This window comes from Danio rerio, chromosome 20, assembly GCF_052040795.2.
Source record: "Danio rerio strain M-AB ecotype USA chromosome 20, GRCz13ab, whole genome shotgun sequence".
NCBI lineage: Eukaryota > Metazoa > Chordata > Actinopteri > Cypriniformes > Danionidae > Danio > Danio rerio.
Genome location: NC_141040.1, coordinates 23,518,513 through 23,640,408, shown reverse-complemented (window position 1 = coordinate 23,640,408; position 121,896 = coordinate 23,518,513). Strand labels below are relative to the sequence as shown.

Below are 121,896 nucleotides of genomic sequence, written 5' to 3'. Positions count from 1 at the left end.
CTTCTTGGGCGAGTGTGACGTTACGTAACCACTTTTTTTTATAACCAGAGTTCAGCAGCTGTCGCTTCCGTAATCAAGCTATTACCGTTATGTAGGGGGTTTTATAGGCATTTTGCAACAGGATAGTCTATACATACACGGCTGTTTGACACTATTCTTTGCACCTACTGAGTCAGTAAAAGACCACAGTCACATCTTCAAGCGTGCACTCACACACATACACACACACACACACACACACACACACACACACACACACACACACACACACACACACACACACACACAGTGAGTTTCTGGAAACTCGAGACACACAGCTTCATCATCACAAAACACACGTTTATGCTGTCTGTGTGCGGTATCAAATTACATTAAGCAACTCAGAGCTCATAATTTGTGATGGGGGCATGAATGAAATCTTGCTAAATAAAAGTAAACCTGCTAAAAAAGTAAAAGTTAAATACTAAAAATGACATGAGTTTTAAGGTCAACTTGTGGAAAGGAGTTTGATTTTTTTTGTGAATTTGTACAGGGGAGAAGCCATTCAGAGGAGTTTATAGCTAAATATTTAGCAGTGTTTGCATGTCCTTCACAGCATAAAATTCATTAAAATAGAAAATAAAAATAAAATAAAATAGTAATAAAATACCGTTCATTTTATTTTTTTTAAAAGGCACCTTATTTTTTCAGTTGAATAAAAATATACTTTCCATTTATATATTAGCAAGTATTTAGCTAATAATTCTATATAAAAAGACAAATTTTCATTCATGTAGGCTATTAGCAAAATATTTTGCAGTGTTTCCAGAATTCATTAAAATAGAAGTTGTAATGTAACATTCATTATTAGTTGATAAAAAAGCATTTAAATAGTTTTGCAATTTGTGATTTTGTTTTTCAGTTGAAAAGACTTTTAGAAGACCTTTTTTCCATTTTCCATTTATATATTTCATTATTGAAGTTTTTTAAAAACAGTGTAAATTCCCGTGAAGTGAAGTGTCTCATCAGTTGTCACACCCCTGGTAGTCATACTATGTGGCTTTTTCACGACACAATTTTTAAATGTGAACTAAATACTTTTTATGCTTATTTTCAACCATTTATTCATTTATACTTGATGTTTGCTGTTATGGCAAATTTTTGAAAACGAAATTCTAATTGAAATTTAAAAAAAATAATTTTGTGAAAATTGCACTCGTATTACATGTTCGGTCTTTATTGTACTACAAAAACACTTGACAACTGATGGACTTTTCCTAGTCCTCCCAGGGTAAAACATAGGTCGGAGGTTTTAAATAAGTTCAATCAATTTAATTAAGTACTGTAGATGAATAAAGCATACAGAGTTTTGGGTGTCTGAGAACAGCAACACATGCGGTCTGTTTCAGCTGTGCACATATATTCCCCGCCCATATTTATTGTCGTCTCTCTTCAGCCCCGCCCAGGGGTGCTTTATCTGTTTTCTCAACAAATGGTTGGCCACCTAACACCAGATGTCAGGTAGAACAGCTAATCTGGACAGAGAAGGCACACAGAGTGAGCCTGCACCCATCCTATCAGCATTTCTTCTCCTAAACTCTTACTAGTTAGAAAAAACCCAAAGTGTTACATTTTGCTGACAGTGAGTTCTCAGAATTTACCTTTGATAAAATTAAATATAAATGTGGTTATTAGACATTGTCATAAACATATCCTAAATGTATTTTCAACTAGAGTATCCTTCATATAATAATAATAGATTGTCTATTAATAATTAATTTTGATGGTTCACTTATAACTCTAATGACTCTAATGAAAGTTAAATTCAAGAAAAGAATTTTGAAATGTGAACTGCAGAAGAATGTGAATGGGACACTGACACAGAAGTGCGAATGCAAATGCAGGTTTATTGACATGATCAGTCATTCAGCAATTGTCAACCAAGAGGCAATCAAGTACATACAGAGAATCCAGAGTAGTAGTCGATACACAGGTGAATAGTTAAAATGCAGGCAGCAGACAACGTAAATAAACAAAATAAGGAAAGGGTCTAACATGGTAAGACAAGGTAAAAAAGGAAAATGTGTCGTAACATTTACAATACTGATTACAAGACTCAGCAACTGTGTGTGTGTGTGTGTGTGTGTGTGTGTGTGTGTGTGTGTGTGTGTGTGTGTGTGTGTGTGTGTGTGTGTGTGTGTGTGTGTGTGTGTGTGTGTGTGTGTGTGTGTGTGTGTGTGTGTGTGTGTGTGTGTGTGTGTGTGTGTGTGTGTGTGTGTGTGTCTTTTTAGCCCAATTGATTAGTCCTGAAAAGCTTCAGCTCTGTGTGTTTGCAATCAACGTTGACCCGAAACAGGTGTGAGAGTACAGGTATTATGGAATTTGTAGGCAGATTTGCAGTCCTGAGTGAAAGTAAATGATTGCCAGCGATCTACAATGGTGGTCGCTGGTGATTGGTAAAATAGTATTGGGCAATCCTTGGTCACAACGTTCTGTTGAGTTCATCCTTAGTCAGCATCAATAAACTTTTCTTTAATGTTCTACTGCAAAAAAGAAATAATAATAGATGACTTGGAACTTACACTGTATGCCCCTCTATCACATTAAAATCTTGGTGTCCATTGACATCTCAAAGATTAGCCAAGACACTGTTTATTGCTTTAATCATGCTATGTTCCCCTCAAAGACAGTTTATTCCATGAATCCTTTTTTATACACTGACATTCAACAAAATGTCCTCTTGTCTCCTTGGAGCATTAGCTTTAGCTGTTACACTGTTTTGGCTAAAGGTTACTGGCTTGTCTTCTAACTTTTAGGCAGGTTTGTTGGAGTTTTGCAGGAAATTGGACTCTTAATCCCAAATGGCCCCTAAATCCTTGTGGTCTTTCTCTGAGTTTTTACTTTCATGAAATTATTCCGCTATGACTCCTGAGAAGTCTTCTGGGAGCTCGTCTCAGTGTGTGCAGATGTGCACGAGGGTTCATAGAGGCTACAAGGTGGTCAATCGCAAGTATAATTTAAGAATCCTGATATTAAATTTTTGTATTTATTGTAAACTAAATAAACTAAATCAATTTATGTGATCAAATCATTCACAAATTTGTTAAGGCCTGCCTTTTTTTTTTTTTTAGATCCTAACCCGTTTGAATATTTCTGCATCTCTTTGAATAGATTTGTGTGTGTGTGGGTGTGTAAAATAAATTATAGAAAATAAATTAACTGCAACTTCTACATTTAATCACTAAAACAGTTCTACATTATTTCAAATTTCTTTTTTTTTTTTTAGAGCCTTAGTACTTTTTAGATTTTTTACAACACTTATGTGTTCCCACGGAGCGGGAAGAACGATTGCTAGGATATAGTGCAGTGGTGGTTGTTGATAGTTTAAACTTATAAATCAGGTATTATAGAGTCCAAGTCAGCAGAGCATTTAAGGACTGTGCATATATGTGTGCGTGCATCGCTAAGTAAGTACCCGAAATCATTCCAATATGTATCTATATGGAGTTTCACATAATCATACTCATTAGGGCTGTAGCATGCCAATGCATACATTTAATTCGGCTATACAGTTGTATTATTGTTAATATGTTCATCAGTTGAGATGTTTGGCACAGATGTTATGTATTTGATGCATATAAACCTTGATTAAAACATAATCAGACCGCGATTGTGCAACTAGCGCATGCGCACTGAGTTGTTCATGATTAACCTGGATGCATGAGCGCATCAGCTGTGTTCACGTGAAGACCCACCCCCCAATATAGAGTGATCTACGATGTTTGTTATTTCAAAGTGACAGTACTAAGACAGCCAATAAATTAGCTTTTACATTTACATTTTCTTTGTTAATTGCATTTTACTTTTTCATTATATGCCTTAATTGTTGTACATACATAAATTAATAAATAAATAGGGCTAAATAATTATTTGTTGAATTATTATCATAAATTTTCATTAATGCAGATTTATTTAGTTATATTTATAAACTGTTCGATGGGCTATTTTAATTATTCAAATTTTTATATTTATAAATTTAAGGTTTTTACACATATCTATTAAATTTATTTTTCTCGAAACATTTCACAACCCTCCATACTGTACACTCCCTTGAGGCCCCCTGGGGGTTCCTGGAGCTCTGTTAGAAAACCCCATTTAACAACCTTCAACACTGATTAAAACTACTGTTTACTTCTCACCATAAAATCACAATGATTGTTCTGTATGTACTTCTCCCCAAAGCATTTCTTATTCATACATACAGTATACTCTCATGAGCTCTTGTTCCAATAAAAAAAAAAAAAAATCTCTTTAGTAATTAGATGCCTCTGGACCTCGAACATGGAAACGCTTGGTTGGTTTTAAAAACCATTACAGACAGCTGAGAAGACAGTGTTTTTGAGAGTATACCATCTGCTCATATGAATTAAAATATCTACTGAGCCATTAATAGCTTTTATATGTGTTGTTTTGTGTAACCGTTCACAAACTGGAACTATGAAAATTTGTAAATAAAAAACTACTTGGGGGAAAAACATTTAAAATATTCTGAGTTCCTGGTCCTCTTTCTTGTTTTCAGGGTACTTTCAACTTTTGTATAAAAATAATTGTGCTAAATCTTTCAATTTTCATAGCATTTTAATTAATGTTTGGCACTATTTGTTTCTGCTGAAATGACCTCTTGCATGGAAAAAGATATGAGCCTGGTTCAGATGTGAGTTCAGATTCCCCATCACAGAAAGTGGAGCTGTCATGAGTAATCATTTCATGAGACTGTGTGTGTGTGTGTGTGTGTGTGTGTGTGTGTGTGTGTGTGTGCGTGTGCGTGTGTGAGTGCATGGAAGCATGAATATACAGTAAGTCTTTGTAAAGACGTGCCTGCAGTATGTGATGAGGGTTGTTTTGTTGTGGGTTTCTAAGTGTTACACACTTTGGCTCCCAGAGGGTTTCAGCGATGCCCCCGGCATGTTTTAATATCTGGGAAACAGAATTTTCTCCTGTACCCAAAGGATAACAGAATAAATCCATGTTTTATTTATTCTAAGCTCGGTTTTATGACTTATGACTTGTTTGTGGACACTGCCACACTGGTTACTGTTGTTACATGGGGGTCAAAGTCTGGCCAGTAGGAATGATCTTGTAAACCCCTGCTGATAGATGTCATAACTGCATCAAAAAGGTTGTTTCTCCATTGATGATTCATAGGTCAAGCCGTTCGTTCACAGAATAAAAAGGCCATTCATCGTTGTCTTCAGGCAAGTAAAGCTTTCTGATAGAGTAGATCATACAGCATAGAGAGAGTCTCATTGTTGTACCTTAAAGCATTTTTATTTCAGGAAACTATTATTTCACTACATTCCAAAACAATAGGTGTACATTTTCATGTCATCAATCTAGCACTGTAAATGGTTATTTTGAAGTGACAAAATTGCGACCTTCTCGAAGATGTAATCACTGTAAAAAATTTTTTTAAAAAAATTACAAATTTGTTAATTAACAATTTACATATTTTGTGATTTCCAGGTCTTTTCCATTGATTTATTCCTACAAATTGCATAATGGATCCTTGATATCTGGTTTGTTGATTTTGATGTTAAAAATCCAACTCTGCAGTTTAACAAAGTGAAAATTATTGACATTTCAGTGGCTTTAAACTAAGTATTGTAAAAGAGATAATATAGAAATATTTGTAAAATAACAAAGCAGTACTGGCATGCCATACATTGTTACCAATTTTGTAAATTGCAGAGCATTTAAATATGAACAGATTTATAAACCGTATTTCACTGAAGGACAGTATATTACTGAATTTTAAAGTTGCGTTGTGAATATTACTGTAAATTTTACTGATTTAAAATAGAGTAAAATACAAACAGTGCTATAAATGTAAATACAACATTTTTGCTGTAATTTATTTACATTTAGTTACTGGTGAACTGCTGTCAGTAAGGTACTGTAAATGTTACAGGAAATTATTAACAGTGTAATATATAACATACAGGCAATATATGACTTCAAACTATTAAACATTAAAAAAAAAGTAACTTTTTCAAACTTTTCAACATCAAAAGTTGTTGGAGCAAAGATCAAGGTCCCAAAATGACATTCAAAAGCATAAATAAATGGAAATAAAAAATCTAACATAGACTCATTCTGAAAACGTAGCCCTATATACGTTTCTGGAGATCGCGAATTATGTATCCAGAGATACATATGGCTGAATTTCATGCTGAAAGCTAAAGTGCTAATATCTTAATAATAGACAGGTAATAGTTAATAGTGAGAATTGGTACATTTTTGTAATATTGTCACATTAGGAGAAGCTGACAACTGAGTTGCGGATCCAAATGCAAGATCTATTCAAAAGAGAATGGCCAGCTGGCCCAGATTGGCTAATCGTGAGGACCGGGAGAATTCCCGGTGGGCCGGTCCGTTTTTTGGCCGCGAGGGCCGGTGTCCCTAGCTCCAGAATCTGTTGCTCTCAGCAGTCACACTTTTTAAATTAATTAATTTATTTACTTGACCACAGTCTTCCTATTCATTATTTTACCGCAGCTCTGCTCTTTTTATCTATTTTCTTGCAGCCTCGTGAGCAAGATGCAGCCTGCAGGTTAATGATGATATAACTCAGTTGAGTCACCTCTCAATGTACAGCTGTTGTGATCCAGTGGTTAGCACGGTAGGTTACGACATTGCCAACCCGGGTTTGATCCTCCTCTGAGTAATTTGTTTTTTTTATTTTTATTGTTAAGACATATAATACTGTTAGGGTTGTTGAACATTTGAAGTTCTAAAGCAGCTGTTTTCTCAAAAAAAAAAAAAAAAAAAGACGTGATAGTGTAATTAGAAACTGAATTAGAAATCACCTTATTTTAATATAATCAGTCTTGAACTGAGGTGGGCCGGTCTGAGGCTTGAAACTCCAGGGCTGAAAAGGAGTCCCACTCCGGCCCTGGTGGCCAGGCAGCCAATGATCACAATCAAGAGCAAACAGTAACATCCAGGCAAATCCAAAAGAAAGGTCAATAAGAAGGTAAGTGGTCGATCCAGGCAGCTGACAACATAAACAAAACAAACAAACAAACAAAGCGAAAGTCAGCATTGGAAAGACATGACTAAAAACACGTCGTAATGTTGTTTATTTGACTGATAAACAAGTGTGTGTGTGTGTGTGTGTGTGTGTGTGTGTGTGTGTGTGTGTGCTGTTTAAATAGTCCTTGTAATCAGTCTTTTATAATCTTACAGCTGTGTTTGTAATCAATCGTGATCCGGAACAGGTGTGTGTGTGGTGCATGACAGTATATGTAGTCCATGTAATGGCAGATTTTTAGATAGATCACTAATAATCATAACAAATATATAGTATATCTTTTTTATTATTAATTATTTTCACTTGTTTCTATACTTGAAATATCATTGATTATCAGTATGCTTTTTAGGCAGTGACAAGTTGTGTTAATGCATTAGACATATTAAAAAAATTCAATTGAAGAAAGAAATCAATTGGGATGGAGGAGTTTACCAGAGTAACATTTTATTAGGTTGTCTGTACTTTTACTCGAGCGTTTGATTTGTGTAATTTGTCCAGCGCAGGAGAGAGCTGTCAGAATATATTGGCATGTGTATCCTGGCACTAACAGCTCAATGTGTGGCCTGATTTATGAGGCATGGCTGTGTGCTTCCTATCTATTTACCTGCTACAGTAAACAGAATTCCATCTTCATGGAGCCACTCACCCAGATGCTGAAAAAGCTTGCGTGTTCAGGTCCATTAAGCGGACTCATCCCTTGAGTCAGATTTATCTGGCCCGGCACAGGAGGCACATGTCAGTAAACCTCCAGTGGGACGAATGTGTTTGGGTTGCATCATATCTGATCTGGAAAAGTCAGCAAATGGTAGTTCAGTAAGATTTAAGTCAGTTTTTTTTCATCTAATGATTTAAATTTGTTCTGATTGAGTGATTCAATTCAATTGATCTTTATTTATAAAGCGCTGTATACAATATAGATTGTGTCAAAGCAGCTTAACATAGAGGTTTTAGTAAACTGAAACTGCGTGAGTCCAGTTTTCAGAGTTTAAGTTTAGTTGAGTTCAGTTTGAAAAGAAAATCCATCGATCCACAGCTCCACAAGTCCCAAACCAAACAAGCCAGTGGTGAGTGAGTAATCTGTATTCAGTCAAAGAGATCATAAACTGAGAAATTAAAATTATTTTTATCATTTCAGATCATTTAAGAGGTCATTACTGTAAAAACATCCTGTTTCAGAACTCAAACCTTTCTAATTATTCTGAAGCCATTCTGCCAAAACCACAGGTTGTGAAATGACCCATTTTATTACATACTGTAAAAGGGAGGCTAAACTCCGCTTTCATAGAAGATCCACCCACCGATTAGTACATACAGTATAAGCAGAAACCAAATGATGAATATGCTCCAAAGACAACAAGAAATGCGCACAAGCTTTTTAAAAATAAGTTTAGGAAACTTTAATAAGAACTTGGTCCTTTAATAACTTCATTTGACCAGAGATTTATTTACAAAAAAGAAAATAATTGACAGTGAGATTACAGTGAGCCTATGCTGTACTGACTGCATTTGAGCTGACAGGAATTGTCCACCATATAATTATTTGTTTTTTATGATCACTAGTACTTTGTAATGAGAGATCATTTAATTTTTTTTGTGTATTTTTGAATAATTGAAGGACGCAATTTCTCAAACAAACACATGGTAAGATACATTTAGAAATCTAATATAAGGCAATATATAAAAATCACATATACAACATACAAGTTTATGTTTCAATGATTCGTTTATGTTTGTGTGTAGTTAATTTATGGCTATATAAATATACAGTAAATGATTGAATAAATTATTGAATATGAATAAATGTTAAAAAAATATGTTTTTAGTTAATTTATGGCTATATATCAATTTTGAATCTGTCATTTCTAACTTTCAAAGAGTTGTATACATTTGATCACATTAAGACTTTAATTTTATACATTTAAACAAATACATTTAAATAAGACAGTTTCTAACCTCTTTAAAGGTAATGCATTGAGCATTGTAAACATTTGTTAGAGTGACAAGGCAGTCAAAAATAAAAATAAGATTTTTTTTATTATTATTTATTTGTCATTGAGTGTACACAAACTATTGTAATTCATAGTTGTTTTGGGGGTCACACAGTTTTGTGGTGTACAGCATTTATTAATCATAGTTAAACATTTACTAATGCATTAATAAAATCCAAAGCCAAACTATTACGGAAGTATAGTAAATACTACTGTACTTTTTTTAGGTTATTTAAAAATAAAATGGTAACACTTTGAATAAATGGTCCATTGTTATTTAATTTTTTACTATAAACAAAAATAAATAACTTTGAGCAATCTTGTGCGGTTCAACTTTTATTAATCAGTTCAACATTTAACAAAATTCAAAGTGATGCTTGTTAACATTAGTTAATGCCCCATGAGTTAACATGAATTAGCAATGAATGACTTTATTTTCATTAACAAACATTAAGGAAGACGCCACGCCTCCTTTTTAAAATCGTTATTTTCGTACAACTGAACTCAAACAAATTCGTACAATTAGCGACTAAACTGACAAAACATAAAATTCTTACGTTTTCTTGTGAGATCAGACTGGTAAATACAGCTCACTTTTTTTTCAGCTGCCAGAATAAAAGGTGTTATATTCAAGCAACATTTACAAGCTCCCTTTGCTTCATGGAGGTTTAATGCCACTGAACAATTAACTCATCTCGTGCAATCCAGTTGAAATGTTGATATGCCCGGCTAGTGTTAATGAGCCACAGTGCACTGTACTGCATTTTAAAGAGCAACACATTTACACTGAGCCCAATTTCTGATGACACAGTGTGTGTGAGAGTCTCTTTACAGTGATGAATTATGAACATCCGCCTGGCACAATATGTTTCTGGGATAATGCTGAATAGCATGATGAAGCCTCTGGAAACAATGGCGACATCCTGAAGGTAAACAGAATGAAGATGGATGGCTCATTACGAGCCGTTTCTTCAGCTTTTCATTCCTCTCCAGTCAATATATTTGTTTGAAGCAGCATGCTTGGTAAGTTTTCAGTTGTTCTTTTAGTTCCATTTTTTACATTGCTCAGTTCAACCTCTCAAATTAAATGAACTTTCTGCAGTTGTTTCACTTTCATATTCATTTGTATGGCAGATATATATAGAATAGCACTGTTTTCAGTAAATTTTGTTCTCATTGAAATTAAAAAATCTTTTTCCAATGGCATATACAGTACATACTTTTGGGTTTGGAATAACTGAGCTGCAATATAAAACAAAACATAGTACCACAAAAAAAGTACAATGTACAAAATGTATTTTTTATTTATTTACTTATTTAATCTAGAAAGTCCTATTGAGCAACAGTATCTCTTCTATCAGGGAGTCCTGTTCAAGTCAGGCAGCATACTGTAGGACAAATAGAAAAATACATATCACACATACACACACACACAAAAATAATATAAACCATAATCAATTTGTAAAACATGTACACTGTTTTAAAAAGATAGTCTTTAAAATATTTTGAAATATAGCGATAGATTTGACATATTCTATATGTAGTTTATCTTGAAGCTCATTCCATACATATGGAAAATGCAGCTCGACCTAACTGTATGAAAAAAAAAATAGTATTGTATCTTAAGAGTATATCTGCTGATCTGGTAATATAAGTATTTGAGCTAAACAAACACATTATGGTATATCTGTGGTAATTTACCAACTAAAGTAAAAAAAAAAAAAAAAAAAAAACTAACATATGTTGCTTTCTCCTTGACTGTAATGAAGTCCATTCTGTCATTTTATAAAAATTACAGTCATGTATGCTTGCACTTGAACCAGTAGGTGCGTCCCAATTTGCATACTTATGCACTATTCTAGGCTATGCCATTTTGTTGTATAAACATTGTAAGCAGTGCATTCACACTTAAAACTCATTCAACTCATTCGGTCATTCAACCGTTAAAAATGAAGTGTAACATATTGGACACCACACTTAACGGCTGCATGGAAGGGGTGGAGCTTTCGGGCACTGATGTTGGATTACTTTATTTATTTTGGATTGTAAAAAGCAAAATCCTCTTATGAGAGTGATTATGCCGCCTCCCGATGGTGAATGGGGTTATACTCATGGCAGGTATTATTTGGTAGTTTAGTCATGTACAGTATTTCACTAAATTGGCAACTGACAAACATCAGGGAAAAGGTTTGAATTTCCGCTTAGTAAAAAAAAGTTAGTGTTCCACTGGGATGACACTACATACATATACTTTGCTGCTGAGTGCGTAAGTGCATAAGTACCTAGTGCATAAGTGCATATAGTGTGCCATTTGAAATGCTGCTGGTGACAAATCGTAAGGACTTACAATAAACATTATCAATTATTAATATACAAAATTATATCAATATAAAGTATATCTCCACATAGATCATTTTCTGCTCAAACATGAAAAAAATGTTTTTTAGAAACTGAAACTGGCAGATCTAGAGAACTGTTAGTCATTGTAAGTATTCAAAAGACAAAAAAAAGGAAAAGGAACATTTAAAATAGATGCATATTTTGTATAATTTGACCTAGAGTATCCTCTAAAATAGCTAATCAATGGAAAGTGTAGGTTAGAATACACTAAACATCCATCAATCACTGTAAACTTAAATATGTTATGTTACTAAATTAAATGTAATTTAAATAGATACATAAATGTGATTTACTGCAGCATGTATTACATAACATTAACAAAAAAGGCCCCGCTCTAACAATCATCTTTTGAACCCTGCTGCTTAAAACTATACAATTTCTGCCTCATTTTCTGATGACAAGGCTTTTTATTTTTTATTTATTTTTTGGTGCTGTACAACAATAATTACTGTTTTAGGAGCAATACTGTATGGAGTAAAGTTTTGAGCTAAGTGTGGACATTAATAAAACAATAAAACACAATAAGTTGGACTTGGTCATGGAAAAGACATAAAGAAACAACAACAACTAAAAGCCTTAGGAGGTTTATGAGGCCTATTTTGGATCTGGCTTTTCCCCCTGAGGAGGGACACCGTATAATGGTTCTGTAACAGCATCAGCAGTTACACTTTTTTGGCTTAAGGTTGCATGCAGGGTTGCCTCCCATTGGCTTTGGCACACATTCTGGGAGCTACTACTGTATACAATCTGACAAATTTATTAAAAATCTCAAATTGCATTATGGTACTTGATGTCTGCTGCAACAAGCTTTGATGTTGAAAATGTATGTATGTATGTTTGTATGTTTGTATGTATGTACTGTATGTATGTATGTATGTATGTATGTATGGATATATTGTTAAACCCATTCAGACCCTGTGTCCATTACAATGGTTTGGATCAGTATTTCAACAAATATGTCTGTCCATTATGGATGTTCAATGGGTCAAAAAATTGATACTGAAGTTAAAGCTAATGCTGATTGAATTGTTTATACGGTATATAAAAACTTTTATTTATGTAATAATTCCTTGCTGAAACAAATCAATATGCAGATTATACAGATTTTGAAGTTCTTGAGCATATAGCAGATGGAAATATATCAGATGTGGACACAATGTGGTGCCATGAGGAAGATGTAAATGATGTTTGTTATAAACAAGATGCAATACAACAAAACCCCTTAGAATTAAAGTAAAAATGTAACAATGTTAATAATAAATTTCACAATTTAAATACATTTCAAGAATATACCAGCAATCATGTATGTTTACTTTGTATTTTATGTTGGTATAATGTTTGGCAAGTACAACTGATCTGATGTCCATTGAAATGGACAAAAATATATATACTTAAAGGGTGTTGAATTTTAATAATATAATTTGGTCTCATTTATAAGAGCCTTGAGAACTGTGAAAATATACTTTTACATTTTGTCTGAGGGGGGTTAAGTTGGGTATGTAAAGTACAGTACAAAAACCAGGTACAGTATGTAGTTAGCACATTTTCTAATATTTATGTTGGGTTACACACAATCCATTTGTGTCGGGACAACATGAAGGAATTAAGTTAACTTAGTAGTTATTAGGCAGCATGGTGGCTTAATGGTTAGCACTCTCTCCTTACATCAAGAGGGTCGCTGGTCCGAGACCTGGCTGGGCCAGTTGGCATTTCTGTATGGAGTGTGCATGTTCTCTATGTGTTAGCATGGGTTTCCTCTTGGTGCTGCAGTTACCCCCAAAGTCCAAAGACATGCGCTATAGGTGAATAGGATGAGTTAAATTTGTCGTAGTGTTTGAGTGTGTTTGTGAGTGAGTCTTTTTGGGTGTTTTCCAGTACTGAGTTTCCATAATTCTGATAAGTAGCTTAAACTGTCTGTAAGCAAATGTAGATTTGTACATCTGCACAACCGTTCATGTAGATCTGCCGTTTGTTTGTGCGCGCGCACTGCGTTCACATGCACACAGAAGAGAGAGCGGTAAAAACAAATGCTGAATCAAAACTTTAATATCCTGAATTAAAATTGGTCAATATCAATACTTTTGCACACTGGAAGAAGGACAACACCATGCCTAAAGTATTTTTTTTAGAAAGGTTATTTTATCCACGCAGAGCTGATACAGATTTTTGCTGTTTTACGAATGGCTTATATGCACAGAAGTGTTGTTCAGCCTGTGAAATCTTCCGGCAAAAGATGTGATGTGATGTGACTATTTTCAATTCAATAAGGGACCTTTTACAACATTGATAATGTAGATGTTTATTTAGCTTAACAATTAAACATCAGTAAGTAGTTTCACCTATATTCTCTGAAACAAAACAGCTGACATCTACACCTTGCAAATCCAAAGGCATCACTCATGTGAATGCAAAAGAAAGGCACAGATTCTAACCTCTGACTTCACAGAGTGGTGTAAAAGTACAGTAAATCCGTGGAAGAAGGGGTTATTACTGCAAACATATAGCCATAACATATTAAAAGGTCTCAATCTTTCAGTAACTTTATTATTTCTCATTTTATGAAATCACACATGCTGACTGGTTGCCCAGGCAACAGGGCACCTGGTGCCAACCAACAGTGCTGCATTTCTATAACTAACTTCTGCTTTAACCCCAGTCTCCCAAGAGAATCAGTGCAGGACCGCAGGCCCAGAACATTTCCTTGCAGCTATTTTTAGGATTCCTGATAGGGTAGAGTCTAATCAATAAAACAGAAAAGGAAAGAAAGGAAAGCCATAGACACGATTGACGGTTTATCCCGTTTAAATCAAGAAAATGCATCAGTAAGCGCATTCCAATTTCCACAGGTGTCAAGTCTTCATAACGAACATGCAAAGACAGCATGAAACACTGAGTAAATACGCATTAACACACAGGCTGACAGTACTGCATGAGTAAGTGCTGAGGAAAGTACATTAGGGATAAAATATTGAATGGCCTTTGCCAATGTTTGTGCAGGGGAAATGTTTGTGTGGTCGTAATGTTGATTTACATGACAACTTGCAAAAACTCGCAAAGCTTGCAGCAAAAAGCGTGAGACCCGAATGAAATGTAGGTGCATGTTTGCATATGTGGTGAAAAAAGACTTTGAAGTGCTGCTAATAAACACTATTCAGTTGCACGTTGGAGGAAAAATATTTCCAGTGTCTTGTCTGTCATATAATTTAACTAATTGCCCAGTTATTCTAGGACTACATGCAATTACTTTCTTCTTTTTAAAGAAAAACAAATTAACTGTGTGAGCAGTCTCCAGTTTTAACAAACAACCAGAAGAAAAAGGACATTGTTTTTTGTCTACAAGCTCATGATTTTTTATTTTTTTTATTCTCTATGCATAAAAGTAGCTTAATTTATCAGTATAGCATACTTTTCTTACACTTTGTGCTACCTGTAGTGCTACCCAGTAGTTTTGGTTCCCAGAACCAAATGGTCTATACCAACACAATCTCACGGCAATTCGTAACTTTTTCATTTAGTGGCTAATTCGTATGAATTTGTACGATCTAATACATACAATTTAGTACGATTTGCTCATCCCCCAATGACGGTTGGGGTTAGGGGTGGGCTTAGGTGCCACGCCTCCTTTTTAAAATCGTACCATTTCATACGACTGAACTTGTACGAATTTGTACGAATTAGCCACTAAACTGGCAAAACGTAAAATACTTACGTTTTCTCGTGAGATCAGGCTGTCTATACACAAGAAATGTTTGCTTAATGAAAAATAATGTTAGTTTAGTAATTTTATACTACATATTTTATTACATATACATTATACAGTTTAAAAAAGTTAGATTTCAATACATTTTCAATATTTTTTACTATGAATTATCCATCATTGTTACACATTTGAACTCCTTTTTACATCTGAATAATTAATTGCTGCATGCACTGATTTTAGTGATGCAATTTAGCAAATGTAATTAATATGTCTTATAGTTAAATATAATTGTCAGTTGACATATATAACAAAAAAAAACAACAAAAAAAAAAACCTTAGGGGACTGTACTGGGAAGGTTATATAGGCTGTGAAACATTGACATACTGTATCATAAGCTCAAGGGCGCAACTGCACATTTAGGGGTATGTGGCTTCAAGTTTTACGCCCATGCTTACCCCTCAATCCAACTTATAACAGGCAAGTGACAGAGGCAAACTATTTCCATCAATAAATTAAAGATATTCTTTCCTCATCAACATGCTTTAAACAAATACATTTCACATTTCCGAACACAACTGGAATAGTATGAAGTAGTAACTAGTTAAAGAATAATTACATTAAGCATGTTGTCACAAAGAACAAGATGCTTTGTGACCCCCCCCCCCCCCCCCCCCCTTGTTTGTGCTCAATTTGTTCTGTTAAAACAAACACTGCATCTATTTTTATTATTTAGATATTGCGTGCAGTCACTTACAATTGTTGATAAAATGGGTTTAAATTCTGACGTTATTTATTTATCTGCTCGGCACGCATTTGTAAGTGAGCTGAAATAGATAGAGGTGAAAAGAGTTTTGCTTTTTTTAATGTTTAAACTTCGTATACTGGAAGCGGACGTGGGTATTTTTTTCCCCAAAATAACCTAAAATTAGGTTACATGTCTTTTTGGCAAAATATGTGCCAGCAACATAATTTTATAACTCCCATATTCATTGTTGCGAATGTGGTGAGACCACACTGGCACGCTATGAAGGCATGTCAGGAAGGTATCATAATGGTCTCTGCGACATTCCAAATAACATCCTAGCAACAAAATAGCAACATAATTTTATGATTCCCATGTTCGTCAGAGAAAACGTGTTGAGGACGTTTTGAAGACCAAACTGGCACGTTATGAAATCGTTTAAGGAAGTGTAAGTATGTGCGATTAAAGTTGTTGCCTCGTTTGCTCTAGCTTGCAAATGTATTTAGTTGTGATTTGTTACTTGTAACCGTGTGTACTGTCTCAGGTTAATTGGCTATATATTCATATTGCATGCAAAGCCACGTTAAAAACGTGACGTGTGCTGCTTTGTTTACGTTCCCGGGGAGGAGTGTAATGTGTGTGTGTGCGTGCGTGCGTGCGCGCATAGTCGTCTGGATGAGGTTTATGTGTGTGTGTGTGTGTGTGTGTGTGTGTGGACGAGGGCAATATGTGTGTGTGTGTCTGTGAAAAGAGCAAAATGTGACAAGCTAGGAGATCTCCTCGCCAGTTCTTGGGAGTTTTTGCTCAATAAAATAATTAGTCGTCTGTTTTTTTTAAGTCCATCATCTGTATTTCGTTCATCCACTGGCAGCTAAACTCCACACTATCGAGCGTGTATACACTCTCACTACATCTATTTTGTTGATTAGCTGCTGGGCATTTCACTCTGTCTCTGGCTGAAAGCAGTCAGTGTCAACCAATCGCAACATACTGTCATCGGTCCAATCAGGGCAGATTAGCTTCGCGCTAAGGAGGGGTTTGGGAACAAATGAATCACTGGACGATTCATATGGGAGTCACTGGGATAATTAGGTAAAAATCAATGCAATTTATGAGACCATGAAAGTGTTTTTTGACCTTGCATGCATATTAAACTGTTGTTGGAGACCCTTACTACCAAAATATGACCCTATTTCATGTATAATATGGGCTCTTTAAAAGTGTGGGTTAAAGGTGCAGTAAGTGATTGTCTTCAGAAACATTTTTGTTGTGCTGGTTGAAAGTCTCTTCACATTCTAACAGTAATAATTAAAGTAAATTATCTAAATGTATTTAAATGTATTTTGATTTTCTGGGTAAGGCAGAAGACTAATAAATCTTCATTCAGTTTAATACTGTCGGACCGACAAATAACTCAATAGCGTCAGGTGACTCAAATTCCCATTCGGATGGGGAACTTCAATGCTATTGGTGGATTTATTCATTAATCCACGAATGGGGATTTTGTTTCAGAAAGCCAATCGTCTGAAAGAGTATACAACGGGCCAATGAAATGACAATGAATTGGCAGCATAAGCTTGCGCACGCGTGCCTTATTGCCAATTAGCTCTGCATATAAGCACAGGGGAAGCAAGGAAACGCCATCCTTTTCGCTTCAGAGACTATTACAGCCTTCTGAGAGAGTCGATGAGGGTTCCTCCTGCTGTGCTCTAGCGATTTCGAGCGAACGAGAGCATTCTCCCGGTCCAGAGTGTGTACACGCAGCGGCAGACGGTCGAGCTGGGTTTCTCCCGTGCCTGGCATTCGTTGGGTCCAGTCCTCCTGAGCGGTGCGTATAAAGTTGCAACTTCACAAAAAGTGCAACAAAGTCGTGCAGCACGTCCTTTTCAGGATGGCGCTCCGACCGTGCGTTTCTGGATGCGGTGGTTTTCTGTCCCCGTATGATGGGCATGGGCACTACGTTGCATGTCTGGGGGTCCAGCATGTTATTGCGCTGCTCGCGGGCAGTTCATGTCGTCATTGCGAGCCATCATTGTTGCGCAGTTAAGATCGTGGCTAGCCTTTTGCAAAAGGGCAAACGGACCCAGCTGTCCCCTGCACTGCAGCGGGCACTCAGGCAGATCTGAGGATTCCAGTGGGAGATAATTCATCGCCTCCGGGCCTGCGGACCTCCCGCTCCTCCAATCGCTCCATCCAAGATCGAGCGGAGGAAGTGGTCGGTCTAAACAGATGGTAGCTCTTATGTTCGATGACACCGGGGACCAGATGTCCACTGCTGCATTGGAGGGTGGGCTTTTATTGTCCTACAGGAATCCAGGCCCGCTCGCCCCCCTCCGGCAGGATCCTGAAACGGACATGTTAGCCGTGTTTTCTCGGGCTGCTTCAGCTGTGGGTTGGAGATGGTTTATCCCCCAGCTCTGCGGCCGGACCGACTAGATGGGTGATACGTAGAGGTCCGGAGGGCTAAGCCGTCGAAGCCTCTTGTCTCCTTCTTCCCGGAGGTGCACAGTAGGCTCACGCAGTCTTGGAGGGCACTTTTCTCTGCCCGTGATGTATGTCCCTCCGCCCTCACCACTCTTGACGGTGGGGCGGCCAGGGGGTATGTGGCGATATCACAGGTTGAGCGCGCGATTAAGGTCAATCTTTGACGCCTCTTCTTGGCAGGGTCTGCCTCGTCTCCCGTCCAAAGCCTGTAAGTTATCTGCCTCCCTCGGAGCTAGAGCTTACAAGGCTGCGGGCCAGGCTGCTTCTGCCTTGCACGCGATGGCCGCCTACCAACGCTACCAAGCGCAGGCGCTGGTCGAGCTGCACGAGGGTGGGTCCAACACAGGCTTGTGAGCTTCGCACCGCATCCGACTATGCTCTTCGGACCACTAAGTCCGCTCGTGTGCGTTGGGGAGGACGATGTCCACATTAGTGGTCCAGGAGCGCCACCTCTGGCTAAACTTGGCTGATATGCGCAAAGTCGACAAAGTCCACTTTCTTGACTCCCCCATATTCCAAGCTGGCCTGTTCGGCAACACCGTCTGTGAATTCACCCAGGAATTCAAGGCGGTGAGAGAGCAGTCTGATGCGATGGGTAATGTCACCTATCGGCAGGACCGTAAGCCCGTCCGCCCGCCGTACCATCCTTATCTGCTGCTCCTCGCCGATGGCGCCCGCCTACGAGAGCTGCACCGCCCCCGCATACGCCTCTGGCAAAGCGAGTGCGTCGAGCACCTCGAAAGCAGGCAGCCCAGGTAACGGACCGCGAAGCGTCCCTGGGACAGGTCATCTGAAGAAGAGGGAACTTGCTCTTTCTCCGCTGGAGGGCGGGGCCCTATTTCCAACGGCACTTTTTACTGCCATGAAAACATGAAAAGAGAAACTTGAAAGAGCACTTTTCCACTTCTCCGGATGTGACAGCCCGAAATCTGCCAGTCTGGGATGCTATACTTCTAGCTCGCAGGTTCTGTGCGTTTCGCCAGTGGCTCACGAGCGCTGGGAGGACGGTCTCCTTTCTCCCATCCCTCGAGCCTCCCCTCCGGAGTTTGGGTGCGGAGTGAGAGCAAATCTCTCACCTCCAGCTCTTCCGCGGGACCCTCGCGCTTCCCGGATCAGCACACCCACTCCGCGCTGCCCCACTGCTGGTATGTCAGCGATTGTAATGATGAGTCCATTAGCAAGAGCTCTGCCTGCCTGGTTAGCGCGGCCAGCCCTTCGCGGTGGCTCATATGCACAATCAGACTCGGCTATGCGATTCAGTTCACGAAACGGCCCCCCAAGTCACGAGTGTGTATTCACCAGGGTCAGCCCCTTGTCCGCCCCTGTTTTGTGAGAGGAAATTGCTGTCCTCCTGGCGAAGGATGCAATCGAGCCGGTCCCTCCAGCCAAGATAGAGAGATAGAGAGATAGAGGTTTTACAGCCCGCACTTCATCGTGCCCAAAAAGAGCGGTGGGTCACGGCCAATCCTAGATCTGCGTGTTTTGAACCGCTGTCTACACAAGCTGCCGGTCAGAATGCTCACGCAGAAGCGCATCATCTGGTGCATTTGTCCTCTGGATTGGTTTGCAGCAATAGACCTGAAGGACACGTATTCCCATATCTCCATTCTTCTTGCCACCGTCAGTTTCTGCTGTTTGCATTTGAAGGTCGAGCTTCGCAATACAAAGTCCTCCCCTTCGTGCTCTCTGTCTCCGCAGGTCTTCACCAAGCTCGCGGAGGGTGCCCTTCGGCTCGCGGGCATCCGCATACTCAATTATCTCGACGACTGGCTGATTTTAGCCCACTCTCTGGAGCAATTGATTATGCACATAGACAAGGTGCTCCGGCACCTCCACCTGTTGGGGTTTCAGGTCAACCGAGAAAAGAAGAGAAAACTCGCCCCCGTGCAGAGGATCTCTTTTCACTGGCTGGAGCTGGACTCGGTCACCATGGCAGCGCGCCTCTTCGGAGAGCGCGCTTAGCTGATGCTAAACTGTCTGAGAGAGCTTGATAGCAAAATAGTAGTCCCACTGAAATTATTTCAGAGGGTCCTGGGGTATATGGCATCCGCAGCCGCTTCACGCCGCTCGGATTACTCCATATGAGACCACTCCAGCACTGGCTTCACGATCGAGTCCCCAGACGCGCATGGCACCCGCGCGCACACCGAGTCACTGTTACTGCACTGTGTCGCCGTGCCCTCAGCCCTTGGAATGACCCCTCGTTCCTACAGGCCGGAGTGCCTCTAGGAGAGGCGTCCAGTCATGTTGTTGTTCAACAGATGCTTCCAGCACGGGCTGGGGAGCTGTGGGTTGCGGGCATGCAGCTGCGGTCCTGTGGAAAGAAACCCAGTTGCATTGGCATATCAATCGCCTGGAGCTGTTGGCAGTGTTCCTCGCTCTCCACTGTTTTTTTTCGGTGCTGGAGCAGCAACACGTGCTGGTCAGGATGGATAGCATGGCGGCGGTGGCATATATCAACCGCATGGGGGTATTCGCTCTCGCCGCATGTCTTAGCTAGCCTGCCGTCTGCTCCTCTGGAGTCATCCGCGGCTGAAATCGATGCGCGCCATTCACATTCCAGGCAAGCTCAACCGTGCAGCCGATGTGCTCACACGGCAGCCTTACGTTCCGGACAATGGAGACTCCACCCCGAGTCTGTTCAGCTGATATGGGCGCTTTTCTTGGAAGCCCAGATCGATCTCTTTGTTTCTCCCGAGAACGCTCATTGCCAGTTGTTTTTTTCCCTGACCGAGGGCTCTCTCAGCACGGATGCACTGGCCCACAACTGGCCTTGGGGCATGTGCAAATATGCGTTTCCCCAGTGAGCCTGCTCACGCAGTTACTGTGCAAGGTCAGGGAGGACGAGAAACAGGTTGCTGGTTGCGCCCCTCTGGCCCAACTGGACCTGGATTTCAGAGCTCTCCCTCCTCGCGATGGCCCTCCCTGGCAGATCCCTTTGAGAGAGCACCTATTCTCTCAGGGACAGGGCACCATCTGGCTCCCTCGCCCCGATCTTTGGAACCTCCACGGGGGTCCTTAGACGCGAGGAAGACTTAGGTTACCTACTGATTGCGGTGGCTAATACCGTCACTTGGGCTAGAGCCCCCTCCTTGAGCACGCCTATGCCCTGAAGTGGAGTCTATTCACTAAATGGTGCGTCTCTCGAAGAGAAGACCCCCGAAATTTGCCAGATCAGGGTTGTACTTTCTTTACTCCAAGAGAGCTGGAGAGCAGGCTGTCGCCCTCCACACTCAAGGTTACGTGGCTGTCATCTTTGTCTCATGACGTGGTGGCTGGCAACACCGTGGGAAGGCATAACCTCATCATCCGGTTCCTCAGAGGCGATAGGCGAATTAATCCACCCCGCCCCCTCTCATGCCCTCTTAGGATCTCTCCCTCGTTCTCACGAGCCTAGGTCAGATCCCTTTGATCCTCCACTCAGTATCTTTAAGATTTCTGTCAGACCCAGCCCCTTTCATACTTTTCCAGTTCGCACTTTGCGTATTATCTGGACCGCACTCAGAGCTTCAGATCATCTGAGCAGCTCTTTGTCTGTTATGGCGGTCGGCAGCAGGGAAGTGCTGTATCGAAACAAAGTTGGCCCACTGGATAGTGGATGCCATCTCTCTCGCTTATCAGAGCCAAGGCGAGCCGTGTCCCCCGAGAGTGCACGTGCACGCAGCGCCTCTCTAACAGACATCTGTAGAGCTGTGGGCTAGGCGACACCTAATACATTTGCAAGGTTTTACAATCTGCGAGTGGAGCCTGTTTCCTCAAGGGTATTAGGTAACCCTTGGTGATTGAGGAAACAATTCAGTTAAGGTGTTGAAACACGCTTGCTGCGCCATTCTCCCTAACACGGAGATACGTGCGCCTTTTTATCTGTCAGTAAGTTCCCCGTCAGGTGAGCCCTGCAGATTCCTCTGAGGCCCCCAGCACTGACTCAGCGGAGGAGTCACTTGCTGGCCCACTGCGTTGTAGGTCTGCCCGCTGGTCAGCCCGTGTTTTGGGTATAGGTGCCCGCTATGCGTGATCCCCACTAGTCAATCCCATATGCTTATTTAGCCACGGTGCAGTCCCCCCTCACGGGCGGACCTGTGTCTTCCCTCTCCGCTAACCATCTTCTTATATGCGTACTCCCCGTTTTCAGGGTTAGTCCATATGTATTTTTTGCCATCATATCTCCCCCTTTCAGTAGCAGATGGCCTCCACAGCGTCCTCCCTATCGGGACTGCACGATTTCCCAACGTCGTATTTTCCGTAAAAGTTCTTTGAAGTGGGATTGAAGCGCAGGGCCAGGGATCACGTTGGAGGACCGCGCCACTCTGTGATGCAGGAGCACTCACGCTATGCCTGGCTATCCTCTCATCAGAGGCGAAGGTAAGGTGCAGTCATTATGGCGTTTTCCAGACATTTCCCCATTCGTGGATTAATAAATAAATCCACTGATAGCATTGAAGTTCCCAATCCAAAGGGGAACGCTCTGGTTACTAAAGTAACCCTCGTTCCCCGAGGAGGGGAACAGAAATACTATATAACATTGCCATAATGATTGTTCCTTAGCTGTAAGTGTCAGTCTCTTCAGCTTAAAATGATGGCGTTTCCTTGCTTACCCTGTCCTTATATGCGGAGCTAATTGGCAATAAGTTCCAGGTACGCAAGCTTACGCTGCCAACTCATTTGGCATTTAATTGGCCCGTTATATACTATTTCAGACAATTGGCTTTCTAAAACGAAATCCCCATTCGTGGATTAATAAATAACTCCACTCGGTTACTTTAGTGACCAGAGCGTTTGTAAATTCACTGATGTTTATCCTGGACCATCAAGATTAAAATTACACTAATGTTGATCCTGGACCATCAAGATTAAAAATCACTGATGTTGATCCTGGACCATCAAGATTAAATTTAATAATGTTGATCCTGGACCGTCAAGATTATAAATTCACTAATGTTGATCCTGGACCATCAAGTTTATAAATTCAGTGATGTTGACCCTGGACCATCAAGTTTCTAAATTCACTAATAATGATCCTGAACCATCAATATTAAATTTCACTAATGTTGATCCTGGACCATCACGTTTATAAAATCACTGATGTTGATCCTGGACTACCAAGATTATAAATACACTAATGTTGATCCTGGACCATCAAGATTATAAATTCACTGATGTTGACACTGGACCATCAAGTTTCTAAATTCACTAATGTTGATCCTGGACCATCAAGATTAAATTTCACTAATGTTGATCCTGGACCATCAAGTTTATAAATTCACTAATGTTGATCCTGAACCATCAAGATTATAAATTCACTTATGTTGATCCTGGACCATCAAGTTTATAAATTCACAAATGTTGATCCTGGACCATCAAGATTAAAAATTCACTAATAATGATCCTGAACCATCAATATTAAATTTCACTAATGTTGATCCTGGACCATCACGTTTATAAAATCACTGATGTTGATCCTGGACCATCAAGTTTCTAAATTCACTAATGTTGATCCTGGACCATCAAGATTATAAATTCACTAATGTTGATCCTGGACCATCAAGTTTATAAATTCACTAATGTTGATCCTGGACCATCAAGATTATAAATTCACTGATGTTGATCCGGGACCATCAAGTTTATAATTTCACTAATGTTGATCCTGGACCATCAAACATTTAAATTCACTGATGTGATGCTGGACCATCAAGTTTATAAAATCACTGATGTTGATCCTGAATCATTAAGTTTATAAATTCACTGATGTTGATCCTGGATCATTAAGTTTATAAATTCACTGATGTTGATCCTGGATCATCAAGATTATAAATTCACTTATGTTGATCCTGGACCATCAAGTTTATAAAATCACTAATGTTGATCATGGACCATCAAACATTTAAATTCACTGATGTTGATCCCGGACAATGAAGTTGATAAATTCACTAATGTTGATCCTGGACCATCAAGATTATAAATTAACTAATGTTGATCCAGGACCATCAAGATTAAAATTCACTTCTGTTGATCCTGGACCATCAAGATTATAAATTCACTAATGTTGATCCTGGACCATCAAGATTATAAATTTACTAATGTTGATCCTGGACCATCAAGATTATTAATTTACTAATGTTGATCCTGGACCATCAAGTTTATAAATTTACTAATGTTGATCCAGGACCATCAAGATTAAAATTCACTGAAGTTGATCCTGAACCATCAAGATTATAAATTCACTGATGTTGATCCTGGACCATCAAGATTAAAATTCACTAATGTTGATCCTGGACCATCAAGACTATAAATTCACTTCTGTTGAGCCTGAACCATCAAGATTAAAATTTACTAATGTTGATCCTGGACCATCAAGATTAAAGTTCACTAATGTTGATCCTGGACCATCAAGTTAATAAATTCACTAATGTTGATCCTGGACCATCAAGTTAATAAATTCACTAATGTTGATCCTGGACCATCAAGTTAATAAATTCACAAATGTTGATCCTGGACCATCAAGTTTATAAATTCACTGATGTTGATCCTGGACCATCAAGATTATAAATTCACTAATGTTGATCCTGGAACATCAAGATTATAAATTCACTAATGTTGATCCTGGAACATCAAGATTCAAAGTTCACTAATGTTGATCCGAGACCATCAAGATTATAAATTCACTAAAGTTAATCCTGGACCATCAAGTTTCAAAGTTCACTAATGTTGATCCGAGACCATCAAGATTATAAATTCACTAATGTTGATCCTGGAACATCAAGATTCAAAGTTCACTAATGTTGATCCGAGACCATCAAGATTATAAATTCACTAATGTTAATCCTGGACCATCAAGTTTCAAAGTTCACTAATGTTGATCCGAGACCATCAAGATTATAAATTCACTAATGTTGATCCTGGAACATCAAGATTATAAATTCACTAATGTTGATCCTGGACCATCAAGTTTATAAATTAACTATTGTTGATCACGGACCATCAAAATTATAAATTCACTAATGTTGATCCTGGACCATCAAGATTAAAATTCAATAATGTTGATCCTGGACCATCAAGATTATAAATTCACTAATGTTGATCCTGGACCATCAAAAATTTAAATTGACTAATGTTGATCCTGGCCATCAATATTATAAATTCACTGATGTTGATCCTGGACCATCAAGATTAAAATTTACTAATGTTGATCCTGGACCATCAAGTTTATAAATTCACTAATGTTGATCCGAGACCATCAAGATTATAAATTCACTAATGTTGATCCTGGAACATCAAGATTATAAATTCACTAATGTTGATCCTGGAACATCAAGATTATAAATTCACTAATGTTGATCCTGGACCATCAAGTTTATAAATTAACTATTGTTGATCCTGGAACATCAAGATTATAAATTCACTAATGTTGATCCTGGACCATCAAGTTTATAAATTACCTATTGTTGATCCTGGAACATCAAGATTATAAATTCACTAATGTTGATCCTGGACCATCAAGATTAAAATTCAATAATGTTGATCCTGGACCATCAAGATTACAGTTCACTAATGTTGATCCTGGACCATCAAGATTATAAATTCACATCCTGGACCATCAAGATTAAAATTCACTAATGTTGATCCTGGACCATCAAGATTATTAATTCACAAATGTTAATCCTGGACCAACAAAAATTAAAATTGACTAATGTTGATCCTGGACCATCAAGATTATAAATTGACTAATGTTGATCCTGGACCATCAAGATTATAAATTCACTAATGTTGATCCTGGACCATCAAGTTTATAAATTCACTAATGTTGATCCTGGACCATCAAGTTTATAAATTCACTAATGTTGATCCTGGACCATCAAGTTTATAAATTCACTAATGTTGATCCTGGACCATCAAGTTTATAAATTCACTAATGTTGATCCTGGACCATTAAGTTTATAAATTCACTGATGTTGATCCTGGACCATCAAGGTTATAAATTCACTAATGTTGATCCTGGACCATCAAGATTATAAATTCACTAATGTTGATCCGAGACCATCAAGATTAAAATTCACTAATGTTGATCCTGGACCAATAAGTTTATAAATTCACTGATGTTGATCCTGGACCATCAAGATTATTAATTCACATATGTTGATCCTGGACCATCAAAAATTAAAATTTACTAATGTTGATCCTGGACCATCAAGATTATAAACTCACTAATGTTGATCCTGGACCATCAAGTTTATAAATTTACTAATGTTGATCCTGGACTGTCAAGATTATAAATTAACTAATGTTGATCCTGGACCATCAAGTTTATATATTCACTAATGTTGATCCTGGACCATCAAGATTAAAATTCACTAATGTTGATCCTGGACCATCAAGATTATAAATTCACTAATGTTGATCCTGGACCATCAAGTTTATAATTTCACTAATGTTGATCCTGGACCATCAAGTTTATAAATTCACCGATGTTGATCCTGGACCATCAAGTTTATAAATTTACTAATGTTGATCCTGGACTGTCAAGATAATAAATTCACTGATGTTGATCCTGGACCATCAAGATCAAAATTCACTAATGTTGATCCTGGACCATCAAGATTAAAATTCACTAATGTTGATCCTGGACCATCAAGTTTATTAATTTACTAATGTTGATCCTGGACCATCAAGTTTATAAATTCACTAATGTTGATCCTGGACCATTAATATTTTAAATTCACTTATGTTAATCCTGGACCATCAAGATCAAAATTCACTAATGTTGATCCTGGACATTCAAGATTAAAATTCACTAATGTTGATCCTGGACTATCAAGATTATAAACTTACTAATGTCGATCCTGGACCATCAAGTTTATAAATTCACTGATGTTGATCCTGGACTGTCAAGATTATAAATTAACTAATGTTGATCCAGGACCATCAAGATTAAAATTCATTAATGTTGATCCAGGACCATTAAGATTATAAACTCACTAATGTTGATCCTGGACCATCAAGATTATAAATTTACTGATTTTTAATAAGGACCATTAAGTTTATAAATTAACTGATGTCGATCCTGGACCATCAAGATTATAAACTGACTAATGTTGATCCTGGACCATCAAGTTTATAAAATCACTAATGTTGATCCTGGACCATCACACATTTATATTCACTTATGTTGATCCTGGACCATCAAGATTATAAATTCACTAATGTTGATCCTGGACCATTAATATTTTAAATTCACTTATGTTAATCCTGGACCATCAAGATTAAAATTCACTAATGTTAATCCTGGACCATCAAGATTAAAATTCACTAATGTTGATCCTGGACCATCAAGATCAAAATTCACTAATGTTGATACTGGACCATCAAGATTAAAATTCACTAATGTTGATCCTGGACGATCAAGTTTATAAAATCACTAATGTTGATCCTGGACCATCACAAATTTAAATTCACTAATGTTGATCCTGGACCATTAAGTTTATAAATTCACTGATGTTGATCCTGGACCATCACGTTTATATATTTACTAATGTTGATCCTGGACCATTAAGATTAAAAATTTACTAATGTTGATCCTGGACCATCCAGATTAAAATTCACTAATGTTGATCCTGGACCATCAAGATTCAAAATTCACTAGTGTTGATCCTGGACCATCAAGATTAAAACTCACTAATGTTGATCCTGGACCATCAAGTTAATAAATTCACTGATGTTGATCCTGGACCATCAAGTTTATAAATTCACTGATGTTGATCCTGGACCATCAAGATTATTAATTCACATATGTTGATCCTGGACCATCAAAAATTAAAATTTACTAATGTTGATCCTGGACCATCAAGATTATAAACTCACTAATGTTGATCCTGGACTGTCGAGATTATAAATTAACTAATGTTGATCCTGGACCATCAAGTTTATATATTCACTAATGTTGATCCTGGACCATCAAGATTAAAATTCATTAATGTTGATCCAGGACCATTAAGTTTAAATATTCACTAATGTTGATCCTGGACCATCAAGATTATAAATTTACTGATTTTTAATAAGGACCATTAAGTTTATAAATTAACTGATGTCGATCCTGGACCATCAAGATTATAAACTGACTAATGTTGATCCTGGACCATCAAGTTTATAAAATCACTAATGTTGATCCTGGACCATCAAGATTATAAATTCACTAATGTTGATCCTGGACCATCAAGTTTATAAAATCACTAACGTTGATTCTGGACCATCAAGATTAAAATTCACTAATGTTGATCCTGGACCATCAAGTTTATAAAATTACTAATGTTGATCCTGGACCATCAAGATTAAAATTCACTAATGTTGATCCTGGACCATTAAGTTTATATATTCACTAATGTTGATCCTGGACCATCAAGATTAAAATTCACTAATGTTGATCCTGGACCATCAAATATTTAAATTGACTAATGTTGATCCTGGCCATCAAGATAATAAATTTACTAATGTTGATCCTGGACCATCAAGATTATAAATTCACTAATTTTGATCCTGGACCATCACAAATTTAAATTCACTAATGTTGATCCTGGACCATCAAGATTATAAATTTACTAATGTTGATCCTGGACCATCAAGGTTATAAATTCACTAATGTTGATCCTGGACCATCAAGATTATAAATTCAATAAAGTTGATCCTGGACCATCAAGTTTATAAATTCACTGATGTTGATCCTGGACCATCAAGATTATTAATTCACTATTGTTGATCCTGGACCATCAAGATTATAAATTTACTAATGTTGATCCTGGACCATTAAACATTTAGGTTCACTAATGTTGATCCTGGACCATCAAGTTTATAAATTTACTGATGTTGGTCCTGGTCCATCAAGATTATAAATTCATTAATGTTGATCCTGGACCATCAAGATTTTAAATTCAATAATGTTGATCCTGGACCATCAAGATTATAAATTTACTGATTTTGATTAAGGACCATCAAGTTTATAAATTCACTGATGTTGATCCTGAACCATCAAACATTTAAATTCACTGATGTTGATCCTGGACCATCAATGTTTTAAATTCACTAATGTTGATCCTGGACCATCAAGATTAAAATTCACTAATGTTGATCCTGGACCATCAAGATTAAAATTCACTAATGTTGATCCTGGACCATCAAGATTATAAATTTACTGATGTTGATCCTGGACCATCAAGATTAAAATTCACTAATGTTGATCCTGTACCATCAAGATTAAAATTCACCAATGTTGATCCTGGACCATCAAGTTTATAAATTCACTAAAGTTGATCCTGGACCATCAAGTTCATAAATTTACTGATGTTGATCCTGGACCAGCAAGATTATAAATACCTATTGTTGATCCAGGATCATCAAGATGAAAATTCACTAATGTTGATCCTGCAAGATCAAGATTAAAATTCACTAATGTTGATCCATCAAGATTATAAATTTACTAATGTTGATCCTGGATCATCAAGATGAAAATTCCCTAATGTTGATCCTGGACCATCAAGATTAAAATTCACTAATGTTGATCCTGGACCATCAAGATTATAAATTTACTAATGTTGATCCTGGACTGTCAAGATAATAAATTCACTGATGTTGATCCTGGAGCCTCAAGTTTATTAATTTACTAATGTTGATCCTGGACCATCAAGTTTATAAATTTACTAATGTTGATCCTGGACTGTCAAGATAATAAATTCACTGATGTTGATCCTGGAGCCTCAAGTTTATTAATTTACTAATGTTGATCCTGGACCATCAAGTTTATAAATTCACTAATGTTGATCCTGGACCATTAATATTTTAAATTCACTTATGTTAATCCTGGACCATCAAGATCAAAATTCACTAATGTTGATCCTGGACCATCAAGATTAAAATTCACTAATGTTGATCCTGGACGATCACACATATAAAATCACTGATGTTGATCCTGGACCATCAAGATTATTAATTCACATATGTTGATCCTGGACCATCAAGATTAAAATTCACTAATGTTGATCCTGGACCATCAAGATTATAAACTCACTAATGTCGATCCTGGACCATCAAGTTTATAAATTCACTGATGTTGATCCTGGACTGTCAAGATTATAAATTAACTAATGTTGATCCTGGACCATCAAGTTTATATATTCACTAATGTTGATCCAGGACCATTAAGATTATAAACTCACTAATGTTGATCCTGGACCATCAAGATTATAAATTTACTGATTTTTAATAAGGACCATTAAGTTTATAAATTCACTGATGTCGATCCTGGACCATCAAGATTATAAACTGACTAATGTTGATCCTGGACCATCAAGTTTATAAAATCACTAATGTTGATCCTGGACCATCACACATTTATATTCACTTATGTTGATCCTGGACCATCAAGATTATAAATTCACTAATGTTGATCCTGGACCATTAATATTTTAAATTCACTTATGTTAATCCTGGACCATCAAGATTAAAATTCACTAATGTTAATCCTGGACCATCAAAATTAAAATTCACTAATGTTGATCCTGGACCATCAAGATCACAATTCACTAATGTTGATCCTGGACCATCAAGATTAAAATTCACTAATGTTGATCCTGGACGATCAAGTTTATAAAATCACTAATGTTGATCCTGGACCATCACAAATTTAAATTCACTAATGTTGATCCTGGACCATTAAGTTTATAAATTCACTGATGTTGATCCTGGACCATCACGTTTATATATTTACTAATGTTGATCCTGGACCATTAAGATTAAAAATTTACTAATGTTGATCCTGGACCATCCAGATTAAAATTCACTAATGTTGATCCTGGACCATCAAGATTCAAAATTCACTAGTGTTGATCCTGGACCATCAAGATTAAAACTCACTAATGTTGATCCTGGACCATCAAGTTAATAAATTCACTGATGTTGATCCTGGACCATCAAGTTTATAAATTCACTGATGTTGATCCTGGACCATCAAGATTATAAATTCACTAATGTTGGTCCTGGTCCATCGAGATTTTAAATTCACTAATGTTGATCCTGGACCATTAAGTTTATAAATTCACTGATGTTGATCCTGGACCATCACGTTTATATATTTACTAATGTTGATCCTGGACCATTAAGATTAAAAATTCACTAATGTTGATCCTGGACCATTAAGTTTATAAATTCACTGATGTTGATCCTGGACCATCACGTTTATATATTTACTAATGTTGATCCTGGACCATCAAGATTCAAAATTCACTAGTGTTGATCCTGGACCATCAAGATTAAAACTCACTAATGTTGATCCTGGACCATCAAAAATTAAAATTTACTAATGTTGATCCTGGACCATCAAGATTATAAACTCACTAATGTTGATCCTGGACCATCAAGTTTATAAATTTACTAATGTTGATCCTGGACTGTCAAGATTATAAATTAACTAATGTTGATCCTGGACCATCAAGTTTATATATTCACTAATGTTGATCCTGGACCATCAAGATTAAAATTCATTAATGTTGATCCAGGACCATTAAGTTTATATATTCACTAATGTTGATCCTGGACCATCAAGATTATAAATTTACTGATTTTTAATAAGGACCATTAAGTTTATAAATTAACTGATGTCAATCCTGGACCATCAAGATTATAAACTGACTAATGTTGATCCTGGACCATCAAGTTTATAAAATCACTAATGTTGATCCTGGACCATCAAGTTTATAAAATCACTAACGTTGATTCTGGACCATCAAGATTAAAATTCACTAATGTTGATCCTGGACCATCAAGTTTATAAAATTACTAATGTTGATCCTGGACCATCAAGATTAAAATTCACTAATGTTGATCCTGGACCATTAAGTTTATATATTCACTAATGTTGATCCTGGACCATCAAGATTAAAATTCACTAATGTTGATCCTGGACCATCAAATATTTAAATTGACTAATGTTGATCCTGGCCATCAAGTTAATAAATTTACTAATGTTGATCCTGGACCATCAAGATTATAAATTCACTAATTTTGATCCTGGACCATCACAAATTTAAATTCACTAATGTTGATCCTGGACCATCAAGTTAATAAATTTACTAATGTTGATCCTGGACCATCAAGATTATAAATTCACTAATTTTGATCCTGGACCATCACAAATTTAAATTCACTAATGTTGATCCTGGACCATCAAGATTATAAATTCACTAATGTTGATCCTGGACCATCAAGATTATAAATTCAATAAAGTTGATCCTGGACCATCAAGTTTATAAATTCACTGATGTTGATCCTGGACCATCAAGATTATTAATTCACTATTGTTGATCCTGGACCATCAAGATTATAAATTTACTAATGTTGATCCTGGACCATTAAACATTTAAGTTCACTAATGTTGATCCTGGACCATCAAGTTTATAAATTTACTGATGTTGGTCCTGGTCCATCAAGATTATAAATTCATTAATGTTGATCCTGGACCATCAAGATTTTAAATTCAATAATGTTGATCCTGGACCATCAAGATTATAAATTTACTGATTTTGATTAAGGACCATCAAGTTTATAAATTCACTGATGTTGATCCTGAACCATCAAACATTTAAATTCACTGATGTTGATCCTGGACCATCAATGTTTTAAATTCACTAATGTTGATCCTGGACCATCAAGATTAAAATTCACTAATGTTGATCCTGGACCATCAAGTTTATAAATTTACTAATGTTGATCCTGGACTGTCAAGATTATAAATTAACTAATGTTGATCCTGGACCATCAAGTTTATATATTCACTAATGTTGATCCAGGACCATTAAGTTTATATATTCACTAATGTTGATCCTGGACCATCAAGATTATAAATTTACTGATTTTTAATAAGGACCATTAAGTTTATAAATTAACTGATGTCGATCCTGGACCATCAAGATTATTAATTCACTATTGTTGATCCTGGACCATCAAGATTATAAATTTACTAATGTTGATCCTGGACCATTAAACATTTAAGTTCACTAATGTTGATCCTGGACCATCAAGTTTATAAATTTACTGATGTTGGTCCTGGTCCATCAAGATTATAAATTCATTAATGTTGATCCTGGACCATCAAGATTTTAAATTCAATAATGTTGATCCTGGACCATCAAGATTAAAATTCACTAATGTTGATCCTGGACCATCAAGTTTATAAATTTACTAATGTTGATCCTGGACTGTCAAGATTATAAATTAACTAATGTTGATCCTGGACCATCAAGTTTATATATTCACTAATGTTGATCCAGGACCATTAAGTTTATATATTCACTAATGTTGATCCTGGACCATCAAGATTATAAATTTACTGATTTTTAATAAGGACCATTAAGTTTATAAATTAACTGATGTCGATCCTGGACCATCAAGTTTATAAAATCACTAATGTTGATCCTGGACCATCAAGATTATAAATTCACTAATGTTGATCCTGGACCATCAAGTTTATAAAATCACTAACGTTGATTCTGGACCATCAAGATTAAAATTCACTAATGTTGATCCTGGACCATCAAGTTTATAAAATTACTAATGTTGATCCTGGACCATCAAGATTAAAATTCACTAATGTTGATCCTGGACCATTAAGTTTATATATTCACTAATGTTGATCCTGGACCATCAAGATTAAAATTCACTAATGTTGATCCTGGACCATCAAATATTTAAATTGACTAATGTTGATCCTGGCCATCAAGATAATAAATTTACTAATGTTGATCCTGGACCATCAAGATTATAAATTCACAAATTTTGATCCTGGACCATCACAAATTTAAATTAACTAATCTTGATCCTGGACCATCAAGATTATAAATTTACTAATGTTGATCCTGGACCATCAAGGTTATAAATTCACTAATGTTGATCCTGGACCATCAAGATTATAAATTCAATAAAGTTGATCCTGGACCATCAAGTTTATAAATTCACTGATGTTGATCCTGGACCATCAAGATTATTAATTCACTATTGTTGATCCTGGACCATCAAGATTATAAATTTACTAATGTTGATCCTGGACCATTAAACATTTAAGTTCACTAATGTTGATCCTGGACCATCAAGTATATAAATTTACTGATGTTGGTCCTGGTCCATCAAGATTATAAATTCATTAATGTTGATCCTGGACCATCAAGATTTTAAATTCAATAATGTTGATCCTGGACCATCAAGATTATAAATTTACTGATTTTGATTAAGGACCATCAAGTTTATAAATTCACTGATGTTGACCCTGAACCATCAAACATTTAAATTCACTGATGTTGATCCTGGACCATCAATATTTTAAATTCACTAATGTTGATCCTGGACCATCAAGATTAAAATTCACTAATGTTGATCCTGGACCATCAAGATTAAAATTCACTAATGTTGATCCTGGACCATCAAAATTATAAATTTACCGATGTTGATCCTGGACCATCAAGATTAAAATTCACTAATGTTGATCCTGTACCATCAAGATTAAAATTCACCAATGTTGATCCTGGACCATCAAGTTTATAAATTCACTAAAGTTGATCCTGGACCATCAAGTTCATAAATTTACTGATGTTGATCCTGGACCAGCAAGATTATAAATACCTATTGTTGATCCAGGATCATCAAGATGAAAATTCACTAATGTTGATCCTGCAAGATCAAGATTAAAATTCACTAATGTTGATCCATCAAGATTATAAATTTACTAATGTTGATCCTGGATCATCAAGATGAAAATTCACTAATGTTGATCCTGGACCATCAAGATTAAAATTCACTAATGTTGATCCTGGACCATCAAGATTATAAATTTACTAATGTTGATCCTGGATCATCAAGATGAAAATTCACTAATGTTGATCCTGGACCATCAAGATTATATATTTACTAATGTTGATCCTGGACCATCAAGATTAAATTCACTAATGTTGATCCTGGACCATCAAGATTAAAATTCACTAAAGTTGATCCTGGACCATCAAGTTTATAAATTTACTGATGTTGATCCTGCACCATCAAGATTAAAATTCACTAATGTTGATCCTGGACCATCAAGATTATAAATTCACTAATGTTGATCCTGGACCATCAAGAATATAAATTCACTAATGTTGATCCTGGACCATCAAGATTGAAATTCACTAATGTTGATCCTAGACCATCAAGATTATAAATTTACTAATGTTGATCCTGGATCATCAAGATGAAAATTCACTAATGTTGATCCTGGACCATCAAGATTATAAATTTACTAATGTTGATCCTGGACCATCAAGATTAAAATTCACTAATGTTGATCCTGGACCATCAAGATTAAAAATCACTAATGTTGATCCTGGACCATCAAGATTAAAATTCACTAATGTTGATCCTGGACCATCAAGATTAAAATTCACTAAAGCTGATCTTGGACCATCAAGTTTATAAATTCACTGATGTTGATCCTGGATCATTAAGTTTATAAATTCACTGATGTTGATCCTGGATCATTAAGTTTATAAATTCACTAATGTTGATCCTGGCCATCAAGATTATAAATTCACTTATGTTGATCCTGGACCATCAAGTTTATAAAATCACTAATGTTGATCATGGACCATCAAACATTTAAATTCACTGATGTTGATCCCGGACAATGAAGTTGATAAATTCACTAATGTTGATCCTGGACCATCAAGATTATAAATTAACTAATGTTGATCCAGGACCATCAAGATTAAAATTCACTTCTGTTGATCCTGGACCATCAAGATTATAAATTCACTAATGTTGATCCTGGACCATCAAGATTATAAATTTACTAATGTTGATCCTGGACCATCAAGTTTATAAATTTACTAATGTTGATCCTGGACCATCAAGATTAAAATTCACTAATGTTGATCCTGGACCATCAAGACTATAAATTCACTTCTGTTGAGCCTTAACCATCAAGATTAAAATTTACTAATGTTGATCCTGGACCATCAAGATTAAAATTCACTAATGTTGATCCTGAACCATCAAGATTAAAATTTACTAATGTTGATCCTGGACCTTCAAGATTAAAAATTCACTAATGTTGATCCTGGACCATCAAGTTAATAAATTCACTGATGTTGATCCTGGACCATCAAGATTATAAATTCACTAATGTTGATCCTGGAACATCAAGATTATAAATTCACTAATGTTGATCCTGGAACATCAAGATTCAAAGTTCACTAATGTTGATCCGAGACCATCAAGATTATAAATTCACTAATGTTAATCCTGGACCATCAAGTTTCAAAGTTCACTAATGTTGATCCGAGACCATCAAGATTATAAATTCACTAATGTTGATCCTGGAACATCAAGATTCAAAGTTCACTAATGTTGATCCGAGACCATCAAGATTATAAATTCACTAATGTTAATCCTGGACCATCAAGTTTCAAAGTTCACTAATGTTGATCCGAGACCATCAAGATTATAAATTCACTAATGTTGATCCTGGAACATCAAGATTCAAAGTTCACTAATGTTGATCCGAGACCATCAAGATTATAAATTCACTAATGTTGATCCTGGAACATCAAGATTATAAATTCACTAATGTTGATCCTGGACCATCAAGTTTATAAATTAACTATTGTTGATCCTGGACCATCAAAATTATAAATTCACTAATGTTGATCCTGGACCATCAAGATTAAAATTCAATAATGTTGATCCTGGACCATCAAGATTATAAATTCACTAATGTTGATCCTGGACCATCAAAAATTTAAATTGACTAATGTTGATCCTGGCCATCAATATTATAAATTCACTGATGTTGATCCTGGACCATCAAGATTAAAATTTACTAATGTTGATCCTGGACCATCAAGTTTATAGATTCACTAATGTTGATCCTGGAACATCAAGATTATAAATTCACTAATGTTGATCCTGGAACATCAAGATTATAAATTCACTAATGTTGATCCTGGACCATCAAGTTTATAAATTAACTATTGTTGATCCTGGAACATCAAGATTATAAATTCACTAATGTTGATCCTGGAACATCAAGATTATAAATTCACTAATGTTGATCCTGGAACATCAAGATTATAAATTCACTAATGTTGATCCTGGACCATCAAGTTTATAAATTAACTATTGTTGATCCTGGAACATCAAGATTATAAATTCACTAATGTTGATCCTGGACCATCAAAATTATAAATTCACTAATGTTGATCCTGGACCATCAAGTTTATAAATTAACTATTGTTGATCCTGGAACATCAAGATTATAAATTCACTAATGTTGATCCTGGACCATCAAGATTAAAATTCAATAATGTTGATCCTGGACCATAAAGATTATAAATTCACATCCTGGACCATCAAGATTAAAATTCACTAATGTTGATCCTGGACCATCAAGATTATTAATTCACAAATGTTAATCCTGGACCAACAAAAATTAAAATTGACTAATGTTGATCCTGGACCATCAAGATTATAAATTGACTAATGTTGATCCTGGACCATCAAGAATATAAATTCACTAATGTTGATCCTGGACCATCAAGTTTATAAATTCACTAATGTTGATCCTGGACCATCAAGTTTATAAATTCACTAATGTTGATCCTGGACCATTAAGTTTATAAATTCACTGATGTTGATCCTGGACCATCAAGGTTATAAATTCACTAATGTTGATCCTGGACCATCAAGATTATAAATTCACTAATGTCGATCCGAGACCATCAAGATTAAAATTCACTAATGTTGATCCTGGACCATTAAGTTTATAAATTCACTGATGTTGATCCTGGACCATCAAGTTTATATATTCACTAATGTTGATCCTGGACCATCAAGATTAAAATTCACTAATGTTGATCCTGGACCATCAAGATTATAAATTCACTAATGTTGATCCTGGACCATCAAGTTTATAATTTCACTAATGTTGATCCTGGACCATCAAGTTTATAAATTCACCGATGTTGATCCTGGACCATCAAGTTTATAAATTTACTAATGTTGATCCTGGACTGTCAAGATAATAAATTCACTGATGTTGATCCTGGAGCATCAAGTTTATTAATTTACTAATGTTGATCCTGGACCATCAAGTTTATAAATTCACTAATGTTGATCCTGGACCATTAATATTTTAAATTCACTTATGTTAATCCTGGACCATCAAGATCAAAATTCACTAATGTTGATCCTGGACCATCAAGATTAAATTTCACTAATGTTGATCCTGGACGATCACACATATAAAATCACTGATGTTGATCCTGGACCATCAAGATTATTAATTCACATATGTTGATCCTGGACCATCAAGATTAAAATTCACTAATGTTGATCCTGGACCATCAAGATTATAAACTCACTAATGTCGATCCTGGACCATCAAGTTTATAAATTCACTGATGTTGATCCTGGACTGTCAAGATTATAAATTAACTAATGTTGATCCAGGACCATCAAGATTAAAATTCATTAATGTTGATCCAGGACCATTAAGATTATAAACTCACTAATGTTGATCCTGGACCATCAAGATTATAAATTTACTGATTTTTAATAAGGACCATCAAGTTTATAAATTAACTGATGTCGATCCTGGACCATCAAGATTATAAACTGACTAATGTTGATCCTGGACCATCAAGTTTATAAAATCACTAATGTTGATCCTGGACCATCACACATTTATATTCACTTATGTTGATCCTGGACCATCAAGATTATAAATTCACTAATGTTGATCCTGGACCATTAATATTTTAAATTCACTTATGTTAATCCTGGACCATCAAGATTAAAATTCACTAATGTTGATCCTGGACCATCAAGATCAAAATTCACTAATGTTGATCCTGGACCATCAAGATTAAAATTCACTAATGTTGATCCTGGACGATCAAGTTTATAAAATCACTAATGTTGATCCTGGACCATCACAAATTTCAATTCACTAATGTTGATCCTGGACCATTAAGTTTATAAATTCACTGATGTTGATCCTGGACCATCACGTTTATATATTTACTAATGTTGATCCTGGACCCTTAAGATTAAAAATTTACTAATGTTGATCCTGGACCATCCAGATTAAAATTCACTAATGTTGATCCTGGACCATCAAGATTCAAAATTCACTAGTGTTGATCCTGGACCATCAAGATTAAAACTCACTAATGTTGATCCTGGACCATCAAGTTAATAAATTCACTGATGTTGATCCTGGACCATCAAGTTTATAAATTCACTGATGTTGATCCTGGACCATCAAGATTATTAATTCACATATGTTGATCCTGGACCATCAAAAATTAAAATTTACTAATGTTGATCCTGGACCATCAAGATTATAAACTCACTAATGTTGATCCTGGACCATCAAGTTTATAAATTTACTAATGTTGATCCTGGACTGTCAAGATTATAAATTCACATCCTGGACCATCAAGATTAAAATTCACTAATGTTGATCCTGGACCATCAAGATTATTAATTCACAAATGTTAATCCTGGACCAACAAAAATTAAAATTGACTAATGTTGATCCTGGACCATCAAGATTATAAATTGACTAATGTTGATCCTGGACCATCAAGTTTATAAATTCACTTATGTGTATCCTTGACCATCAAGATTATAAATTCACTAATGTTGATCCTGGACCATCAAGATTATAAATTCACTAATGTTGATCCTGGACCATCAAGTTTATAAATTCACTAATGTTGATCCTGGACCATCAAGTTTATAAATTCACTAATGTTGATCCTGGACCATCAAGATTATAAATTCACTAATGTTGATCCTGGACCATTAAGTTTATAAATTCACTGATGTTGATCCTGGACCATCAAGGTTATAAATTCACTAATGTTGATCCTGGACCATCAAGATTATAAATTCACTAATGTTGATCCGAGACCATCAAGATTAAAATTCACTAATGTTGATCCTGGACCATTAAGTTTATAAATTCACTGATGTTGATCCTGGACCATCAAGTTTATATATTCACTAATGTTGATCCTGGACCATCAAGATTATAAATTCACTAATGTTGATCCTGGACCATCAAGTTTATAATTTCACTAATGTTGATCCTGGACCATCAAGTTTATAAATTCACCGATGTTGATCCTGGACCATCAAGTTTATAAATTTACTAATGTTGATCCTGGACTGTCAAGATAATAAATTCACTGATGTTGATCCTGGAGCCTCAAGTTTATTAATTCACTAATGTTGATCCTGGACCATTAATATTTTAAATTCACTTATGTTAATCCTGGACCATCAAGATCAAAATTCACTAATGTTGATCCTGGACCATCAAGATTAAAATTCACTAATGTTGATCCTGGACCATCAAGATTATAAACTCACTAATGTCGATCCTGGACCATCAAGTTTATAAATTCACTGATGTTGATCCTGGACTGTCAAGATTATAAATTAACTAATGTTGATCCTGGACCATCAAGATTAAAATTCATTAATGTTGATCCAGGACCATTAAGATTATAAACTCACTAATGTTGATCCTGGACCATCAAGATTATAAATTTACTGATTTTTAATAAGGACCATTAAGTTTATAAATTAACTGATGTCGATCCTGGACCATCAAGATTATAAATTGACTAATGTTGATCCTGGACCATCAAGTTTATAAAATCACTAATGTTGATCCTGGACCATCACACATTTATATTCACTTATGTTGATCCTGGACCATCAAGATTATAAATTCACTAATGTTGATCCTGGACCATTAATATTTTAAATTCACTTATGTTAATCCTGGACCATCAAGATTAAAATTCACTAATGTTAATCCTGGACCATCAAGATTAAAATTCACTAATGTTGATCCTGGACCATCAAGATCAAAATTCACTAATGTTGATCCTGGACCATCAAGATTAAAATTCACTAATGTTGATCCTGGACGATCAAGTTTATAAAATCACTAATGTTGATCCTGGACCATCACAAATTTAAATTCACTAATGTTGATCCTGGACCATTAAGTTTATAAATTCACTGATGTTGATCCTGGACCATCACGTTTATATATTTACTAATGTTGATCCTGGACCATTAAGATTAAAAATTTACTAATGTTGATCCTGGACCATCCAGATTAAAATTCACTAATGTTGATCCTGGACCATCAAGATTCAAAATTCACTAGTGTTGATCCTGGACCATCAAGATTAAAACTCACTAATGTTGATCCTGGACCATCAAGTTAATAAATTCACTGATGTTGATCCTGGACCATCAAGTTTATAAATTCACTGATGTTGATCCTGGACCATCAAGATTATTAATTCACATATGTTGATCCTGGACCATCAAAAATTAAAATTTACTAATGTTGATCCTGGACCATCAAGATTATAAACTCACTAATGTTGATCCTGGACCATCAAGTTTATAAATTTACTAATGTTGATCCTGGACTGTCAAGATTATAAATTAACTAATGTTGATCCTGGACCATCAAGTTTATATATTCACTAATGTTGATCCTGGACCATCAAGTTTATATATTCACTAATGTTGATCCTGAACCATCAAACATTTAAATTCACTGATGTTGATCCTGGACCATCAATGTTTTAAATTCACTAATGTTGATCCTGGACCATCAAGATTAAAATTCACTAATGTTGATCCTGGACCATCAAATTTATAAATTTACTAATGTTGATCCTGGACTGTCAAGATTATAAATTAACTAATGTTGATCCTGGACCATCAAGTTTATATATTCACTAATGTTGATCCTGGACCATCAAGATTAAAATTCATTAATGTTGATCCAGGACCATTAAGTTTATATATTCACTAATGTTGATCCTGGACCATCAAGATTATAAATTTACTGATTTTTAATAAGGACCATTAAGTTTATAAATTAACTGATGTCGATCCTGGACCATCAAGATTATAAACTGACTAATGTTGATCCTGGACCATCAAGATTATAAATTCACTAATGTTGATCCTGGACCATCAAGTTTATAAAATCACTAACGTTGATTATGGGCCATCAAGATTAAAATTCACTAATGTTGATCCTGGACCATCAAGTTTATAAAATTACTAATGTTGATCCTGGACCATCAAGATTAAAATTCACTAATGTTGATCCTGGACCATTAAGTTTATATATTCACTAATGTTGATCCTGGACCATCAAGATTAAAATTCACTAATGTTGATCCTGGACCATCACAAATTTAAAATCACTAATGTTGATCCTGGACCATCAAGATTATAAATTTACTAATGTTGATCCTGGACCATCAAGGTTATAAATTCACTAATGTTGATCCTGGACCATCAAGTTTATAAATTCACTGATGTTGATCCTGGACCATCAAGATTATTAATTCACTATTGTTGATCCTGGACCATCAAGATTATAAATTTACTAATGTTGATCCTGGACCATTAAACATTTAAGTTCACTAATGTTGATCCTGGACCATCAAGATTATAAATTCATTAATGTTGATCCTGGACCATCAAGATTTTAAATTCAATAATGTTGATCCTGGACCATCAAGATTATAAATTTACTGATTTTGATTAAGGACCATCAAGTTTATAAATTCACTGATGTTGATTCTAAACCATCAAACATTTAAATTCACTGATGTTGATCCTGGACCATCAATGTTTTAAATTCACTAATGTTGATCCTGGACCATCAAGATTAAAATTCACTAATGTTGATCCTGGACCATCAAGATTAAAATTCACTAATGTTGATCCTGGACCATCAAGATTATAAATTTACTGATGTTGATCCTGGACCATCAAGATTAAAATTCACTAATGTTGATCCTGTACCATCAAGATTAAAATTCACCAATGTTGATCCTGGACCATCAAGTTTATAAATTCACTAAAGTTGATCCTGGACCATCAAGTTCATAAATTTACTGATGTTGATCCTGGACCAGCAAGATTATAAATACCTATTGTTGATCCAGGATCATCAAGATGAAAATTCACTAATGTTGATCCTGCAAGATCAAGATTAAAATTCACTAATGTTGATCCATCAAGATTATAAATTTACTAATGTTGATCCTGGATCATCAAGATGAAAATTCACTAATGTTGATCCTGGACCATCAAGATTATAAATTTACTAATGTTGATCCTGGATCATCAAGATGAAAATTCACTAATGTTGATCCTGGACCATCAAGATTATATATTTACTAATGTTGATCCTGGACCATCAAGATTAAATTCACTAATGTTGATCCTGGACCATCAAGATTAAAATTCACTAAAGTTGATCCTGGACCATCAAGTTTATAAATTTACTGATGTTGATCCTGCACCATCAAGATTAAAATTCACTAATGTTGATCCTGGACCATCAAGATTATAAATTTACTAATGTTGATCCTGGATCATCAAGATGAAAATTCACTAATGTTGATCCTGGACCATCAAGATTATAAATTTACTAATGTTGATCCTGGACCATCAAGATTAAAATTCACTAATGTTGATCCTGGACCATCAAGATTAAAATTCACTAATGTTGATCCTGGACCATCAAGATTATAAATTTACTGATTTTTATTAAGGACCATCAAGTTTATAAATTCACTGATGTTGATCCTGGACCATCAAGAATAAAAATTTACGAATATTGATCCTGAACCATCAAACATTTAAATTCACTGATGTTGATCCTGGACCATCAATGTTTTAAATTCACTAATGTTGATCCTGGACCATCAAGATTAAAATTCACTAATGTTGATCCTGGACCATCAAGATTAAAATTCACTAATGTTGATCCTGGACCATCAAGATTATAAATTTTCTGATGTTGATCCTGGACCATCAAGATTAAAATTCACTAATGTTGATCCTGGACAATCAAGGTTAAAATTCACCAATGTTGATCCTGGACCATCAAGTTTATAAATTTACTGATGTTGATCCTGGACCATCAAGATTAAAATTCACTGATGTTGATCCTGGACCATCAAACATTTAAATTCACTGATGTTGATCCCGGACAATGAAGTTGATAAATTCACTAATGTTGATCCTGGACCATCAAGATTATAAATTTACTAATGTTGATCCTGGACCATCAAGTTTATAAATTTTCTGATGTTGATCCTGGACCATCAAGATTAAAATTCACTAATGTTGATCCTGGACAATCAAGGTTAAAATTCACCAATGTTGATCCTGGACCATCAAGTTTATAAATTTACTGATGTTGATCCTGGACCATCAAGATTAAAATTCACTGATGTTGATCCTGGACCATCAAGATTAAAATTCACTAAAGTTGATCTTGGACCATCAAGTTTATAAATTTACTGATGTTGAACCTGGACCATCAAGATTAAAATTTACTAAAGTTGATCTTGGACCATCAAGTTTATAAAATCACTGATGTTGATCCTGAATCATTAAGTTTATAAATTCACTGATGTTGATCCTGGATCATTAAATTTATAAATTCACTGATGTTGATCCTGGATCATTAAGTTTATAAATTCACTAATGTTGATCCTGGCCATCAAGATTATAAATTCACTTATGTTGATCCTGGACCATCAAGTTTATAAAATCACTAATGTTGATCATGGACCATCAAACATTTAAATTCACTGATGTTGATCCCGGACAATGAAGTTGATAAATTCACTAATGTTGATCCTGGACCATCAAGATTATAAATTTACTAATGTTGATCCTGGACCATCAAGTTTATAAATTTACTAATGTTGATCCAGGACCATCAAGATTAAAATTCACTGAAGTTGATCCTGAACCATCAAGATTATAAATTCACTGATGTTGATCCTGGACCATCAAGATTAAAATTCACTAATGTTGATCCTGAACCATCAAGATTAAAATTCACTAATGTTGATCCTGAACCATCAAGATTAAAATTTACTAATGTTGATCCTGGACCTTCAAGATTAAAAATTCACTAATGTTGATCCTGGACCATCAAGTTAATAAATTCACTAATGTTGATCCTGGACTATCAAGTTTATAAATTCACTGATGTTGATCCTGGACCATCAAGACTATAAATTCACTTCTGTTGAGCCTGAACCATCAAGATTAAAATTCACTAATGTTGATCCTGAACCATCAAGATTAAAATTTACTAATGTTGATCCTGGACCTTCAAGATTAAAAATTCACTAATGTTGATCCTGGACCATCAAGTTAATAAATTCACTAATGTTGATCCTGGACCATCAAGTTTATAAATTCACTGATGTTGATCCTGGACCATCAAGATTATAAATTCACTAATGTTGATCCTGGAACATCAAGATTATAAATTCACTAATGTTGATCCTGGAACATCAAGATTCAAAGTTCACTAATGTATATCCGAGACCATCAAGATTATAAATTCACTAATGTTAATCCTGGACCATCAAGTTTCAAAGTTCACTAATGTTGATCCGAGACCATCAAGATTATAAATTCACTAATGTTGATCCTGGAACATCAAGATTCAAAGTTCACTAATGTTGATCCGAGACCATCAAGATTATAAATTCACTAATGTTAATCCTGGATTATCAGGTTTCAAAGTTCACTAATGTTGATCCGAGACCATCAAGATTATAAATTCACTAATGTTGATCCTGGAACATAAAGATTCAAAGTTCACTAATGTTGATCCGAGACCATCAAGATTATAAATTCACTAATGTTGATCCTGGAACATCAAGATTATAAATTCACTAATGTTGATCCTGGAACATCAAGATTATAAATTTACTAATGTTGATCCTGGACCATCAAGTTTATAAATTAACTATTGTTGATCCTGGACCATCAAAATTATAAATTCACTAATGTTGATCCTGGACCATCAAGGGACCATCAAGATTAAAATTCAATAATGTTGATCCTGGACCATCAAAAATTTAAATTGACTAATGTTGATCCTGGCCATCAATATTATAAATTCACTGATGTTGATCCTGGACCATCAAGATTAAAATTTACTAATGTTGATCTTGGACCATCAAGTTTATAAATTCACTAATGTTGATCCGAGACCATCAAGATTATAAATTCACTAATGTTGATCCTGGAACATCAAGATTATAAATTCACTAATGTTGATCCTGGAACATCAAGATTATAAATTCACTAATGTTGATCCTGGACCATCAAAATTATAAATTCACTAATGTTGATCCTGGACCATCAAGTTTATAAATTAACTATTGTTGATCCTGGAACATCAAGATTATAAATTCACTAATGTTGATCCTGGACCATCAAGATTAAAATTCAATAATGTTGATCCTGGACCATCAAGATTACAGTTCACTAATGTTGATCCTGGACCATAAAGATTATAAATTCACATCCTGGACCATCAAGATTAAAATTCACTAATGTTAATCCTGGACCATCAAGATTATTAATTCACAAATGTTAATCCTGGACCAACAAAAATTAAAATTGACTAATGTTGATCCTGGACCATCAAGATTATAAATTGACTAATGTTGATCCTGGACCATCAAGAATATAAATTCACTAATGTTGATCCTGGACCATCAAGTTTATAAATTCACTAATGTTGATCCTGGACCATCAAGATTATAAATTCACTAATGTTGATCCTGGACCATTAAGTTTATAAATTCACTGATGTTGATCCTGGACCATCAAGGTTATAAATTCACTAATGTTGATCCTGGACCATCAAGATTATAAATTCACTAATGTCGATCCGAGACCATCAAGATTAAAATTCACTAATGTTGATCCTGGACCATTAAGTTTATAAATTCACTGATGTTGATCCTGGACCATCAAGTTTATATATTCACTAATGTTGATCCTGGACCATCAAGATTAAAATTCACTAATGTTGATCCTGGACCATCAAGATTATAAATTCACTAATGTTGATCCTGGACCATCAAGTTTATAATTTCACTAATGTTGATCCTGGACCATCAAGTTTATAAATTCACCGATGTTGATCCTGGACCATCAAGTTTATAAATTTACTAATGTTGATCCTGGACTGTCAAGATAATAAATTCACTGATGTTGATCCTGGAGCATCAAGTTTATTAATTTACTAATGTTGATCCTGGACCATCAAGTTTATAAATTCACTAATGTTGATCCTGGACCATTAATATTTTAAATTCACTTATGTTAATCCTGGACCATCAAGATCAAAATTCACTAATGTTGATCCTGGACCATCAAGATTAAATTTCACTAATGTTGATCCTGGACGATCACACATATAAAATCACTGATGTTGATCCTGGACCATCAAGATTATTAATTCACATATGTTGATCCTGGACCATCAAGATTAAAATTCACTAATGTTGATCCTGGACCATCAAGATTATAAACTCACTAATGTCGATCCTGGACCATGAAGTTTATAAATTCACTGATGTTGATCCTGGACTGTCAAGATTATAAATTAACTAATGTTGATCCAGGACCATCAAGATTAAAATTCATTAATGTTGATCCAGGACCATTAAGATTATAAACTGACTAATGTTGATCCTGGACCATCAAGTTTATAAAATCACTAATGTTGATCCTGGACCATCACACATTTATATTCACTTATGTTGATCCTGGACCATCAAGATTATAAATTCACTAATGTTGATCCTGGACCATTAATATTTTAAATTCACTTATGTTAATCCTGGACCATCAAGATTAAAATTCACTAATGTTGATCCTGGACCATCAAGATCAAAATTCACTAATGTTGATCCTGGACGATCAAGTTTATAAAATCACTAATGTTGATCCTGGACCATCACAAATTTAAATTCACTAATGTTGATCCTGGACCATCAAGATTAAAATTCATTAATGTTGATCCAGGACCATTAAGTTTATATATTCACTAATGTTGATCCTGGACCATCAAGATTATAAATTTACTGATTTTTAATAAGGACCATTAAGTTTATAAATTAACTGATGTCGATCCTGGACCATCAAGATTATAAACTGACTAATGTTGATCCTGGACCATCAAGTTTATAAAATCACTAATGTTGATTCTGGACCATCAAGATTATAAATTCACTAATGTTGATCCTGGACCATCAAGTTTATAAAATCACTAATGTTGATTCTGGACCATCAAGATTAAAATTCACTAATGTTGATCCTGGACCATCAAGTTTATAAAATTACTAATGTTGATCCTGGACCATCAAGATTAAAATTCACTAATGTTGATCCTGGACCATTAAGTTTATATATTCACTAATGTTGATCCTGGACCATCAAATATTTAAATTGACTAATGTTGATCCTGGCCATCAAGATATTAAATTTACTAATGTTGATCCTGGACCATCAAGTTTATAAATTTACTGATGTTGACCCTGGACCATCAAGATTATAAATTCACTAATGTTGACCCTGGACCATCAAGATTAAAATTCACTAATGTTGATCCTGGACCATCAAGATTATAAATTCACTAATGTTGATCCTGGATCATCAAGATGAAAATTCACTAATGTTGATCCTGGACCATCAAGATTATAAATTTACTAATGTTGATCCTGGATCATCAAGATGAAAATTCACTAATGTTGATCCTGGACCATCAAGATTAAAATTCACTAATGTTGATCCTGGACCATCAAGATTATAAATTTACTAATGTTGATCCTGGATCATCAAGATGAAAATTCACTAATGTTGATCCTGGACCATCAAGATTATAAATTTACTAATGTTGATCCTGGACCATCAAGATTAAAATTCACTAATGTTGATCCTGGACCATCAAGATTAAAATTCACTAAAGTTGATCCTGGACCATCAAGATTAAAATTCACTAATGTTGATCCTGGACCATCAAGATTAAAATTCACTAAAGTTGATCCTGGACCATCAAGTTTATAAATTTACTGATGTTGAACCTGGACCATCAAGATTAAAATTCACTAAAGTTGATCTTGGACCATCAAGTTTATAAATTTACTGATGTTGATCCTGGACCATCAAGATTAAAATTCACTAATGTTGATCCTGGACCATCAAGATTATAAATTCACTAATGTTGATCCTGGACCATCAAGATTATAAATTCACTAATGTTGATCCTGGACCATCAAGAATATAAATTCACTAATGTTGATCCTGGACCATCAAGATTAAAATTCACTAATGTTGACCCTGGACCATCAAGATTATAAATTTACTGATGTTGATCCTGGACCATCAAGATTAAAATTCACTAAAGTTGATCCTGGACCATCAAGTTTATAAATTTACTGATTTTGATTAAGGACCATCAAGTTTATAAATTTACTGATGTTGATCCTGGACCAGCAAGATTATAAATAACTATTGTTGATCCAGGATCATCAAGATGAAAATTCACTAATGTTGATCCTGCACCATCAAGATTAAAATTCACTAATGTTGATCCATCAAGATTATAAATTTACTAATGTTGATCCTGGATCATCAAGATGAAAATTCACTAATGTTGATCCTGGACCATCAAGATTATAAATTTACTAATGTTGATCCTGGACCATCAAGATTAAATTCACTAATGTTGATCCTGGACCATCAAGATTAAAATTCACTAAAGTTGATCCTGGACCATCAAGATTATAAATTCACTAATGTTGACCCTGGACCATCAAGATTAAAATTCACTAATGTTGATCCTGGACCATCAAGATTATAAATTCACTAATGTTGATCCTGGACCATCAAGAATATAAATTCACTAATGTTGATCCTGGACCATCAAGAATATAAATTCACTAATGTTGATCCTGGACCATCAAGATTGAAATTCACTAATGTTGATCCTGGACCATCAAGATTATAAATTTACTAATGTTGATCCTGGACCATGAAGATTAAAATTCACTAATGTTGATCCTGGACCATCAAGATTAAAATTCACTAATGTTGATCCTGGACCATCAAGATTATAAATTCACTAATGTTGATCCTGGACCATCAAGAATATAAATTCACTAATGTTGATCCTGGACCATCAAGAATATAAATTCACTAATGTTGATCCTGGACCATCAAGATTGAAATTCACTAATGTTGATCCTGGACCATCAAGATTAAAATTCACTAATGTTGATCCTGGACCATCAAGATTGAAATTCACTAATGTTGATCCTGGACCATCAAGATTATAAATTTACTAATGTTGATCCTGGACCATCAAGATTAAAATTCACTAATGTTGATCCTGGACCATCAAGATTATAAATTCACTAATGTTGATCCTGGACCATCAAGAATATAAATTCACTAATGTTGATCCTGGACCATCAAGAATATAAATTCACTAATGTTGATCCTGGACCATCAAGATTATAAATTTACTAATGTTGATCCTGGACCATCAAGATTAAAATTCACTAATGTTGATCCTGGACCATCAAGATTAAAATTCACTAATGTTGATCCTGGACCATCAAGATTATAAATTCACTAATGTTGATCCTGGACCATCAAGAATATAAATTCACTAATGTTGATCCTGGACCATCAAGAATATAAATTCACTAATGTTGATCCTGGACCATCAAGATTGAAATTCACTAATGTTGATCCTGGACCATCAAGATTATAAATTTACTGATTTTGATTAAGGACCATCAAGTTTATAAATTCACTGATGTTGATCCTGGACCATCAAGAATAAAAATTTACGAATATTGATCCTGAACCATCAAACATTTAAATTCACTGATGTTGATCCTGGACCATCAATGTTTTAAATTCACTAATGTTGATCCTGGACCATCAAGATTAAAATTCACTAATGTTGATCCTGGACCATCAAGATTAAAATTCACTAATGTTGATCCTGGACCATCAAGATTATAAATTTACTGATGTTGATCCTGGACCATCAAGATTAAAATTCACTAATGTTGATCCTGGACCATCAAGATTAAAATTCACTGATGTTGATCCTGGGCCATCAAGATTAAAATTCACTAAAGTTGACCCTGGACCATCAAGTTTATAAATTTACTGATTTTGATTAAGGACCATCAAGTTTTTAAATTTACTGATGTTGATCCTGGACCATCAAGATTATAAATAACTATTGTTGATCCAGGATCATCAAGATGAAAATTCACTAATGTTGATCCTGGACCATCAAGATTAAAATTCACTAATGTTGATCCTGGACCATCAAGATTATAAATTTACTAATGTTGATCCTGGATCATCAAGATGAAAATTCACTAATGTTGATCCTGGACCATCAAGATTATAAATTTACTAATGTTGATCCTGGACCATCAAGATTAAAATTCACTAATGTTGATCCTGGACCATCAAGATTAAAATTCACTAAAGTTGATCCTGGACCATCAAGTTTATAAATTTACTGATGTTGAACCTGGACCATCAAGATTAAAATTCACTAAAGTTGATCTTGGACCATCAAGTTTATAAATTTACTGATGTTGATCCTGGACCATCAAGATTATAAATTCACTAATGTTGACCCTGGACCATCAAGATTAAAATTCACTAATGTTGATCCTGGACCATCAAGATTATAAATTCACTAATGTTGATCCTGGACCATCAAGATTATAAATTCACTAATGTTGATCCTGGACCATCAAGGATATAAATTCACTAATGTTGATCCTGGATCATCAAGATTATAAATTCACTAATGTTGATCCTGGACCATCAAGATTATAAATTCACTAATGTTGACCCTGGACCATCAAGATTAAAATTCACTAATGTTGATCCTGGACCATCAAGATTATAAATTTACTAATGTTGATCCTGGACCATCAAGATTAAAATTCACTAAAGTTGATCCTGGACCATCAAGAATATAAATTCACTAATGTTGATCCTGGACCATCAAGATTATAAATTTACTAATGTTGATCCTGGACCATCAAGATTAAAATTCACTAATGTTGATCCTGGACCATCAAGATTAAAATTCACTAATGTTGATCCTGGACCATCAAGATTATAAATTCACTAATGTTGATCCTGGACCATCAAGAATATAAATTCAGTAATGTTGAACCTGGACCATCAAGATTAAAATTCACTAAAGTTGATCTGGGACCATCAAGTTTATAAATTCACTAATGTGTATCCTGGACCATCAAGTTTATAAATTTATTGATTTTGATTAAGGACTATCAAGTTTATAAATTAACTATTGTGGATCCAGGACCATCAAGATTATAAATTTACTAATGTTGATCCTGGACCATCAAGATTAAAATTCACTAAAGTTGATCCTGGACCATCAAGTTTATAAATTTACTATGTTGAACCTGGACCATCAAGATTAAAATTCACTAAAGTTGATCTTGGACCATCAAGTTTATAAATTTACTGATGTTGATCCTGGAACATCAAGATTATAAATTCACTAATGTTGATCCTGGATCATCAAGATTATAAATTCACTAAAGTTGATCCTGGACAATCAAGATTATAAATTTACTAATGTTGATCCTGGACCATCAAGATTAAAATTCACTAAAGTTGATCCTGGACCATCAAGAATATAAATTCACTAATGTTGATCCTTTACCATCAAGATTATAAATTTACTAATGTTGATCCTGGACCATAAAGATGAAAATTCACTAATGTTGATCCTGGACCATCAAGATTATAAATTTACTAATGTTGATCCTGGACCATCAAGATTAAAATTCACTAAAGTTGATCCTGGACCATCAAGAATATAAATTCACTAATGTTGATCCTGGACCATCAAGATTATAAATTTACTAATGTTGATCCTGGACCATCAAGATTAAAATTCACTAATGTTGATCCTGGACCATCAAGATTAAAATTCACTAATGTTGATCCTGGACCATCAAGATTATAAATTCACTAATGTTGATCCTGGACCATCAAGAATATAAATTCAGTAATGTTGAACCTGGACCATCAAGATTAAAATTCACTAAAGTTGATCTTGGACCATCAAGTTTATAAATTCACTAATGTGTATCCTGGACCATCAAGTTTATAAATTTATTGATTTTGATTAAGGACTATCAAGTTTATAAATTAACTATTGTGGATCCATGACCATCAAGATTATAAATTTACTAATGTTGATCCTGGACCATCAAGATTAAAATTCACTAAAGTTGATCCTGGACCATCAAGTTTATAAATTTACTATGTTGAACCTGGACCATCAAGATTAAAATTCACTAAAGTTGATCTTGGACCATCAAGTTTATAAATTTACTGATGTTGATCCTGGAACATCAAGATTATAAATTCACTAATGTTGATCCTGGACCATCAAGATTATAAATTCACTAATGTTGATCCTGGACCATCAAGATTGAAATTCACTAATGTTGATCCTGGACCATCAAGATTGAAATTCACTAATGTTGATCCTGGACCATCAAGATTATAAATTTACTAATGTTGATCCTGGACCATCAAGATTAAAATTCACTAATGTTGATCCTGGACCATCAAGATTATAAATTCACTAATGTTGATCCTGGACCATCAAGAATATAAATTCACTAATGTTGATCCTGGACCATCAAGATTATAAAATTACTAATGTTGATCCTGGACCATCAAGATTAAAATTCACTAATGTTGATCCTGGACCATCAAGATTAAAATTCACTAATGTTGATCCTGGACCATCAAGATTATAAATTCACTAATGTTGATCCTGGACCATCAAGAATATAAATTCACTAATGTTGATCCTGGACCATCAAGATTATAAATTCACTAATGTTGATCCTGGACCATCAAGAATATAAATTCACTAATGTTGATCCTGGACCATCAAGAATATAAATTCACTAATGTTGATCCTGGACCATCAAGATTATAAATTTACTAATGTTGATCCTGGACCATCAAGATTAAAATTCACTAATGTTGATCCTGGACCATCAAGATTATAAATTCACTAATGTTGATCCTGGACCATCAAGATTGAAATTCACTAATGTTGATCCTGGACCATCAAGATTAAAATTCACTAATGTTGATCCTGGACCATCAAGATTGAAATTCACTAATGTTGATCCTGGACCATCAAGATTATAAATTTACTAATGTTGATCCTGGACCATCAAGATTAAAATTCACTAATGTTGATCCTGGACCATCAAGATTATAAATTCACTAATGTTGATCCTGGACCATCAAGAATATAAATTCACTAATGTTGATCCTGGACCATCAAGAATATAAATTCACTAATGTTGATCCTGGACCATCAAGATTATAAATTTACTAATGTTGATCCTGGACCATCAAGATTAAAATTCACTAATGTTGATCCTGGACCATCAAGATTAAAATTCACTAATGTTGATCCTGGACCATCAAGAATAAAAATTTACGAAAATTTATCCTGAACCATCAAACATTTAAGTTCACTGATGTTGATCCTGGACCATCAATGTTTTAAATTCACTAATGTTGATCCTGGACCATCAAGATTAAAATTCACTAATGTTGATCCTGGACCATCAAGATTAAAATTCACTAATGTTGATCCTGGACCATCAAGATTATAAATTTACTGATGTTGATCCTGGACCATCAAGATTAAAATTCACTAATGTTGATCCTGGACCATCAAGATTAAAATTCACTGATGTTGATCCTGGACCATCAAGATTAAAATTCACTAAAGTTGACCCTGGACCATCAAGTTTATAAATTTACTGATTTTGATTAAGGACCATCAAGTTTTTAAATTTACTGATGTTGATCCTGGACCATCAAGATTATAAATAACTATTGTTGATCCAGGATCATCAAGATGAAAATTCACTAATGTTGATCCTGCAAGATCAAGATTAAAATTCACTAATGTTGATCCATCAAGATTATAAATTTACTAATGTTGATCCTGGACCATCAAGATTATAAATTTACTAATGTTGATCCTGGATCATCAAGATGAAAATTCACTAATGTTGATCCTGGACCATCAAGATTAAAATTCACTAATGTTGATCCTGGACCATCAAGATTATAAATTTACTAATGTTGATCCTGGATCATCAAGATGAAAATTCACTAATGTTGATCCTGGACCATCAAGATTATAAATTTACTAATGTTGATCCTGGACCATCAAGATTAAAATTCACTAATGTTGATCCTGGACCATCAAGATTAAAATTCACTAAAGTTGATCCTGGACCATCAAGTTTATAAATTTACTGATGTTGAACCTGGACCATCAAGATTAAAATTCACTAAAGTTGATCTTGGACCATCAAGTTTATAAATTTACTGATGTTGATCCTGGACCATCAAGATTATAAATTCACTAATGTTGACCCTGGACCATCAAGATTAAAATTCACTAATGTTGATCCTGGACCATCAAGATTATAAATTCACTAATGTTGATCCTGGACCATCAAGATTATAAATTCACTAATGTTGATCCTGGACCATCAAGGATATAAATTCACTAATGTTGATCCTGGATCATCAAGATTATAAATTCACTAATGTTGATCCTGGACCATCAAGATTATAAATTCACTAATGTTGACCCTGGACCATCAAGATTAAAATTCACTAATGTTGATCCTGGACCATCAAGATTATAAATTTACTAATGTTGATCCTGGACCATTAAGATTAAAATTCACTAAAGTTGATCCTGGACCATCAAGAATATAAATTCACTAATGTTGATCCTTTACCATCAAGATTATAAATTTACTAATGTTGATCCTGGACCATAAAGATGAAAATTCACTAATGTTGATCCTGGACCATCAAGATTATAAATTTACTAATGTTGATCCTGGACCATCAAGATTAAAATTCACTAAAGTTGATCCTGGACCATCAAGATTAAAATTCACTAATGTTGATCCTGGACCATCAAGATTAAAATTCACTAATGTTGATCCTGGACCATCAAGTTTATAAATTTACTGATGTTGAACCTGGACCATCAAGATTAAAATTCACTAAAGTTGATCTTGGACCATCAAGTTTATAAATTTACTGATGTTGATCCTGGACCATCAAGATTATAAATTCACTAATGTTGACCCTGGACCATCAAGATTAAAATTCACTAATGTTGATCCTGGACCATCAAGATTATAAATTTACTGATTTTGATTAAGGACCATCAAGTTTATAAATTCACTGATGTTGATCCTGGACCATCAAGAATAAAAATTTACGAATATTGATCCTGAACCATCAAACATTTAAATTCACTGATGTTGATCCTGGACCATCAATGTTTTAAATTCACTAATGTTGATCCTGGACCATCAAGATTAAAATTCACTAATGTTGATCCTTGACCATCAAGATTAAAATTCACTAATGTTGATCCTGGACCATCAAGATTATAAATTTACTGATGTTGATCCAGGACCATCAAGATTAAAATTCACTAATGTTGATCCTGGACCATCAAGATTAAAATTCACTAAAGTTGACCCTGGACCATCAAGTTTATAAATTTACTGATTTTGATTAAGGACCATCAAGTTTTTAAATTTACTGATGTTGATCCTGGACCATCAAGATTATAAATAACTATTGTTGATCCAGGATCATCAAGATGAAAATTCACTAATGTTGATCCTGCAAGATCAAGATTAAAATTCACTAATGTTGATCCATCAAGATTATAAATTTACTAATGTTGATCCTGGATCATCAAGATGAAAATTCACTAATGTTGATCCTGGACCATCAAGATTATAAATTTACTAATGTTGATCCTGGATCATCAAGATGAAAATTCACTAATGTTGATCCTGGACCATCAAGAATAAAATTCACTAATGTTGATCCTGGACCATCAAGATTATAAATTTACTAGTGTTGATCCTGGATCATCAAGATGAAAATTCACTAATGTTGATCCTGGACCATCAAGATTATAAATTTACTAATGTTGATCCTGGACCATCAAGATTAAAATTCACTAATGTTGATCCTGGACCATCAAGATTAAAATTCACTAAAGTTGATCCTGGACCATCAAGTTTATAAATTTACTGATGTTGAACCTGGACCATCAAGATTAAAATTCACTAAAGTTGATCTTGGACCATCAAGTTTATAAATTTACTGATGTTGATCCTGGACCATCAAGATTATAAATTCACTAATGTTGACCCTGGACCATCAAGATTAAAATTCACTAATGTTGATCCTGGACCATCAAGATTATAAATTCACTAATGTTGATCCTGGACCATCAAGATTATAAATTCACTAATGTTGATCCTGGACCATCAAGGATATAAATTCACTAATGTTGATCCTGGATCATCAAGATTACAAATTCACTAATGTTGATCCTGGACCATCAAGATTATAAATTCACTAATGTTGACCCTGGACCATCAAGATTAAAATTCACTAATGTTGATCCTGGACCATCAAGATTATAAATTCACTAATGTTGATCCTGGACCATCAAGATTAAAATTCACTAATGTTGATCCTGGACCATCAAGATTATAAATTTACTAATGTTGATCCTGGATCATCAAGATGAAAATTCACTAATGTTGATCCTGGACCATCAAGATTATAAATTTACTAATGTTGATCCTGGACCATAAAGATGAAAATTCACTAATGTTGATCCTGGACCATCAAGATTATAAATTTACTAATGTTGATCCTGGACCATCAAGATTAAAATTCACTAAAGTTGATCCTGGACCATCAAGTTTATAAATTTACTGATGTTGAACCTGGACCATCAAGATTAAAATTCACTAAAGTTGATCTTGGACCATCAAGTTTATAAATTCACTAATGTGTATCCTGGACCATCAAGTTTATAAATTTATTGATTTTGATTAAGGACTATCAAGTTTATAAATTAACTATTGTGGTTCCAGGACCATTAAGATTATAAATTCACTTCTGTTTATCCTGGACCATCAAGTTTATAAATTCACTAATGTTGATCCTGGACCATCAAGATTATAAATTTAATAAAGTTGATCCTGGACGATCAAATTTTTAAATTTACTGATGTTGATCCTGGACCATCAAGTTTATAAATTCACTAATGTTGATCCTGGACCATCAAGATTATAATTTCACTAATGTTGATCCTGGACCATCAAGATTATAAATTCACTAATGTTGATCCTGGACCATCAAGATTATAAATTCACTAATGTTGATCCTGGACCATCAAGATTAAAATTCACTAATGTTGATCCTGGACCATCAAGATTATAAATTCACTAATGTTGATCCTGGACCATCAAGATTATAAATTAATTAATGTTGAACCTGGACCATCAAGATTATAAATTAATAAATGTTGATCCTGGACCATCAAGTTTATAAATTTACTGATGTTGAACCTGGACCATCAAGATTAAAATTCACTAAAGTTGATCCTGGACCATCAAGATTATAAATTCACTAATGTTGATCCTGGACCATCAAGAATATAAATTCACTAATGTTGATCCTGGATCATCAAGATTAAAATTCACTAATGTTGATCCTGGACCATCAAGATTATAAATTCACTAATGTTGAACCTGGACCATCAAGATTAAAATTCACTAATGTTGATCCTGGACCATCAAGATTATAAATTTACTAATGTTGATCCTGGATCATCAAGATGAAAATTCACTAATGTTGATCCTGGACCATCAAGATTAAAATTCACTAATGTTGATCCTGGACCATCAAGATTAAAATTCACTAAAGTTGATCCTGGACCATCAAGTTTATAAATTTACTGATGTTGAACCTGGACCATCAAGATTAAAATTCACTAATGTTGAACCTGGACCATCAAGATTAAAATTCACTAATGTTGATCCTGGACCATCAAGATTATAAATTTACTAATGTTGATCCTGGATCATCAAGATGAAAATTCACTAATGTTGATCCTGGACCATCAAGATTAAAATTCACTAATGTTGATCCTGGACCATCAAGATTAAAATTCACTAATGTTGATCCTGGACCATCAAGATTAAAATTCACTAAAGTTGATCTTGGACCATCAAGTTTATAAATTCACTAATGTTGATCCTGGACCATCAAGTTTATAAATTTATTGATTTTGATTAAGGACTATCAAGTTTATAAATTAACTATTGTGGATCCAGGACCATTAAGATTATAAATTCACTTCTGTTGATCCTGGACCATCAAGTTTATAAATTCACTAATGTTGATCCTGGACCATCAAGATTATAAATTTACTGATTTTGATTAAGGACCATCAAGTTTATAAATTCACTGATGTTGATCCTGGACCATCAAGAATAAAAATTTACGAATATTGATCCTGAACCATCAAACATTTAAATTCACTGATGTTGATTCTGGACCATCAATGTTTTAAATTCACTAATGTTGATCCTGGACCATCAAGATTAAAATTCACTAATGTTGATCCTGGACCATCAAGATTAAAATTCACTAATGTTGATCCTGGACCATCAAGATTATAAATTTACTGATGTTGATCCAGGACCATCAAGATTAAAATTCACTAATGTTGATCCTGGACCATCAAGATTAAAATTCACTAAAGTTGACCCTGGACCATCAAGTTTATAAATTTACTGATTTTGATTAAGGACCATCAAGTTTTTAAATTTACTGATGTTGATCCTGGACCATCAAGATTATAAATAACTATTGTTGATCCAGGATCATCAAGATGAAAATTCACTAATGTTGATCCTGCAAGATCAAGATTAAAATTCACTAATGTTGATCCATCAAGATTATAAATTTACTAATGTTGATCCTGGATCATCAAGATGAAAATTCACTAATGTTGATCCTGGACCATCAAGATTATAAATTTACTAATGTTGATCCTGGATCATCAAGATGAAAATTCACTAATGTTGATCCTGGACCATCAAGATTATAAATGTACTAGTGTTGATCCTGGATCATCAAGATGAAAATTCACTAATGTTGATCCTGGACCATCAAGATTATAAATTTACTAATGTTGATCCTGGACCATCAAGAATAAAATTCACTAATGTTGATCCTGGACCATCAAGATTATAAATGTACTAGTGTTGATCCTGGATCATCAAGATGAAAATTCACTAATGTTGATCCTGGACCATCAAGATTATAAATTTACTAATGTTGATCCTGGACCATCAAGATTAAAATTCACTAATGTTGATCCTGGACCATCAAGATTAAAATTCACTAAAGTTGATCCTGGACCATCAAGTTTATAAATTTACTGATGTTGAACCTGGACCATCAAGATTAAAATTCACTAAAGTTGATCTTGGACCATCAAGTTTATAAATTTACTGATGTTGATCCTGGACCATCAAGATTATAAATTCACTAATGTTGACCCTGGACCATCAAGATTAAAATTCACTAATGTTGATCCTGGACCATCAAGATTATAAATTCACTAATGTTGATCCTGGACCATCAAGATTATAAATTCACTAATGTTGATCCTGGACCATCAAGGATATAAATTCACTAATGTTGATCCTGGATCATCAAGATTATAAATTCACTAATGTTGATCCTGGACCATCAAGATTATAAATTCACTAATGTTGACCCTGGACCATCAAGATTAAAATTCACTAATGTTGATCCTGGACCATCAAGATTATAAATTCACTAATGTTGATCCTGGACCATCAAGATTAAAATTCACTAATGTTGATCCTGGACCATCAAGATTATAAATTTACTAATGTTGATCCTGGATCATCAAGATGAAAATTCACTAATGTTGATCCTGGACCATCAAGATTATAAATTTACTAATGTTGATCCTGGACCATAAAGATGAAAATTCACTAATGTTGATCCTGGACCATCAAGATTATAAATTTACTAATGTTGATCCTGGACCATCAAGATTAAAATTCACTAAAGTTGATCCTGGACCATCAAGTTTATAAATTTACTGATGTTGAACCTGGACCATCAAGATTAAAATTCACTAAAGTTGATCTTGGACCATCAAGTTTATAAATTCACTAATGTGTATCCTGGACCATCAAGTTTATAAATTTATTGATTTTGATTAAGGACTATCAAGTTTATAAATTAACTATTGTGGTTCCAGGACCATTAAGATTATAAATTCACTTCTGTTTATCCTGGACCATCAAGTTTATAAATTCACTAATGTTGATCCTGGACCATCAAGATTATAAATTCAATAAAGTTGATCCTGGACGATCAAATTTTTAAATTTACTGATGTTGATCCTGGACCATCAAGTTTATAAATTCACTAATGTTGATCCTGGACCATCAAGATTATAATTTCACTAATGTTGATCCTGGACCATCAAGATTATAAATTCACTAATGTTGATCCTGGACCATCAAGATTATAAATTCACTAATGTTGATCCTGGACCATCAAGATTAAAATTCACTAATGTTGATCCTGGACCATCAAGATTATAAATTCACTAATGTTGATCCTGGACCATCAAGATTATAAATTAATTAATGTTGAACCTGGACCATCAAGATTATAAATTAATAAATGTTGATCCTGGACCATCAAGTTTATAAATTTACTGATGTTGAACCTGGACCATCAAGATTAAAATTCACTAAAGTTGATCCTGGACCATCAAGATTATAAATTCACTAATGTTGATCCTGGACCATCAAGAATATAAATTCACTAATGTTGATCCTGGATCATCAAGATTAAAATTCACTAATGTTGATCCTGGACCATCAAGATTATAAATTCACTAATGTTGAACCTGGACCATCAAGATTAAAATTCACTAATGTTGATCCTGGACCATCAAGATTATAAATTTACTAATGTTGATCCTGGATCATCAAGATGAAAATTCACTAATGTTGATCCTGGACCATCAAGATTAAAATTCACTAATGTTGATCCTGGACCATCAAGATTAAAATTCACTAAAGTTGATCCTGGACCATCAAGATTATTAATTCACTAATGTTGATCCTGGACCATCAAGTTTATAAATTTACTGATGTTGAACCTGGACCATCAAGATTAAAATTCACTAATGTTGAACCTGGACCATCAAGATTAAAATTCACTAATGTTGATCCTGGACCATCAAGATTATAAATTTACTAATGTTGATCCTCGATCATCAAGATGAAAATTCACTAATGTTGATCCTGGACCATCAAGATTAAAATTCACTAATGTTGATCCTGGACCATCAAGATTAAAATTCACTAATGTTGATCCTGGACCATCAAGATTAAAATTCACTAAAGTTGATCTTGGACCATCAAGTTTATAAATTCACTAATGTTGATCCTGGACCATCAAGTTTATAAATTTATTGATTTTGATTAAGGACTATCAAGTTTATAAATTAACTATTGTGGATCCAGGACCATTAAGATTATAAATTCACTTCTGTTGATCCTGGACCATCAAGATTATAAATTCAATAAAGTTGATCCTGGACGATCAAATTTTTAAATTTACTGATGTTGATCCTGGACCATCAAGTTTATAAATTCACTAATGTTGATCCTGGACCATCAAGATTATAATTTCACTAATGTTGATCCTGGACCATCAAGATTATAAATTCACTAATGTTGATCCTGGACCATCAAGATTATAAATTCACTAATGTTGATCCTGGACCATCAAGATTAAAATTCACTAATGTTGATCCTGGACCATCAAGATTATAAATTCACTAATGTTGATCCTGGACCATCAACTTTAGAAATTCACTAATGTTGATCCTGGACCATCAAGATTATAAATTCAATAAAGTTGATCCTGGACCATCAAGATTATAAATTCACTAATGTTGGTCCTGGTCCATCAAGATTATAAATTCATTAATGTTGATCCTGGACCATCAAGTTTATAAATTCACTGATGTTGATCCTGGACCATCAAGATTATAAATTTACTAATGTTGATCCTGGACCATCAAAATTAAAATTCACCAATGTTGATAATGGACCATCAAGTTTATAAATTCACTAAAGTTGATCCTGGACCATCAAGTTTATAAATTTACTGATGTTGATCCTGGACCATCAAGATTAAAATTCACCAATGTTGATCCTGGACCATCAAGATTAAAATTCACTAAAGTTGGTCCTGGACCATCAAGTTTATAAATTTACTGATTTTGATTAAGGACCATCAAGTTTATTAATTTACTGATGTTGATCCTGGACCATCAATATTATAAATTAACTATTGTTGATCCAGGATCATCAAGATGAAAATTCACTAATGTTGATCCTGGACCATCAAGATTATAAATTCACTTATGTTGATTCTGGACCATCAAGTTTAAAAATTCACTGATGTTGATCCTGGACCATCAAGTTTTTAAATTCACTGATGTTGATCCTGGACCATTAAAAATATAAATTCACTAATGTTGATCCTGGACCATTAAGATTATAAATTCACTAATGTTGATCCTGGACCATCAAGATTATAAATTCACTAATGTTGATCCTGGACCATCAAGAATATAAATTCACTAATGTTGATCCTGGACCATCAAGATTATAAATTCACTAATGTTGATCCTGGACCATCAAGATGAAAATTCACTAATGTTGATCCTGGACCATCAAGATTATAAATTTACTGATTTTGATTAAGGACCATCAAGTTTATAAATTCACTGATGTTGATCCTGGACCATCAAGAATAAAAATTTACGAATATTGATCCTGAACCATCAAACATTTAAATTCACTGATGTTGATCCTGGACCATCAATGTTTTAAATTCACTAATGTTGATCCTGGACCATCAAGATTAAAATTCACTAATGTTGATCCTGGACCATCAAGATTAAAATTCACCAATGTTGATCCTGGACCATCAAGTTTATAAATTCACTAAAGTTGATCCTGGACCATCAAGTTTATAAATTTACTGATGTTGATCCTGGACCATCAAGATTAAAATTCACTGATGTTGATCCTGGACCATCAAGATTAAAATTCACTAAAGTTGATCCTGGACCATCAAGTTTATAAATTTACTGATTTTGATTAAGGACCATCAAGTTTATAAATTTACTGATGTTGATCCTGGACCATCAAGATTATAAATAACTATTGTTGATCCAGGATCATCAAGATGAAAATTCACTAATGTTGATCCTGGACCATTAAGATTATAAATTTACTAATGTTGATCCTGGACCATCAAGATTAAAATTCACTAAAGTTGATCCTGGACCATCAAGTTTATAAATTTACTGACGTTGATCCTGGACCATCAAGATTATAAATAACTATTGTTGATCCAGGATCATCAAGATGAAAATTCACTAATGTTGATCCTGGACCATCAAGATTAAAATTCACTAATGTTGATCCTGGACCATTAAGATTATAAATTTACTAATGTTGATCCTGGACCATCAAGATTAAAATTCACTAAAGTTGATCTTGGACCATCAAGTTTATAAATTTACTGATGTTGATCCTGGACCATCAAGTTTATAAATTAACTATTGTTGATCCAGGATCATCAAGATGAAAATTCACTAATGTTGATCCATCAAGATTATAAATTTACTAATGTTGACCCTGGACCATCAAGATTAAAATTCACTAAAGTTGATCTTGGACCATCAAGTTTATAAAGTTACTGATGTTGATCCTGGACCATCAAGATTATAAATTCACTAATGTTGATCCTGGACCATCAAGATTAAAATTCACTAATGTTGATCCTGGACCATCAAGAATATAAATTCACTAATGTTGATCCTGGACCATCAAGATTAAAATTCACTAATGTTGATCCTGGACCATCAAGATTATAAATTTACTAATGTTGATCCTGGATCATCAAGATGAAAATTCACTAATGTTGATCCTGGACCATCAAGATTATAAATTTACTAATGTTGATCCTGGACCATCAAGATTAAAATTCACTAAAGTTGATCTTGGACCATCAAGTTTATAAATTTACTGATGTTGATCCTGGACCATCAAGTTTATAAATTAACTATTGTTGATCCAGGATCATCAAGATGAAAATTCACTAATGTTGATCCTGGACCATCAAGATTATAAATTCACTAATGTTGATCCTGGACCATCAAGTTTATAAATTTATTGATTTTGATTAAGGACTATCAAGTTTATAAATTAACTATTGTGGATCCAGGACCATTAAGATTATAAATTCACTTCTGTTGATCCTGGACCATCAAGTTTATAAATTCACTAATGTTGATCCTGGACCATCAAGATTATAAATTCAATAAAGTTGATCCTGGACAATCAAATTTATAAATTTACTGATGTTGATCCTGGACCATCAAGTTTATAAATTCACTAATGTTGATCCTGGATCATCAAAATTATAAATTCACTAATGTTGATCCTGGACCATCAAGATTATAAATTCGCTAATGTTGATCCTGGACCATCAAGATTATAAGTTCACTAATGTTGATCCTGGACCATCAAGATTAAAATTCACTAATGTTGATCCTGGACCATCAAGATTATAAATTTACTAATGTTGATCCTGGATCATCAAGATGAAAATTCACTAATGTTGATCCTGGACCATCAAGATTATAAATTTACTAATGTTGATCCTGGACCATCAAGATTAAAATTCACTAATGTTGATCCTGGACCATCAAGATTAAAATTCACTAAAGTTGATCCTGGACCATCAAGTTTATAAATTTACTGACGTTGAACCTGGACCATCAAGATTAAAATTCACTAAAGTTGATCTTGGACCATCAAGTTTATAAAGTTACTGATGTTGATCCTGGACCATCAAGATTATAAATTCACTAATGTTGATCCTGGACCATCAAGATTAAAATTCATTAATGTTGATCCTGGACCATCAAGAATATAAATTCACTAATGTTGATCCTGGACCATCAAGATTAAAATTCACTAATGTTGATCCTGGACCATCAAGATTATAAATTTACTAATGTTGATCCTGGATCATCAAGATGAAAATTCACTAATGTTGATCCTGGACCATCAAGATTATAAATTTACTAATGTTGATCCTGGACCATCAAGATTAAAATTCACTAATGTTGATCCTGGACCATCAAGATTAAAATTCACTAAAGTTGATCCTGGACCATCAAGTTTATAAATTTACTGATGTTGATCCTGGACCATCAAGTTTATAAATTAACTATTGTTGATCCAGGATCATCAAGATGAAAATTCACTAATGTTGATCCTGGACCATCAAGTTTATAAATTTATTGATTTTGATTAAGGACTATCAAGTTTATAAATTAACTATTGTGGATCCAGGACCATTAAGATTATAAATTCACTTCTGTTGATCCTGGACCATCAAGTTTATAAATTCACTAATGTTGATCCTGGACCATCAAGATTATAAATTCAATAAAGTTGATCCTGGACAATCAAATTTATAAATTTACTGATGTTGATCCTGGACCATCAAGAATATAAATTCACTAATGTTGATCCTGGACCATCAAGATTAAAATTCACTAATGTTGATCCTGGACCATCAAGATTATTAATTCACTAATGTTGATCCTGGACCATCAAGATTATAAATTCACTAATGTTGATCCTGGACCATCAAGATTAAAATTCACCAATGTTGATCCTGGACCATCAAGATTATAAATTTACTAATGTTGATCCTGGATCATCAAGATGAAAATTCACTAATGTTGATCCTGGACCATCAAGATTATAAATTTACTAATGTTGATCCTGGACCATCAAGATTAAAATTCACTAATGTTGATCCTGGACCATCAAGATTAAAATTCACTAAAGTTGATCCTGGACCATCAAGTTTATATATTTACTGATGTTGAACCTGGACCATCAAGATTAAAATTCACTAAAGTTGATCTTGGACCATCAAGTTTATAAATTCACTAATGTTGATCCTGGACCATCAAGATTATAAATTCAATAAAGTTGATCCTGGACGATCAAATTTTTAAATTTACTGATGTTGATCCTGGACCATCAAGTTTATAAATTCACTAATGTTGATCCTGGACCATCAAGATTATAATTTCACTAATGTTGATCCTGGACCATCAAGATTATAAATTCACTAATGTTGATCCTGGACCATCAAGAAATTTAAATTAATTAATGTTGATCCTGGACCATCAAGATTATAAATTAATTAATGTTGATCCTGGACCATCAACTTTAGAAATTCACTAATGTTGATCCTGGACCATCAAGATTATAAATTCAATAAAGTTGATCCTGGACCATCAAGATTATAAATTCACTAATGTTGGTCCTGGTCCATCAAGATTATAAATTCATTAATGTTGATCCTGGACCATCAAGTTTATAAATTCACTGATGTTGATCCTGGACCATCAAGATTACAAATTTACTAATGTTGATCCTGGACCATCAAAATTAAAATTCACCAATGTTGATAATGGACCATCAAGTTTATAAATTCACTAAAGTTGATCCTGGACCATCAAGATTAAAATTCACCAATGTTGATCCTGGACCATCAAGATTAAAATTCACTAAAGTTGGTCCTGGACCATCAAGTTTATAAATTTACTGATTTTGATTAAGGACCATCAAGTTTATAAATTTACTAATGTTGATCCTGGATCATCAAGATGAAAATTCACTAATGTTGATCCTGGACCATCAAGATTATAAATTTACTAATGTTGATCCTGGACCATCAAGATTAAAATTCACTAAAGTTGATCTTGGACCATCAAGTTTATAAATTTACTGATGTTGATCCTGGACCATCAAGTTTATAAATTAACTATTGTTGATCCAGGATCATCAAGATGAAAATTCACTAATGTTGATCCATCAAGATTATAAATTTACTAATGTTGATCCTGGATCATCAAGATGAAAATTCACTAATGTTGATCCTGGACCATCAAGATTATAAATTTACTAATGTTGATCCTGGACCATCAAGATTAAAATTCACTAATGTTGATCCTGGACCATCAAGATTAAAATTCACTAAAGTTGATCCTGGACCATCAAGTTTATAAATTTACTGACGTTGAACCTGGACCATCAAGATTAAAATTCACTAAAGTTGATCTTGGACCATCAAGTTTATAAAGTTACTGATGTTGATCCATCAAGATTATAAATTTACTAATGTTGATCCTGGATCATCAAGATGAAAATTCACTAATGTTGATCCTGGACCATCAAGATTATAAATTTACTAATGTTGATCCTGGACCATCAAGATTAAAATTCACTAATGTTGATCCTGGACCATCAAGATTAAAATTCACTAAAGTTGATCTTGGACCATCAAGTTTATAAATTTACTGATGTTGATCCTGGACCATCAAGATTATAAATTAACTATTGTTGATCCTGGACCATCAAGATTATAAATTCAATAAAGTTGATCCTGGACAATCAAATTTATAAATTTACTGATGTTGATCCTGGACCATCAAGTTTATAAATTCACTAATGTTGATCCTGGATCATCAAAATTATAAATTCACTAATGTTGATCCTGGACCATCAAGATTATAAATTCGCTAATGTTGATCCTGGACCATCAAGATTATAAGTTCACTAATGTTGATCCTGGACCATCAAGATTATAAATTCACTAATGTTGATCCTGGACCATCAAGATTATAAATTCGCTAATGTTGATCCTGGACCATCAAGATTAAAATTCACTAATGTTGATCCTGGACCATCAAGATTATAAGTTCACTAATGTTGATCCTGGACCATCAAGATTAAAATTCACTAATGTTGATCCTGGACCATCAAGATTATTAATTCACTAATGTTGATCCTGGACCATCAAGATTATAAATTCACTAATGTTGGTCCTGGTCCATCGAGATTTTAAATTCATTAATGTTGATCCTGGACCATCAAGTTTATAAATTCATTGATGTTGATCCTGGACCATCAAGATTATAAATTTACTAATGTTGATCCTGGACCATCAAGTTTATAAATTTACTGATGTTGATCCTGGACCATCAAGATTAAAATTCACCAATGTTGATCCTGGTCCATCGAGATTTTAAATTCATTAATGTTGATCCTGGACCATCAAGTTTATAAATTTATTGATTTTGATTAAGGACTATCAAGTTCATAAATTAACTATTGTGGATCCAGGACCATTAAGATTATAAATTCACTTCTGTTGATCCTGGACCATCAAGTTTATAAATTCACTAATGTTGATCCTGGACCATCAAGATTATAAATTCAATAAAGTTGATCCTGGACAATCAAATTTATAAATTTACTGATGTTGATCCTGGACCATCAAGTTTATAAATTCACTAATGTTGATCCTGGATCATCAAAATTAAAAATTCACTAATGTTGATCCTGGACCATCAAGATTATAAATTCGCTAATGTTGATCCTGGACCATCAAGATTATAAGTTCACTAATGTTGATCCTGGACCATCAAGATTATAAATTCACTAATGTTGATCCTGGACCATCAAGATTATAAATTCGCTAATATTGATCCTGGACCATCAAGATTAAAATTCACTAATGTTGATCCTGGACCATCAAGATTATAAGTTCACTAATGTTGATCCTGGACCATCAAGATTAAAATTCACTAATGTTGATCCTGGACCATCAAGATTATTAATTCACTAATGTTGATCCTGGACCATCAAGATTATAAATTCACTAATGTTGGTCCTGGTCCATCAAGATTTTAAATTCATTAATGTTGATCCTGGACCATCAAGTTTATAAATTCACTGATGTTGATCCTGGACCATCAAGATTATAAATTTACTAATGTTGATCCTGGACCATCAAAATTAAAATTCACCAATGTTGATCCTGGACCATCAAGTTTATAAATTCACTAAAGTTGATCCTGGACCATCAAGTTTATAAATTTACTGATGTTGATCCTGGACCATCAAGATTAAACTTCACCAATGTTGATCCTGGACCATCAAGATTAAAATTCCCTAAAGTTGATCCTGGACCATCAAGTTTATAAATTTACGGATTTTGATTAAGGACCATCAAGTTTATAAATTTACTGATGTTGATCCTGGACCATCAATATTATAAATTAACTTTTGTTGATCCAGGATCATCAAGATAAAAATTCACTAATGTTGATCCTGGACCATCAAGATTATTAATTCACTGATGTTGATCCTGGACCATCAAGTTTATAAATTCACTGATGTTGATCCTGGACCATCAAGATTAAAATTCACTAATGTTGATCCTGGACCATCAAGATTATAAATTCATTAATGTTGATCCTGGACCATCAAGATTATAAATTCACTAGTGTTGATCCTGGACCATCAAGTTTATAAATTCACTAAAGTTGATCCTGGACCATCAAGATTATAAATTCACTAATGTTGATCCTGGACCATCAAGATTATAAATTCGCTAATATTGATCCTGGACCATCAAGATTAAAATTCACTAATGTTGATCCTGGACCATCAAGATTATAAGTTCACTAATGTTGATCCTGGACCATCAAGATTAAAATTCACTAATGTTGATCCTGGACCATCAAGATTATTAATTCACTAATGTTGATCCTGGACCATCAAGATTATAAATTCACTAATGTTGGTCCTGGTCCATCAAGATTTTAAATTCATTAATGTTGATCCTGGACCATCAAGTTTATAAATTCACTGATGTTGATCCTGGACCATCAAGATTATAAATTTACTAATGTTGATCCTGGACCATCAAAATTAAAATTCACCAATGTTGATCCTGGACCATCAAGATTAAAATTCCCTAAAGTTGATCCTGGACCATCAAGTTTATAAATTTACGGATTTTGATTAAGGACCATCAAGTTTATAAATTTACTGATGTTGATCCTGGACCATCAATATTATAAATTAACTTTTGTTGATCCAGGATCATCAAGATAAAAATTCACTAATGTTGATCCTGGACCATCAAGATTATTAATTCACTGATGTTGATCCTGGACCATCAAGTTTATAAATTCACTAATGTTGATCCTGGACCATTAAGATTATAAATTCACTAATGTTGATCCTGGACCATCAAGATTATAAATTAACTAATGTTGATCCTGGACCATCAAGAATATAAATTCACTAATGTTGATCCTGGACCATCAAGATGAAAATTCACTAATGTTGATCCTGGACCATCAAGATTATAAATTTACTAATGTTTATCCTGGACCATCAAGATTAAAATTCACTAATGTTGATCCTGGACCATCAAGATTAAAATTCACTAATGTTGATCCTGGACCATCAAGATTATAAATTTACTGATTTTGATTAAGGACCATCAAGTTTATAAATTCACTGATGTTGATCCTGGACCATCAAGAATAAAATTCACCAATGTTGATCCTGGACCATCAAGTTTATAAATTCACTAAAGTTGAACCTGGACCATCAAGTTTATAAATTTACTGATGTTGATCCTGGACCATCAAGATTAAAATTCACCAATGTTGATCCTGGACCATCAAGATTAAAATTCACTAAAGTTGGTCCTGGACCATCAAGTTTATAAATTTACTGATTTTGATTAAGGACCATCAAGTTTATAAATTTACTGATGTTGATCCTGGACCATCAATATTATAAATTAACTATTGTTGATCCAGGATCATCAAGATGGAAATTCACTAATGTTGATCTTGCACCATCAAGATTAAAATTCACTAATGTTGATCCTGGACCATCAAGATTATAAATTCACTTATGTTGATTCCGGACCATCAAGTTTAAAAATTCACTGATGTTGATCCTGGACCATCAAGTTTATAAATTCACTGATGTTGATCCTGGACCAATAAAAATATAAATTCCCTAATGTTGATCCTGGACCATCAAGATTATAAATTCACTAATGTTGATCCTGGACCATCAAGAATATAAATTCACTAATGTTGATCCTGGACCATCAAGATTATAAATTCACTAATGTTGATCCTGGACCATCAAGATTATAAATTCACTAATGTTGATCCTGGACCATCAAGATGAAAATTCACTAATGTTGATCCTGGACCATCAAGATTATAAATTTACTGATTTTGATTAAGGACCATCAAGTTTATGAATTCACTGATGTTGATCCTGGACCATCAAGAATATAAATTCACTAATGTTGATCCTGGATCATCAAGATTAAAATTCACTAATGTTGATCCTGGACCATCAAGATTATAAATTCACTAATGTTGATCCTGGACCATCAAGATTAAAATTCACTAATGTTGATCCTGGACCATCAAGATTATAAATTTACTAATGTTGATCCTGGACCATCAAGATTAAAATTCACTAATGTTGATCCTGGACCATCAAGATTAAAATTCACTAAAGTTGATCCTGGACCATCAAGTTTATAAATTTACTGATGTTGAACCTGGACCATCAAGATTAAAATTCACTAAAGTTGATCTTGGACCATCAAGTTTATAAATTCACTAATGTTGATCCTGGACCATCAAGTTTATAAATTTATTGATTTTGATTAAGGACTATCAAGTTTATAACTTAACTATTGTGGATCCAGGACCATTAAGATTATAAATTCACTTCTGTTGATCCTGGACCATCAAGTTTATAAATTCACTAATGTTGATCCTGGACCATCAAGATTATAATTTCACTAATGTTGATCCTGGACCATCAAGATTATAAATTCACTAATGTTGATCCTGGACCATCAAGATTATAAATTCACTAATGTTGATCCTGGACCATCAAGATTAAAATTCACTAATGTTGATCCTGGACCATCAAGATTATAAATTCAATAAAGTTGATCCTGGACCATCAAGATTATAAATTCACTAATGTTGGTCCTGGTCCATCAAGATTATAAATTCATTAATGTTGATCCTGGAACATCAAGTTTATAAATTCACTGATGTTGATCCTGGACCATCAAGATTATAAATTTACTAATGTTGATCCTGGACCATCAAAATTAAAATTCACCAATGTTGATAATGGACCATCAAGTTTATAAATTCACTAAAGTTGATCCTGGACCATCAAGTTTATAAATTTACTGATGTTGATCCTGGACCATCAAGATTAAAATTCACCAATGTTGATCCTGGACCATCAAGATTAAAATTCACTAAAGTTGGTCCTGGACCATCAAGTTTATAAATTTACTGATTTTGATTAAGGACCATCAAGTTTATAAATTTACTGATGTTGATCCTGGACCATCAATATTATAAATTAACTATTGTTGATCCAGGATCATCAAGATGAAAATTCACTAATGTTGATCTTGCACCATCAAGATTAAAATTCACTGATGTTGATCCTGGACCATCAAGTTTATAAATTCACAGATGTTGATCCTGGACCATTAAAAATATAAATTCACTAATGTTGATCCTGGACCATTAAGATTATAAGTTCACTAATGTTGATCCTGGACCATCAAGATTATAAATTCACTAATGTTGATCCTGGAATATCAAGAATATAAATTCACTAATGTTGATCCTGGACCATCAAGATTATAAATTCACTAATGTTGATCCTGGACCATCAAGATGAAAATTCACTAATGTTGATCCTGGACCATCAAGATTAAAAATTTACTGATTTTGATTAAGGACCATCAAGTTTATGAATTCACTGATGTTGATCCTGGACCATCAAGAATAAAAATTTACGAATATTGATCCTGAACCATCAAACATTTAAATTCACTGATGTTGATCCTGGACCATCAATGTTTTAAATTCACTAATGTTGATCCTGGACCATCAAGATTAAAATTCACTAATGTTGATCCTGGACCATCAAGATTAAAATTCACCAATGTTGATCCTGGACCATCAAGTTTATAAATTCACTAAAGTTGATCCTGGACCATCAAGTTTATAAATTTACTGATGTTGATCCTGGACCATCAAGATTAAAATTCACTGATGTTGATCCTGGACCATCAAGATTAAAATTCACTAAAGTTGATCCTGGACCATCAAGTTTATAAATTTACTGATTTTGATTAAGGACCATCAAGTTTATAAATTTACTGATGTTGATCCTGGACCATCAAGATTATAAATAACTATTGTTGATCCATGATCATCAAGATGAAAATTCACTAATGTTGATCCATCAAGATTATAAATTTACTAATGTTGATCCTGGACCATCAAGATTATAAATTTACTAATGTTGATCCTGGACCATCAAGATTAAAATTCACTAATGTTGATCCTGGACCATCAAGATTAAAATTCACTAATGTTGATCCTGGACCATCAAGATTAAAATTCACTAAAGTTGATCTTGGACCATCAAGTTTATAAAGTTACTGATGTTGATCCTGGACCATCAAGATTATAAATTCACTAATGTTGATCCTGGACCATCAAGATTAAAATTCACTAATGTTGATCCTGGACCATCAAGAATATAAATTCACTAATGTTGATCCTGGACCATCAAGATTAAAATTCACTAATGTTGATCCTGGACCATCAAGATTATAAATTTACTAATGTTGATCCTGGATCATCAAGATGAAAATTCACTAATGTTGATCCTGGACCATCAAGATTAAAATTCACTAATGTTGATCCTGGACCATCAAGATTAAAATTCACTAAAGTTGATCTTGGACCATCAAGTTTATAAATTTACTGATGTTGATCCTGGACCATCAAGTTTATAAATTAACTATTGTTGATCCAGGATCATCAAGATGAAAATTCACTAATGTTGATCCATCAAGATTATAAATTTACTAATGTTGATCCTGGATCATCAAGATGAAAATTCACTAATGTTGATCCTGGACCATCAAGATTTTAAATTTACTAATGTTGATCCTGGACCATCAAGATTAAAATTCACTAATGTTGATCTTGGACCATCAAGTTTATAAATTTACTGATGTTGATCCTGGACCATCAAGTTTATAAATTAACTATTGTTGATCCAGGATCATCAAGATGAAAATTCACTAATGTTGATCCTGGACCATCAAGATTATAAATTCACTAATGTTGATCCTGGACCATCAAGTTTATAAATTTATTGATTTTGATTAAGGACTATCAAGTTTATAAATTAACTATTGTGGATCCTGGACCATCAAGATTATAAGTTCACTAATGTTGATCCTGGACCATCAAGATTATAAATTCACTAATGTTGAACCTGGACCATCAAGATTAAAATTCACTAAAGTTGATCTTGGACCATCAAGTTTATAAATTCACTAATGTTGATCCTGGACCATCAAGTTTATAAATTTATTGATTTTGATTAAGGACTATCAAGTTTATAAATTAACTATTGTGGATCCAGGACCATTAAGATTATAAATTCACTTCTGTTGATCCTGGACCATCAAGTTTATAAATTCACTAATGTTGATCCTGGACCATCAAGATTATAAATTTACTAATGTTGATCCTGGATCATCAAGATGAAAATTTACTAATGTTGATCCTGGACCATCAAGATTATAAATTTACTAATGTTGATCCTGGACCATCAAGATTAAAATTCACTAATGTTGATCCTGGACCATCAAGATTAAAATTCACTAAAGTTGATCCTGGACCATCAAGTTTATAAATTTACTGATGTTGAACCTGGACCATCAAGATTAAAATTCACTAAAGTTGATCTTGGACCATCAAGTTTATAAATTCACTAATGTTGATCCTGGACCATCAAGTTTACAAATTTATTGATTTTGATTAAGGACTATCAAGTTTATAAATTAACTATTGTGGATCCAGGACCATTAAGATTATAAATTCACTTCTGTTGATCCTGGACCATCAAGTTTATAAATTCACTAATATTGATCCTGGACCATCAAGATTATAAATTCAATAAAGTTGATCCTGGACGATCAAATTTTTAAATTTACTGATGTTGATCCTGGACCATCAAGTTTATAAATTCACTAATGTTGATCCTGGACCATCAAGATTATAATTTCACTAATGTTGATCCTGGACCATCAAGATTATAAATTCACTAATGTTGATCCTGGACCATCAAGATTATAAATTCACTAATGTTGATCCTGGACCATCAAGATTATAAATTAATTAATGTTGATCCTGGACCATCAAGATTATAAATTAATTAATGTTGATCCTGGACCATCAACTTTAGAAATTCACTAATGTTGATCCTGGACCATCAAGATTATAAATTCAATAAAGTTGATCCTGGACCATCAAGATTATAAATTCACTAATGTTGGTCCTGGTCCATCAAGATTATAAATTCATTAATGTTGATCCTGGACCATCAAGTTTATAAATTCACTGATGTTGATCCTGGACCATCAAGATTATAAATTTACTAATGTTGATCCTGGACCATCAAGTTTATAAATTTACTGATTTTGATTAAGGACCATCAAGTTTATAAATTTACTGATGTTGATCCTGGACCATCAATATTATAAATTAACTATTGTTGATCCAGGATCATCAAAATGAAAATTCACTAATGTTGATCTTGCACCATCAAGATTAAAATTCACTAATGTTGATCCTGGACCATCAAGATTATAAATTCACTTATGTTGATTCTGGACCATCAAGTTTAAAAATTCACTGATGTTGATCCTGGACCATCAAGTTTATAAATTCACTGATGTTGATACTGGACCATCAAGATTATAAATTCACTAATGTTGATCCTGGACCATCAAGATTATAAATTCACTAATGTTGATCCTGGACCATCAAGAATATAAATTCACTAATGTTGATCCTGGACCATCAAGATTATAAATTCACTAATGTTGATCCTGGACCATCAAGATGAAAATTCACTAATGTTGATCCTGGACCATCAAGATTATAAATTTACTGATTTTGATTAAGGACCATCAAGTTTATAAATTCACTGATGTTGATCCTGGACCATCAAGAATAAAAATTTACGAATATTGATCCTGAACCATCAAACATTTAAATTCACTGATGTTGATCCTGGACCATCAATGTTTTAAAATCACTAATGTTGATCCTGGACCATCAAGATTAAAATTCACTAATGTTGATCCTGGACCATCAAGATTAAAATTCACCAATGTTGATCCATCAAGATTATAAATTTACTAATGTTGATCCTGGATCATCAAGATGAAAATTCACTAATGTTGATCCTGGACCATCAAGTTTATAAATTCACTAAAGTTGATCCTGGACCATCAAGTTTATAAATTTACTGATGTTGATCCTGGACCATCAAGATTAAAATTCACTGATGTTGATCCTGGACCATCAAGATTAAAATTCACTAAAGTTGATCCTGGACCATCAAGTTTATAAATTTACTGATTTTGATTAAGGACCATCAAGTTTATAAATTTACTGATGTTGATCCTGGACCATCAAGATTATAAATAACTATTGTTGATCCAGGATCATCAAGATGAAAATTCACTAATGTTGATCCATCAAGATTATAAATTTACTAATGTTGATCCTGGATCATCAAGATGAAAATTCACTAATGTTGATCCTGGACCATCAAGATTAAAATTCACTAATGTTGATCCTGGACCATCAAGATTAAAATTCACTAATGTTGATCTTGGACCATCAAGTTTATAAAGTTACTGATGTTGATCCTGGACCATCAAGATTATAAATTCACTAATGTTGATCCTGGACCATCAAGATTAAAATTCACTAATGTTGATCCTGGACCATCAAGAATATAAATTCACTAATGTTGATCCTGGACCATCAAGATTAAAATTCACTAATGTTGATCCTGGACCATCAAGATTATAAATTTACTAATGTTGATCCTGGATCATCAAGATGAAAATTCACTAATGTTGATCCTGGACCATCAAGATTATAAATTTACTAATGTTGATCCTGGACCATCAAGATTAAAATTCACTAATGTTGATCCTGGACCATCAAGATTAAAATTCACTAAAGTTGATCTTGGACCATCAAGTTTATAAATTTACTGATGTTGATCCTGGACCATCAAGTTTATAAATTAACTATTGTTGATCCAGGATCATCAAGATGAAAATTCACTAATGTTGATCCATCAAGATTATAAATTTACTAATGTTGATCCTGGATCATCAAGATGAAAATTCACTAATGTTGATCCTGGACCATCAAGATTATAAATTTACTAATGTTGATCCTGGACCATCAAGATTAAAATTCACTAATGTTGATCCTGGACCATCAAGATTAAAATTCACTAAAGTTGATGTTGGACCATCAAGTTTATAAATTTACGGACGTTGAACCTGGACCATCAAGATTAAAATTCACTAAAGTCGATCTTGGACCATCAAGTTTATAAAGTTACTGATGTTGATCCATCAAGATTATAAATTCACTAATGTTGATCCTGGACCATCAAGATTAAAATTCACTACTGTTGATCCTGGACCATCAAGAATATAAATTCACTAATGTTGATCCTGGACCATCAAGATTAAAATTCACTAATGTTGATCCTGGACCATCAAGATTATAAATTTACTAATGTTGATCCTGGATCATCAAGATGAAAATTCACTAATGTTGATCCTGGACCATCAAGATTATAAATTTACTAATGTTGATCCTGGACCATCAAGATTAAAATTCACTAATGTTGATCCTGGACCATCAAGATTAAAATTCACTAAAGTTGATCTTGGACCATCAAGTTTATAAATTTACTGATGTTGATCCTGGACCATCAAGTTTATAAATTAACTATTGTTGATCCAGGATCATCAAGATGAAAATTCACTAATGTTGATCCATCAAGATTATAAATTCACTAATGTTGATCCTGGACCATCAAGTTTATAAATTCACTAATGTTGATCCTGGACCATCAAGATTATAAATTCAATAAAGTTGATCCTGGACAATCAAATTTATAAATTTACTAATGTTGATCCTGGATCATCAAGATGAAAATTCACTAATGTTGATCCTGGACCATCAAGATTATAAATTTACTAATGTTGATCCTGGACCATCAAGATTAAAATTCACTAATGTTGATCCTGGACCATCAAGATTAAAATTCACTAAAGTTGATCCTGGACCATCAAGTTTATAAATTTACGGACGTTGAACCTGGACCATCAAGATTAAAATTCACTAAAGTCGATCTTGGACCATCAAGTTTATAAAGTTACTGATGTTGATCCATCAAGATTATAAATTCACTAATGTTGATCCTGGACCATCAAGATTAAAATTCACTACTGTTGATCCTGGACCATCAAGAATATAAATTCACTAATGTTGATCCTGGACCATCAAGATTAAAATTCACTAATGTTGATCCTGGACCATCAAGATTATAAATTTACTAATGTTGATCCTGGATCATCAAGATGAAAATTCACTAATGTTGATCCTGGACCATCAAGATTATAAATTTACTAATGTTGATCCTGTACCATCAAGATTAAAATTCACTAATGTTGATCCTGGACCATCAAGATTAAAATTCACTAAAGTTGATCTTGGACCATCAAGTTTATAAATTTACTGATGTTGATCCTGGACCATCAAGTTTATAAATTAACTATTGTTGATCCAGGATCATCAAGATGAAAATTCACTAATGTTGATCCTGGACCATCAAGATTATAAATTCACTAATGTTGATCCTGGACCATCAAGTTTATAAATTCACTAATGTTGATCCTGGACCATCAAGATTATAAATTCAATAAAGTTGATCCTGGACAATCAAATTTATAAATTTACTGATGTTGATCCTGGACCATCAAGTTTATAAATTCACTAATGTTGATCCTGGATCATCAAAATTATAAATTCGCTAATGTTGATCCTGGACCATCAAGATTATAAGTTCACTAATGTTGATCCTGGACCATCAAGATTATAAATTCACTAATGTTGATCCTGGACCATCAAGATTATAAATTCGCTAATGTTGATCCTGGACCATCAAGATTAAAATTCACTAATGTTGATCCTGGACCATCAAGATTATAAATTCACTAATGTTGATCCTGGACCATCAAGATTAAAATTCACTAATGTTGATCCTGGACCATCAAGATTATTAATTCACTAATGTTGATCCTGGACCATCAAGATTATAAATTCACTAATGTTGGTCCTGGTCCATCGAGATTTTAAATTCATTAATGTTGATCCTGGACCATCAAGTTTATAAATTCACTGATGTTGATCCTGGACCATCAAGATTATAAATTTACTAATGTTGATCCTGGACCATCAAGTTTATAAATTCACTAAAGTTGATCCTGGACCATCAAGTTTATAAATTTACTGATGTTGATCCTGGACCATCAAGATTAAAATTCACCAATGTTGATCCTGGACCATCAAGTTTATAAATTTACGGATTTTGATTAAGGACCATCAAGTTTATAAATTCACTAATGTTGATCCTGGACCATCAAGTTTATAAATTTATTGATTTTGATTAAGGACTATCAAGTTCATAAATTAACTATTGTGGATCCAGGACCATTAAGATTATAAATTCACTTCTGTTGATCCTGGACCATCAAGTTTATAAATTCACTAATGTTGATCCTGGACCATCAGGATTATAAATTCAATAAAGTTGATCCTGGACAATCAAAATTAAAATTCACCAATGTTGATCCTGGACCATCAAGTTTATAAACTCACTAAAGTTGATCCTGGACCATCAAGTTTATAAATTTACTGATGTTGATCCTGGACCATCAAGATTAAAATTCACCAATGTTGATCCTGGACCATCAAGATTAAAATTCCCTAAAGTTGATCCTGGACCATCAAGTTTATAAATTTACGGATTTTGATTAAGGACCATCAAGTTTATAAATTTACTGATGTTGATCCTGGACCATCAATATTATAAATTAACTTTTGTTGTTCCAGGATCATCAAGATAAAAATTCACTAATGTTGATCCTGGACCATCAAGATTATAAATTCACTAATGTTGATCCTGGACCATCAAGATTATTAATTCACTGATGTTGATCCTGGACCATCAAGTTTATAAATTCACTGATGTTGATCCTGGACCATTAAAAATATAAATTCACTAATGTTGATCCTGGACCATTAAGATTATAAATTCACTAATGTTGATCCTGGACCATCAAGATTATAAATTAACTAATGTTGATCCTGGACCATCAAGAATATAAATTCACTAATGTTGATCCTGGACCATCAAGATGAAAATTCACTAATGTTGATCCTGGACCATCAAGATTATAAATTTACTAATGTTGATCCTGGACCATCAAGATTAAAATTCACTAATGTTGATCCTGGACCATCAAGATTATAAATTTACTGATTTTGATTAAGGACCATCAAGTTTATAAATTCACTGATGTTGATCCTGGACCATCAAGAATAAAAATTTACGAATATTGATCCTGAACCATCAAACATTTAAATTCACTGATGTTGATCCTGGACCATCAATGTTTTAAATTCACTGATGTTGATCCTGGACCATCAAGTTTATAAATTCACTAAAGTTGATCCTGGACCATCAAGATTATAAATTCACTAATGTTGATCCTGGACCATCAAGATTAAAATTCACTAAAGTTGATCCTGGACCATCAAGTTTATAAATTTACTGATTTTGATTAAGGACCATCAAGTTTATAAATTTACTGATGTTGATCCTGGATCATCAAGATGAAAATTCACTAATGTTGATCCTGGACCATCAAGATTATAAATTTACTAATGTTGATCCTGGATCATCAAGATGAAAATTCACTAATGTTGATCCTGGACCATCAAGATTATAAATTCACTGATGTTGATCCTGGACCATCAAGAATAAAAATTTACGAATATTGATCCTGAACCATCAAACATTTAAATTCACTGATGTTGATCCTGGACCATCAATGTTTTAAATTCACTAATGTTGATCCTGGACCATCAAGATTAAAATTCACTAATGTTGATCCTGGACCATCAAGATTAAAATTCACTAATGTTGATCCTGGACCATCAAGATTATAAATTTACTGATGTTGATCCTGGACCATCAAGATTATAAATTTACTAATGTTGATCCTGGACCATCAAGATTAAAATTCACAAAAGTTGATCCTGGACCATCAAGATTAAAATTCACTAATGTTGATCCTGGACCATCAAGATTAAAATTTACTAATGTTGATCCTGGACCATCAAGATTATAAATTTACTAATGTTGATCCTGGACCATCAAGATTAAAATTCACTAATGTTGATCCTGGACCATCAAAATTTTAAATTCACTAATGTTGATCCTGGACCGTCAAGTTTATAAATTCACTAATGTTGATCCTGGACCATCAAGATTATAAATTCACTAATGTTGATCCTGGACCATCAAGATTATAAATTAATTAATGTTGATCCTGGACCATCAAGATTATAAATTAATTAATGTTGATCCTGGACCATCAACTTTATAAATTCACTAATGTTGATCCTGGACCATCAAGATTATAAATTCAATAATGTTGATCCTGGACCATCAAGATTATAAATTCACTAATGTTGATCCTGGACCATCAAGATTAAAAATTCACTAATGTTGATCCTGGACCATCAAGATTAAAATTCACTAATGTTGATCCTGGACCATCAAAATTATAAATTCACTAATGTTGATCCTGGACCATCAAGATTATAAATTCACTATTGTTGATCCTGGACCATCAAGTTTATAAATTCACTAATGTTGATCCTGGACCATCAAGAATATAAATTCACTAATGTTGATCCTGGACCATCAAGATTATAAATTCACTAATGTTAAACCTGGACCATCAAGATTATAAATTCCCTAATGTTGATCCTGGACCATCAAGATTATAAATTCACTAATGTTAAACCTGGACCATCAAGATTATAAATTCACTAATGTTGATCCGAGACCATCAAAAATTTAAATTCACTAATGTTGATCCTGGACCATCAAGATTATGAATTCACTGATGTTGATCCTGGACCATCAAGATTCTAAATTTACTAACGTTGATCCTGGACCATCAAGATTAAAATTCACCAATGTTGATCCTGGACCATCAAGTTTATAAATTCACTAAAGTTGATCCTGGACCATCAAGTTTATACATTAACTGATGTTGATCCTGGACCATCAAGATTAAAATTCACTAATGTTGATCCTGGACCATCAAGATTATAAATTCACTAATGTTGATCCTGGACCATCAAGATTATAAATTTACTAATGTTGATCCTGGATCATCAAGATGAAAATTCACTAATGTTGATCCGGGACCATCAAAAATTTCAATTCACTGATGTTGATCCTGGACCATCAAGATTATAAATTTACTGATTTTGATTAAGGACCATCAAGTTTATAAAATTAACTATTGTTGGTCCAGGACCATCAAGATTATAAATTCACTTCTGTTGATCCTGGACCATCAAGACCATAAAGTTACTAATGTTGAACCTGGACCATCAAACATTTAAATTCACTGATGTTGATAGTGGACCATCAAGATTATAAATTCACTACTGTTGATCCTGGACCATCAAAAATTTAAATTCACTGATGTTGATCCTGGACCATAAAGATTATAAATTCACTAATGTTGATCCTGGACCATCAAGATTATAAATTCACTAATGTTGATCCTGGACCATCAAGATTGAAATTCACTAATGTTGATCCTGGACCATCAAGATTATGAATTCACTGATGTTGATCCTGGACCATCAAGATTATAAATTCACTAATGTTGATCCTGGACCATCAAGATTATAAATTAACTAATGTTGATCCTGGACCATCAAGAATATAAATTCACTAATGTTGATCCTGGACCATCAAGATGAAAATTCACTAATGTTGATCCTGGACCATCAAGATTATAAATTTACTAATGTTTATCCTGGACCATCAAGATTAAAATTCACTAATGTTGATCCTGGACCATCAAGATGAAAATTCCCTAAAGTTGATCCTGGACCATCAAGTTTATAAATTTACGGATTTTGATTAAGGACCATCAAGTTTATAAATTTACTGATGTTGATCCTGGACCATCAATATTATAAATTAACTTTTGTTGTTCCAGGATCATCAAGATAAAAATTCACTAATGTTGATCCTGGACCATCAAGATTATAAATTCACTAATGTTGATCCTGGACCATCAAGATTATTAATTCACTGATGTTGATCCTGGACCATCAAGTTTATAAATTCACTGATGTTGATCCTGGACCATTAAAAATATAAATTCACTAATGTTGATCCTGGACCATTAAGATTATAAATTCACTAATGTTGATCCTGGACCATCAAGATTATAAATTAACTAATGTTGATCCTGGACCATCAAGAATATAAATTCACTAATGTTGATCCTGGACCATCAAGATGAAAATTCACTAATGTTGATCCTGGACCATCAAGATTATAAATTTACTAATGTTGATCCTGGACCATCAAGATTAAAATTCACTAATGTTGATCCTGGACCATCAAGATTAAAATTCACTAATGTTGATCCTGGACCATCAAGATTATAAATTTACTGATTTTGATTAAGGACCATCAAGTTTATAAATTCACTGATGTTGATCCTGGACCATCAAGAATAAAAATTTACGAATATTGATCCTGAACCATCAAACATTTAAATTCACTGATGTTGATCCTGGACCATCAATGTTTTAAATTCACTGATGTTGATCCTGGACCATCAAGTTTATAAATTCACTAAAGTTGATCCTGGACCATCAAGTTTATAAATTTACTGATGTTGATCCTGGACCATCAAGATTAAAATTCACTGATGTTGATCCTGGACCATCAAGATTAAAATTCACTAAAGTTGATCCTGGACCATCAAGTTTATAAATTTACTGATTTTGATTAAGGACCATCAAGTTTATAAATTTACTGATGTTGATCCTGGATCATCAAGATGAAAATTCACTAATGTTGATCCTGGACCATCAAGATTATAAATTTACTAATGTTGATCCTGGATCATCAAGATGAAAATTCACTAATGTTGATCCTGGACCATCAAGATTATAAATTCACTGATGTTGATCCTGGACCATCAAGAATAAAAATTTACGAATATTGATCCTGAACCATCAAACATTTAAATTCACTGATGTTGATCCTGGACCATCAATGTTTTAAATTCACTAATGTTGATCCTGGACCATCAAGATTAAAATTCACTAATGTTGATCCTGGACCATCAAGATTAAAATTCACTAATGTTGATCCTGGACCATCAAGATTATAAATTTACTGATGTTGATCCTGGACCATCAAGATTATAAATTTACTAATGTTGATCCTGGACCATCAAGATTAAAATTCACAAAAGTTGATCCTGGACCATCAAGATTAAAATTCACTAATGTTGATCCTGGACCATCAAGATTAAAATTTACTAATGTTGATCCTGGACCATCAAGATTATAAATTTACTAATGTTGATCCTGGACCATCAAGATTAAAATTCACTAATGTTGATCCTGGACCATCAAAATTTTAAATTCACTAATGTTGATCCTGGACCGTCAAGTTTATAAATTCACTAATGTTGATCCTGGACCATCAAGATTATAAATTCACTAATGTTGATCCTGGACCATCAAGATTATAAATTAATTAATGTTGATCCTGGACCATCAAGATTATAAATTAATTAATGTTGATCCTGGACCATCAACTTTATAAATTCACTAATGTTGATCCTGGACCATCAAGATTATAAATTCAATAATGTTGATCCTGGACCATCAAGATTATAAATTCACTAATGTTGATCCTGGACCATCAAGATTAAAAATTCACTAATGTTGATCCTGGACCATCAAGATTAAAATTCACTAATGTTGATCCTGGACCATCAAAATTATAAATTCACTAATGTTGATCCTGGACCATCAAGATTATAAATTCACTATTGTTGATCCTGGACCATCAAGTTTATAAATTCACTAATGTTGATCCTGGACCATCAAGAATATAAATTCACTAATGTTGATCCTGGACCATCAAGATTATAAATTCACTAATGTTAAACCTGGACCATCAAGATTATAAATTCCCTAATGTTGATCCTGGACCATCAAGATTATAAATTCACTAATGTTAAACCTGGACCATCAAGATTATAAATTCACTAATGTTGATCCGAGACCATCAAAAATTTAAATTCACTAATGTTGATCCTGGACCATCAAGATTATGAATTCACTGATGTTGATCCTGGACCATCAAGATTCTAAATTTACTAACGTTGATCCTGGACCATCAAGATTAAAATTCACCAATGTTGATCCTGGACCATCAAGTTTATAAATTCACTAAAGTTGATCCTGGACCATCAAGTTTATACATTAACTGATGTTGATCCTGGACCATCAAGATTAAAATTCACTAATGTTGATCCTGGACCATCAAGATTATAAATTCACTAATGTTGATCCTGGACCATCAAGATTATAAATTAATTAATGTTGATCCTGGACCATCAAGATTATAAATTAATTAATGTTGATCCTGGACCATCAACTTTATAAATTCACTAATGTTGATCCTGGACCATCAAGATTATAAATTCAATAAAGTTGATCCTGGACCATCAAGATTATAAATTCACTAGTGTTGATCCTGGACCATCAAGTTTATAAATTCACTAAAGTTGGTCCTGGTCCATCAAGATTATAAATTCATTAATGTTGATCCTGGACCATCAAGATTATAAATTCACTAGTGTTGATCCTGGACCATCAAGTTTATAAATTCACTAAAGTTGGTCCTGGTCCATCAAGATTATAAATTCCCTAATGTTGATCCTGGACCATCAAGATTGTAAATTCACTAATGTTGATCTTGGACCATCAAGTTTATAAATTCACTAATGTTGATCCTGGACCATCAAGTTTATAAATTCACTAATGTTGATCCTGGACCATCAAGATTATAAATTCCCTAATGTTGATCCTGGACCATCAAGATTATAAATTAATTAATGTTGATCCTGGACCATCAAGATTATAAATTAATTAATGTTGATCCTGGACCATCAACTTTATAAATTCACTATCGTTGATACTGGACCATCGATTTTATAAATTTACTGATGTTGATCCTGGACCATCAAGAATAAAATTCACTAATGTTGATCCTGGACCATCAAAAATTTAAAATTCACCTCTGTTGATCCTGGACCATCGAGATTCTAAATTCACTAATGTTGATCCTGGACCATCAAGATTATGAATTCACTGATGTTGATCCTGGACCATCAAGATTATGAATTCACTGATGTTGATCCTGGACCATCAAGATTCTAAATTTACTAACGTTGATCCTGGACCATCAAGATTAAAATTCACCAATGTTGATCCTGGACCATCAAGTTTATAAATTCACTAAAGTTGATCCTGGACCATCAAGTTTATACATTAACTGATGTTGATCCTGGACCATCAAGATTAAAATTCACTAATGTTGATCCTGGACCATCAAGATTATAAATTCACTAATGTTGATCCTGGACCATCAAAATTTATAAATTAATTAATGTTGATCCTGGACCATCAAGATTATAAATTAATTAATGTTGATCCTGGACCATCAACTTTATAAATTCACTAATGTTGATCCTGGACCATCAAGATTATAAATTCAATAAAGTTGGTCCTGGTCCATCAAGTTTATAAATTCATTAATGTTGATCCTGGACCATCAAGTTTATAAATTTACTGATGTTGATCCTGGACCTTCAAGATTAAAATTCAGTAAAGTTGATCCTGGACCATCAAGTTTATAAATTTACTGATTTTGATTAAGGACCATCAAGTTTATAAATTTACTAATGTTGATCCTGGACCATCAAGATTATAAATTAACTATTGTTGATCCTGGACCATCAAGATTATAAATTCACAAATGTTGATCCTGGACCATCAAGATTAAAATACACTAATGTTGATCCTGGACCATCAAGATTATAAATTCACTGATGTTGATTCTGGACCATCAAGTTTAAAAATTCACTAATGTTGATCCTGGACCATCAAGTTTATAAATTCACTGATGTTGAACCTGGACCATCAAGTTTATAAATTCACTAATGTTGATCCTGGACCATCAAAATTTCAAATTCACTAATGTTGATCCTGGACCATCAAGATTAAAATTCACTAATGTTGATCCTGGACCATCAAGATTATAAATTCATTAATGTTGATCCTGGACCATCAAGATTATAAATTCACTAGTGTTGATCCTGGACCATCAAGTTTATAAATTCACTAAAGTTGGTCCTGGTCCATCAAGATTATAAATTCCCTAATGTTGATCCTGGACCATCAAGATTGTAAATTCACTAATGTTGATCCGAGACCATCAAAAATTTAAATTCACTAATGTTGATCTTGGACCATCAAGTTTATAATTTCACTAATGTTGATCCTGGACCATCAAGTTTATAAATTCACTAATGTTGATCCTGGACCATCAAGATTATAAATTCCCTAATGTTGATCCTGGACCATCAAGATTATAAATTAATTAATGTTGATCCTGGACCATCAACTTTATAAATTCACTAATGTTGATACTGGACCATCGAGTTTATAAATTTACTGATGTTGATCCTGGACCATCAAGAATAAAATTCACTAATGTTGATCCTGGACCATCAAAAATTTAAAATTCACCTCTGTTGATCCTGGACCATCAAGATTAAAAATTCACTAATGTTGATACTGGACCATCGAGATTCTAAATTCACTAATGTTGATCCTGGACCATCAAGATTATGAATTCACTGATGTTGATCCTGGACCATCAAGATTATGAATTCACTGATGTTGATCCTGGACCATCAAGATTCTAAATTTACTAACGTTGATCCTGGACCATCAAGATTAAAATTCACCAATGTTGATCCTGGACCATCAAGTTTATAAATTCACTAAAGTTGATCCTGGACCATCAAGTTTATACATTAACTGATGTTGATCCTGGACCATCAAGATTAAAATTCACTAATGTTGATCCTGGACCATCAAGATTATAAATTCACTAATGTTGATCCTGGACCATCAAAATTTATAAATTAATTAATGTTGATCCTGGACCATCAAGATTATAAATTAATTAATGTTGATCCTGGACCATCAACTTTATAAATTCACTAATGTTGATCCTGGACCATCAAGATTATAAATTCAATAAAGTTGGTCCTGGTCCATCAAGTTTATAAATTCATTAATGTTGATCCTGGACCATCAAGTTTATAAATTTACTGATTTTGATTAAGGACCATCAAGTTTATAAATTTACTAATGTTGATCCTGGACCATCAAGATTATAAATTAACTATTGTTGATCCTGGACCATCAAGATTATAAATTCACAAATGTTGATCCTGGACCATCAAGATTAAAATACACTAATGTTGATCCTGGACCATCAAGATTATAAATTCACTGATGTTGATTCTGGACCATCAAGTTTAAAAATTCACTAATGTTGATCCTGGTCCATCAAGATTATAAATTCACTAATGTTGATCCTGCACCATCAAGAATATAAATTCACTAATGTTGATCCTGGACAATCAAGATTAAAATTCACTAATGTTGATCCTGGACCATCAAGATTATAAATTCATTAATGTTGATCCTGGACCATCAAGATTCTAAATTCACTAATGTTGATCCTGGACCATCAAGATTATGAATTCACTGATGTTGATCCTGGACCATCAAGATTATGAATTCACTGATGTTGATCCTGGACCATCAAGATTCTAAATTTACTAAGTTGATCCTGGACCATGAAGATTAAAATTCACCAATGTTGATCCTGGACCATCAAGATTATAAATTCACTAATGTTGATCCTGGACCATCAAAATTTATAAATTAATTATTGTTGATCCTGGACCATCAAGATTATAAATTAATTAATGTTGATCCTGGACCATCAACTTTATAAATTCACTAATGTTGATCCTGGACCATCAAGATTATAAATTCACTAATGTTGATCCTGGACCATCAAGATTATAAATTCACTAATGTTAAACCTGGACCATCAAGATTATAAATTCCCTAATGTTGATCCTGGACCATCAAGAATATAAATTCACTAATGTTGATCCTGGACCATCAAGATTATAAATTCACTAATGTTAAACCTGGACCATCAAGATTATAAATTCCCTAATGTTGATCCTGGACCATCAAGATTATAAATTCACTAATGTTAAACCTGGACCATCAAGATTATAAATTCACTAATGTTGATCCGAGACCATCAAAAATTTAAATTCACTAATGTTGATCCTGGACCATCAAGTTTATAAATTCACTAATGTTGATCCTGGACCATCAAGTTTATAAATTCACTAATGTTGATCCTGGACCATCAAGATTATAAATTCACTAATGTTGATCCTGGACCATCAAGATTATAAATTAATTAATGTTGATCCTGGACCATCAAGATTATAAATTAATTAATGTTGATCCTGGACCATCAACTCTATAAATTCACTAATGTTGATACTGGACCATCGAGTTTATAAATTTACTGATGTTGATCCTGGACCATCAAGAATAAAATTCACTAATGTTGATCCTGGACCATCAAAAATTTAAAATTCACCTCTGTTGATCCTGGACCATCAAGATTATAAATTCACTAATGTTGATACTGGACCATCGAGATTCTAAATTCACTAATGTTGATCCTGGACCATCAAGATTATGAATTCACTGATGTTGATCCTGGACCATCAAGATTCTAAATTTACTAACGTTGATCCTGGACCATCAAGATTAAAATTCACCAATGTTGATCCTGGACCATCAAGTTTATAAATTCACTAAAGTTGATCCTGGACCATCAAGTTTATACATTCACTAATGTTGATCCTGGACCATCAAAATTTATAAATTAATTAATGTTGATCCTGGACCATCAAGATTATAAATTAATTAATGTTGATCCTGGACCATCAACTTTATAAATTCACTAATGTTGATCCTGGACCATCAAGATTATAAATTCAATTTCAAGAGTTCACACTTAGATACTGTTTGACAACTTGTTAGCAAGTTAGCAGGTTTGGCATGCTGTCCCGGGAGAGAACCCTGAGCTCGGAGATAGTTGAGCCCAGGGTTCCCGCTAGGTCCATAAAGCATGTGAGGGGAGTACGAGGTCAGGTGTTCTCGAGAGCTCCCCTCGGCAAAAGAGGAAAGGAGGAGAAGGGGTGGATGGGGGGTTTCTTCGGAAAACGAAGATAGGGGTGTACATTTTAGCTAGGTTATTTATAGTGGGTTTGGATCGTTCCGATTGGCTAGCTAATGAGCTTAGATGAGTGGCCGGCTGCAGTCAATCATATCACGTGCTCCTCTCGAAATTAGTTTATGAAACTTCATTTCAAGAGTTCACACTTAGATACTGTTTGACAACTTGTTAGCAAGTTAGCAGGTTTGGCATGCTGTCCCGGGAGAGAACCCTGAGCTCGGAGATAGTTGAGCCCAGGGTTCCCGCCAGGTCCATAAAGCATGTGAGGGGAGTACGAGGTCAGGTGTTCTCGAGAGCTCCCCAAATGCATGAGACTCGGGACAGCAGCCGTGTATTCGAAGAAACTCCCCGAAAGGCTTGAAATGCTATATCCGGCTGCTGGATATAGTGGTTGAAAGTGAAGGGGCTCCGATGGGAGCCAAGGGGGATACGGGCTCTTGCGGGTGCCCGTGCCGAGTTGGCGTGGGCTATAAATACTCCAGCTGGATTAGAAACTAAGGGAAACCCCAGCGGGGTTCAGAGCTGTGGGATGGACGGGGATCCAGTTGGAGTCAAAATGATGAGGAGTGAAAAGTGAGGACTCCAGCTGGATGAGGGGGTTACTAGGGCTGCGGGGGGGTCAGGGGCTCCTAAGGAGTAATTGCTCGAGGAACACTCCTTGCGGAGATAGAGCTGTGAGGTGACAGCACTATATATAAATATATATGTATATGCGATATATAGATATATATATATATAATGGGGAAAACTAAGGCCTTGGGGGGGCGATTTTACTTGACTCCAGCGGGAGTCTAGCTCTTTTGGGCTCTCCAGCGGGAGATAGAGCTGCAAGTGCCATCTCCAGCTAGGGACGGGAACGATGGAGGGCAGGTGGAGGCCCCAGCTGAAGGGTGAGTGGCGGTTGGGCGATGACCCCTGCGGGGGTCGAATGCTCGGGAGCAACTCTTGCTAGAGTTAGAGCTTGAGGGTGACAGCACTATATATAAATATATATGTATATGTGATATATAGATATATATATATATAATGGGGAAAAACTAAGGCCTTGGGGGGGCGATTTTACTTGACTCCAGCGGGAGTCTAGCTCTTTTGGGCTCTCCAGCGGGAGATAGAGCTGCAAGTGCCATCTCCAGCTAGGGACGGGAACGATGGAGGGCAGGTGGAGGCCCCAGCTGAAGGGTGAGTGGCGTTTGGGAGATGACCCCTGCGGGGGTCGAATGCTCGTGAGCAACTCTTGCGAGTGTTAGAGCTTGAAGGTGACAGCACTATATATAAGTATATATTTATATGCGTGGGTGCATATAGATATATAGATATATAAATAAATTTAAAAAATAAAAGATAAATGTGAAAAATAAATAAGAAATAAAGAAAAATAAGGTCTATGGCCGGGGAGGGTCAGTGACTCGTGCTCGTGTCACAGCTCAGGGTTGGGTGAGCTAATTGTGGCCAACTCCAGTAGGAGTCGGGAGAGATGATGGGGAGATGGAGACTTCTACTAGAGGGTGACGGGCGGAATAGGTGCTCTGGGAGTGTTCCAGCGGGAACTGAGCATGAGGGTGGCGGCACTATATATAAATTTATATTTATATGCGTGGGTGCATATGAATATACATTTATATAAAACAAATCGAACAGAGAAAATAAAATAAGACTATATTATATAGCATTATAAGAAATGATATATAATATATAAAAGCTAGGGCTGGGGCAAGACTAATATGATTCCTGCCGGAATCAAAGCTCTGTGTAACGTTGTACGGGTTCAGAGCCAAGGGGCGGGGTCTTACAGAAGTCCTAGAATGGGGTGGGGGCAGTGGAGACTTCTGTGGCAGCGACCTGGGGGGGCGGAGTGGCAGAAGGGGGCTTGGGCAGGAGGAACGTCTGCTGTAGTAAGGTGAGTGTCTAGGTAGAGAAGCTGAGTGCAACTCAAGCTGGAAGGAGGGAAACCGTTAGGAGGCTGGGTCGTGCCTGCTCCTTTACATAATTGGGTAGCTCTTCCGCCCCTGTGGAGCTGGCATGGCTGGGTCTTGACTTGTCCCTGGATTATGCCTGTGCCCTTGGCCGCTGGGATTGGCATTTCTGCTAGTGAGGGTCCTCTGGGCTTCCTTAAGATGGCTGTGGCTCAGCCTGATGTAAGATTTAAAGGCGTCGGAAGACCATCTTCCAAGTGTTTGTATGTGTTGTTGCGTTAACCCTTTGTGTGCGGCTGTGGTGGCGGCTCCGATTCTGAATGAATGGCTGGAGTATGATTCTGATGGGAAGCCTGAATGATGTAGGGTAGCTTTGAGGTGTTTTTGGAACCAAAAGCGTGTCACTGGGTTGTGTGTGTCGTCTATGAACAGGGGGGCTAAGGGACTGTTGCTTAGTGATTTCCTATAGTGAATATAAGCTAGGAGTGTTTGGAAGGGGCTTGTGGAGGAGGGAATGTTAAATATGTAGATGCAATGTCCTTTTCTTGATTGATCTGTTTTGCTTTGTTTGATGAGGAAAGAAATTGTCTCCTCATCAATCAGGGTCAGATCAGCTATAGTGGGGTGAATAGAAGGATCAAATTTTGATGTTACTGTAAATTCAGAACATCTGAAAAATCCGAAAAAAGGCAAGAATAAACATTGCATCTAGTGTGCGGTCTGTATGAAAAGATGTGTAGCCTTTCCTGAGCGTGGAAATGCATTTGGAGAGTATGTTATGTGTGATGGGCAATCTGGCATCTGGGGTGGGGGGGCGTGCTTTCTGTATGCCTTTAATAAGAAGGCTGACTTGAGAGTTGGCAATGGATTCAGAAATGGAGCCGTACATGAGTTTGTGAAAAAACTGAATACCACTTAAATAGCTCTTAATGGAGTTTGCCTGCATGTTTTTATGAAAATGAAGGTATGTAATAAATGAGCTTATTGTAAGCAGGGAGAAATCTGGGAATATGGTGTTGTATGTGAAATGAAAGTGTTTGAATGTTTTCCATGCAGTGAGATATGCTTGTAAGGTCCTTGGAGCCACAGCATGCAGAATGAGGGATATGGATGTTTGGTGCAGCTCATGCATTGGATGATTTATTGGAATATCATCTCTGAATAAGGAGGGATGGGAGTCGGGTGCTGCTCTGCCTCCGGCGCTAGTTGTCTGAATCTCTGGAAAAGAAAGCGAGAAAGAGCGTCAGCAATTTGATTATGAAAACCGGGCACATGTATAGCAGTTATGATAAATTGTTTTTTGGCTGCGGTCCAAATAAGGCGACGGAGAAGCGGCATTAAATCGGGAGAGTGAGAGCGCCCTCTGTTAATGCAGTGCACAACGGCTTCGTTGTCACAGTGAATGAGAATGCTAGAGGCAGACCATTCGTCTCCCCATAATAAGGCAGCGGCTACTATGGGGTATAATTCGAATAAAGCAGACGAATATTGAGGTAGAGGAGTTTCCAGCATTTGAGAGGGCCAATCAGAGGCGAACCAGCGGCCTTGGTAGAAACCGCCGAATCCTACCGAGGGAGCTGCGTCCGTGTATAGCTGGATGTCTACGGGGGATGCAATTAGATCGCTATACAGGAATGAGCAGCCGTTCCAGCACTTAAGGAAGGAAATCCACAGGCTGAGTTCATTGCGGCAGGGGTCGGAAAACGTTATGTTATCTTCTAAGCTGTGGACGGAAGCTGCGAGTTGTAGGAGGTGAGTGATAAACGGGCGTCCCTGAGGAATGATACGCATGGCGAAATTAAGATGTCCTAATATTGATAGCAGTTCGCGTTTAGAACATTCATGTTTCTCCAAAAATATGGAAGATAGAGAAATGATTCGATCAATTTTCTCTTTGGGCAGCGAAGCTTCAAATTTTTGGGAGTCCAAATTAATGCCTAGAAATTCTAAGCGAGTGCTGGGTCCAGCGGATTTTTCTTCTGCAAGGGGGATACCCAGCCTAGCGAAAACTGCTTTAGTAGTCGCTAGGTGTTGAGCAGGTGGGGTATGGGGGGGAGAGATGATGAGGAAATCATCAAGGAGGTGGACTACGTGCGGGATTCCGTAATTATTAGCGAGGATCCAACATATAGCTTCTGAAAGCATGTCGAAAATTTTGGGGCTGCTTCTGCAGCCGAACGTAAGACGGACTGCGAAATAAAATTGGGATTTCCAATTGATGCCAAAGAGGTGCCAGAAATCAGGGTGTAACGGCATAATTTTAAAAGCTGACGTAATGTCAACTTTAGCGAGCCAAGCGTTACGGCCGACGAGTTTAATTAGAGAAATTGCTTGGTCTATGTCATGGTAGTTCAATGAGAATTCATCGGGTGAAATTAAACTATTAATGCTTGAAAAGGCAGAATTATGAGGAGAAGACAGGTCGATTATTAGTCGTTTTTTTCCCAGAAAATTTTCTGGTTGCTACGCCGATTGGACTAATTCGATAGGTGCTAAACGGGGGGGCAAGAAAGGGACCGATCATAAATTTATTATCGATCTCTTTCTTGATTAGATGATCCACCACATCTGGTTCGGCGTTAGCGGATTGGAGATTAGGACATGCGAGGTTATAGGAAGGAAGGGTCGAAACACCAGGGTGGAATCCATTAGACAGACCTGAAATGAGAAATTCAGAAAAATTAGGATCAGGGTGCAAGCATAATTCAGAATACAGATTAGAAATATCAACAGGAGTCGACAAGTAATTTCTATGTTTTTTATTTGCTTTTAGTACTTGGCAGACGACACGAGCGTGTGCGCCGCCGCAGTAGCTACAAGTGTGCAGGAATTTGCACGGGTGGCGAAAGCATCTAGCGATATTAAAGCTTTGACAGATTTGAGAAGGAGGGTTTTGAGAGGAGGGAGGAGGAAGTAGAGAGGGGATAGTGGAAGTAGAAGGGCGAGGTACGTAGCTGGTGGATTTTGGGGTTTGTAGTTCTTTATCGGCGGAGGGAATTACGAAGGGACAGGAAGTGGTCGGGTGAAGGTTAGAGCGGCAGACCGCGCAGGATAGATTGCGACATCCTAAGAATACTCTGTTGTGGAGATCAGTGTCCAAAGCCCCCCAATAAGTACACTGATTCCACTGAGTGACGCGAATTGCGCATTTAGCTGAGAATAATTTATGATATGTGTAGAAATGTGTTCCCCCATAGGAGAGCGCGAGCTCTGAGATGATGGCCATATAGTCATTCAGCTCGCGCCTCCTATGGGGAAAAACTGAGCAGATGGTTTCTGTGTATCGTGCGAAGGCTACGTGAAATTCGGCAATGGAGAGTGTGCGAGTTTGTGAACTGACTGGTGGTTTAAGGGTAATAGTGAATTCGCCGCAATCCACCTGTCGCTCTGCCGAGGGAGGTGCTATGGGTGAAAGGAGTGTTGAAAGGTCTATGTCGGCACCTGATAAGATGAGGTTTCTGATGGCATTGGAGATCGGGGGTGGTTCCAGGACTGGAGCATTTTGCGGAATGGGAAGGGGTGTGGCGGTGCTTAGAGTGAAGGGGGGCCGTGCGGAAGAGATGTTAGTACGAAGAGTAGACTGTTGGGGAGGGTTAGTAATGACAGTGGGTGCTTGGTGGAGGGATGTAGAGGGGAAAAAGGAGGTAGTAGAAGAGGGGAAATTAGTAGGAAGAGGAACGGCGTTATGGATCGTAGGAAAAGTTTGAGTGGGAAAAAACTGAGTTGAAGAATGGGGAAGGTTAGAAGGGAGAATAGAATGAGGAGGGTTGAGAGAGGGAGAGATGTCTGGAAGAGCAGGAATGGAGTTTCCGCTGGAAAGTGGAGCTGGAGGCCAGAGAAGGGGAGTGGGAAGTCCTGGAGTGGCGTGATTTTCCTGTGGATTGTCTGTGTTTTGAAAGGTAATGGTAACGGGTGCAGACTGTCCAGTAGCTTGAGGTAGCTTTTTATTTGTTTTCCTGGTTGCTTTCTTGGGTGGTCCGGGGTGGTTAGTTGCTTGCTGTGCAGAAGTCGGTTGAGGATAGGGGGTGTGCCGGGATCGAGTTGGTCTGCTGTCCTGAGGGGGAGGAGTTGGTGAAGGGATGGTTTCGTAGAGTTTCAACAGTTCAGCTTTGTTGCAGCGGTTGGGGATGGATATACCGGCGTTTGTAATGGTCTGACGGAGTTCGGCGACTGTCATTTTATTTGAGATGAGGGATGAGGATCTTGCAGATGCGTATGATGAAGATGGAGAAGGTAAGTTGCGGTTTGGGGTTATGGGGGATGGAGACTGTGTACGGCGATGGGTCCTTGAAACTGTAGAGCGGATGGGTCTTCTGCCTCTTATGGGAGCTTCGGTGTTTGTTTGGTTTCCGGTTGGGGCTTGTTGTCCTTGTGCTGGTGTTCCTAGGGGAGCGGGTGTATCGTCTCTTTCCATGATGTTGTTGTTTAGTTGATGATGGCGTGTCCGTTGAATTTTTTGAGTTTTGTTGTTGCTGTCGTTGTTGATTTGTAGTAGGTTGAAGTTAATGTCGCAGGCGATGGTATGGTAGATGAAGATTTGAGGATTTGAAGAGGAGCTGTGTCCGTCCTTCTGTGCTTCTTCGGAAAACGAAGATAGGGGTGTACATTTTAGCTAGGTTATTTATAGTGGGTTTGGATCGTTCCGATTGGCTAGCTAATGAGCTTAGATGAGTGGCCGGCTGCAGTCAATCATATCACGTGCTCCTCTCGAAATTAGTTTATGAAACTTCATAAAGTTGGTCCTGGTCCATCAAGTTTATAAATTCATTAATGTTGATCCTGGACCATCAAGTTTATAAATTTACTGATGTTGATCCTGGACCTTCAAGATTAAAATTCAGTAAAGTTGATCCTGGACCATCAAGTTTATAAATTTACTGATTTTGATTAAGGACCATCAAGTTTATAAATTTACTAATGTTGATCCTGGACCATCAAGATTATAAATTAACTATTGTTGATCCTGGACCATCAAGATTATAAATTCACAAATGTTGATCCTGGACCATCAAGATTAAAATACACTAATGTTGATCCTGGACCATCAAGATTATAAATTCACTGATGTTGATTCTGGACCATCAAGTTTAAAAATTCACTAATGTTGATCCTGGACCATCAAGTTTATAAATTCACTGATGTTGAACCTGGACCATCAAGTTTATAAATTCACTAATGTTGATCCTGGACCATCAAAATTATAAATTCACTAATGTTGATCCTGGTCCATCAAGATTATAAATTCACTAATGTTGATCCTGCACCATCAAGAATATAAATTCACTAATGTTGATCCTGGACCATCAAGATTAAAATTCACTAATGTTGATCCTGGACCATCAAGATTATAAATTCATTAATGTTGATCCTGGACCATCAAGATTATAAATTCACTAGTGTTGATCCTGGACCATCAAGTTTATAAATTCACTAAAGTTTGTCCTGGTCCATCAAGATTATGAATTCCCTAATGTTGATCCTGGACCATCAAGATTGTAAATTCACTAATGTTGATCCGAGACCATCAAAAATTTAAATTCACTAATGTTGATCTTGGACCATCAAGTTTATAATTTCACTAATGTTGATCCTGGACCATCAAGTTTATAAATTCACTAATGTTGATCCTGGACCATCAAGATTATAAATTCCCTAATGTTGATCCTGGACCATCAAGATTATAAATTAATTAATGTTGATCCTGGACCATCAACTTTATAAATTCACTAATGTTGATACTGGACCATCGAGTTTATAAATTTACTGATGTTGATCCTGGACCATCAAGAATAAAATTCACTAATGTTGATCCTGGACCATCAAAAATTTAAAATTCACCTCTGTTGATCCTGGACCATCAAGATTATAAATTCACTAATGTTGATACTGGACCATCGAGATTCTAAATTCACTAATGTTGATCCTGGACCATCAAGATTATGAATTCACTGATGTTGATCCTGGACCATCAAGATTATGAATTCACTGATGTTGATCCTGGACCATCAAGATTCTAATTTTACTATCGTTGATCCTGGACCATCAAGATTAAAATTCACCAATGTTGATCCTGGACCATCAAGTTTATAAATTCACTAAAGTTGATCCTGGACCATCAAGTTTATACATTAACTGATGTTGATCCTGGACCATCAAGATTAAAATTCACCAAAGTTGATCCTGGACTATCAAGTTTATAAATTCACTAATGTTGATCCGAGACCATCAAAAATTTAAATTCACTAATGTTGATCCTGGACCATCAAGTTTATAAATTCACTAATGTTGATCCTGGACCATCAAGTTTATAAATTCACTAATGTTGATCCTGGACCATCAAGATTATAAATTAATTAATGTTGATCCTGGACCATCAAGATTATAAATTAATTAATGTTGATCCTGGACCATCAACTTTATAAATTCACTAATGTTGATACTGGACCATCGAGTTTATAAATTTACTGATGTTGATCCTGGACCATCAAGAATAAAATTCACTAATGTTGATCCTGGACCATCAAAAATTTAAAATTCACCTCTGTTGATCCTGGACCATCAAGATTATAAATTCATTAATGTTGATCCTGGACCATCAAGTTTATAAATTCACTAATGTTGATACTGGACCATCGAGATTCTAAATTCACTAATGTTGATCCTGGACCATCAAGATTATGAATTCACTGATGTTGATCCTGGACCATCAAGATTATGAATTCACTGATGTTGATCCTGGACCATCAAGATTATGAATTCACTGATGTTGATCCTGGACCATCAAGATTCTAAATTTACTAACGTTGATCCTGGACCATCAAGATTAAAATTCACCAATGTTGATCCTGGACCATCAAGTTTATAAATTCACTAAAGTTGATCCTGGACCATCAAGTTTATACATTAACTGATGTTGATCCTGGACCATCAAGATTAAAATTCACCAATGTTGATCCTGGACCATCAAGATTAAAATTCACTAATGTTGATCCTGGACCATCAAGATTATAAATTCACTAATGTTGATCCTGGACCATCAAGATTATAAATTAATTAATGTTGATCCTGGACCATCAAGATTATAAATTAATTAATGTTGATCCTGGACCATCAACTTTATAAATTCACTAATGTTGATACTGGACCATCGAGTTTATAAATTTACTGATGTTGATCCTGGACCATCAAGAATAAAATTCACTAATGTTGATCCTGGACCATCAAAAATTTAAAATTCACCTCTGTTGATCCTGGACCATCAAGTTTATAAATTCACTAATGTTGGTCCTGGTCCATCAAGATTATAAATTCATTAATGTTGATCCTGGACCATCAAGTTTATAAATTCACTAATGTTGATACTGGACCATCGAGATTCTAAATTCACTAATGTTGATCCTGGACCATCAAGATTATGAATTCACTGATGTTGATCCTGGACCATCAAGATTATGAATTCACTGATGTTGATCCTGGACCATCAAGATTCTAAATTTACTAACGTTGATCCTGGACCATCAAGATTAAAATTCACCAATGTTGATCCTGGACCATCAAGATTAAAATTCACTAATGTTGATCCTGGACCATCAAGATTATAAATTCACTAATGTTGATCCTGGACCATCAAGATTAAAATTCACTAATGTTGATCCTGGACCATCAAGTTTATAAATTCACCGATGTTGAACCTGGACCATCAAGTTTATAAATTCACTAATGTTGATCCTGGACCATCAAAATTATAAATTCACTAATGCTGATCCTGGTCCATCAAGATTATAAATTCACTAATGTTGATCCTGGACCATCAAGATTATAATTTCACTTAGGTTGATCCTGGACCATCAAGATTATAAATTCACTAATGTTGATCCTGGACCATCAAGATTATAAATTCACTAATGTTGATCCTGGACCATCAAGAATATAAATTCACTAATGTTGATCCTGGACCATCAAGATTAAAATTCACTAATGTTGATCCTGGACCATCAAGATTATAAATTCACTAATGTTGATCCTGGACCATCAAGATTATAAATTCACTAATGTTGATCCTGGACCATCAAGATTAAAAATCCACTAATGTTGATCCTGGACCATCAAGATTAAAATTCAATAATGTTGATCCTGGACCATCAAAATTATAAATTCACTAATGTTGATCCTGGACCATCAAAATTATAAATTCACTAATGTTGATCCGAGACCATCAAAAATTTAAATTCACTAATGTTGATCCTGGACCATCAAGTTTATAAATTCACTAATGTTGATCCTGGACTATCAAAAATTTTAATTCACTGATGTTGATCCTGGACCATCAAGATTATAAATTCACTAATGTTGATCCTGGACCATCAAGATTATAAATTAATTAATGTGTATCCTGGACCATCAAGATTATAAATTAATTAATGTTGATCCTGGACCATCAACTTTATAAATTCACTAATGTTGATACTGGACCATCGAGTTTATAAATTTACTGATGTTGATCCTGGACCATCAAGATTAAAATTCACTAATGTTGAACCTGGACCATCAAGATTACAAATTCACTAATGTTAATCCTGGACCATCAAAAATTTAAAATTCACCTCTGTTGATCCTGGACCATCAAGATTATAAATTCACTAGTGTTGATCCTGGATTATCAAGATTATAAATTCATTAATGTTGATCCTGGACCATCGAGATTCTAAATTCACTAATGTTGATCCTGGACCATCAAGTTTATGAATTCACTGATGTTGATCCTGGACCATCAAGATTCAAAATTTACTAACGTTGATCCTGGACCATCAAGTTTATAAATTTACTGATGTTGATCCTGGACCATCAAGATTAAAATTCACCAAAGTTGATCCTGGACCATCAAGTTTATAAATTCACTAAAGTTGATCCTGGACCATCAAGTTTATAAATTTACTGATGTTGATCCTTGACCATCAAGATTAAAATTCACTAAAGTTGATCCTGGACCATCAAGTTTATAAATTTACTGATGTTGATCCTGGACCATCAAGATTAAAATTCACTAATGTTGATCCTGCACCATCAAGATTAAAATTCACTAATGTTGATCCTGGACCATCAAGATTATAAATTTACTAATGTTGATCCTGGATCATCAAGATGAAAATTCACTAATGTTGATCCGGGACCATCAAGATTATAAATTTACTAATGTTGATCCTGGACCATCAAGATTAAAATTCACTAATGTTGATCCTGGACCATCAAGATTATAAATTTACTAATGTTGATTCTGGACCATCAAGATTAAAATTCACTAATGTTGATCCTGGACCATCAAGATTATAAATTTACTAATGTTGATTCTGGACCATCAAGATTAAAATTCACTAATGTTGATCATGGACCATCAAGTTTATAAATTTACTGATGTTGATCCTGGACCTTCAAGTTTATAAATTCACTAATGTTAATCCTGGACCATCAAACATTTAAATTCACTGATGTTGATCCTGGACCATCAAGATTATAAATTCATTCATGTTGATCCGGGACCATCAAGTTTATAAATTCACTTATGTTGATCCTGTCACATCCCCAGTCTGATCACGCTGTCTTTTTGTGTGTGTTTGTTTACATGTCACGAGCGCACGTGAATGTTGTTTTGATCTGTCACCTTGTGTTTACCTAAGGCATCCCTCCCCCTTGTTACCCAATCTTTCTATTTACATAATTGATTCCACTCACCTGCAGTCCATGAGTAGCTCTCCTTCTGCTCTATTTATTCCCTGTGTGTGTGTTGTCTTGTGCTAGATCGTGATTTGCGAGTGCGCTTACGCTCAGCCACTCGTGTCGTGTCGTGTCGTGTCGTGTCGTGTCCTGTCTTGTTCTCTCTCTTCCTCTCTCTCTCTGCGCTATCCAGTGGGATTTCCGTGTCGCTGCAACGCCAGGTCCTTACTTCCAGTGTTGGGTCTTTTTCCCTCATCTCCTTCTGTTCCAGGGCGGACTTCCTCTCGCTCTCGGAGCCCGCCGGCCTTCTTCAAAACACCGGCTTCCTCTCTCTCTCACTCGCTGCTCAGCATCCCCCACACGTCCGCCTCATCGAGCGCCCCCTGCCGGGTATAGTTGAGAAGGCAACTGAATTTCTGTTATTTTTGTGTGACTTTATTCCGGCTGTTTTGTTTTGTTTTTTCTTGTCAGAGGATCACGAAGGGGACGACCTCCACCGGAAATATTTGTGCCAGGACTGTTGTCAGTTGCAGACAGCCCAGATACCTTTTTGTTCCGCTCTTTTTCCTCCTGGCTGGATTTTTTACATTTTTTTAAAAAATCTTTTTCTAGAAAGATATTTTGTTTGGATATTGAAATTAAATTCCCCTGATTCTCTCAAGCCTGCATTTGTGTCTCTTTAAGAACCCTGACAGAACGATCTAGCCACTATGGACACAGCAGGCTCAGATTCCTCCTGGTCCTCACTATCAACATGAGCCTCGCTGCAATATCCCGCCACCCTATGATGGAGATCCGAATTCCTGCAGAGCCTTCCTATCCCAGTGTTCAGTGGTTTTCGCGCTACAGCCACGCACCTATGCCACGGAAGAAACTAAGGTGGCCTTTGTCCTGACGCTTCTCACTGGTAAGGCTCGTGACTGGGGGATTTCAGTTTGGGACACTCAAGCTCCTTGTTGCACTTCTTTTGATGAGTTCAGACAGGAAATGATAAAACTGTTTGACCGATCCGCTCGGGGCAAGGAGGCTGCTGATCAGCTGGCCCGTTTGCGTCAGGCAGGGCGTTCAGTGACTGAGTACGCCATCCAATTCAAGACGCTAGCAGCGTCTTGTGACTGGAACCAGGGGGCCTGCAGATCCATGTTCCGCGCAGGACTGGAGGAGGTGATTCAGGACGAGTTAGCCACCAACATCGATCTGATCAACATGGCTCTACGGGTGGGACGTCTACGCCGCCGCCATCAACGCTCTGCACCCCGCTCACCCTGGAGGACTGGGGACACCTTTCCCGTCTCTGATGCCTCCAACTCCGCTTCCGCTGGTCCAGAGCCTATGCAGGTGGGACGCCTCCGGCTCACCCCCCAGGAGAAGCAGCATCGCCTCGCTAAGGGCTTGTGTCTGTACTGTGGCAAGCCAGGACATTTCGCAGCCACCTGTCCTTTAAAAGGCACAGCTCGCCAGTGAAGAGGGGGATCCTGGTGAGCGCTACTCCTTTTTTGCATTCCTCCCCTTCTCGTACTGTTATTCCTGTCTCTGTCCAGTTTGAGGATCTTTCTAACTCCTGTTCGGCCTTGATCGATTCTGGAGCTGAGGGTAACTTCATGGATCGTTCCTTGGCCATTTCGTGGGGGATCCCTGCTCTTGCTCTTTCTGACCCTATCCCTGCCCGTTCTCTTAATGGCACTCTTATTACCACTGTTTCCCATAGCACCCCTCCTATCACACTCATTGTTTCAGGCAATCACCGTGAGGTCACCACGCTGCTCCTCCTTGACTCCCCAAGTGCCCCCATAGTTTTAGGGCATCCATGGCTACTGCAGCATGGCCCACACGTTGATTGGTTGAATAATTCAATTTTGTCATGGAATCAGTGTTGTCTTGCTACGTGTTTGGGTCCTGCCTCTTTTCCTGTTTCTTTGTGTCCTGTCCCGCAGGTGGAGTCGGCTGATCTGGCTGGGGTTTCGGCAGAGTACCATGATCTGCGTCAGGTGTTTAGCAAGTCTCGGGCCACCTCCTTGCCTCCCCATCGTCCTTATGATTGCGCCATTGAACTCCTCCCAGGCACTTCTTCGCCAAAGGGTCGATTATTTTCCCTTTCTGGTCCTGAGAGAGAGGCCATGGACCGGTACATTAACGAATCTCTTAAAGCTGAACTCATCCGACCCTTCTCTTCCCCGGCAGGCGCTGGGTTCTTCTTTGTCAAAAAGAAGGATGGCTCCTTGCGTCCTTGTATTGATTATCGAGGGCTTAACGACATCACTATCAAGAACAGGTACCCCTTACCTCTCATGTCGTCTGCCTTTGATTTATTGCAAGGAGCCAAGGTCTTTACCAAACTTGACCTCCGGAATGCCTACCATCTGATCCGCATACGTGAGGGGGATGAGTGGAAGACCGCCTTTAACACCCCTACGGGACACTTTGAGTACTGGGTCCTACCATTCGGTCTGACCAATGCCCCGGCGGTCTTCCAGGCCCTGGTCAATGATGTGTTGAGAGACATGGTTAACCGCTTTGTCTTTGTGTACCTTGATGATATTTTGATATTTTCCCCATCCCCACAGGTACACACTCAACATGTTCGCCAGGTGCTACAACGGCTGCTGGAGAACCAGCTCTATGTTAAAGCGGAAAAGTGCGTATTCCACGCCCAGTCGGTTCCCTTCCTAGGATTCATAATTTCGGCAGGAGAGATCCAGGCAGACCCCTGTAAGGTAAGGGCTGTTGCCGAGTGGCCAACTCCTGACTCGCGTAAGGCTCTGCAGCGATTCCTGGGGTTTGCCAACTTTTATCGGCGATTCATCAGGAATTTTGGTCAGATTGCTGCACCCTTAACGGCACTCACCTCTCCTAAGGTACCGTTCAAATGGAAAGCTGATGCTCAGGAGGCCTTTGATAAATTAAAGTCCCGTTTTATCTCTGCTCCTGTCTTGTCTATTCCAGATCCTGAACGGCAGTTTATTGTTGAGGTAGATGCCTCTGATGTCGGAGTAGGCGCAGTCCTATCTCAGCGGTCACGTCTAAATGGGAAAGTGCATCCCTGTGCCTTCTTTTCCCACCGCCTGAGTCCTTCTGAACGGAATTACGACATAGGTAACCGGGAGTTGTTGGCGGTCAGGTTGGCTTTGGGGGAGTGGCGTCACTGGTTGGAGGGGGCAGCTCAGCCTTTTCTGGTCTGGGCGGATCACAAGAATCTGGAATATATCCGTTCAGCCAAGAGGCTGAGCTCCCGACAGGCTCGCTGGGCCCTTTTCTTTGGCCGTTTTAATTTTACCCTGTCTTACAGGCCAGGATCCAAGAACATAAAGCCGGATGCTCTCTCCCGTCTGTTTGAGGCCCCAGGGGAAGTGGAACCACCCGACACCATTATACCCAAGGAAGTGGTGGTGGCATCCATCTCCTGGGACATCGAAAGACGGATTGAGCAAGCCGGACGGATGGGTCCAATACCGAGGGGGGTCCCGGCGAGCAAACTGTTTGTTCCAGCCAAGATGCGCTCCGAAGTTATCCAGTGGGGTCATTCCTCCAAGTTGACCTGCCACCCAGGAGTTGGGAGATCACTGGCTGCCATCCGCCAGCGATTTTGGTGGCCATCTATGGCCAAGGACGTCAGGCAGTTCGTGGCTGCCTGCTCGGTTTGTGCTCGGAACAAGACGTCCAATGCACCTCCCGTTGGTCTGCTCCGTCCTCTTCCCATCCCTTCCCGCCCCTGGTCACACTTGGCCCTTGATTTTGTCACTGGTCTTCCTGAATCTAAAGGCAACACCGTTATCCTCACAGTGGTGGACCGCTTTTCCAAAGCAGCCCATTTCATTCCCCTCCCCAAGCTCCCCTCAGCCAAGGAGACAGCACAGGTGGTGATTGATCATGTTTTCCGGATTCATGGTCTTCCGGTCAATGTGGTCTCTGATAGGGGCCCCCAATTTGTCTCCCGGTTTTGGAAGGAATTCTGCCGACAGATCGGGGCCTCAACGAGTCTGTCTTCTGGATTCCATCCCCAGACCAACGGGCAGTCCGAGCGGGCAAACCAGGATTTGGAACGTACTCTCCGCTGCCTGACGTCCCTCAATCCTAGCTCTTGGTGCCAACAACTGCCCTGGGTGGAGTATGCTCATAACTCCCTCCCGTCATCTGCCACAGGTATGTCTCCATTTCAATGCTCCGTGGGTTTCCAACCTCCTTTGTTTCCCTCACAGGAACCCGAAGCTGCTGTCCCGTCTGCCCTTGCGTTTGTCCAGCTGTGTCGCCGCACTTGGAAGAGAGCTAGGGAGGCCTTGGCCCGGGTTAATATACGGACTAAAGCAGCGGCTGACCAACATCGGACTCCTGCTCCCCGCTACAGGTGTGGTCAAAGAGTATGGCTTTCCACTAAGGACCTGCCTCGATTCCGCTCGAAGGAAAATGAGTGAGAGGGGACGCCGTAACCAGTAGCCTCACGCAAGTTGGCACCCAGGTTCATTGGACCATACCGGATCACCAAGGTCTTGAGTCCGGTGGTGGTACAGCTCAAGCTCCCCCCCCCACGCTTGGTCGGGTACACCCTACTTTTCATGTATCTAGGGTTAAACCTGTGCTGTACTCACCCCTTGTTCCATCTGCCCCAACCCCCCCTCCCCCCCGCCTAGTGGATGGTTCCCCAGTTTATACTCTGCGGAGATTGCTAGATGTCAGACGGAGAGGTCGGGGCTTTCAATACTTAGTGGACTGGGAGGGTTATGGTCCAGAGGAAAGGAGCTGGGTTCCGGCCCGGGATATTCTGGATCAGGCGCTGGTCAGGGACTTCTGTCGGCAACGAGGTGAGCCCCTCCATGCAACGCCTGGTGGCGTTCGTAGGGAGGGGGGTACTGTCACATCCCCAGTCTGATCACGCTGTCTTTTTGTGTGTGTTTGTTTACATGTCACGAGCACACGTAAATGTTGTTTTGATCTGTCACCTTGTGTTTACCTAAGGCATCCCTCCCCCTTGTTACCCAATCTTTCTATTTACATAATTGATTCCACTCACCTGCAGTCCATGAGTAGCTCTCCTTCTGCTCTATTTATTCCCTGTGTGTGTGTTGTCTTGTGCTAGATCGTTATTTGCGAGTGCGCTTACGCTCAGCCACTCGTGTCGTGTTGTGTCCTGTCCTGTCTTGTTCTCTCTCTTCCTCTCTCTCTCTGCGCTATCCAGTGGGATTTCCGTGTCGCTGCAACGCCAGGTCCTTACTTCCAGTGTTGGGTCTTTTTCCCTCATCTCCTTCTGTTCCAGGGCGGACTTCCTCTCGCTCTCGGAGCCCGCCGGCCTTCTTCAAAACACCGGCTTCCTCTCTCTCTCACTCGCTGCTCAGCATCCCCCACACGTCCGCCTCATCGAGCGCCCCCTGCCGGGTATAGTTGAGAAGGCAACTGAATTTCTATTATTTTTGTGTGACTTTATTCCGGCTGTTTTGTTTTGTTTTTTCTTGTCTGAGGATCACGAAAGGGAAGACCACCACCGGAAATATTTGTGCCAGGACTGTTGTCAGTTGCAGACAGCCCAGATACCTTTTTGTTCCGCTCTTTTTCCTCCTGGCTGGATTTTTTACATTTTTTAAAAAAATCTTTTTCTAAAAAGATATTTTGTTTGGATATTGAAAATAAATTCCCCTGATTCTCTCAAGCCTGCATTTGTGTCTCTTTAAGAACCCTGACAGATCCTGGACCATCAGGATTAAATTTTACTAATGTCGATCCTGGACAATCAAGATTTTAAATTCACTAATGTTGATCCTGGACCATCAAGATTTTAAATTCACTAATGTTGATCCTGGACCATCAAGATTAAAATTCACTAATGTTGATCCTGGACCATCGAGATTATAAATTTACTAATGTTGAACCTGGACCATTAAGTTTATAAACTCAATGTTGATCCTAGACCATCAAGGTTAAAAATTCACTAATGTTGATCCTGGACCATCAAAATGAGAAATTCACTAATGTTGATCCTGGACCATTAAGATTATAAATTTACTAATGTTGATCCTGGACCATAAAGATTAGAAATTAACTGATATTGATCCAGGACCATCAAGATTAAAATTCACTAATGTTGATCCTGGACCATCAAGTTTAAAAATTCACTAATGTTGATCCGGGACCATCAAAAATTTAAATTCACTAATGTTGATCCTGGACCATCAAGTTTATAAATTTACTGATTTTGATTAAGGACCATAAAGTTTATTAATTTACTGATGTTGATCCTGGACCATTAAGTTTATAAATTCACTAATGTTGATCCTGGACCATCAAGAATTTAAATTCACTAATGTTGATCCTGGACCATCAAGTTTGTAAATTCACTAATGTTGATCCTGGACCGTCAAGTTTATAAATTCACTAATGTTGATCCTGGACCATCAAGATTATAAATTAATTAATGTTGATCCTGGACCATCAAGTTTATAAATTCACTGATGTTGATCCTGGACCATCAAGTTTATAAAATTAACTATTGTTGGTCCAGGACCATCAAGATCATAAATTTACTAATGTTGATCCTGGACCATCAAACATTTAAATTCACTGATGTTGATAGTGGACCATCAAGATTATAAATTCACTACTGTTGATCCTGGACCATCAAAAATTTAAATTCACTGATGTTGATCCTGGACCATAAAGATTATAAATTCACTAATGTTGATCCTGGACCATCAAGATTATAAATTCACTAATGTTGATCCTGGACCATCAAGATTATAAATTCACTGATGTTGATCCTGGACCATCAAGATTAAAATTCACTAATGTTGATCCTGGACCATCAAAAATTTCAATTCACTGATGTTGATCCTGGACCATCAAGAATATAAATTTACTGATTTTTATTAAGGACCATCAAGATTATAAATTCACTAATGTTGATCCTGGACCATCAAAAATTTCAATTCACTGATGTTGATCCTGGACCATCAAGATTATAAATTTACTGATTTTGATTAAGGACCATCAAGTTTATAAAATTAACTATTGTTGGTCCAGGACCATCAAGATTATAAATTCACTTCTGTTGATCCTGGACCATCAAGACCATAAAGTTACTAATGTTGATCCTGGACCATCAAAAATTTAAATTCACTGATGTTGATTCTGGACCATCAAGATTATAAATTCAATAAAGTTGATCCTGGACTATGAAGTTTATAAATTTACGTATGTTGATCCGGGACCCTTAAGTTTATAATATTACTAATGTTTATCCTGGACCATCAAGATTATAAATTCACTACTGTTGATCCTGGACCATCAAAAATTTAAATTCACAAATGTTGATCCTGGACGATCAAGATAATAAATTCACTTCTGTTGATCCTGGACCATCAAGTTTATAAATTCACTAATGTTGATCCTGGAACATCAAACATTTAAATTCACTGATGTTGATCCTGGACCATCAAGTTTATAAATTCACTAATGTTGATCCTGGAACATCAAACATTTAAATTCACTGATGTTGATCCTGGACCATCAAGTTTATAAATTCACCAATGTTGATCCTGGACCATCAAGATTCTAAATTCACTGATGTTGATCCTGGACCATCAAGTTTATGAATTCACTGATGTTGATCCTGGACCTTCAAGTTTATAAATTCACTAATGTTGATCCTGGACCACTAAGATTATAAATTCACTGATGTTGATCCTGGACCATCAAGAATATAAATTCACTAATGTTGATCCTGGACCATCACGTTTATAAATTCACTAATGTTGATCCTGGACCATCAAAAATTTAAATTCACTAATGTTGATCCTGGACCATCAAGATTAGAAATTTACTAATGTTGATCCTGGACCATCAAGATTATAAATTCACTAATGTTGATCCTGGACCATCAAGTTTATAAATTTACTAATGTTGATCCTGGACCATCAAGTTTATAAATACACTAGTGTTGATCCTGGACCATAAAGTTTATAAATTCACTGATGTTGATCCTGGACCATCAAGTTTCTAAATTCACTAATGTTGATCCTGGACAAGCAAAAATTTAAATATACTGATGTTGATCCTGGACCATCAAGATTATATATTTACTGATGTTGATTAAGGACCATTAAGTTTATAAATTCACTAATGTTGATCCTGGACCATCAAGTTTCTAAATTCACTAATGTTGATCCTGGACCATCAAAAATTTAAATATACTGATGTTGATCCTGGACCATCAAGATTATATATTTACTGATGTTGATTAAGGACCATCAAGTTTATAAATACACTAATGTTGATCCTGGACCATCAAGATTATGAATTTACAGATTTTGATCAAGGACCATCAAGTTTATAAATTACCTATTGTTGATCCAGGACCATCAAGTTTATAAATTCACTAATATTGATCCTGGACCATCAAGATCATAAATTCACTAATCTTTATCCTGGACCATCAAGTTTATAAATTTACTAATGTTGTCCCTGGACTATCAAGATTATAAATACACTAATGTTGATCCTGGACCATAAAGTTTATAAATTACTGATGTTGATCCTGGACCATCAAGATTAAAATACACTAGTGTTGATCCTGGACCATAAAGTTTATAAATTCACTGATGTTGATCCTGGACCATCAAGATTAGAAATTTACTAATGTTGATCCTGGAGACCATCAAAAATTTAAATTCAGTAATGTTGATCCTGGACCATCAAGATTATACGTTCACTGATGTTGATACTGGACCATCAAGATTTTTTAAATTCACTAATTTTGATCCCGGACCATCAAGATTATAAATTCACTAATGTTGATCCTGGACCATTAAGATTATAAATTTACTGATGTTGATCCTGGACCATCAAGATAATAAATTCACTAATGATGATCCTGGACCATCAAGATTATAAATTCACTAATGTTGATAATGGACCATCAAGTTTGTAAATTCACTAATGTTGATCCTGGACCATCAAGTTTATAAATTTACTGATGTTTATCCTGGACCATCAAAAATTTAAGTTAACTAATGTTGATCCTGGATCATCAAGATTAAAATTCACTAATGTTGATCCTGGAACCTCAAGATAATACATTCACTGATGTTGATCCTGGACCATTAATTTTATAAATTCATAAATGTTGATTCTGGACCATCAAGTTTATAAACCCCTTTTACCAGGCCGCATGGGCAAACATTTGCTGTATGCTATTTTAACATTTGCTGTATGATATTTTTATGTATCATGTTGAAGGATGCAAGTAGTGGACCTAAAACAGACGTATTACATGTAGATGTATGAATTCGAAAGAAATCAAACTGCTTTAAAATGTATTAGGTTTTACATATAAATACGTGTGCTTCACAGATTTGTTTTAGCTTGACATTCGCATAATAAATGACATTACATAAATGACATATATATATATATATACACACACACACACACACATAGATACATACATACATACATACATACATATATATATATATAGAAAGTAGTTCCTCATACAAAGGGGTTTTTGAGATTCTCCATTGTTTGATTTTGTTTTTATATACACAATTATGCTGTCAAACTGTTGTATAAACGCAATATCACACTCGTAGCAGTGCGATATGGCTGTATTTCGGCACTGGTGGGGACACTAAGGCACAACGCACACCTCCCATCAGTGCCGATATACAGCCATATCGGACTGCTACTCATGGGATATTGCTCATATATAATAATAATAATAACAACATTAATAATAATTATATATACATATATATATATATATATATATATATATATATATATATATATATATATATATATATATATATATTAAAGGTGTAATGATTCGCGCATTCGTATTGAATCGTTCGGTACGAGACTTTCGGTTCGGTACGCATTACGAACCGAACGATTCAATTCAGGCTAACATCTAAAAGATAAAAGGGAATAAGTACAAAATATAATGTTTTCAGTGCAGCAACCCTCAACATGGCATCCCAAATGACGTGTTAGACAACATGCTGCCTTCCCCACTGTCATGTTAAACAGTAGACCATCGCATTTGAACTCAGAATATCACTTTATCAATGCATATATATATATATATATATATATATATATATATATATATATATATATATATATATATATATATATATATATATATATATAAGCATACTGCAATTTATTTAAAATCATTTTGGTTAATACTACAGTGTGCTGTTGCATTCATTAACAAAGTTGTAGATACTGCAATATATACATTATAATACAATTTACTATAGTATGGTTCAAAAACTTAATATTATTTACTATAAATACTATTACAACTTCTTATTTCATGTGGGTTAAATCGTATCTCTAGAACCGTGTAACATTATTGAAAGCAGCTCCTACATAACTCATGTAACAGACTTTATTTGATTCTGTGATGTGTACCGTACATTTCTGATGTTTAGTACGTAAGTTTGTGCAATGCGTTTTGCCCCTAGGGGTTTGCCGTAGTTGGGTTTTATGGTCATGCGCACAGGAACTGCAAGTATGGAGAAGTGTGAGAGTAAAACTGTTCAGAATAACTGAGAGTTTGGAAGAGTTCAGTCACCTCCGTTTGTTGTTTTTTATGTTTCAGTGTTTAGGCCAGGGATGGGCAAACTTGATCCTCGAGGGCCGGTGTCCCTGCAGAGTTTTGATCCAACACTAGTCAAACACACCTGAACAAGCTAATCAGTGTCTTCAAGATCACTAGAATCTATAAGCAGGTGTGTTTGATTAGAGTAGGAGCTAAACCCTGTACAAGACCCTGTACAAACGCTCGCTTACACTCATAACCATTTCTTATATAAAAAAGAAACCACAGAAGCACATACACAGTCCTTAGCTTAGCTGAAAGTATTGAACATATAGATAATTATTAAAAATAATAACTTACCGCCGCTGTCTGGATTGGAGTTTACTCACGCACATGTTTCTTATGAAACCAAAAACAGTCTGCACAGGAGCATGCTATCTTGAAAATAAAACCATTTTACACCATTTTCCCTAGATGATATGCATAATCCATTTATAAATAATATTGTTTTGTTTGCGTCTAAACATTGCGATTATCCACACTAAATATTCCTATCTTGTTGTTGTATAAGGATATTTTTCAAATTATCATTAAACTAACAAATTACTAGATAAAATAAGAATTGAATTGGTTGTCATCAATTAAACAAGCCGAGTCCTTGCCAGAAGCGGCCTGGACTCTACAGGCTGACTCGGGCCAGTGCTTTTCAGCCGCATTACAAACGCATGTACGCAAGCGCACTGCGGGCCGTACACTTGCTGATGCCGAGTCGGAGCCGGAGGCGCCGAAGGACAGCCTAGCTCGGGCCGATTACTACCTGCTATCTGGGTTTGTATTTGTGAATGACATTTTACAATTACACACCTATTAATCTGCAACTTCGAATTCAAAACACAAATGTGTTGATTATTGTGTGTGTGTGTGTGTGTGTGTGTGTGTGTGTGTGTGCAAATCGATGGATTCAGCTGTTTACTTCAGAGCTGTGAGTGTGCATTTTAACCTACGCATGCATTATCACAAGTGATCACATTTAGATTTGCAAGCTCTCGAGTATTGCTACTGATTTACCTTCATAGACATCCCGCCCTACTCATTCTCTCTTCATACAGTTATATACAGTATGCCTATGACATATCCATAATATACTGTGATATAGCCTGGCTCGGATTGTATTGCTTTCTCACTACAATCAATACGTTCCAGAGTTTGTTTCAATGTGAATTGCTGGATTCACTAATGTCAAACGAACCCCGCTAACTGGGGAAGTGCGTCAGATTTCGAAACAAAAGTTTAGGTGTGAAAGCACCCTAAATCGCATAAAACTGGTGTCATTTGTTTTTGCTGGTTTGTGCTATTAAAACAAATGTTGTATCTATTTTTATTGTTTAGATATTGCTTTATCAAAATATTTCAGGAGTCATGACGTTATTTACAATTGCTGATAAAATGGGTTTAAATTCAGACATTTTTTATTTATCCGCTCGGCATGCATGTATAAGTGCATGCAATCAGACGAGTCAATATTACTTAGAGCTGAAGTAGATACAAGTAAAAATAGTTTTGCTTTTTTTAATGTTTATAATTCCTATATTGGAAGCAAACGTGGGGATTTTTTCCCCAAAATAACCTAAAATTAGGTTACATGTCTTTTTTGGCAAAATAGGTTCCAGCAACTTAATTCTATAACTCCCATATTTGTTGTGGCAAACGTGGTGAGGACGTTTTAAAGACCAAACTGGCACGTTCAGGAAATTCAGGCAATTCAGGAACAGACCAAAATGGTATTTCCGAGGCGATGATAAAAGTAGTTTTGCTATTTTTAATGTTTATACTCCCTATATTGGAAGCGAAAGTGGGGAATCCCCCTACATTGTGGAAGGGACCATAATGTGCTCATGTGCTGTGATGTCACTATCCATTTTCATAGAAACCACCTATAAAATCCATCAAACAAACTTTTTAAAGACCGGAGTCAGATAAAACAAAATATAAATATATTATTAATATTCTAACCCAACTCATATTAAAATTGTTGTCAGATATGAATTCCATTTTAAGTCACACCTCTCTCGTCAAAAAAAAAAAAGTGGATCAAACTGAGAATCATTTGCTGCTCTTCACTAAATAAATATATTAACTTTAATCAATATTTAAATGCAGTTAACAAAAATTAATTGTGAATCTTTTGATGCTGACAGTCCATAAATGCATAACTATCAAGCGTTTACTGTCAACTTTATGCTAGCCCTGTGGCTTTAGCCTATAGAATTATACTGTTTTTCACATACTTTAACAAGACAAAACATTAGAAGTTGATTAAAAGTATGGTATTAATAGTGTGGGTTAAGCTTACCAATATCTTATTATCCAATTTGTTATGTCAGTTGTCATTTTAAGGGATTGTTTGATCAAACAAATGGTCAATGGAGGGGAGGGGTGGTATAACTTTTTATTTAATAAAATACACTAATATTGCATAAAATGCAAAATAATCATTTTTAGCAAAAAATATTTAACCCCTGTGTGGCACCTCCATGTGGTGCCCCTATGCACTGCATATACTGCATACCCCCTTTTTGCGCCCCTGCATAAGCCTAATTATTAGACAATGTTCTCAACATAATAGTTTATTTTAATATTATTGTTGTTTAAGTTATTTAAAATTATACCACTTTAAAATAATGGTCCATTAGTTCATGTTAGTTAAGTTTTTTACTAATATGAAGTATGAATATTGTGCAGTATTTATTAGTTTAACATTTACTAATGCTTTATTCAAATCCAAACTCATGCTTGCTAACATTATTTAATGCAATGTGAGTTAACATGAACTAACAACGTACAGCTTCATTTTCAAAGATGAAAAAATTCTGTAATAAATTAATCATTCATTATTTATACATGTTAGTAAATAAATTACCTTTCCCTGATGGACCATTATTATAAAGCAGAGATGTCCAAGCAGGGCCCGTGGGCCAAAGTTGGCCCATTGTTACCTTTGATTTGGCCCAACATCCTATCTTAGAATAGGGTAAGAATGAAGGAGAGGGTTGGTTTTGTCACGGTTGCAAGTTTGTGCGCTTTTCCGGAGTGTATGTTTGATCACGTGGGTTTGTTTTGTTTTGGTTGTCCATGTGTATTTGTTATGCTCACGTGACATGACGACACTCAGCGGGGCTGATTACTCACCAGCTGAGGCTCATTATTAGCCCTATATCAGGGCGACGTTTCTATGTCTCATTGTCAGTTCGTTACATCTCTTCTCATGTGTGTTATCTGTGCTCAGGCCCCTGAGGAGATATTTCTGGACCCTGTTTTTCCTGTCTGTTCCTGCCCTGTGTTCGTCGTCCTCCTAGCCTGTCACTTCCTTGTTTGTTTATTTTGACTTGGTCAAATAAACCTTTTATCACTTGCTATTGGATCCTATTTTTGACTCTTATTTGTTGAACGTGACAGAACGAACTGACCTTATTATGGATCCAGCGAGTGCATCCCAAATCTCCGAGTTCGTCTCGCACAGCAACGCCAGGATAGACCGTCAGGAAGAGGCTTTGGTCACCACGTCACAGGCGATCAAGGCTCTGGTCGGCCAAGTGTCGCTGCTTGCCTCCCAAGTCCAGCGGTTGATCGCTGGAGCTGCACGGGCTGACTCGGCATCGACTCCGGAGGTGACACCGCCAGCGCCTGCGGTTGTTGGTCGCTCTGTTGAACCACGCCTTCCACCCCCGACCTGCTACTCTGGGGAGCCCCTCTTGTGTCGATCCTTTTTGTCCAAGTGTTCCCTTTATATTACGCTGCAACCATCATTGTTTGCCACCGAAAAATCCAAGGTAGCGTTTGTCATCACGCTTCTTTCAGGCAAGGCGGCCCAATGGGGAACTACAGCATGGGAACAAAAGCTACCATGCTGTGCTACCTTCGACCTGTTCTCCAAAGAGTTAAAGAAGGTCTTTGATCGAGCCGCCTCCGGGAGAGAGGCTGCCCGAGTTCTTGCTGAACTCCGCCAGGGGAATCGCAGCGTGGCGGAGTACTCGACAGAGTTCCGGACCCTAGCCGCTGAATGCGGCTGGAACGCGGAGGCGCAATGGGACATGTTTTTGCACGGATTATCTGACCGACTTTAGGACGAGATATATTCGTTGAATCTTCCCAAAACTCTTGACGGGCTAGTTGACTTAGCCATCCGGGTTGACACTAGACTGCGCCGTCGAGAGAGTCGCCTGCAGCAAGGCGGGTTTTCGGAGCTCGTCCCTGACTTTCCGGCCCTGGCAGCGACACCGGAAGTGGTAAGCGTTGACCCGGAACCCATGCAGGTGGGTAGATCCCGCTTGTCAGTGCAGGAGAAGCGCCGACGGAGATCGGAGGGACTCTGCCTCTACTGTGGTGGGGCGGGGCATCGGGTGGCTTCCTGTCCCGTAAAAGACAACACCCATCAGTAGGCAAGAGGTTACTGATGGGTGAAATTAATATGGACAAATCCTCTACGTCTGCTACTTTACTGCCCGTCTCTTTATCATGGGGTTCCGGAACTCATAACACACAGGCGCTCGTCGATTCCGGGGCGGAAGGAAACTTCATTGACTCTAGTTTCGCTTTCAGTTTCAAACTTCCGGTTATAGCACTATCACAACCCATTGCAGTGCGCGCACTCAGTGGACTTTCCCTTCCCACTATCACCCACTCCACCAAACCCATAAAACTGATTACGTCTGGAAATCATGTTGAACACATTTCATTTTTTTTAACAGACTGTTCCAACTCACCGGTGGTTTTAGGTCATCCTTGGTTGATTCTGCATAAACCCCACATTAATTGGGGCCTTAATTCTATATTCTCGTGGAGTGAGAAATGTCATGAGTCTTGTCTTTCGTCTGCTCGTTCTGCTGTCTCTTGTTCTGTGTTTCAGGAGGAGCGCATGGACCTGTCAAACGTGCCCAGTGAGTACCTCGACCTGAAGAGAGTGTTCAGTAAGTCTCGAGCTGCTTCTCTGCCTCCTCACCGTCCCTATGACTGTGCAATAGACTTATTGCCAGGTACGTCTCCGCCTAAAGGCAAGTTATACTCTCTTTCTATTCCTGAGAGGGAGGCCATGGAGAAATATATTTCTGATTCTCTAGCGGCCAAGATCATACGGCCCTCTTCTTCACCGGAGGGGGCGGGGTTCTTTTTCGTGAAAAAGAAGGATGGGTCTCTTAGACCCTGCATAGACTATCGAGGGCTGAACAGCATCACGGTGAAGAATACGTATCCTTTGCCGTTGATGTCTTCAGCGTTCGAGCGTCTGCAGGGGGCTTCGTTTTTCACGAAATTAGATCTCCGCAACGCATATCATTTGGTTCGCATGAAGCAGGGTCATGAGTGGAAGACTGCGTTTTTGACCCCCAGGGGGCATTTTGAATATTGTGTTCTTCCGTTCGGGCTTTCTAATGCTCCTGCGGTCTTCCAAGCACTCGTAAATGACGTGTTGCGAGACATGATAGATCAGTTTATTTATGTCTACCTGGATGACATTCTGATTTTTTCTCGTTCTCTCCAGGAACATGTGCAGCACGTCAGGCGAGTGCTTCAGCGGCTGCTAGAGAATGGGCTTTTTGTCAAGGCGGAGAAATGCGTGTTCCATGCACAGTCTGTTCTCTTTTTAGGACACATTGTGTCAGTCGAGGGGGTGCGCATGGATCCAGAGAAGGTTCAGGCTGTGGTAAATTGGCCAATTCCGGAGTCTCGTAAGGCCCTGCAGAGATTTCTGGGCTTCGCTAATTTTTACCGGCGTTTTATTCGCAATTTCAGCCAGCTCGCCGCCCCTCTGACGTCCTTAACCTCCGCCAAGACTCCCTTCAGGTGGTCGAGTGTAGCACAGGCTGCATTCACTAAACTGAAAGGATGTTTTGTTTCAGCCCCCATTCTGGTGACACCTGATCCAGCCCGGCAGTTCGTGGTGGAGGTTGACGCGTCAGAGGTGGGGGTGGGCGCTATCCTGTCCCAGCGCGCCGCCTCGGATGACAGAATTCATCCGTGCGTGTTTTTTTCACATCGATTATCTCCCGCAGAACGTAATTACGACATTGGTAATCGGGAGTTGTTGGCTGTCAAACTCGCATTGGAGGAATGGCGTCACTGGTTGGAGGGTTCAGGGGTTCCCTTTATCGTTTGGACTGATCATAAGAACCTCAAATACATCAGGTCTGCCAAACGACTTAACTCCAGGCAGGCTCGGTGGGCATTATTCTTCGGACGTTTTGACTTTACCATTTCTTATCGGCCGGGTTCCAAAAAAACCAAACCCGACGCGTTATCCCGTCTTTTTGATTCCTCCGAGCGTAATCCGTTTGTTTGTTTTGGCCTGTTCTGTTTGTGCTGTTTCTAAGACTTCTAAACACCCCCCTGCTGGACTCCTTCAGCCGCTGTCAGTGCCTTCGAGACCCTGGTCGCACATTTCGCTAGATTTTGTCACTGGTCTCCCGCCATCCAGTGGCAATACGGCTGTTTTGACCGTAGTGGACCGGTTCTCGAAGGCTACTCATTTCATTCCTCTGCCCAAATTACCCTCAGCCAGAGAGACAGCAGATGCTGTCATTAATCACGTCTTTCGCATTCATGGCCTCCCGACGGACGTGGTTTCTGACAGGGGGCCCCAGTTTGTCTCTAAATTTTGGAGAGAATTTTGTCATTTATTGGGAGCGACTGTAAGTCTTTCTTCTGGTTTTCATCCTCAGAGTAACGGACAAACAGAAAGGGCCAATCAAGATCTCGAGCGCATGTTGCGTTGTTTGGTTTCCCAAAATCCCTCCTCTTGGAGTCAGCAGCTCCCATGGGTGGAGCACGCACACAATTCATTACCAGTGTCGGCTACGGGCCTCTCTCCGTTTCAGTGTAGTCTAGGTTACCAGCCACCAGCTTTTCCCAGTCTGGAATCCGAAATCGCGGTCCCCTCCGCCCACGCCTTTGTCCAGAGGTGTCGACGCACTTGGAGCAGGGCCAGACAGACCCTCCTCCAAGTGAGTGCGCGCACTAAGGCTAAAGCCGATCGCCACCGGTCGAAGCCTCCCGTTTACGTCGTCGGTCAAAAAGTGTGGCTTTCAACTAAGAATATTCCATTGCGTTCCGTATGTAATAAACTTGCAACTAAATTCATTGGCCCATTCACTGTCATCAAGATCATTAGTCCGGTGGCAGTCCGCCTTAAACTTCCTCCAGCGTACAGGAGAATACATCCCGTGTTTCATGTTTCCAAATTAAAGCCCGTTTTTCATACGGCAATTAACCCGCCCACACCGGTTTCCCCCCCCCCCCGCCGCGTCTCGTAGATGGGGAGACCGTTTATTCGGTTAAGCGTATTCTGGACTCGAGATGGAGGTGGCGAGGATTTCAGTACTTGGTGGACTGGGAAGGTTATGGTGCGGAGGAGAGGAGTTGGGTTCCTGCAAAGGACATACTGGATCACTCTCTTATTGATGATTACAATCGCCAGGTAAGCTCTTCTGGGAGCACCAGGAGGTGCTCTTAGGAGAGGGGTAATGTCACGGTTGCAGGTTTGTGCGCTTTTCCGGAGTGTATGTTTGATCACGTGGGTTTGTTTTGTTTTGGTTGTCCATGTGTATTTGTTATGCTCACGTGACATGACGACACTCAGCGGGGCTGATTACTCACCAGCTGAGGCTCATTATTAGCCCTATATCAGGGCGACGTTTCTATGTCTCATTGTCAGTTCGTTACATCTCTTCTCATGTGTGTTATCTGTGCTCAGGCCCCTGAGGAGATATTTCTGGACCCTGTTTTTCCTGTCAGTTCCTGCCCTGTGTTCGTCGTCCTCCTAGCCTGTCACTTCCTTGTTTGTTTATTTTGACTTGGTCAAATAAACCTTTTATCACTTGCTATTGGATCCTAT

General features: G+C 36.1%; 1 long non-coding RNA gene across 1 annotated transcript; it reads right to left on the bottom strand.

Annotated features, from left to right (window-relative positions):
• Positions 1-5,297: 5,297 nt before the first annotated feature.
• Positions 5,298-108,826, bottom strand: LOC141379497 (uncharacterized). Its single transcript, XR_015518360.1, has 3 exons — positions 108,486-108,826; positions 7,716-7,855; positions 5,298-7,033 (listed from the first exon to the last, which is right to left on the bottom strand). It is a non-coding gene; the product is annotated as an uncharacterized LOC141379497 (long non-coding RNA).
• Positions 108,827-121,896: the final 13,070 nt, after the last annotated feature.